Genomic DNA, 144,179 nt, shown 5'->3' with positions numbered 1-144,179 from the left:
CCCTCTTTTTTTAAGTTCTTATCTCTTCTCCATATATTGTATTCCTCTAAGATTAGGATGTCATTTGATATCCTTGGTGTTAATTTTGTTTCAGGTAGGTATATTATGTGTGGTTCATTATCTCTGACATAATCATTCATCTCAAATAATTTAGATACTATTCCATCCACATTTGAGTACATCAACTTAATCATCTTATTTACATACTTGTCATGACTTGGTTTTACTACCTTCCTCATTCTTTTTCCATCCTGTTTATGTACCACTTTCGATCCTGCAATCCGATTACTTTGTAAAAAAAAAAAAATGTATTCTTCTCCTCCTCTGATCTTCCCTCGTTCTTTGTTTTTGCTTCCTCCCTCTTCTCTTTCAGTAATTCCAGTTCCTCTTGTGTTAGGCATCTTTTTATCCATACATTTTTTTAAATCCTCTTTTTCCATGAGTTTCTTTGCATTTGTAGTATCTCCTCCACTGTGTTTACACTCTGGAAGGTTACCTTTAAGGGCCTTGACTTATTTCTCTCGTATTTCCCTAACCTTTTGTGTTCCTCTATGTCTTTACTACAGATTTCCTCTGATACTTCCTTCAATATGCTCATTACATTTGCCATCTCCTTTTTGTCTCTCGAGATCTTGTTTCTTATTCCTTCCTCCTCCATATCAGTGATACTATAGATTTGTTGATATCTACTGAACCTCTGACCAATTTAGGGTTGTTTTGGATTATTCTTTTCACTTCCTTTTTAATGCTTTTTTCTTCCACCCTTGTTTCCAGGTCTTTCTTTACTTTCACCATTTCGGCATATGTGGTTTCCACATCATTTTTGTAGCTTTGCACTGCTTCATTCACTTGTGTTATCTTCTCCTCAATATCACTGCTCTGCTCTATCAGACTGCTTGCTTGCTTGCCTAACTGTCTCTGTATCATCTGAACTCATCCATAATGCTCTCGTGGTTGACTACTGTACCTGCCATTTCACTAATTTTCCTCCTAAGTGAACCCACCCCTACTGTCAGCTCATCTATTGTTGTGTCTTGTTTATTTCTTTTCCTAATTTTTCTATTTCTTCCTTCTGCCAATGTAGCTGTTTCTTGATTTCATCAATTACATTCTGAAAAACCATCTCTAATCTGCTTACTCATTCCATCAGTTTTTTGTAAGTCTCCATTTCAACCAGTTCTTGGTGGAAATCATCATTGTGCTTTCTACCTTTATCCCTTTTCTCTTCCAAATTTGCTTTACTAAAGTAGGCCATCATGCGGTACTAAGAGCACAGATTCTACTTACGTTACATTCCCTGGCGCAGAGTCACAGACTAAACAACTGGTCAGCTGATCTTGCGCATTTTTGCGCTACTTTGTTTTCTTTACTATCTGAACAATGTTCTTATAATTTCTTTTTATATTAGGACACCCTAAGTCTACTAATACCAAGTCGGATCACTTCCATCTACAACGGGTCCAAGCTGGCACAGGGGGCGGAGCATCGGAGTGACGTCAGCTTGCCCAAAACGCAAGTTCAGTTGACGCCTGACCGTGGTGGTGAGTGGATGAATGCTACACTCTCCAGATCATGACACATTTTCAGTCCGAAGTGAGGGAAGGTATGGAGGTGTGAGGGAAGGCGTAAGGGTGTGAGGGAATCTACTGCTATGTTATACGGTTAAACGAGTCCGCACTTCTTCCCCGTCTTCGTTTTCCCTTATTATAAATGTTTAATTTGAGTCTGCCCTTTTATACATTTCCTGTTACTTAAGTCAACTGACGTCACACACAAGCCACGCCTCCCTGCGCCCTGAGGGAAAGTGAACAGACTTGGTATTAGTAGACTTAGAGGACACCATTTAGTCTAGCCTGGTACAGAGCATGACTCATATAAAGATTTAGGTATCACCACTGGCCAGGTTTTGGTCAGGTATGGAGTGGTGTTGACGTGCGTCCACGCTGCTCGGCGCTTGGTGTGTGTGTGTGTGTGTGTGAGAGAGAGGGGGGAAGGGATGAAGAGGGACTTGTGTTTGAAGTGGACAGTCAAAAGTTCCACCACGAACAAGCGATCAAGGTCTCAAAACAATTCCCAGAGTTGTGTTGTGTCATGTTGCGTTGTGTATGGTGTTGGTGTTGTGTTATGTTGTGTCGTGTGGCGTTGTGTATGGCGTTGGTGTTGTGTTGTGTTGTGCTGTACTGGTGTTGATATTGTGTTGTTATGGTGTTGGTATTGTGTTGTGTTGTTATGGTGTTGGTGTTGTGTTGTGATGTGCAGTGTTGTGTTGTGTTGTTATGGTGTTGATGTTGTGTTGCGTTGTGCTGTGCTGTGCAGTGTTGTGTTGTGTTGTGTTGTTATGGTATTGGTGTTGTGTTGTGTTGTGTTGTTATGGTATTGGTGTTGTGTTGTGCTTTGCTGTGATGTGGTGTGTTGTGTTCTACTGTGTTGTTATGGTGTTGGTGTTGTGTTATGCTGTTATGGTTTTGGTGTTGTACTGTGCTGGTGTTATGTTGTGTTGGTGTTGTGTTGTACTGTGTTGTTATGGTGTTCGAGTTGTGTTGTGTTGTGCAGTGTTGTGTTGTATTGTGCTGTTATGGTGATGGAGTTGTGTTGTGTTGTGCTGTGCTGTGCAGTGTGTTGTATTGTGCTGTTATGGTGTTGGTGTTGTGTTGTGCTGTGCTGTCCAGTGTTGTGTTGTGTTGTGTTTTGTTGGTGTTGTGTTGTGTTGTGTTGGTGTTGTGTTGTGTTGTGTTGGTGTTATGTTGTGTTGTTATGGTGTTGGTGTTGTGTTGTGTTGTTATGGTGTTGTGTTGTGTTGGTGTTATGTTGTGTTGTTATGGTGTTGGTGTTGTGTTGTGTTGTTATGGTGTTGGTGTTATGTTGTGTTGTTATGGTGTTGGTGTTGTGTTGTGTTGGTTTGTGTTGGTGTTGTGTTGTGTTGTGTTGGTGTTGTGGTGTTGGTGTTGTGTTGTGTTGTGTTGTGTTGTGTTGTGTTATGGTGTTGTTATGGTGTTGTGTTGTGTTGTGTTGGTGTTGTGTTGTTTGGGTGTAGTACTGTGCAGCTGGAAGAAGGGGAAGAGGGTACATTTAAGGCCACTGTACTGGGGGCTGTCCTAAAAGATACAAAAAAAAAAATCGTCCGATGGTAACAGTAATCAAATATAAAAGTCGTAATGAAACTAGGGATTTTCTTAGCGCTACTAGTATTTAGTTCTGGAGGGCTGTGAAGGAATGTCTACTGAGGTGAACAAAATCATAAGGTGGTCGAAGTAACATAATGCAACAGAGACCTAGAAATAAAGGTTAAAAGATATTTTTTGTTCTCATTATTGAATGATCTCCCTTTCGCTGGAAAAAAAAAAAAAAAAAAAAGTATCTGGTGTTAGAGTTAAACAGAGGACGCCATTGTACTAAAGGATTGAAAAAGGACTTATTCTAATACTTTCACTACTGCTCGTCTATCCTAAGTTGAGCATAATGGTCTCTGATACTAGTAACAACATTCCTCATCCTGAAAGGGATAAGTGGTGTTAAGGGCCAAATGGCAGCCAGAACTACATGCAATACATCTTCATGGTGAAAGGGTTAAATGAGGCTATGTGGGAGCAGTGACAAGAATGTCTAGGAGGTGTCTTCTCCCTACAGGTGCTAGCAAGAATAAATACAAAGACCTCATTAACTGAAAGGTAAACGGGAACTGTTTCTGAATATCATAACTTCAAAGGCTTTTACCGAATCTGAATAAAACGGTCTAGCGTCAGCAAGAATAAAATCCAATATGCCATCATGGTGAAGGAGCAAAGTTAGTCTATATGAAAGGGTTGCGGTGGCTACCCTAATGTTTTAAGTTTTTGCTGTGAGCCTGTGACGTCTGTTGTTCTTGACACATCAGGGTACATCTTTGTATTTGACACCTACTTACCTACACATCCCTTCATGCCTGCCTACTTGAATATCTCCTTCGTGTTTATTTGCTTGCCCGCATCCCTATCTTCCTCCTTTCAACCTTGCCTCATTCCTGTCTGTCAGCCTTCCTACCTGATTTCGTCCCTTCCATTCTTTCTTAATTTCTTCCTTTCATCATCTCTGCCAACCTGTCTCCCTTCCTGCCTGCGATAGTGCTGGACTTCATTATGCACAGATCTCACTGCCACCCCGCAAGCCTGCCTGTCCCTGACAACACAAAAGCTGCTGGTGTGACAACAGTGCTCACTAATCCCTGCCTCGCTACTCACAGCCAGGGACTGTCTGAAGTGATGGGCTTTCATCAGATTATCATTTTTTTTTCTTTTTTTAGTGCTACTCAGGGTTGGAAAAAAGAAAAAAAGATTTGTGCTGTCATAAAAATATAAAACTTTTTTATTATTAAGCTATCATTCGTGATTTTTTTTTCTTTTTCGTATACGACTCCGGGCAAAGGCTTCAGGGCCTATTCCCAAGTCCCAGTACTCCTCCTTGGGGCCCAGTAGTCCTCCTACATCTCCACATGTCACCACTTCGGAGCTAACACCCACCATACATATTGAATACATGCAAGGGCTGTCTCATACAGGACTGGTGTACTGGTATTACGGGGGTACTTTTATGACATGTCGGCGGGTCATCTGGTAGATCAGAAAAGTCTGCGTTTTAAGACATTCAAGACCTTAAACTGTTCCCTGCCCCAGCCGAGATTCGAACCTGGGTCCATTAGGACAGCAGGCCGCCTCTCTAGCGATTCTGCCTAATTCCAACTGAGTGTCATACAGTAGAAAATATAAGTATCATGCATTTAAAAAACAAGCTCATCCATATAACTTAACACCAACACACTGTAAAACTTGTCTATCTATCTATCTATAGCCCGACGCCCTAATCCCGCAAAGGGTGGCCGCAGACAAAACGCCTCCAAGTCGCTCTGTCACCCACCATTTGACTACCCTCCCCCCAACTCACCCCCCCCTCCCTCAAATACCTCTCAACTCCATCCCTCCACCTCATCCTCGGTCTACCTCTCCCTCTCCCTCCCTCCACCTCACCTACATACACCCTCTTAGTCAGTCTTTCATTCTCCATTCTCTTAACATGTCCAAAACACCTCAGTGTATTTCTCCTAAACTTCTCAACCACATCCACATCCACCCCACATCGTTCCTTCACTTCTTCATTCGTCAACCTGTCCCTCTACGTCACTCCACATGCTCCTCTCAAGTAACTCATTTCCACTGCTCTCACTCTTGACTTGTTCCCTTCTTGCAAGGTCCATGCCTTGCTTCCATACGTCAGGGTAGGGATCACAATACTATCATGCAGGGACTTCTTAACTTCCATACTCACCTCCCTATTTCTCATCACTGCTTTCAGTGTACCAACGACCTTCCTTCCCTGTACCCTTTCACGTACTTCATCCCCCAAAGTTCCATCCTTACTCATCACACTACCCAAGTACTTGAATGCACTCACACTCTCCATATCCTCACCATCCAACCTCACTGCACACTCTGTGACTTCATTCCTCTCAAACACCATAACTTTACTTTTGTTTACATTAACTTTCAGATTCCTCCTCCTACACACTGTCCCAAATTCATTCACCAAACCTTGCAACTCCCATTCATCGTCACTCAAAACCTAACACATAAAAAAAAAAATAATAATTGCCATATAACCTAAAACAAATCTGACTAACCTTTTTTTTTTCTTCTTCTTCTTTATCAATATCACTTTAGATGAAGAGATAAACGAAATTTTCAGTTCACGGGAAAAGAAACAAAAGGCAAACTTAAGGCTTTATCATTCCACTGAAATTATTTACATGTATAGGATTTTTTAGTTAATGTGTCATTTAAAAAATATGAAAGGCAAGAGTATACTGTACAAAACAGATACATACAGTACATATCAGCTGCATAAATCATGAAATGTCGCTCCTTGGTATAGAAGAGTTTACTCGTTTAACCTGCAGTGTCAGGCACAGCAACTGACGATTTTTTATTTTCCATTTTTTTTAATTCATTCTAGTACACCATATTTTAAATCTATCTATCTATCTATTCTATCTATCTATCTAGACGCCTCAATCCCGTTTGGGGTGGCCACAAACAAATCGCCTCCAAGTCGCCCTGTCCCCCGCCATTTCACTGCCATGCTCCCAACTCACACACCCCTCTCTCATATACCTCTCCACCCCATCCCTCCATCTCATCCTCGGCCTCCCCCTCCCTCTCTCCCCCTCCACCTCACTCACATACACTCTCTTCGTCAGTCTTTCACCCTCCATCCTCTCCACATGGCCAAACCACCTCAGCGTGTTCCTCATAACGCTTCCTATCACATCCACATCAACACCACAACGCTCCTTTATATCCTCATTCGTCAGCCTGTCTCTCCATGTGACTCCACAGGCTCCTCTTAAATAACTCATTTCCACTGCTCTCACTCTTGACTTGTGTCCTTCCAACAACGTCCAAGCTTCACTTCCGTACGTTAGAGTTGGTATCACAATACTGTCATGTAGTAACTTTTTCACTCCCATGCTCACTTCCCTGTTTCTTATCACTGCTTTCAAAGAACCAGCAACCTTTCTTCCCTGCTGTACCCTTTCAAGCACTTCACCCTCCAAACCTCCATCCATACTCATCACACTACCCAAGTACTTAAACATACTCACATTTTCCAATTCCTCACCATCCAACCTCGCTGTACATTCACTGACTTCACCTCTCTCAAAGACCATCACTTTACTCTTCCCTACATTCACCTTTAGATTCCGTTTCTTACACACTCTCTCAAACTCATCCACCAAGCCTTACAGCTCCCCTTCGTCTTCACTCAACAACACAGTATCATCTGCAAACAACAGTACAGGGAGTTTCCAAACACTATCCTCTCTCACCAGGGCCACTCCAACATTCACTACCCTACCTTGTACCTCTTTTATTACCCCATCCATGTACAGACTGAACAACCATGGAGACATGACACATCCCTGTTTCAACCCAACTTTCAAAGAGAAAAATTCACTTAGTTCACCATCCACACGCACTGCAGCCTTCGCACCATCGTACATACTCTTCACAGCATTCAACAACTTACCATCTACTCCATATAATCTTAACACTTTCCACAATCCTTGTCTATCCACCCTGTCATATGCTTTCTCCAAATCCATGAAAGCCGCATACAACTTCTTTCCCTTCTCTAGAAATTTTTCCACTAAAGATCTAAGAATGAATATCTGATCTACACAACCTCTTCCCTTCCTAAAGCCTCCCTGTTCTTCTCCAACTAATTTCTCTGTTCTTTCTCTAACTCTGTCAATAAGTATCCTACCATACAATTTTCCTATTATACTAAGAAGACAGATGCCCCTATGATTACCACACACTTCTTTTTCCCCTTTTCCTTTGTACAAGGGAATAATTATACCTGACTTCCAATCCTCCAGGACTCTACCTTCCTCCCAGGCCAATCTGCACATCTTCCACATCCATTCTACTACTATCTCTCCCCCATGCTTCAGCATTTCACCACACACTCCATCAATTCCTGGGGCTTTCCCTGATTTAACTTTGTTCATTGCTTCCACAACTACCCTACTGATTTCTTCCTGTCTTCTCACCTCCCTCCTTCTCCCAGCCATTCCCCAGCCACTTATATTCGCATTACTTCCATCCTCTATGTTCAACAATTCCTTAAAGTGTTCTCTCCATCTGCTCACTTTTTCTCCCTTCTCCACTAGTAATCTACCATTTTTATCTTTCACTCCCCTGCTAACTTCTCTTCCACCCTGTCTTACTCTTTTCACCTCTCTCCAGAACATTTTCTTACAGTCCCTCCACTTTACACTCAAATTCCTTCCAAATTCCTCATCCACTCTCGTCTTACTCTCTCTTACTAATCTATTCACCTCTCTCTTTCTTTCTACATATAACTCTCTCTTCCGCCTCTCAACCTCTTCCACGCCCCTATTTCTCATCCATTCATTGTATGCTTTCTTCATTTGTGCCACAGCCTGTTTTACCTCTTCAGTCCACCACGCTGTTCCTTGCACCCCCCTCCGTCTTCTCTTCCTTCCACACACCACATCACATGCTGCACATATTTCTTCTGTAAATATTCTATACACACCTTCCACGTCTCCCATCTGCTCCAATTCATATTTGCCCAATCGTTCCTCCACTTCTCTCTTATATTCTGCATTTTTCTCATCCTCTTGTAACCTTTCCACTCTCCTTGCAAATACTCCTTCCTCTCGTCTTTCCCTTCTTCTATTCCTCCATCTTACATGAACTTTAATTCTGGCCACCACCAAGTAGTGGTCAGAAAGTCCACTCCCCCAACCTCTATAAACTCTTGCATCCAATACACATCTTCGCATCCTTTCATCCACACACACATAATCAATCATTGCCTTCCTTTCATTTAGTTCACCACCCACCCTTCTCATCACTCGCCATGTATACCTGTGGATCATGTTATGCCTGAAGAGGGTATTGGCTATCACCAACCCCCTCCCAGCACAAATGTCCACTAACGCACTCCCATTCTCATCTACCTCAGCAGGCACACCCCACTCACCAACTATTCCATCCACCTTCACATTCCCAACTTTACCATTCATATCACCAATCAAAAACACTCTCTCATTCCTTCCAAACTTTTCCATGCACACTTCTACATCTTGCGTTGGCGCATACACACACACAATCGCCCACATTTGTATTCCAACTTTGAACTTTACCCACACAATCCTTGACCCAACTGATCCATTTTAAATCAGACCACATTAATCATCTCACTGTCCAAGGAAATACAAGAAAGCAGTTAATGCTACGTCCTTGAAAAGAAGAGTTACTGATATACTTCGGAATGTTGAGAGGAATTCTGCTACCTGTGTGATATAACCGTGCTTGGCGGGTGGGGTGTGAAGCAGAGGCTGGTGCTAGGAATGCATGGGAAAGGTTTAGGAAACTTTTTCCTCTCAGAACACTGAATGGACAAAAGAAAAATACTGAATGCTGCACGTTTTAAAAATGTAATGCGTTACCATAGAAAAAATTTGGAAGTAAAGGACAACGACATCTATAGGCTTGTGTACAGTGATGACAATGGCTAGACGGATTGCAGTGCTTCCCTGAATGACCGCTGCTATTGGCAGAACAGAGAATGTGTAGCTGAGAGATCGGCTGGAAATTGAATGCACTGGTGATGTGATGCGTAAGGGGAGACTGAGGCAGCCTGAAAATGTGGAGAGAAAGATAAACAAATAACTGAAAGAGATATAGGAGTGTTAGGCTACTGCAGCATATGGAGAATTATGAGAGACTTAGAAAGGCCTAGTCCCACAACAGGATTAAAGAACTTAACAAGATCCTGCCAAAGATATTAAATCATGGAAAGTCTATATTAGACAAGCTTTATCGGGTTGAATATGATAAAATTCTACATTAGTTAAGTGATAGTAATTATTACATATGGCAGATAAGTACAAGAAAGATCAAGACATATACATTTAAATGCCTGGTGCAACTATAAAACAAACTCGTACCACTTAAGCTTATGAAATATATGTTTCCTAACAAACTCACCACTGAGTTACTTAAAAATAATGTAAACCAACAAGTAATACTAAAAATAACATGAACAACCAACGTAGGCACTGGTATTCTACATGTTGCATAGTATCCATCAAAGAAATGCACTGCAACACCAGAAAGACTGGAAAAATATTATAAGCTTTAGTTACTGATAATTATTTCGGTTTATTCCGTTATTTTTCATTTTAATTAAATCGAGCTAAATAATTTTAATGAAATTAATTCATGATCCATACTGGTATATCGAGGAAAACACTGCGTGAGCATAGTCTTTCCAAGTCATGGCTCATGGAAGGAAAGTTACTCCACTTCAAAAAAAAAAAGTCTCCACTCTTTATGACCCACACAGTAATAACGCGGAAAAAAAAATGAATAAGAGTGTTTCCTCTCAACGGTTTTTGGTCCAAGGGACCTAATGATTGAGCTCCCCAGCCCAACTAGGGGTCATCCCAATGTTCTCAACTCACTTCATCATCTCACCACACTTTATAACTTAGCCCTGATCGGTACTGCACAGTCAGTGTCTCACAGTGCATCGCCAGGCCTAAATCAACATAATCCATCGCCCCGCATGCCACCACCACTAATATATCTCTCTCTAGGATCAGCCTTTATAAATGCGAAAGGAAGTCAGTGGGATGCATAAGAGGCTGCCAAGTGACACACTTTCACTCTTTTACTGGGCTGATTTATCAGTGTGGTTGGGTATGATAAACCCGGAAAAAAGTTACGTAAAATGTTTTTCATAATTTGTGTGAATAATTCCTTCATTACTGTAGGTCGCACCCGAGGAAGGAATTTGATTTAAGTTTATATTAGTTAAAAAAGTATAATAAGGATGTACTCATATGGACGGCCATAAGCACTTCCACCTGAGATGATTTCATTAAAAATGATTAAAATCATATGGCATTACCGAAAAAAAGGATATGTCAGCTAGATGTAAAGAGTTAAGTGAGATTACTGCTACCAAGAACTCTTACCTCCCCTGTGTGTAACGAATTTCAAACTACGCTTCCCCATCCGCATCTCCAAGTAGAGGAACAAACAGCACCAACCCCCATTCTCCTCTGCGTTTGGTTGTTACATGGGACGAATCGATTATATCAGGCATCTGTGGTGGTCAGAGGCCCACGCACATCACTCACTATCTCCGCCATCCCTTCACACATGAGAATTTTAAGTGGCTGCAGTCTGGAAGGCAGTTGTCGGGTCTTAGAGTATATACATTGATGCATCAGAACACCCAAATTACACACCATGCTGCATTAGGTACAGTAATGATGAAAATGTGTGTACACACACACACACACACACACACACACACACACACACACACACACACACACACACACACACACACACGGGTGGCGGATAGGGGAAAGCCTTGTAGATATGCAAGGTACCATCTTAGATGGCGCGGACCATGGGACCCCCTATAGATATATAGGGCTCCACCGAATATAATGAATAAGGTGGCACAAAAATTACATCTCACCAGAAACTATGTGGCAGGGAAGTGAGATTATTTGCCACAATTTTCCCAACCAAACATGAGCTCTATTGCAAATGATTTGATGGGCATTCCTGTTGGATCATCATCTACTAAAGGTCAAATCGCATTGCCTCCTGTGCTTACGGGCAGTGTGCCACAGAAAGTGAGTAGGCACTGTGTCGGAAAATTAGGCTCTTGGATATTAAACAAATTGAAATCTATGAAGATCTATGCATACAATGTAAGAAGCCTCGCAGAAGAGAACAAACTTGATAACCTAATGGCTGAACTGGAAAACATTAATTGGGATGTTGTAGGTTTGAGTGAGATCCACAGAAAAGAAGAAAAAGTAATTCAGTTCAAAGACAGCAACCATCTATTTTACTACTGAGGAAGGGAAAATGAAAGAGTTAGTGGCGTAGGATTTCTAATTAACAGAAACCTTGCAGATAACATTGTTAAATTCAGCAGTGTATCTGACAGACCAGCATTTGTTGTCATTAGACTGTGCAAAAAATATACTAGGATAATAATACAAATATATGCACCAACTTCTCAAAGCTCAGATGAAGAAATAGAAACATTCTATGATGGCAACTCCCAGATTATGGAAGAAGAAAAGACAACATATACTATACTCATGGGAGACTTCAATGCAAAAGTTGGGAAGTCGAAAAATGGAGAAGCATGTATGGGAAAATTTGGAGTGGGAGAAAGGAATAAAAGAGGAGAAATGCTTGTAAATTTTGCTGAAATGTTTAACAGGAGAACAATGAACAATTCTTCCACAAAAGAACAGGGAGAACGTGTACCTGAAGAAGCCCAGATGGAGAAACAAAGAATGAAATTGACTTCATTATAGCAGATAAGAATAACACGATCACAAACGTCACAGTTATCAACAAAGTAAATATAGGTAGTGATCATAGAATGGCGGGATGCACAGCCAGATTCAGTTTCAAAAGTGAAAGAAAGAAGATGATTAAAGATAAAAAGATATGCCAAATAAAAGTAAACGAAAACAAATCAGCCTTTCAGTTGGAAATAAGGAACACATTTCAGGCTCTCAGTAATGCTGAATGTGACACTGATGAGCTGAATGACAGACTAACAGAAGTGCTAAGAGAATCAGCGGAGGTAGTAGGAAAACCTAATACAACCAAAGCCAAGAAATATTCAGAAAAAACACTAGAGCTTATGAAAAAACGAAAGGAAATGAAAGTAAAAACAAAGACGAAATAGAATGAGCGGAATTATATAAGCTTATCAACAAAAGACAAAGAGAAGAAAAAAGAAAGAGAAACATGGATCAATTCAAAGAAACCATCAAAAATGAAAAAAGTCTGAAACAGGTCCGAAGTAAAACGGCACTAGGAAAGCAACAAATGACATCACTGAAAGAAAAAAATCGGTGAAATCATTAAATGCCGAGATAAGATGGTGAAGAGAGTTGAAGAATTTTACAAAGAACTGTATGCATCAAAGACAGTAGTACCAATAGCCAACTTTTCAGTTGACAAAAGTGAAATACCTGAGGTAACATCAGACGAAGTAAATATTTCTCTTAGAAATATGAAAAGAGGGAAGGCTCCGGGAGAAGATGGAATAGTAACAGATTTACTGTTGGATGCAGGAGTAGAAGTACCAAATAGGCTTATACACTTATTTACCCACTATGTCAAACAGAAGAAAATTCCCAAAACATGGTGTAACGCAATAGTTATTTTACTCTACAAAAAAGGTGACTCAAAAGATCTTAGTAACTATCGACCCATTAGCTTATTATCAGTCATTTACAAACTCTTCACTTAAGTCCTTACGAACAGAATAACAACAATTATGGAGGAAAATCAGCCTCGTGAACAGGCAGGATTCCGAAGCGGGTATTCAACCACCGATCATCTACATACAATGAATCAGCTAATTGAGAAAACTACAGAATAAAATAAACCACTGTGCGTAGGTTTTGTTGATTACGAAAAGGCTTTTGATTCAGTGGAGCACATAGCGATTATAAATTCACTGCGAGAACAAGGAGTCAATGAGAACATTGTAAATAAACTGCTCGAAAACATATATAAAGGGGGAACTGCTACAGTTAAATTGCAGAAGGACTCGGCAAAAATTAAGATTGAGAAGGGCGTGCGTCAGGGATATACAATTTCACCAAAATTATTTACAGCATGCCTAGAAAGTATTTTTAGAAAGCTAGACTGGGAAGATAAAGGAGTAAACATAGACGGAGAAAAGCTAAACCATTTAAGATTAGCAGATGACATTGTCCTAATCTCAGAAACAGCGAAGACATTGCAAGAAATGTTAAGTGACCTGAACAGAGAAAGTCTGAAAGTAGGACTGAAGATGAACCGGAGTAAAACTAAAGTAATGTTTAATCCACAAACACCAAAGAGCGTCATCAGAATATGCGATGAGATTCTTGAAGAAGTTGAGGAGTACAACTACTTGGGACAAATACTAAAATTAACAAAAAGTCATGATAGCGAAATAAAAAGACGCATTACAATTGGATGGAAAGCTTTCGGTAAACATAGAGACATTATGAAAAGTAGCTTGCCAGTTTGTATGAAACGAAAAGTATATAACGAAAGTATAATTCCAGCTATGACGTATGGTTGTGAGACCTGGAAACTGACAAAATCGATGGAAAATAAATTAATCCGTTCTCAGAGAGCAATGGAAAGGTCAGTATTGGGAATATCTTTAAGAGACAGGAAAAGATCAACTTGGGTGAGAGAGCAGACTAAAGTCAAAGACATTATAGGAGTTATAAAAGAAGAGAAATGGAGGTAGGCAGGCCATATAGCAAGAATAAGGGATAACCGATGGAGCAAGAGGCTGACAGACTGGACACCAAGAGATTGTAAGAGTAGCAGAAAAGGGCCAGACAGGAGATGGAGAGATGAGATAGAGAAATTTGCAGGGAAAACGTGACAAAGGTTGGGGGAGGCCTCTGTTCAGCAGTGAACTAGTTATGGCTGCTGCTGCTGATGATGATATCTATATATATCTATATATATATATATATATATATATATATATATATATATATATATATATATATATATATATATATATATATATATATATATATATAGTTTAGTGGGTAATCATGGCACTCCAATCGGATTGAGCCGGTGAGGTGTATATCCAAGGGGGGATTGGGGTTTATTACTCACATACGGTAATGCCACTCAGGGATAAGTGAGGCTGGTCACTCTAATCTTAAATGTCAGGACCAACTTGCCTAGCCCTGGGTTCCTTCGCTCCTCTGTGGGGCGACATAGGATTGGATGATGATGATGATGATGATGATGACGGTGATGATGATGATATATATATATATATATATATATATATATATATATATATATTTCCAGATGCCTTAATCCCGTTTGGGGTGGCCACAAACAAATCGCCTCCACGTCGCCCTGTTCCCCGCCATTTCACTGCCCCGCTCCTAACTCACACCCCACTCTCTCATATACCTCTCCACCCCATCCCTCCATCTCGTCCTCGGCCTCCCCCTCCCTCTTCCCCCCTCCACCTCACTCACATACCCTCTCTTCGTCAGTCTTTCACCCTCCATCCTCTCCACGTGGCCAAACCACCTCAATGTATTCCTCCTAACGATTCCTATCACATCCACACCACAACACTCTTTTATATCCTCATTTGTCAACCTGTCTCTCCATGTGACTCCACTGGCTCGTCTTAAATAACTCATTTCCAGTGCTCTAACTCTTGACTTGTGTCCTTCCAGCAACGTCCAGGCTTTACTTCCATACGTTAGAGTTGGTATCACAATACTGTCATGTAGTAACTTTTTCACTTCCATGCTCACTTCCCTGCTTCTTATCACTGCTTTCAAGGAACCAGCAACTTTTCTTCCCTGCTGTACCCTTTCAATCACTTCACCCTCCAAATCTCCATCCTTACTCATCACACTACCCAAGTACTTAAACGTACTAACATTTTCCAATTCCTCACCATCCAACCTCGCTGTACATTCACTGACTTCACCTCTCTCAAAGACCATCACTTTATTCTTTCCTACATTCACCTTTAGATTCCTTTTCTTACACACTCTCCCAAACTCATCCACCAAGCCTTGCAGCTCTCCTTCGTCTTCATTCAACAACACAGTATCATCTGCAAACAACAGTACAGGGAGTTTCCAAACACTATCCTCTCTCACCAGGGCCACTCCAACATCCACTACCCTACCTTGTACCTCTTTTATTAGCCCATCCATATACAGATTGAACAACCATGGAGACATGACACATCCCTGTTTCAACCCAACCTTCAAAGAGAAAAATTCACTTTGTTCACCATCCACACGCACTGCAGCCTTAGCACCGTCATACATACTCTTCACAGCATTCAACAACTTCCCATCTACTCCATATAGTCTTAATACTTTCCACAATCCTTGTCTATCCACCCTGTCATATGCTTTCTCCAAATCCATGAAAGCTGCATACAACTTCTTTCCCTTCTCTAGAAATTTTTCCACTAAAGATCTAAGAATGAATATCTGATCTACACAACCTTTTTCCTTCCTAAAGCCTCCCTGTTCTTCTCCAACTAATTCCTCTGTTCTTTCTCTAACTCTGCCAATAAGTATCCTACCATACACTCTTCCTAATATACTAAGAAGACAAATGCCCCTGTGATTACCACACACTTCTTTTTCCCCTTTTCCTTTGTACAAGGGAATAATTATACCTGACTTCCAATCCTCCGGGACTCTACCTTCCTCCCAGGCCAATCTGCACATTTTCTACATCCGTTCTACTACTATCTCTCCCCCGTGCTTCAGCATTTCACCACACACTCCATCAATTCCTGGGGCTTTCCCCAATTTAACTTTCTTCATTGCTTCCTCAACTTCTATCCTACTAATTTCTTTCTGTCTTCTCACCTCCCTCCTTCTCCCAGCCATTCCCCAGCCACTTGTACTTGCATTACTTCCATCCTCTATGTTCAACAATTCCTTAAAGTGTTCTCTTCATTTGCTCTTCTCCCTTCTCCACTGGTAATCTACCATTTTTATCTTTCACTCCCCTGCTAACATCATTTCCACCCTGTCTTACTCTTTTCACCTCTTTCCAGAACATTTTCTTACAGTAGCTCCACTTTATACTCAAGTTCCTTCCAAATTCCTCATCCACTCTCTTCTTACTCTCTCTTACTAATCTTTTCACCTCTCTCTTTCTACATATGATATATATATATATATATATATATATATATATATATATATATATATATATATATATATATATATATATATATATATATATCAGCCGTGGCTCAGTGGGTTAGAGCGCTTCGCTCTGACCGAAGGGTCGGAGGATCGAATCTACCCAAGGGTCATTGGTAGACATCAGGAAGGGCATCCGGTCATAAAATGCTACACGCTCCAGTCCAAAGTCCTCTACCCAGGGGCAACGCCTTAGCCCTTCGGGGATACCTGGTGTAAAACCAAATTATATATATATATATAGATAGATAGATAGATAAGTAGATAGACTGACATATATAGATAGATGTCGCACATCATTATATGCATTTCATCTTTGTCCTACGTACATCGTCACGTTTCAGCCAGCTGAGACAGTCCCTTGTGAAGTGGCCATCATACAAGATCACGACATCCCTTATCATTGCAACTTCACATTTGCTCCAGATAAACTTATCCATTATCAACGCATTGCACAGTCACAGTTCTACTTCGCTCAAAATACATCAGTTTTTGTGACTTGCCCAGACACACCTCCAGCCCATACATCAGCATCTGGTTTATATATATACACAGACTACTGTGCAGTTCTGACATCTACACTATGCACTTTGCCCACCAAAAACCATTATGCCATTCTCAACCACACACACAAGTACTTCCAGCCATTACATACGTTGAACTTAAATATAAGCTCACACATTAAGTTGACTTCACCCAAGTATGAAACCATACAACTAATAAATCAGACAATACAACATTGAGAAGAAGACAGTAGCATTATGTTCAATCCATATTATGTATACAGCCCAGCTCGTCATCTTTCTGATTTTCTCCATCATATTTGCTATATTACTTCTGGTCTTGCACAGAATGCATGCAAGGATTACTAGTCTAACCTGGAATCGGTGTTTGAGAACTGTTCTGTACAAGTGAGACAAAATGAGTAAATAGTGTATAAACTGTATATACCTGTATATATATATAGATAGATAGATAGATATAGATATAGATATAGCTATATATATATATATATATATATATATATATATATATATATAGCTATAGATATATATATATATTATATGAAATAGCAAAATATGGGTTACACAATACAAGTTTACTTTCGTTACACTATTATGTCTCATTTATATATGAATACATACAGCAAGTCCTTCTCACATATATCGTATGATTGACTACGGTAGACTTGCCATTCTATTATTTTGATACTGCTATTATATTTATATATCTATTATACATGTACAATTTTATTATGTTACAAGTATATTAGTACAATGACTACAATTGTAATCACTACAATATCACAATTATGTTACTTTTACAATGTAATGGACTTCACTTAACGAGCTTACAAGTTGATTGTGATGTGTGTATAGTATGCACTGATATGACAATATTTACATTCGTTGATACGACAGCCTTGCGTGACAGAGTGATATGTAGACATTACATAGGCACTAGTATGTATCTCATAACACAGTGTACGGGATATAGTGTCTGCTGGAGACATACACAGTGTCTCACTAGGAATGTCAATCCACATAATGTATATCCAGTCTTGTTGTCCCAGACCATCAAGAATGCTTAACATACGCTGTATCTCAAACAATCTTTTTGTAGTCCAGACAGCCAAGAATTTCATGACGACTTCAAACACGTGGGGTAATCAGCTCTAGTCTGTCAGTCCACGAGAATGGAAATCTACCAGACACTACATCACACACACACACATCCTCTCCAAGCTGAATATAATGTCAGAGAGATTCCCTTCAGGTCAGAAGGGGTTGGAGAGAAGGCCCAATAACAAGAGAATCAGCTAGGAGGCTTGGCCGTCACGCTACATTACGCTGTAAATCACTGTTCAGTATATTTGTACAATAAACTCCGTAACCCAAGAGTTCTCCAATTCACCTCACTAATATGCCAAGTGGGAAGGTGAAAACGAGAGAGAGAGAGAGAGAGAGAGAGAGAGAGAGAGAGAGAGAGAGAGAGAGAGAGAGAGAGAGAGAGAGAGAGAGAGAGAGAGAGAGAGAGAGAGAGAGAGAGGGGGAGAGAGAGAGAGAGAGAGAGAGAGAGAGAGAGACCTATGTATTCACTTTAGCCGACGACCCACCATTTAACAGGCAGCGACAAGTTCAAGCCATACTGTCTCACGACTTTATTCTGGCGGTACTTCGACGAGCTGCAATCGACCTCCCTATCTCCTAACAAGTACCTACAACCACGCTATAGATATAGATAGATAGATAGACAGACACGTAGCTAGATTATATACTGTATATATATATATATATATATATATATATATATATATATATATATATATATATATCTGTGTGTATGTATGTATGCTCGTGGGCCCTTCGGGCCCTCTCGCACTTGCTCCTGCGGAGCGCTCTCACGCTACGCGCTCGCTTTCTCATGCTTCGCACTCGTTTCCTTGTGCTTCTCACTCGTTTCCTCGCGCTTAGCGAGCGTGTTGCAATCATTTCAGGTAATCCGAGTCACGTTTATGTGCTGTTCTAGTCTATCGTTGTCATTATCGGCTGTCGAGGCGACGTCGAAGGGCCCTTGATGGTCCGTTTATGTGCTGTTCTAGTCGAACGTTGTCACTTGGATTTCTTGCAGCTAACTAATTGATCGTGTTATTTGCAGTTTCGAGAATGGAACCCAAGTTGTCCGCACGCAAGTTCGAGATATTAACCACTCGGCCACGGCAACCGACCGGGCGCCGGGAGCTGCGTTTTTGGTTTAATTTTGATCTATGTATCTATCAATCTATCTATCTATCTATCTATCTATCTATCTATCTATATATATATATATATATATATATATATATATATATATGCCAGGTTGGAGTGCATTTAAGTACTTAGGTAGGGTGATGAGTATGGATGGAAGTTTAGAGGATGAAATACTTGAAAGGATTCAACGGGGAAGAAAGGTTGCTGGTTTCATGAAAGCAGTGATATGAAACAGGGAAGTGAACAAGGAGGTAAAAAAGTCGCTGCATAATAGTACTGTGATACCAACTCTAATGGATGAAGTGAAGCTTGGACCTTGTTGGAATGACACAAGTCATGAGCGAGAGCAATGGAAATGAGTTGTTTGAGAGAAGCATGTGGAGTTACATAGAGAGACAGACTTAAAAATGAGAAAGTGAAAGAGCATTGTGTGTGGAAGTGGATGTGATAGACAGCGTTATGTGAAATACGGTGAGGTGGTTTGGCCATGTGAAGAGGATGGAGAGAAAGACTATCGAGGAGAGTGTATGTGAGTGAGTTAGAAGGGAAAAGAGGGAGTGGGAGACAGAGGATGAGATGGAGGCACGGAGTAGAGAAGTATATAAGAGAAGGGAGTTTAAGCTGGAGGTATATATATATATATATATATATATATATATATATATATATATATATATATATATATATATATATATATATATGAAGATACATGGACATCTTGCGTTTCAGCAACTGAAAGGTCGGAGGCAGAGAGAACGGTAGACCGAGGATGATTAGACTGGAGCAGAGACTGTAATTACTATTTCTTCTCGTATCAGAGTGTTGCAAAAAAAAAAAAAAAAATAGTGAGTGTGGGTGGCGTTTACTGAGCACTGGCAGTGCAAGAAAATATAATCAGGCAGAAAACGATGCGACAACGCGGCGAAGAAAGACAAGGCAGTAGACTGAAAGGAAGAAGTGAGTAGCGGAGCAGATTAGACAAAAATAGTTGTTTTGGACATAATTGGGAGACACCTAAAGGAAGACAATTATGCAACAATGCAGCAGAGACAGAAAGACTGGGGAAACACTGAGGCGAAGTGTCTAGGATAAACTGGAGGGAAGTGAGTGGGGGAGACAAAATTAGTTCCTCTAAACGTAAAATTAGGTGGTTTGCCACATTCATCCAGATACAACCAAACTCATCCTTCCCCACCATTACCCACAGTACTCTACACAGGTTTCCCCATCCCCACCCCACCTCTTCTTCCCTAACCCCAACTCGACCACCTCCATCCGCATCCCCACAAATCAACCCCAGTCGCAAATTCCCAACCCTCATCCCCCACCCCCAGGAACTCCCACTCAATTCCACCTTCAACCCCAACCCCCACCAACCCCACCCCGGGCCCCACCCCTTCCACTACCCTCTACCACCCCCCGCCCTGAAAAATTGGTCCCAGTTTCATGCCTCGATAATGGATTTTTTCTTCCAGCCGTCATCCATCATGGCAAGGGGTAATTAATTCCGGCCTACGAATCGATTACGTGGTGTTTCAATCAGGGAAATGCCTGTGCTTGGGCTGTGGTGAGGGAGATGGCCGATGGATGGCGCTGATAGCGACTGACGGACTGGGAAAGAGTGAGAGGGAGGAAAGGCTACGGAAACAGTGAGGGAAGGAGGAAAACCGACAGATAGATAAATAGGTAGACAGATAGACAGACAGACAGACGGGCAGAAGGAGCGGGAGATTGGTAAACAGACAGATAGACACAGATATGTCGATATAAATAGATAAATAGATAGATAGATTCAAGAGTAGCCAGACAAACAGACGGTCAGACAGATAGACAAACAGAAACAGACATACAGATATCTATAGACACAGATAAACAGGGCAGACAGATAAACAGGCATACTGTAGATAGACAGGCTGATAAATAGACAGACAGACAGACAAGGAGGGATGGATATGGGTAAACAGACGGACGGACAGGCAGACAGAAGACAATGTCGATATGATTAGATAAATAGAAGGATAAGTAGAGATAGACAGGCTAGGGAGATAAACAGATTATACGCAAATATACGAACAGATAAATTGCTAGACAGACAGACAGACGGGGAGTGAGATGGGTAAACAGGCGAACAGACAGAAGACATGTCGAAATAATACAGTAGAGAAAAACAGACACACAGGCAGACAGACAGACAAACGTAAAAATAGACTGATAGATGGGTGAGAGAGAAAAATGGATATATGCCGTATATATATATATATATATATATATATATATATATATATATATATATATATATATATATACATATATTTATATATATATATATATATATATATATATATATATATATATATATATGTGTGTGTGTGTGTGTGTGTGTGTGTGTGTGTGTGTGTATAGATAGATAGATAGATATGCATAGATAGTGACAGGTAGATAAATACATACACACATATGTACATATATAGGTACTACTGACGGAAAGACAGAGACACTAAGTAAAGATAGACAGATTGTAAATTAGCTAAACAGACAGAAAGATGATGCAAATCAGTTACGTGGGTTTTCAGTCATGAGGCAATTGTTGTGCTTGGCTTGTAGAAAGTGAGACTGCAGACAGACGGCCCTGATTTACTGTTTGATAAACTGGGGAAGGGTTTGGTAGACAGGGTGACAGACAGACAGATTAATTGATACACACATACATACATACAGTACATACATACGTACACACATTCATAATTACATAGATAGACCGAGATTCTAAAATGTTCATTAAAGGACATACATAAATACATAGATTTACAGGTATTCAGAAATATTCAGTAAGTAAATCAGTTGATGCACCGATATGTGGATAAACAGCCTTCACAGTGCCATAGATATTTATACAGATATGGAAACACACAGACGAACAGATAGATAGATGAAAGGATAGTTAATAAGTGAAATAGTCAGGAGGGGAGGGTGCTGTTCCCAGCGTCACAAATATATTTTATACACCCGGCAATTAATTCACTCCTGGCTGCCAGAATGTTATTTTTGTCACAGTAATTTACCTTGAAAGTCAGTCGAGAAATGACTTTTAAAAGTTCAGCTGGTGTGTCTTACGATTACGCACTTTAATTACATCCATGCAACCACGAGATTTTTTTTTTTTCTTTTTTTTTCAACTCGGTGACATTCTTTTCGTCGTGAGTGTCGTAGACATAGTATATATATCAGCTAGAGATAATATCCACTATCCCCTCAGTATATCGAGTTTTGTTTCCCAGTAGGCTATTTTTATCTATCTATCCATTTATTAGTTTTTCTGCCGCAAGACAATTACACTTAGGTTAGAAGAAGCCTTTCGTTGAAGATGAGTCAACTGAAGTTATTTTCAATTCCTTCAGTACCAGCCCAACTCATCTAAACAATATCTCCTGAAAGTGTCAGTATAACGAAAAGCATGTTTGTGCTGATAGAGAAAACCTACAATTAACATTTAGACGAACGGGTATGTGAGTACTTTCTTATTCATTCTACTACTCCTCTCTCCCTACCCTTACTCTATCTCGTCCATTCTCTCCCATCCCGGTTTTCCCTTCCTATCTCCCAACCTATCTTCCTCTCCCGTCCCTCGCCGTGTCTTCCCCTACTCTCCTCCATCCCCTCATCCCCTCTTGTCCATCACTCATTTTTCAAGCTTCCTCTCTCATTCCCCATCCCGTTTTTCTCTCCCCTTACCGCTGGCTACCCATACTCCCCCACCTCTACCCTTTCTTCTCCCACCACAAATGCAGCAGCTGAAATCAAGTTGGGCCACTGATCATTTACCTCTCTTCTTTTCCCACGCAGATTCCCCAGCTCCACCCCTTCTTACAAGTTCCCCTCACTGTGTACTAAGCAGTATAAGTCAGGCAAAGTCTCACACGACTCTCCATTCACTTCATTCCTCTCTCTCTCTCTCTCTCTCTCTCTCTCTCTCTCTCTCTCACCTCCTCCGTTCCCACCCTCCCCTCTTTCTCCACTCACTACAGACTCCGCAGAAAGACTCCGGGTTCAGAAGCTAAAATCTTACACGACCCTCAGACACATCACTGGGGTCTCCCTTTGGTATCTCCCTTTTCTCATTCCTCTCTCCTACTTCCTTCTCCCTTTCCTTTCCCATCCTCGATTTTTCTTCTCTCTCCCATCTTCCCAATCCCGATTTTCCCAACTTCTCCTTCTGATCCTCTCTTTCTCTTCACCTTGAACTTTGCAGAAGTTCAAACCGGGACGCTAAGTACTGAATCCTCCTCTCTTACCCATCCCATTCTTTCCTTCAACTCCCCTCCCCTGCCCTGCCCTCCCTGTCCTCACCTATCAATCTGTTTTCCTTGCTTACCCTACATTTTGTATCACTTCATCCTACCTCTGTTCCCTCTCCCGGCCATCCCATCTCTCCTACACACTACTCAAGCATCAAACATCCCCCTCACCTCTTCTCTCTTTTATTCTCTTTCCCTTTCTCTCCCCTTTCCCCCTTCCGCCCACCGTGCACTCAACAGAAGCAGTTAACCCTCTCTCTAGTTCATGTATGGTCGCGCCTTCTTTGTCTTGGGAACAGTAGAGGCGATAAATTACAAACGTGACGTTGAGTTTGAAAGCATTAATTTTTGTAAAAGAGGAATAATTTTACGCACAGCTAATATACTGGTTTTATCATTATATTGAACTACTTTGTGGTGACAATTTTACGGTCGGCTAATTTATGGTTCTTGTCGTTTATCGATGAGTAATAGGGTTAGGATGAGCTTGATGATGATAATGGTGATAGCGATTTTTGTACATCTTGTAGGGATAGTTTCATGATTTTTTTTTTTTTTAATGTAAGAAAGAAGGAACCAAAGACCAGGAGCCCGCAAGATTGTTTCCTCTAAGGAAAAAAGAAGAAGTTAAGATTCCTTCATTTCACTCCTAGATGCCTGGGCACACTGCGTTTGAAGACTGAAATTCATAGGAAGTAGGAAATACAGACAGAGGGAGACACTTCCAGAACTGACGTGTTGCATACATGATAGACTGAGAGTGACGGTTAAGTCTTGCATTAGAGAGTTGGACAGAAAAGGGATGAGAGTTTGTTGCTACATGGGTGTTGCGCTCCCGCCGTAGTGGCAGAGGGACGCAAACAAACAGCTCAGAGGAGCAGTGACCATTGAAGTAGCGATAGAAAAGACATAAAGATGCAACAGTGCGACGAAGAGACAGAGGTTGAAGGGAGCCAGTCAGAGGAGGAGAGTTAATGAGACGAAAGGCCTTTGACTCCACCTCGATGAGAAGAGTTGTACTCTAAACAGAGGCGAATAAAAACAGTGTATAAAGTTACCGGTACAGCATGTACCGCAGGAATTCGAATTGTGTAACTGCGGAGTAAAGCCACACTACCAGAAATTACGCTCCCACAGTTTGATGGGAAGCAAAATTGGAAGTCCTTTTGGGATAAATTTAAAAACTTAGTCCATGACAGAACACACCTCTCCAATGTAAGAAAATTCTCCTATCTGTTAGGGCTGATCAAGGGCACGCCCTATAAGTTGATAAGTGAATTATCCGTTGAAGAAAATGATTATGAGGCGGCTTTGACTATCCTTAGTCAGAATTATGAAGATAGGAAGCAGGTCATTACCCAGTTACTGAAAAATAAATGAATTATCCTTACCTAAATATTATTATGATTCCTTGCAAAATTTTCTGATTTCAGTGAGTAGTAATTTAAAAGCTTTAGGTACTTACGAAGACGTAAAAGCAGCAGATTGGGTGCTTTCTAGAATTCTATCCTTAAACCCCGTTCCTTGACTGACAGTCACCAGCTGATGAGCGTAAGTGTGCAATACAGAAAGGTACTGGGCACTTGCAGTCGATGGTGGTCTGTTGGGCGAGGTCCTTCACACTTTGTACGTTTGTAAATACATTATAACATCTTGTTTAAGTTGTTATAATTAGGGCCGACAGCTGACGTATATGGAAATGTTCCTGACTTGTCTGGATCTCTTTCATATATTGATGTCCCCTATATTAGGTTGTGCCTCGACTGACAGTTGCCAGGTGATAAGTGCAGGTATGTAATGTAGAAAGGCATTACATATCTGCAGTCGATGGTGTTCTCTTGATCGATGTCTTTTTATTATTAGTGTAGGTTTAGTTATTTGTCTCTTTAGGATTTAGTATAGGTTAGCGATTTGTCAGTTAGGTGATTAGTTTCAGGTTCTTTAGATTAGGCATTTTTGTTTATAATGTAAGGTCAAAAAATATACAAATGTAAAGAAATAATAATAAATAAAAATACAAAAAATAATAAAATAAAAATTTTATATATATATATATATATATATATATATATATATATATATATATGTATATATATATATATATATATATATATATATATATATATATATATATATATGTGTGTGTGTGTGTGTGTGTGTGTGTGTGTGTGTGTGCTTGAAAGAGTGTATGTTTATATACATGGATGTGTGTGGTGTGTGTGTGTGTGAATATATATATATATATATATATATATATATATATATATATATATATATATATATATATATATATATATATGGTCCTAATGACCAGGGGCTTTGGCCCCAATGGTCGATTGGCTTAAAAAAAAAAAAATGCCTAAGCACAGATTGGGGGCTATTTGTGCACCTACTTGGCACTCACAAGGTGTAAGTAATAGAGGGTTAGAGGAGGGTCCGAATGGTATAAAGCACAGACGGTGAAACAGAATATAGCTGAAACAGTGGAGGGCAGAAAAGATACAAGGCACAGACGATGAAACTCGAGATAGTTGAAGGGCATAAAAGGCGACTGGACTATTGGAAGTAAGGAAAGATGCAAGGCAAAGAGGGTGAAACAGAGGGTAGAATAAAGTATAGACACTGTAATGGTGTGGGTTTCTGATTATTTAACAATCACGGACTGGCTTGAGCTTCTCACACATTTTACTACGCCCCTTCCACCAGTCCTTACCCCATCCCATACCTTCCTCCTCCCAGTCTTACTCCATCTCATACCTTCCCCATCCGCCCTTACCTAATCCCATACATTACCCATTCCAGTCGTTATCCCATCCCAAAGCCACCCCATCACTTCAATTATTACTTACATCCCTTCATCCCATTACTCTGTATTGGAAGGGTAAAATGTATTACATTTTATATTGAGTGTTAAGTGCAGTTCATCAGGCTATTTAACCGTACCTGGTAATTTCGCCCCTGCCTAAATGTTAGGTATATGAACTCGCAAGCTTGAGTTGGGAGTGGCAAGATGGCAGCCATGATCACTTGTTCAAGTCTCTCTTTTTCAACACATGTGAATGGATTTTTTTCTATATTTTGCCCCTTATATATATATATATATATATATATATATATATATATATATATATATATATATATATATATGCGACACTGGCCCAGAGCAAGACGGGCGCCGGGGCACCCCGACCTTGTGTCCCTCTTCCCCTCAACCTGCCGAACCATGACGTCGCAGGAATCCGACACTTCTTCTCGGCCAGACCAGTACTCGTCAGGATCGGGGTGGGACTGCTCCAGAAACAGTCCCAGGCAGCACCACGGTAACGGCCACTGTACGTATCAAGGAGGGAACAGCCACTGTACGTCCCTCAGCTGTTTCCCCCTGCAGCCCCGCGATGACGGCCACTGTATGTGTCGGAGAAGGAACGGCCACTGTATGTCCTTCTGCTCCAGCCACATCTGGAGCCCGGCTAGGTGTGGCAGCTATTGAGCGCACACCAACAGGCAAAGGCAGGAGGAGTGGAACCGTGATGAAGGCCACTGTACGCATCGGGGAGGGAACAGCCACTGAAAGTCCCTCATCCACCTCCTCCTCCTCCTACGGGAGTAGCCCTGCAGTAACATCCAGTGTACGTACCAGGGAGGGAACGGCCACTGTACGTCCCTCAGCTACTTCCCGTTGGGCAGGCAGACCCCCGGCGACGGCCACTGTACGCGCTGGGGAGGGAACGGCCACTGTATGTCCCTCATCTGCCTCTTCCTCCTTCAGGAGCAGCCCTGCGGTGATGACCACTATATGCACCAGGGAAGGAATGGCCACTGTACGTCGTTTTGCTGCTACCCCAAGGGGCTGTGCACCTGCGACGATGGCCACTGTATGCGTCGGGAAAGGGACGGCCACTGTACGCCCTTCATTCAGTCCTGAGGGTTCTCCTGGAGGGGAAGGTCCCTTGCACAGCCCACTCTATACCCCTCGGCTGCGTGGGATGCCCTTCTCTCACTCCCTCCAGGTGTGGTTCCCCAGAGGTGCTGCCGGTCCAGGAGTGGTGGTGAGGTCCTGTCTCCAAAGGAAGGGTTCGTGCCCTACTGTACAGCCTGCCCCTGGACGACGCCGGATCCTGACAGACGCCCCACAGGCGAGGTGCCACAGCCAACCCCTGACGGCACCCCAACCTAAAGGCGGCCGCAGTCCCAGGCCTCCCAGGGCCAACCCACGGACCCCAAGGTGGGACCACTCTGACCCCACTCACCATCAGCCCTCTGCCAGGAGCAAGAAGTGGCTGGCCCGACTCCTGATGTTATTCGACCCCAGTCCCGAGGGCCCCTTACCAGGTCAAGGCCCAAATAGGAGAGGGCCTCCCTGCACCCTGGACCAGACACATGCGCGGGCAGCAACGCCCCCGAGAGCTGTCCCGTGCTTCCTGCAGGAGGGCTCCCAAAAGGGCTCCCTCTCACTGCTGGGTGCCACCTCAGTTAAACCAAGGCCTCAGCAGTCCAGTGACGACACCCCCAGATCCCAGTGTCGTGCTAAAAACTTAACAGTGAAAGTGACTGCGAGTGATATAAAGCAGAGGGACAGAAACTCTATCTCTAAATGTCTCTGTTCCAGTGTATCCAGCGTACTGTGTATACGTCTAAGCATCCCAGAACCAGAGAATATCCTAGTGTGTGACCAGAGAGACCAACTTACTCTGTACAGTCCAAAGAGACCGAGTGTATGAACAGTGTCCCCACGGTTGTGTGATATTCTCTTGTGTATTGATTCAGGCATGAACACCGTGCCCATGTGATATGTTATGCTAGTATTAGTTAATCTGTCACTTTATCCCATCTATATTCAGTGTATCTTTGTATACTGAAAGGGAATTGAACTGTGACAATAGATGTGTTAAGGTATCCTGCTGAGTTTTTATGCCCTGTTCCTTTGTAGGTGCTCTACTTCCGGTCTAGAAAGAGGACCCCGTTCAGTCGCTGGTGTCTTTAGAACGAGAGGTCGGTCTAAAAACATCCAGCATAACACTGATGGCAAGCGTTGGTCCTGGATCCGATTAGAACACAGAGGAACAAATAGGGAAATCTTACACAATGGCAGCCAAACCACATATTCAATTGCCAAAGTTCAACCCTGAACAATACGACATTGATGTGTATTTGGATATGGTAAAACCCTTATTAGACAAAGGGTTTGATAACGACAGGGAGAAAATTGCCGTCACACTGCCTCACCTGAGCAAAATCGTGGCACCCATAGCCACAAAAATTGTCCCCGAACTAAAGTTGGACCAATTCACACATATCGTGAAACAGGCAGTTACGCCATCCCTGGGCACAGTTGTAGCCTTATTGCAATTCGATGCCCTCAGATACGACAGAAGCACTGATGACACATTCATCCAGGCTAGGCGGCTCGTCACCGCCGCGTACCCAGAAACAGACGCAAAAACCCGGGAACAGCTTATATTCCACAAACTCCTCAGGATCCTCCCCGGTTTCATTAAAATATAGGCTATTTTATATACATGAACCAACGGGAGACCTGGATAAAGAAATCAATTTAATGAGGTGCCTTCTAGCCATCCACGCCACCCCTCAACGCATCGGCGAAATCAGTCAATTACCCCTGAATCTCATCGTCATCAACCCGTGGAAATTTTCACCTTGCTGCCACGGATGCCCAATCTACAACATCCGTGAGCAGCTAAAAGCTGCCCAGCGCAGCAAAACAACACAAGGGTGCCTACAAGCCTCCCCACCATACGCCGATTGCCCCAAGCCTCAGGGAAAGAAAAGACGTCAGAAACGGCACAGAAGGCGCCCCCCACCGCCCCTGCACCCCACCGTAATGACGGGGGCCACCCCACATACCCCCCAAGTCTCTTACAGGAGGAAACATCATGTTTCCTTTCACTATCTTCCTACTATCTCTTCTCTTTTACCTTCCCCTATTCCTACCCCTATTCCTAACCTTCCCACCTCACACATCACTTTCTCCTTTTACTACTGCCTCCCCCCTTCCTATCCCCCCTCAACACAAAGCCTGCCTTCCCGTTCACAGGCCTCCTAGAACCCTTACCTCATCTTCCCCTAACCTACTTCCTAAAACCACCTCCTCCTGTCTACTGCCTTCCGCCTACCACCCCGCACCACCCACCACCATCACTTCACTACCACTTGCCTTCCCCGCCAACACGGTCAACTCATTTGCCTTCCCTATCATACCCTCCTTCTCCTCATCCTCACCCACCTCTCTTTCCTCACTCACCTCCCCCACACCACCCTCAACCTCACCATCCCCATGGATCCCCTCCTCCACTTCACCCTCACCTGACCCCCCACCAGCCTCCTCCGATTCCGATACATCACCATCCTCTTCGCCCAACACACCTCATTCTGCCACCTCACCTTCACCCCCTCCTCCACCCCACAACTCTCCGCCACCAACCCACACCCCCAATAACTCACCACCACCAGAGATGAGACTTCAACGTGTCATCTGGCATCCTCCACATGGACCTCGACAGAGAATACGAGGGAGACACCAGCTCCTCCACAGCCTCTGCCACACTCCACACACTTCCACACTCCACATCACACTCAACCCTCACCAAGAACCCAACCGCATAACACAACACTGGACCGCCCTCCTCCAACACATCACACCTACACACCAGACCTCCAGAACAAGTACGTACCACCTCTAGTCATGGGGCTGTGACTTCTTTACTACGGACGGTGGTAATATGCGCGCCCTCGTCGCCAGATCCCCCGCCCGCTATGGAGCCGCAGCCCTACCCTCACCCCAGGAGGACACCATGGCAGGCCAGGTGAGTGCGACACTGGCCCAGAGCAAGACAGGCTCCGAGGTGCCCCGACCTTGTGTCCCTCTTCCCCTCAATCTGCCCAACCACGACGTTGCAGGAATGCCACACTACTTCTCGGCCAGACCAGCCCTCATCAGGATCGGGGTGGGACTGCTTCAGAAACAGTCCCAGGCAGCACCGCGGTAACGGCCACTGTACATACTGGGGAGGGAACGGCCACTGTACGTCCCTCAGCTGTCTCCCCCTGCAGCCCCGTGATGGCGGCCACTGTATGTGTCGGAGGAGGAATGGCCACTGTATATCCTTCTGCTGCAGCCACATCTGGTGCCCGGCTAGGAGTGGCAGCTATTGAGAGCACACCAACAGGCAAAGGCAGGAGGAGTGGAACTGTGATGAAGGCCAAGGACCCCAAGGCGGGACCACTCTGACCCCACTCACCGTCAGCCCTCCGCCAGGAGCAAGAAGCGGCGAGCCCAACTCCTGACGCTGTTCAGCCCCGGTCCCGAGGGTCCCTTACCAGGTTGAGGCCTGAATAGAAGAGGGCCTCCCTGCACCCCGGACCAGACACGCGCCCGGGCAGCGACACCCCCGAGAGCTGTCCCCTACCTCCTGCAGGAGGGCTCCCCAGAAGAGCTCCCTCTCACTCCCGGGCGCCACCTTAGTTAAACCCAGGCCTCAGCAGTCCAGTGACGACGCCCCTAGATCCCAGTGTCGTGCTAAAGACTTAACAGTGAAAGTGACTGCGAGTGATATAAAGCAGAGAGACAGAAACTCTACCTCTAAAAGTCTCTGTTCCTGTGTATACGTCTAAGCATCCCAGAACCAGAGAATATCCTAGTGTGTGACCAAAGAGACAAACTTACTCCGTACAGTCCAAAGAGACCGAGCGTATGAACAGTGTCCCCACGGCTGTGTGATACTCTCTCCTGTATTGACTCAGGCATAAACACCGTGCCCATGTGATATATTATACTAGTATTAATTAACCTGTCACTTTATCTCATCCATATTCAGTGTATCTTTGTATGTATATTGAAAGGGAATTGAACTGAGACAATAGATGTGTTAGAACGAGAGGTCGGTCTAAAAACATCCAGCTTAACAATGGGGTAGAGATTATTACAAGTTTAGTGAGATGTCAAGTCAGTTTGTGTAAAGTGCAGTCGGTTTTGGTGTAGTGCAGTGTCAGTGTGGTGTCAGTGAAGATTGTGTACTTTCGGTACTTATAGAAACAGTGGCAAAGAGTGACGAGTTATTGAGGTTTGTATATCATTGGAAGTTGAGAAAAGTGAAGTGTCAAGCATTAAGTGTAATAACTTTGAAGTGTTGTTAAGCGTTAAGTGAAATAGCAGTTAGTAAAGTGTGTATAGTTCCAGTGCTTGTGAGAACAGTGAAGTTGGAAAGAATTAAGTGGAATTATTTGGAAAATAAAGACAGTGAACTTTAAGGAACCAGTGTTTATTTTTGCCTCAGCTGATCTTGTGTGCTGTACACCTAAGGCTGACCATAGGAAGAACAGCTCACTGTGCAACGTCCTTCTTGTACTGTACTACTGCTGTTGGAGCCTGTGGCAGTGTGGGGACTGGGATGTAACAATAAAATATATATATACTGTATATATATATATATATATATATATATATATATATATATATATATATATATATATCTATCAAATATTTATGCTATTTTCTTTGCAAAGTTAAAGTTTTACTTCACGCTCCCTTGCCGCCTAGTTTGTCATTTGTTTTCTTGTATTCAAAACAATAATCTTCGCGGATTTTATAAGCGTCGCATATTGACCTGCCGACTTTTCATCATTTAGAGGTAAGAGCGCTATTCTTTTACCGCTACATATGGGCAGCATTCTTTTTAATGATATGGTAATGGTAAATAAAACCAGTGTTCCCTAAGAAGAAGAACAATTCTTAAAGTATTTGGTCTTTCTGCAGCTCTATCGTGGCCAAGATCATCATGATTTTTTAAAGCTTGCAATTCCTTTCATTGGTAATTGTTGACCCATGTAAGACATTGAAAATCATATTTGTTTTGTGCTTGCTATCCCCAGAGAGTTTTAATATCAAACTTAACTTTTGGGGTAATCTCAAGTAACCTCTTAAGGGCGTTTGAAAAGTACTTCCTGATGAATTGATTCAGCTTAAGTTAGGCCTAGCATCAAGTCGTCTAAAAGTAACTTTCCACATGATGTAGTTTTTGTTTATTTTTACTCTCAGTTTTATATTCCTGGGATTTTGGAGAAGCATAGAACTGAAGGATTTAGATGCAGAGGTCAATTGCTTATCTACTGGTAGATGAGAAGCTCCATGGAGTAATTCTGAATCTACTAAAATTAAAACTGAGGAGAATAGATGATGGACTATGGAATTTAACTTAGGACACATGGCATCTCTATAGTTACTCAACAGAGCCCCATATTATTTTGTTATGCATCTCCATGGAGGGACCCTGAAGGTTTCATTCATTCATTGCCAGACGCCATGTATCCCACACGGGGTGGCCAAGGGCTTAGAGTTAATTGTTTTTACAGGGAGGGGCACTAATCCTCCACCAACCCCACTTGACACGTAGGGATGCCAACAGCATCTGGTGTTCCCAGGCGGTCACCCATCCAAGTACTAACCAGACCCAACGTTGCTTAAAGGTACTGTAGGTAAAATGATTTTGGTAAATATACGCTGTACTTTAAGCAGCAGAAAGACTTTTCATTTCATATTCCTTCAGTTTATTTTCTGTACTTTTTGTTTTCATGACAGTAAAAGACCTTTTCCTGCTGATAACTCCCCCCTCCCACATTATTACCATCATGTTCCTTAGCACTGTACCTGCAGATGTTTGTTTCTTATGTAATGGAAGAAACCAAAAGGTGAATTTTGTGATAAATTTTTACAACTTGCCAACACAATAAATTTTTACAACTTGCCAACACCCCCCCCAGGTTGTGCAGTATATTTTTCTGCTAGTTTTTGATGAGATTTGAGTGGTTTTGACCTTCGTTTTTGCCCGAAAGTCTTCATTTTGCCTCTTTTCCAATCATCAGCTTTGACTAGATGAGGAGGAGAAATGAAGCATTTCCGACAAAAAATGAAGGTAAAACTCACTCAAATCACATCAAAATCCACTATAAAAATTTACTGCACAAGTTAACCTAACCTAACAGACCTAACCAAACCTAACCTTACCTGCTGCAGTGGAATGCTTACCTTAGAGTTAGGTATCATACTGTGCACTTATGGTGGTGTTATCACTGAACCGCATATTGGCAGGTTGTAAAATAATACAGTCTGGGTCGTCATCGTCTTCCTGGGGTTGGCCTAGTGTGAGTACCACTAGTTGTTTTTTCTAAATTTGCAAGGTTCCTGACACTCAGGGCAAGTAACGTGAGAAGGTAACACACCGTGTTTTCTCAAAAACTCAGCGGCTTCCTTAGGTTCCAAGTAGAAATATTTAATGACACGTAAATAATCAACATCACACCTGGTGCACAGATCACGTCCTACTTCATTGGAAGCCATAGCAAGAAGGATTTGAATTCTCAACCCAGAAGGAATCAAAAGTTTGCTTCAAACTGATTGGCAGATACCATCACATGACCAAACGTACCGGTATGCCTATAAGTGGCAGAAACAGACCTAGAAGACGCATGCGCAGTACACGGAAGGAGAAACACATATATTAATGCATGCATTTTTTACACGGACTTGGAGAATAAAGACTCAAGGTATGGTATTTAGGTAAATTTTTATTAAATTAAAATCTCAGTAAATATCAATTTGCGAATGGGGTTATGGTGTCCGAGGTGCTTTGTTCGCTTTTTTAGTTAGTTCTTTTTACGGGGTGGGGCATTAACCCACCACCAACCCTTTTAGTCGCCTCGTACGACAAGCAGGGATACTTGGGGGAGTATTCTTGAAACCCCCCTGCCCCCTTATGGTGTTTGAGAGGAATGAAGTCACAGAGTGTGCAGTGAGGTTGGATGGTGAGGATATGGAGAATGTGAGTGCATTCAAGTACTTGGGTAGTGTGATGAGTAAGGATGGAACTTTGGGGGATGAAGTGCGTGAAAGGGTACAGCAGGGAAGGAAGGTTGTTGGTACACTGAAAGCCGTGATGAGAAATAGGGAGGTGAGTATGGAAGTTAAGAAGTCACTGCATGATAGTATTGTGATCCCTATCCTGATGTATGGAAGCGAGGCATGGACCTTGCAAGAGGGAAACAAGTCAAGAGTGAGAGCAGTGGAAATGAGTTACTTGAGAGGAGCATGTGGAGTGACGTGGAGGGACAGGTTGACGAATGAAGAAGTGAAGGAATGCTGTGGGGTGGATGTGGATGTGGTTGAGTGGTTGAGAAGATTAGGAGAAATACACTGAGGTGGTTTGGACATGTGAAGAGAATGGAGAATGAAAGACTGACTAAGAGGGTGTATGTGGGTGAGGTGGAGGGAGGGAGAGGGAGAGGTAGACCGAGGATGAGGTGGAGGGATGGAGTTGAGAGGTATATGAGGGAGGGGGGGTGAGTTGGGGGGAGGGTAGTCAAATGGTGGGTGACAGAGCGACTTGGAGGCGTTTTGTCTGCGGCCACCCTTTGCTGGATTAGGGCGTCGGGCTATAGATAGATAGATAGGTTATGGGGTCCATTAACATTCTTAGGTATAGTACAGTATCATGCTATGCGTTTATGGTGGTAATATCCCTGAACTGCATGTTGGCAAGTTATAAAATAGTCTGTCTATCTATCTATTGCCAGATGCCTTAATCCCGTAAGGGATGGCCACAAACAAATCGTCTCCATGTCGCCCTATCCCCCGCCATTTCACTGGCCTGCTCCCAGCTCACACCCCCCTCTCTCATATACCCCTCCACTCCATTCCTCCATCTCATCCTTGCCCTCCCCCTCCACCTCATTTACATACACTCTCCTCATCAGTCTCTCATTCTCCATCCTCTTCACATGGCCAGACCACCTCAGTGTGTTACCGTTACTCCTAACGCTTCGTATCACATCCATATCCATACCACAATGCTCCTTCACTTCCTCATTTGTCAGTCTGTCTCTCCATGTGACTCCACATGCTCCTCTCAGATAACTCATTTCCACTGCTCTCACATGACTTCTGTCCCTCCAACACAGTTCAAGCTTCACTTCCATACATTCAGAGTTGGTATCACAACACTGTCATGTAGTAACTTTTTCACTTCCAGGCTCACTTTCCTGTTCCTCATCATTACTTTCAAGGAACCAGCAATCTTTCTTCCTTGTAAAATAATACTGGTACCAGTTTTGTTTTGCATATCCCAGCTGGAGGTATAATAATAAGTCTATTCAGTTATGCAACCAAGGATAGCCCAATAAGGCCTCTGCTGCATCTCTCCACTGGGGTCTTTGTTATTATCCCATCCTCTTGCTCGGGGAAGAGTAACCACCCGCTTCGTCTTTTGCATCCTGATCATGGCATGAACCTCCGTCTTTACAGATGCTAGACGAGAGCTTGCCACTGACCCAGCAAGTAGCTGGTTAGGGTAGATAAGGTAAAGTTAAATAATGAGGTAGACTAGGTTAGGTTAGATTTAGTTAAACTGTTAGGACAGTCATTTCCATCACTATGCTGATGAATCAGACGAGTAGTCACAGCAGAACATACCTCAAAACACTGAGGAAACAAATTTAACAAGAAATGTTTTTTTACCACCCCAGATATACAGTGATCAGAAGATTATAACATACTATCAGGAAGAAGACGAACCGATTTGGTAAATTGCTTCTACTGCTTAAAGCAAAGTGTATGTTTACCAAAAATTCATTGTCTAACCTTGTGAACTTGGGTAGTAGGGAGGGAGTTGAGGGACATTTGTATAACCAGTCAGTGTAACTGGCTGACTACTGTATATTGGTTGCATCACATGAAGGCATCCCTGTCCATGTGTGATGAATGCTAAACACTGTAACACAGTATAGTGTTTATTTAGTTTCAAGTTGTTTCATACACCAGCGATGCCGCGGCGTAAGCAGTCCCGTATGCCCAGCCAGGCACGGCCACGACCACCTCAGATGTCCGTTGTTCCAGTGGACATGGAAGCTGATGAGGCCAGGGAAAAGCTGAGACTGCTGCTTGAAGACTTTGATCGTGAAGGTAAGCAGTGAGGTGAGGTGGGAGGCTCAACTGTGATAGGCTTGGGAGGGATGGTTTATGAGTTGTTACAATACAGTACTGGGTATGTACAGTAGCTATATCCAGCTGACTGTTGAATGATCCTAAGTTTGATTCTTGGGCTAGTCCTTCTGTTGGACCAAGTTTGTTTCCCCCTTTTCCCTGTTTAGCTAGTAACTATACTGCATTTACCCTATCTTGGTCTAAAATTGACATCTTCCCATCTTAAGTGCTGGGTTTTTTAGCCAGAGATTAGCACCAGACGGTGTTATTAGTCATGAAGAACTGCTGTGGGAAGGGTGTGGAGGTGTAGTAATGTTTTTGTCGTGCCTCTGTGCTCTGTGAAACAAGCTGTAAAAGTACGAAATCCTGGGCCCAGTAAGAGTAAAAAGATTATAGTAGAACTAGAAGCCTGCATGTAACATAGCTATTGTGGGTCATGTATTGGAGGAAGATTGGGACTCTCCAAAAATTTATTGTCTGCCTTAATAACCCATGTGCAAACCTTCTTCAGTCATGAGAGGTTATGATAATTGAGACAGAATGTTTGTGGAGAGGGATTTGTGTGGAATGCAAGTGAGTGGTGTTGGAAGATCTGGAGTCAGTGATTTGAAGGGCAGGGAGACTGGACTAAGTGAATCAGGGAATAAATAAGGTTGAATTAAAAGCCTGCCCAGGGCCCCAACCAAATGAGCAGATTCGCATGGCCATGTGGAATATGAGAGATGTGAATGAGGAGAGGAAAAGGGTGGAAGTGGTGAGTATGTTCAAGAGTGCGAGGTATGTGGTGATGGCATTGTGTGAAACGAAGATGAAACAGTGTGAAGTGGAGGAGTGGGAGGGCGTGAAATGTGTCAGATCGGGCATGACTGGGCGAGGAAGATGCAAGGAAGAAGTTGCTTTGTTGATGAATGAGGTGTGGCAGAGTGGAATGAGAGACTACAAATGTCTCAGCTTGAGGTGTATGTATGTCAAGTTCAAGTTTGAGAAAGTGAAAGTGGCGGTTATTGTAGCGTATGCACCGTGTGAGGACGAGTGAGAAAGACAGGTTTTGGGATGAGCTGGATGAATTAGTGGGAGAAATGCCCAGGAGCTATAAAGTGATTGTAATGGTTGATATGAATGGTCCTGAGGATAACATGATGGGTTGTAATGGATTACTAGGAGAAAATTATAATGGGAAGCTACTAAAGGATATGTGTCAGGAAAGAAGGTTGTGCATTTGTACCTCCTATTTCAAACACAAAGATGCTCATAAATATGGTATAGAGGGATTGGGGATCGTGTTGAAAGAAGCCTGACAGATTACGTGCTCATAGAGAGGTGATTGATGGGAATGGTTGCTGATACGAGGGACATGAGATGACGATGTGGAGGTCTGTCGGATCATGTGATTGTGGTATGCAAGATCAAGCTGAGAGGAGTGAGGTGGATCAAGAGAGAGAGGAGCAGTCAGGAAGAAAGACTGAAAGTTGAGAAGCTAAGGATCAAAGAATTGGCAGATGATTACAGGGGGTAGGGGGGTTTCAAGAATACTCCCCCAGTATCCCTGCTTGTCGTATGAGGCGACTAAAAGGGTTGGTGGTGGGTTACTGCCCCACCTCGTAAAAAGAACTAACTAAACAAGCAAATAAAGCGCCTTGGACCTGGACGGACCATACATTGACGACTATGGAATGGACAAAGGACATTCTTAGGGTGGGAACTTGTAATGTGAGAGGAATGAATGATGAAGTGAAAGAGAGAGAGATTGTTCAGGTGCGTGAGGATGCAAGAGTGGATATATGTGGATTGACTGAAACTAAATGGAAAGGTGAAAGGGTGAGAGAATGGGACTATAGTTTAGGTATATATGCGGGAGTTAATGAGAATGAGAGGGCAAGAGAGGGAGTATGTCTGATGATAAGCAAGAAGTGGAAAGAGAATATAAGACAGTATGGAACAGTGGGTGCAAGGATTGTATGGGTGAGGATGAAACTAGGTATACAAGCGTGGGCGATTGTATGTGTGTATGCTCCGACAGAGGACCGAGTGGCAAGAGTGAAAGATGAGTTTTGGGCGAGAGTAGAAGCATGTATGGACAAATTTGAGAGGAGCGAGAGAGTGTTTTTGATTGGAGACATGAATGGCAAAGTTGGGAATGGACGAGTGGTTGGTCAGTGGGGTGTGCCAGCTGAAGTTGATGGGAATGGTAGTGCTTTGGTGGACATCTGTGCTGGTAAGGAGTTGGCAATAGCCAACACCTACTTTCGTCATGAGATGATCCACCGGTATACATGGAGAGTAATGAGGAGGATGGATGGTGAGCTTGTTGAACGAAAGGCAATGATAGACTATGTGTGTGTGGATGAGCGAATGAGAAGACAAGTGTTGGATGCAATAGTGTGGAGAGGGTGGGGGAATGGAGTCTCTGACCATCACTTAGTGATGGCCAAGGTAAAGCTACAAAGATAATGGTTGAGGAGACAAAGGGGAAGACAGGAGGAAACTGCTCCTCTGACGAGAGTGGAGAAATTGCAAGAGAGTGAGAAAATGGCAGAGTATAAGAGCATAGTGGAAGAAAGATTGGGAAGGTATGACCTAGAGCAGATGGAAGGGGTGGAAGATGTATGTAAGATATTCACGGAAGAGATAGGTGCTTCGTGTGAGGTGGTTTGTGGAGTGAGGAGGAGATGCAAGGGTGTGCAAGGGATAGCATGGTGGAATGATGAGGTGAAACGAGCTGTGGAACAAAAGAAGAAGGCATATAGTGAATGGTTAGCGAGCAGAGGTAGGGGAGAAGATGAGAGAGAGAAGAGGGAGGTATATGTAAGCAGGAGAAGGGAGGTGAAGAGACTGGTGAAGGAGAGTAAGAAGAAAGTGGATGAGGAGTTTGGGAGGAATCTGAGTATGAAATGGAGGGAGAGTAAGAAATTGTTTTGGAAGGAGGTAAAGAAAGTAAGGCAGTGTGAAAGGGGAAATAGTAGGGAAGTGAAAGATATGAATAATAGATTGTTGGTGGAGAAGAGAGAGAAATTGAGGAGCTGGAAGGAGCACTTTGAGGATTTGTTGAATGTAGAAAGTGAGAGCAGTGCGAGTATAAGTGGTTGGGGAATGGCTGGGAGAAGAAGAGATGAGAGGAGGGAGGAAGAGATCAGTAGGGCAGAAGTAGTGGAAGCCATGAAGAAGATCAAGTTGGGAAAGGCCCCAGGAATTGACGGAGTGTGTGGTGAAATGCTGAGGTATGGGGGTGAGATTGTTGTGGAGTGGATATGGAAGTTGTGTAGATTGGCTTGGGAAGAGGGAAGGGTTCCAGAGGACTGGAAATCAGGTATAATTGTTCCTTTATACAAAGGAAAAGGGGAGAGAGAAGTATGTGGTAACCATAGGGGTATTTGCCTTCTTAGTGTGACTGGTAAAATATATGGTAGAATACTTATTGATAGGGTTAGGCATATGACAGAGGAGCTAGTTGGAGAAGAACAAGGGGGATTTAGGAAGGGAAAAGGGTGTGTAGGTCAGATATTTGTTCTACAATGTTTAATATAGAAGTATCTAGAGAAGGGAAAGAAAGTGTATGCTGCCTTCATGGACCTGGAGAAAGCTTATGACAGAATAGATAGGCAAGGTATATGGAAGGTATTAAGAATATATGGAGTGGAGGGGAAATTGTTGAATACTGTGAAGAGTATGTACGAAGGAGCTAGGGCTACGGTGCAAGTGGATGGTGAGCTGAGTGAGTTCTTTGATCCCAATGTAGGACTGAAACAGAGTTGTGTGATGACTCCATGGCTGTTTAATATATACATGGATGGGGTTGTAAAGGAGGTGCAAGGTAGGGCAGTGGATGTGGGGGTGGCTCTAATGAATGAGGGTGAGATTTGGAAGATTCCGGTATTGCTGTTTGCTGATGATACAGTATTGTTGAGTGAAGATGAATGGGAGTTGCAAGGTTTGGTGAATGAATTTGGGACAGTGTATAGGAGGAGGAAGCTGAAAGTTAATGTAAACAAAAGTAAAGTTATGGTGTTTGAGAGGAATGAAGTCACAGAATGTATAGTGAGGTTGGATGGTGAGGATATGGAGAATGTGAGTGCATTCAAGTACTTGGGTAGTGTGATGAGTAAGGATGGAGCTTTGGGGGATGAAGTGCATAAAAGGGTACAGCAGGGAAGGAAGGTTGTTGGTTCACTGAAAGCTGTGATGAGAAATAGGGAGGTGAGTATGGAAGTTAAGAAGTCACTGCATGATAGTATTTTGATCCCTTCCCTGACGTATGGAAGCGAGGCGTGGACCTTGCAAGAGGGGAACAAGTCAAGAGTGAGAGCAGTGGAAATGAGTTACTGAGAGGAGCATGTGGAGTGACATGGAGGGACAAGTTGACGAATGAAGAAGTGAAGGAATGTTGTGGGGTGGATGTGGATGTGGTTGAGAAGATTAGGAGAAATACACTGAGGTGGTTTGGGCATGTGGAGAGAATGGAGAATGAACGACTGACCAAGAGGGTGTATGTAGGTGAGGTGGAGGGAGGGAGAGGGAGGGGTAGACCGAGGATGAGTTGGAGGGATGGAGTTGAGAGGTATATGAGGGAGGGGGGAGTGAGTTGGGGGGAGGGTAGTCAAATGATGGGTGACAGAGCGACTTGGAGGCGTTTTGTCTGCGGCCACCCTTTAATGGATTAGAGCGCCGGGCTATAGATAGATAGATAGGAATGAATTGGATCTGGACAGCTTGTGGAATGCATATAGGGATTGTTTAGTTAGGAATGCTAAAGCAGTGTGAGGTGTGGCAAGAGAAACAATAAAGAAGAAAGGTACAGCATGGTGGGATGATGAGGTTAAGAGAGCAGTGGAGGAAAAGAGGAAGAAGTGGCTAAAGTGGTTATAGGACAGGGGTTCAGTTGAAATAAGAACTAAATATATTGAGAGCAAGAAGCACATAAAGAGACTAGTGAAGAGGAAAAAGGAAGAGGTAAATGATGATTTAGGAAGAAAAATGAATGCAAACTACTCAGAGAACTGGATGTTATTCTGGAAAGAGATGTGGAAATGTAAAAGTGAAAGTGGAAAGAAATGTGATAGTGTGAAGGATGTAGGAGGTAGATTATTAACCCATAGGGATGAAGTGAGGACCAGATGGAAAGAATATTTTGAAAGCCTGATGAATGGGAATAGAGAGAGCAGAGGGGCTGTAAATATGATTGGTTTTGGTGGTGTGCAGAGAAGGAATGTAGTGCCAGGAGATGTGACAGTCACACAGGTAAAGAGTGCTCCGAGTGAATAGGAATGGATCCCATTTACTTCATTCATAAGAAAATATATATATTTTTTTTATTACCTATGAATTTTATTGTGTCCAAGCCTCCTTTAAACTTTACTGTTATGCAATAAACTATTTATAGTGGCATTTGAGAAAGGCAAAAGGCAAATGGGATATTGCTATGAGTTAGGAGCTGGTGACGTGAAGCAGGTTGGTGGCCAGGATGCATTTCATGTATGAAAATAATTTCTTGTGTGTGTTACAAATGGCCTTTATCGAGTCAAAACCTTGCAAAAATTATACTGTGTTGTGTGGCAGACTGCTTATAGTTTTATATGAGAGAATAATGGCTGGACTTTTGTTGAGAATCCTGGACTTGTACGGGCATTTGTCTGGCATTTGATAATATTGTCTAGCCTCAGCCCGTGTCCGGGAAATCCGAAATCCGGGAAAAAAGGTCTGCCAAATCGAGGGTTGAGTTATTGGGAAAAAAGGGGATCTGTATTTTGTTTTTGTTGATTTGGAGAAGACCTTTGACAGAGTCCCTAGAGAGGTGGTGAAGTGGGCAATGAGAATGCTTGGGTTGGAGGAGTGGCTGGTTAGGGTGGTTATGGCCATGTATGTGGGTGCTCGCACCCTGGTAAGAGTGAATGGAGATTTGAGATGAGTTTTCCGTGAATGTTTGTCTGCATCAGGGGTCAGGTTTGAGTCCCATGTTATTTATCATGGTACTTGAAGACCTCTCACGTGACTTTAGAAACAGTCTCCTGTTGGAGATATGCTGATGATTTGCTGTTGATTGCAGAGAATGAAAGGGAGGTGGAGGGAAGATTTAGGAAGTGGAGAGATGGTATGGGGCACAAGGGCTTAAGGGTAAATGCAGATAAAACAAAAGTGATGATATCTAGGGTTGGGGGCAGTACAGTCAAAGAAGAGGGAGAGTGGCCTTGTGCAGTTTGCCACAAGGGCATGGGAAGTAATTCCATCTTGTGTAGTGTTTGTGATAAATGGGTGCACAAGAGATGTAGTGGTATTAGAGGTAGACTGCGAGATAATGCTGATTTTATGTGTGCGGTGTGTCGGCGAGAGCAGGTGGAGATTGTCAGGTGTGAAAGGATTGAACTTGCTGGTGAATCTCTTGAGTGTGTGGAAAAGTTTTGTTATTTGGGAGACATGTTATGTGCTGAAGGTGGGGCTGGAGCTAGCTCTGTGGCTAGGGTGAGAAGTGGTTGGAAGAAGTTCAGGGAGCTGTTGCCTCTCCTGACATTGAGAGGACTCTTCCTATGTGCCAAAGGGTCTTTGTATGCAGCATGTGTTAGGAGTGTGATGCTGTATGGTAGTGAGACCTGGGCAGTAAAGGAAGAGGATAGTCGCAGGCTCAAATGTACAGATATGACAGTGATTAAGTGGATGTGCAGTGCATCCCTGTATGCAAGGCCTGGGGGGGCTGTGTTGACGATGGAAGAGTTGAGAGGTAGGATGGGACTGGAGTGTATTGGTGTTGTGATGAGAAGAGGTAGATTGAGATGGTTTGGACATGTGGTGAGGATGGGGGATGATAATTGGGTGCAGAAGGTGAGAAGTGTTAATATTGGGGGTGGGGTTGTGAGGGGTAGACTGAGAAAGACGTGGGACGAGGTCATTAAGTGTGACCTCAGGGTTAAGGGACTGAACAGGTAGTCTGCCATGGATCATGCAGCATGGAGAGCTGCCATTAGGTGACCAAGGCTGATGCATGCAAGCATGTTGGAGCCTTCAAAATCAAAACAAAACAATGAAGTACTGCTTGTAAATACTGGACAAGAACTTGGTAGGCTAGTGCAGAGTTTTGCTGATGTCTGTGAGTGTCGTGCCTTGAGAGTAAATGTAGAAAAGAGTAAAGTTATGGTTATTGAGAGAGAAGGTGACTCCCAGTGCGATGTTACAGTGAATGGAGGGAGACTGGCATTGGTGAGAGAGTTCAAATACCTTGGTAAAGTGATAGAAAAGAGAGGAAAATGTGCAAAAGAATTTGAAAGTAGAGTGACACAAGGAAGAAAAGTAACTGGTGCTATGAAGACCTTGATAAGAAACAGAGACTTGAGTGTTGCAGCTGCACGAGGCTTACATGAAGGAGTGTTAGTGCAAACTTTAACACTTGGATGTGAGACCATGGTGTGGCATGAAAGTGAAAAGCCAAAAGTAAGAGCAGTGGAGATGGGACTGCTGAGGAATGTATGTGGAGTACTGTACAGAGGGTAGATAGGACTCTCCACTGAATCTTTAAGGCATGAAAGAGTGATGGTGATTGGTTGGTGTACGACACTGGTAATTTCATATTGATGGTAATGAAATCTAGTATTTTACCAGTATTATATTGACAGGTACTGTATATCAATGCAGTGACCTAAATAATCTTTTCAAGACCAAATGTACTCAATTATTATGTATGAATAGACCATTGTAAAGGAGTTTCTTCAAAACCGAGTTATTTTCCCGATATTTTGTCACAGATTTCCGTAATCAGTGGTCAGAGATATAAATGCTATGCAGTATGATAACACATGTTACCTAGTAATAATTATTAAACTTATAGTGAATTCTTATGAAATAATAACGTTCATGATGTATATATATATATACTGTGAAATCTCGAATTTCGATGGTTTAGATTTCTATGATTCAAATTTCGATGCATTTTCAAGTGGTCTGCCTATGTCACTTTTCGATGCTCTCGGGGCTGGACTCCAACCAGAACAAGCAAAGATAATATTTTTGATGTGAACCAAAATGCTAGAAGTGAAGGAAAATTATAAGAAAAAGTATGAGCTAAACCTAATACGTGACATGTGTCAAGAAGAGAATGAAGAGCAACATCATTCATTCATATGTGAAGGATACAAAGATATAACAAGAGAAATGAAAGGAAAAGAATCTATCTAACTATCTATCGCCAGATGCCTCAATCCCGTTTGGGGTGGCCACAAACAAAACGCCTCCATGTTACTCTGTCCCCCGCCATTTCACTGCCCTGCTCCCAACTCACACCCCCCTCTCTCATACACCTCTCCACTCCATCCCTCCATCTCATCCTCAGCCTCCCCCTTCCTCTTCTCCCCCTCCACCTCACTCACATACACTCTCCTCATCAGTCTCTCACCCTCCATCCTCTCCACATGGCCAAATCACCTCATTGTGTTCCTCCTAACGCTTCCTATCACATCCACCTCCAAACCACAATGCTTCTTTATATCCTCATTTGTCAGCCTGTTTAAAACAAAATGAATTACAAGTGGTAGCAAATACAGTGGGCAGAATACTGAACGAAGAGAAGTAATTATGAATATACAGTAAGGAGCAGCATAGAAATGAACAACAGAGACTGAGAAAAAAAAAAAAGCCATCTTGTTTAAAGACAAGAACTCCCAGATGGGAGTAGGTGCCAACAACAACAACAAGCTGTGTGCAAGGGGATGTTCTGTTGTCGGCTGCCATCTTGCGACTGTCCTGCCAGCCCTCTACAGCCAAGCTTCGCAGATTCAGCCTGTACCTTCCACGTCTGGACGTGCTTATCACTGCAGTTTCGTTGTATGTATTTTCGTTGTATTTTTATTACAATTTACCTGTAGATGGCATGCAAGAGTGGGTCTTCCTGTAGCATTGGTAATGAATGAGAGCAGCCTGGCACCTCTAAATCTTTGCAGCCAAAGGAGAAAAGGGAATACAGGAAGAGGCAGTTAGACACCAAGTATACCTTTCCTGACAAGATAAAAATCCATATTGTGCTCTACAGTATGGCAGTACAATGCAGAACTACAGTTACTTAACCACAATTATAGTTCATAAAGTTTACAGGGGGTGTGGGCAAAAAATCATGATTTTGCATAGTGAGGTCTGGAGGCCCTGGACCCAAACTAATTTTTCCCATAAGAAGTTAATTTTAAATTTCGATAATTTGAATTTCGCTGCAATTTTTCGGTACGCATGTTCATCGAAATTTGAGAATTCACTGTATATACTGTACACACATGAGGTGCATATATATATATATACTCACACATAAACACATAAATATGAGGTGCTACCCATAAGTTCCAGTAATTTGAATATTGTAGGAAAATAAGTTACCTTACCTCCTAGTTCTCACTGTCGTCTTCGAAGTAGTCCCCTTGGGCATGTTCTTCCAGTGTTTTCTTTGATATCCAAGGGATTGTTCACAAGGAATTTGGCCCACTTGGTCAGTTTGTCAGCAAAAAGTTTTATTGTGAAGTTTTGCAGCATCTGAGGGAGAACATCTGCCTCAAACATCCAGAACAGTGGAAGAACAAGGACTGGGTCCTGCATCATGACAACGCCTCCGCCCTCACATCAATTGTTGTCCGGCAGTTCCTGGCATCCGATAACACAGAAGTCATTCCCCACCCACCCTATTCACCAGACGTTGTCCCATGCGACTTTTTCCTATTTCCCAAGCTGAAATTACGACTGAAAGGACGTCAATTTGACTCGATTGAGGACATCCAGACAGAATCGCAGGAGGTGCTCAAGACCATCATACCTGAAGCCTTCCAGGGATGCATGGACGCATGGAAAAAACACTGGGACCACTGTATACCTGCCCAAGGGGACTACAGTACTTTGAAGGCGACAGTGAGAACTAGGAGGTAAGGTAACTTATTTTCCTATAATATTGAAATTACTGGATCTTTTGGGTAGCACCTCATATCTATCTATCTATCTATCTATCTATCTATCTATAGGTGATCTAATGGTTAGAATGTCACAGCTGGAGTGACAGCCTTCAGTACCGGTGGATTTGATCCTCCCAAAGTGATTGGAGCAGTATCAGTTTTGTGCCAGGAAAGTATGTACTGGTGTATTGATTATCTACCCTTAAATATACTTGGCTGGTTTGCATAACCTCAGAGCCCTGCACCTCAAAGAGGGTAGTATAGAGTTTGTTGTTCGTATTTCATTTTCATAGTTTGTCTTTCCTTGAGGACACCCGCATAGTCACTTATGTTTAATTATTTATTTTTAATCCCAGTTGAGCGTCGAGTGAAGATCATGGAAGATGAAATTGAGACAGTCCTCCAGTCAATCCGCCAGCTGTATCGAACAGACCTCATGCGCTACCCAGCCGCTGTGCGTAACAAACCATGGCAACAGTGTGAAGCGGAGGAGGAAGAGAAGAAGAGTTTGGCATTGAGAAACAGTATGGCCTCCTTGTTAAATACTGCTGAAACTGTGCTTGAAACTGCCACCACCAAGAAACGTGGGCGCAAACCAAAGCTGCTGCTACATCCTGATGAGATGAGTGAACCCACTCCAATGCCATCAGTCACCAGAAGTGAGTCTGACTTCCACAGTCTTGAGCTTATATATCTGTATACTGTAACAGCAAAGTTCACCCCCCCCCCTAGTTTTTAATTAAAATGGTATGAACAATAATGATGATGATGATATCTATCAATCCTGATGCTGGCTGTTTAGATTATATGCTGGTTTCTCCCAATTTACAGACGTAGTTGTATTGAAAAATTTTTGAAAATTTTGAATACATCCTTGACGTATAGCAAGGTCTACAGTACTTGTACCATTATACTGTACACTTCATACTTACTGAACTTTGGATGAATCTGAATGTCACTGGTACACTAGCAAGCAGTATATGGTAGTGTACTGCTTCCTGTAAAACAGCAGGGCCACTAATGTGTAACCAAAGTAGCAGACATTACATAGTACAGTGTCTGTCATCTGGTGTCAGATTTTTTCGTCCAGAACCTGCCATGCTTTTTTTCACTAAGTGTTTGGTACTGTATAGTATACTTGTATATTAAGTGTGTTGATGTTGTGCAGGCACGCGTAGCACCAGACAGCAGACAGTGTTGGGTATCAGCCAGACCAACAACATGCTGCCACCGCCTTCCACTGCCAGGGTACAGCGCTCCAGGAAAATGGTACAGATCCATTATATTCATCATTGTTGATATGTTAAGTAAAGGGAGAGTGATGTGGTTTGGACATGTGGAGAGAGTAGGGGATGAAACCTGAGTAAAAAAATACCCGGTATTTGAGTATGAATGTAGGTGGTACAGCACCAAGGAATAAAACTTAGAGGATATGGGATGAAGCCCTTAAAAACTAATGCCGAGTCAAGGGATTAAACACAGGTGATGCTACGGATCATCTGGTACAGAGATCTGCCATTAGGTAAACATTCCCGACACATGCAAGCATGTATTATTATTATTATTTTTTATGAATTATGGCACCTGATGGTTTTGTAGGCAATTAAGGCACTCCAACCGGATTGAGCCTTTACAGGTTTACATCCAATGGGTGGTTGGGGTTTGTTGCTTATATAATGCCACTCTGCGATAAGTGAGGCTGATCACCTCATCTTAAAGGTCAGGACCAACTTGCCTAGCCCTGGGTTGGTTCCTATGCTCCTCATGGGGTGACCTAAGATTGGATGATGGATGAATAAGTGAATGAATGAATGATTGGATGAAGGTCATCATCATGAATCAGACCTATCTATCTGTCTATTGTCAGACGCCATAATCCTGTAAGGGGTGTCCATTTGACTTTGAGTTATTTGTTTTACGGGGAGGGGCACTAACCCTCCACCAACCCACTTGTTGACACGTAGGGAGTATGTATGGTTTGGTTATATGGTTACCACCCAGTGTTGTAAATGGTTTCTTGGTCTTACAGGAAACCATTTGGCTTGTCACTCAATGTAAAGCCACATGTAAAGGAAAGAAAAGCAATAAGAAGGGACAGGAAAGATGGGAGAAATAGGAAGAGAGGAGGGCAGGCACAGAAAAAGAATGATAAAGACTAAGGAAGAAGTAGGCAGCACTATATCAAGTGAGTGGATGATGGTCTAATTTCCCAATATTTTTGTGAATTGGACTAGCAGATTAAGTACAGTGGAGACTTATCCTGCATACATACTTTGCATACTGTATCAACATTTTCATTTATTTAGGAATTAAAGTTTCATATTCTTCACCAGTTCAGCTTGGGGATGTACTGTTTAATTTGATTCTACCTGGCAGTTTTATTAAGAGCAGTAAAGACTTTGAGCTGGTGTGGTAGATATAACCTTTAATCTGTTCACCATCAAAGGTTCCCACCCAACTGAATAAAATAATCTAGAAATAGCAAGTAAATGTAAACTAACAGATTACATCACCAGATTCAAGAGTTTAGCTGTTTGCTGTTAGTGATAACCATCTTGTTCTTAATCATTATCATCATCATCATCAGGCTCATTCATGTTTTTTGTGATGACTGTAGGATGGAGATAATACAGAGCCAGGCATTTTCTTGTACGGGCAAACCCTGATTTACTATACCCCTATATGTGATATCTCGTAATAGTGATGGGGTAGAAATACCATCCTATCCCGCCCATTGTAGGCCTACCCCAGGTTTTGTGATGGGTTTTGATTTGTAAAAAACTTATTTTGATTATACAGTATTAATTTTATAGTGACGACAAATTTCTTCCAGCAAGGAGTTGTTAAACTCTGACCCATTATCTTTAAGAATGACCTCTGTAGCTGTGAAAGGACAAATGACAGAATTAACAAATGCATGAGCATGGAAGTGAAAAAGTTACTACATGACAGTATTGTGATACCAACTCTAATGTATGGAAGTGAAGCTTGGACGTTGTTGGAAGGACATGAGTCAAGAGTGAGAGCAGTGGAAATGAGTTAGTTAAGAGGAGCCTGTGGAGTCACATGGAGAGACAGGCTGACAAATGAGGATATAAAGGAGTGTTGTGGTGTGGATGTGGATGTGATAGGCAGCGTTAGGAGGAATACACTGAGGTGGTTTGGCCATGTGGAGAGGATGGGGGGTGATAGACTGACGAGGAGTGTGTATGTGAGTGAGGTGGAGAGGGAGGGGGAGGCCGAGGATGAGATGAAGGGGTGGAGTGGAGAGGTATATGAGAGAGGGGGGGGTGAGTTGGGAGTGGGGCAGTGAAATGGTGGGGGACAGGATGACGTGGAGGCTATTTGTTTGTGGCCACCCCGTACAGGATTAAAGCGTCTGGCAATAGATAGATAGATGGATGGGCAACGGTACTAGCCAATTTGTCATGCAGTGGAACCAGTACAGTAAGACCTCACTATTATGGACTAATTGGGGCCCAAACCATTCCAAAAAAATGCAAAATTTTGATAAAAGCATCATCCGAATTTCCTCCTGCTAATCCAGACTTTTTCCAATATATAAGACATTAGTCCGGATCGTATGAATGGTTTTGAAACTGTTTTGACTACCACCATGGCACTGTACTGTATTATAACTTCACTACATTAATCTGATGGTATAATATATATAATAATACTGTACTGTACTCTGATAAACATGTCTTTTATTTACCTTATTGCGGTGAACATAGCTGAAGTGGTCAGGCAGTCCGGACTGCTTCTGGCTGTATCAGACTTTTTCCAATATATAGGAATTTAGTCTGGTAGCTCCTCGAGTCCTATAAAAGCGAATTCCGGTCTACTGAAGTCTGTTATATCGAGGTTTTACTGTATTACGAACCGGGTGAAACAATCAACCGTCACATACTTGACCTTTTCCTTACAACTAATCCTTCTGCTTACACTGTTAATCTTTCTTCTCCGTTGGGCTCCTCCGATCACAAACTTATTATCTTAACATGCCCTGTCGCCCCAGTATGGCCTGTGGACCCTCCAAAGAAATGCCAGTAGTCCGGAATTCGCTTTTACTGGACTCTTGGAGCTACTTGACTAAATTACTATATATCGGAAAAAGTCCGATAAAGCCAGAAGCAGTCCGGACTGCCTGACCACTTCAGCTATGTTCACCACAGTAAGGTAAATAAAAGACATGTTTATCAGTGTACAGTACAGTATTGTTATACCACTTGATTAATGTAGTGAAGTTATAATGCAGTACAGTACTGCAATGGTAGCCAAAACAGTTTAAAAACTGTTCATGCAATCCGGACTAATGACTTGGTCAGTGCTGGGCGGGTGCGCGAACACTTGTGCAAAGCGCAATTGTACACCATTGCGCTTCGATGAATATCGTTTGTGCATTGCGCACCGCACGAGACCATGCACAATATTGCGCTTTTGCACATGAAAAGGCAGGTGAGCACCTGTCCTGTGGATTGCGCACCGTGCAATCCAAGGGACACATGGTATTGGAAGCTTCCCGTATGTCTGGACAAGGGATGGGGGAGGCTCGGGCGAGTCGCGAGGGTTCTGGGGGAGGCAGAAGGGATGGAGGGTAGTAGCATTTCTTAAAATGCTTCAACAGAGATAGTGTATTTTAATATTTTTTAAATTATTACTAATAGTATATAATAATAAATTAAATATACATTATTTATTAAGAGTAGCATATGCAATTCCTTACAAAAATCGTTAAAACATATTATTTAAATCAAATATCCACAGGCTGTGTGCGCATGCGTGAAGGGAGTGAGCAAAATGTTGAATCCCAGTATTTACTCAACATTACTTTTCTGCCCACATAGAGATTGAATAAGTCAAGATACCCACTAGGCTTAATTTACAGTCTGAGCAAACTATGTCTTAAAAACCTAACTTGCACTAAATGTAGCAGAAATTAAATAATATAGGACCACTGGAATGGTGGGTTGTCATCAGTGATATTTTAGTTTCCGTTTATGATAAATATAAACAATTCATGTTACGTTACATATACGTGTTGTATTTGTATTATTTATATTATGGTATATGACATTACTATGATTCACAGTTTCACACAACAGTATAGGTATTTAACCCCTTAAGCGCAGGCATGTCGGAGGCGGTCCGTGAACCTCACGTGGAGATATTCGCGTTCCGACTGACTTTTTAAAAATATTTGCCAAAAATCAGTTATTAGTCCCAGAATATTATAATTACATATGCCTATGGCACATACCTTCAGCTTTCCCCTGGGATGTTTGTTGAGCCTTCGTCGACTACCGTAGGACTTGTGGAGACTTCTGAAGTTGGCTAACGAAGTCTCCACTTTACACTTCCTGACACTCCGTAATATGGTTACCACTGCCTGATATTATAACTACAAACACGATTCTATGAATTTCAAGTAGTTTGGAATCCATACTCCAAAAAAAAAACACTGTGAAAGCAATGTAAATTACGAGCATTCCTCCCGTGCTGGTTCCCCGATGGTATTCTGAGGCGGAGCTGTCATTTATTATTTATAAACACACTCACACTTTATATTCCTAGTACTTTATTACACTGATTTATATATTCAATATTTATCTATAAGTTTCTTTCAGTACTAGTAGTTTATTTTCACTCCAGGCATTCACTTTCTCGTGTATACTAGCTTAGAGAGCGAAGCTGTCACTTTCATTTTCATTACTTTCACATTCACTTTCAATTTCATTACTCTTAGTATATATACTCGTATTCTTATATTACTACTTTACAATATTTATCTATAAGTTTCTTTCAGTACTAGTAGTTTATTTTCACTCCAGGCATTCACTTTCTCGTGTATACTAGCATAGAGAGCGAAGCTGTCACTTTCATTTTCATTACTTTCACTTTCACTTTCATTACTCCTAGTATATATACTCGTATTCTTATATTACTACTTATTTATATTTCTATTCACATTCTCTATTTTATTTACCTTATTTATACAGTAATCCCTCTAATATCCGAACGCCCAATATCCGAACATCCCCACTAACCGGACATAATCCTCCTGGGATCCAATATTCCCAAAATGGGCCAAAAACCGCAAAAAATTTGAAAAAAATCTGACTTTTCTCCCTCCCATAATTTGAAATTCCCGCCTGGTGCCAAACAGCTGTTACACCATGGTCCCTTCACCCCTTCCTTCCTCCCCCTCCCCCCTCCCCTGTCAGGTTGCCATTTGGTATTTTTCATTACCAAGTGTGGGCCAATTTGGTAATGAAAAATTCGTTTGGTAATGAATTAGAATAATGCATTACCAAATGGATTTTTCACATGTATGAGGATACACAGGATGGAGATGGTGGATTGTTTGCTCTCTCTGATTAATCTGCTACCCTACATAGTGTGAAAATAATCAACATGGTGTTAGTTATAAGGAGAGTGATTACATGTATTTCCACTTGTATATATAATTAGTGAAGAATATATGCTAGCTTAACGAATTTGGTAATGAAAAGTTATATTTGACAATGAAAGTTGAGGAGATTGGTAATGTGGCTGTTGCGATCTGGCAACTGTGTTACCCCACCAACATCAACAGTCACAGCTTAACTCCGATGGAGAGCAGATACTCATAACAGTGCAAGCCACAGGTGCTTGTAGTTTGTGAATAAACAGTGAATAAACTGCAATACCTTGCCACTAGAACACACAGGAATTTACAGTGTTGTGCAGTGTTAAGAAATTAGAATTTAGAGTGCAGAGGATTAACTGTGGACTGCAAACTGGCGGTTCAAACCAGTCCAAGAGCAAGGGACTTGTAAGTACCCAGAATGTTTAATATTGTATAAACTCACCTCTAAAACCTCATTTTATGGTTCTTTTGCATTTATTTTAGTCTTTTATGTCCCTTATTGGTGTGATTTGGGTCTTAAATAGGTGCAATGCATGTCCAGAGGGAGTTGTATAGGTGTTTTTCAGAGTTAGGGTCCATAAGTACAAGTCCATAAGCTGGGGCCCAATATCCGGACAGGACCACTATCCGGACCTGCCTATGGCTCTATTGATCCGGATATTGGAGGGGTTACTGTATTTCTATTTTTCTTACACTTTTATGCACTGTCATTTGCAGTAACTTATAAAACTATTTTCCACTCTTCAGTTATATTTACATTCATTGCTTTCACTTGCTGTTTGCACATAATTTACATTTTCACTTGCACTGTTTTAGAGACCAGAAAGATCGTAGTCACTGTCCATCATTATCATTGATAAATTAGCTAGTTCACGTTCCACAGCAGAGTCACTTAGCCTTTACCCCTTCCCACACGAGCTTTAGTAGGAGTAGAGGTCACAGGGACCTATGCTTGGGGCTAAAAAGCAGCAGAATTGGACAGGCGCGAATCCGACGTGATTTCACCTTGAAAGACGAGAGTAAACTGACTGCTGGGTCTAGGGTCAGTGAAGGGTTGCCAACGTCAGCCTGGTGACAGCTGCTAATATATACACAATGAAATGATTGGCAGGAAATCTAGACAATACATAATAAATTAGGTAGTTCCAGGTGAATGTAAATATCACTTAGGCTTCTCCCTTCCTTTCTTATATATATTTTTATTATGATAACAGGTCATACAGCATATTTCAAGGGGAATTAAATGGGGAAAATTAGCAAACGAGTGCATGTGGGGTGTTGCCAGTTGATAATTAGCCAATTCCAGGTGCATGGCACTATCAGTTACCTTTTTTCTTTTTTATATATATTATTTTGTATAAGGATAAGGCATAGGGCTCATTCCAATGGATGAAATGAGTGGAAAAATCCGGGCAAGATTTGCCTAGCGCTGTGCAGCTGGGGCAGGCGGGAGGAGAGGGTAATGGAGGGGAGGTAGGGAGGAGAGTCAAGAATGGGGAGAAATGGCTAAATTGTCAACAGTGGATAGGAGAACAGATGACAGTAGCAGCACTGACTATTGTTAGACACTGGCAGTACTGACAGATGATACAAGCGACCACTTCAAAGCCCGGACTAATTCAAAATAACACAGAATCGCAAAAGTGACGCCCCGCGGTATGATCCATTGCACCAGAGCGTCACGAAAGTGACGCCCCGCAGTTAAGGGGTTAACAAAGAGAAATATGCTTTTTAAACAGTGCGGGGACAGTGTTTCTCCCAGTGGTGGTGACATGTACCTGAATACTAGCTTTGAAAGCACCCCATTAAGCCATGGTTTAATTACGCTTGTTCTAATTCTGTCCACAACAAGGAGAGGGCCTATAAAAGTTACAGGACTCAACCCATCCTGATTCACACCTTTTTTATGTTTCTACCTGAAATCGTGCTAAGTCTGTTCTTCCTTCTGCTAAAAATAATTTCATCTGTACTAAATGCTCTCAACACTCCAACACGAATTCTTCCCGCCCCTTCTGGCACCTTGCCTATAACCTTTCTAACAACTTTCCCTCAATCAACCTTCCATCCTCTTTTCTACTCTGATGGCTTTGTAGTTATTTCTTCTACAGATAAAGTAGATCTCTTTGCTCAGACTTGCTCCTCCAATTAAGCCTTGGTTTAATCATGCTTGTTCTAATTCTGTCCACAACAAGGAGAAGGCCTATAAAAGGTACAGGTCCCAACCCACCCCTGAATCACACCTTTTTTATGTTTCTGCCTGAAGTCGTGCTAAGTCTATTCTTCCCCCTGCTAAAAATAATTTCATCCATACTAAATGCTGTCAACTCTCCAACACGAATTCTTCCCGCCCCTTCTGGCGCCTTGCCTAAAACTTTTCTAATAACTTTCCCGCAATCATCCTTCCCTCTTCTTTTCTACTCTGATGGCTCTGTAGTTATTTCGTCTACAGATAAAGCAGATCTCTTTGCTCAGACTTGCTCCTCCAATTACACCTTAGACGATTCTGGTGCTGTTCCTCCATCACTTCTCCCCTTTGACTTCCTTATGGCTGACATTAAAAGTTCTTCAACTGATGTATTTTCTGCCATCACTGGCCTCAATACTAACAAAGCATATGGGCCTGTTGTCTTCAAGAACTGTACTTCTGTGCTTACACCTTGCATAGGTTAACTCCTTCACCTTTGTCTGTCAACTTGCACCTTTCCTTCTTGCTGGAAGTTTGCTTTCATTCAGCCAGTCCCAAAGAAGGGTGACCATTCCCAACCCTCTAACTATCACCCAGTTGCTTTAACATCCTGTGTCTCAAAGTTTTCAAGTGTAAATTTAACAGAAAACTTTTAAAGCATCTTTCCTATCACAACCTTCTTTCTGATCGTCAGTATGGGTTCGGTCAGGGATGCTCCACTGGCGATCTTCTCACGTACCTTTCGGAATCTTGGTCATCCTCCTTTCGGGACTTTGGCGAAAGCCTTGCCATTGCACTTGACATCTCCAAAGCTTTTCATTGAGTCTGGCATACATCTTTAATTTCCAAACTGCCCTCTTATGGTTTCTGTCCCTCTATCTGTGCCTTTATCTATACCTTCCTTTCTGGTCGTTCTATAGGTGCTGTTGTAGATGACCACTGTTCTTTTCCTAGATCTATCAGCAGTGGTGTTCCTCAGGGCTCTGTCCTATCTGTAACTCTCTTTCTTTTATTCATCAGTGACCTTCTAAGCTGTACATCTAATCCTATCCACTCATACGCCTGATGATTCCACCCTTCACCTTTCCATTCGTTTCCTTCAGCGTCCATCTCAGCAGTTACTTCAACAAACAAGGGATGAGGCTGTGGCACACGTATTATCTGATTTGGCTCTTATCTCTGACTGGGGTAAAAGTAATCTTGTTTTTAATGCATGAGAGACTCAGTTTTTACTCCTATCAGCCCAACAAAATCTTCCACAGGAGTACCTACTGATGTTTAATAATATCCAGCTCAGGCCTTCATGATCCTTAAACTTACTTGGGGTTTCATTCTCTCAGGACTTATCTCGGAAAGATCATGTTACATCTCTTGTAAAATCTGTTTCCAAGAGATTAGGCGTGCTAAGCCAGCTCCATACCTTCTTTACCCCAGCACATTTGTTGACTTTATACACGGGTTTTATTTACCCCTGTGTCGAGTACAGCAGCTCTTCTCAATAGGGGGGAACCAAAGGCTTTTTGTCTCAATAACACTCGTCGTTTTACTGGCTCCCTTCAACTTCTGTCTCTTTGCCACACTGTTGGATCATTATCTCTTTTCTATCAGTACTTCAATGGTCACTTCTCCTCTGAACTGTTTGCTTTCATCCCTCCACCTTTATGACAGGCGCATAACACCCATCTAGCAACAAACTCTCTTCCCTTACCTGTCCAACTCTCTAATGCAAGAGTTAATCGTTACTCCCAGTCCATCATTTATGCAACAGGTCAACACGGGAACTGTCTCCCTATGTCTGTATTTCCTATCTCCTATGATCTCCACTCTTTCAAATGCAGTGTATCCAGGCATCTCAAAGTGAACGGATCTTGAATTTTGCACTCTTTTGTATTGTTTTTGTTATTTTCTTGGAAGGAACAGTTTACTGGCTTCTGGCCTTTGGTTCCTTCTTCTTTGCATTAAAAAATAAAATAAAATAAAAAAATAGACGTAGCCAGATTCTGTACGACGTACAGTAGTCCGTCATTAATCCGTACGCTCAGTATCCGGATATGTTCATTATCTGGATGCTGGATCTTGGCTCTGTTAAACCAATTTACTTGCTATTATCTGAACGTAAAAGTTCTCGAGAACTTCTACCAGCCAGTCAACATATTCAGACATTCTGTATCGTGGCCACTGGTCTCAAGCCTTGAACGGGAAGTAGTCTGTAACCCACAACTAGAGCTAAAATGTCTGTCCACGCCTGTACTAAATGGTCAGTGTCGCGCGTTCGTCCTATCACTCCCAACAAACCTCCAGCACCCGAGTGATATGTCTGTAACCCGCAAGCGGTGTCAAAAGTTCATACGCGTTCCCCACTGAATGTCTAATATTGTGCAGCCACGAGGACTAAGTCTTTCCCAACCACCACCTCCATCAAACATAGACCACAAGCCATGAGTACATGTTTGGCGACAGGGACCATCTACCTCTCTACCGAAGGTCGAAAGTCCCCTGGTAACGATGAGTTGTGTTTCCGCATGGCCACTCGACGTCTAACAGACCACAAGCAACGAGTAAATGTACGGCAAAAGTGCCCATCTGCCTGTTGACAAGAGGGGGAGAATCTTGCCCACAGCCTCGCTTGTCCGCCCCTCCCGTCCCTCCTCCATACCCTCCCGGCTCCCCCCCTCAATCAATCAGTCCTTGCCCTCCTCCGCGGTGATGACACTGACTCATAAGTCTTCGGAGTTTTTTTTATATTTATTCTACTACTATTGGTCATATCAAAATTCTGCATTAACCATGAGAAAGCTCATGAAATTCTGCATCTAGACATATGCTTAACTCTTGGAAGGTGCGGGCAAAATTTTGCACTAGGATGGCGGGAAGTTATGTGGAGGTAAGTTTTACTCCTGAACATTTATTCTTGGTGAATTTTTGTACTTGTCAATTTTATGTGTTTTTATTAGCTTAGCTTATAGTATAAACATCAGAGAAGATGATGATATACCATTTATACCAATATAACCAACATCCGGTGGCATATTTGTCCGTGGAATTTTTTTTGAGCCTCAGGAGCAATCACTCATCACAGACAACAGATTTTCAAACCATTGTCTTTTTTTTTTTTTTTTTTTTATGCATTGTTTTCATGAATGCATTGTTTTCATGAATGTAGGGAAGAGTAAAGTGATGGTCTTTGAGAGAGGTGAAGTCAGTGAATGTACAGCTAGGTTGGATGGTGAGGAATTGGAAAATGTGAGTACGTTTAAGTACTTGGGTAGTGTGATGAGTAAGGATGGAGGTTTGGAGGGTGAAGTGCTTGAAAGGGTACAGCAGGGAAGAAAGGTTGCTGGTTCTTTGAAAGCAGTGATAAGAAACAGGGAAGTGAGCATGGAAGTGAAAAAGTTACTACATGACAGTATTGTGATACCAACTCTAACGTACGGAAGTGAAGCGTGGACGTTGTTGGAAGGACACAAGTCAAGAGTGAGAGCCGTGGAAATGAGTTATTTAAGAGGAGCCTGTGGAGTCACATGGAGAGACAGGCTGACGAATGAGGATATAAAGGAGCGTTGTGGTGTTGATGTGGATGTGATAGGAAGCGTTATGAGGAACACACTGAGGTGGTTTGGCCATGTGGAGAGGATGGAGGGTGAAAGACTGACGAAGAGAGTGTATGTGAGTGAGGTGGAGGGGGAAAGAGGGAGGGGGAGGCCGAGGATGAGATGGAGAGATGGGGTGGAGAGGTATATGAGAGAGGGGGGTGTGAGTTGGGAGCAGGGGAGTGAAATGGCGGGGGACAGGGCGACTTGGAGGCGATTTGTTTGTGGCCACCCCAAACGGGATTGAGGCGTCTGGCAATAGATAGATAGATAGTTTTCATGATGTTTAGCATTAATATGGATAATCCTATGTGTGTTTTGATGTCTCTATATGGCAGAATGACCAAAAAACTGCCCAAGTTAGGAGGGGTACTGTACATACAGTACAATGATCTCTCACATTTGGCAAATTTACTTTTGGCGATTGGATGGGATTGTACACAACATTGTAATTTGGTGGCAGAAATCTCACATTTGGTGAGTTGTTTATAATGAAAATATACTGTAACTGTTTTCTATAATTTTATACCAATTAATTTCAACAATTTTTTCATTAATCTGAACTAATATCAACAAAATTTAGTTTGTATTGTGAAATTCAAGTCTCGTCTTCTCATACCTCTTGAAGTTTCGTGACATCTTTGTTTACACTTCTCAGCCAGCCACCATCTTGTGCGGTACACTTCTTTGCCAACTACCATCATGTGTACAGCATTTTGTCTGTGTTTTATTGTGATTCCTACCTGTGCTGAGGACTTGAGAACACATAATGGCTGATGAAAGACAGAAGGGTGGAATGGGTGACCGTGGCAGACCACCAAATCGCCCAGATGTGAAGATAGGGCAAAAGCGTGAGTACAGAGTTGGGAAGAAATTCAACAAGTACACTTAGCAAGACAAAGAGAAAGTTATCAAGATGTTAGATCAGGGCCAGAAACATGGTTATGTGTGTTTATCACATGATTTACACCCAGTAATGTTGCAGGTGGAAATTCAGTCCAGTCTTGCATGCCCAGAAACAATTTATTTTTTTCCCATTAATTATTCAGTTCAGATTTGGCGAATTCCAATTTGGTAAGTTTTTTTTTTCGCACCTATTACTCGCCAAATGTGAGAGTTCACTATAGTGTATAGGTTGGGTGTTTTTTGGTTTCATTGTTTTTTTTCATGGTTTTCTTGGTGTTTAGCATTACTTTGGATATTCCTATGTGTGTTTGGATGTCTAAATATGGCAGATAGACCTGAAAACAGTTCCAAAATTAGGAGGGGTACTGTACATACAGTCATGTATACACCGGGTGTTTTTTGGTTTTCATTTTTTTTTTTTTTTTTTTATGGTTTTCTTGGTGTTTAGCATTACTTTGGATATTCCCACATGTGATGTCTAAATATGGCAGACTGACCTGAAAACACTGCCAAAATTAGGAGGGATACTGTACATACAGTCGCATATAGGTCGGGTATTTTTTGTTTTTAGGTGCTTTTTTTTTTTTTTTTTTTTTTTTTTTGGCATTGCTTTGGATATTTCTGTGTGTGTGTTTTCATGTTCAAATATGGCAGATTGACTTGAAAACAGTGCCAAAATTAGGAGGGATACTGTGCATACAGTGGTGCATAGGTAGTTTTTTTTTTTTTTTTTTTTTTTTTTTTTTTTTTTTTTTTTTTGGTGGTGGTGGCGACCAGCATCCACTCACTTGATGTAGTGCTGCCTACTTCTTCCTTAGCCTTTATCATTCTTTTTCTGTTCCTGCCTTCCTCTCTTCCTATTTCTCCCATCTTTCCTGTCCCTTCTTATTGCTTTTCTTTCCTTTACAGGTGGCCTTACATTGAATGACAAGCCAAATGGTTTCCTATAAGCTAAGAAACCATTTACAATGCTGGGTGGTAACCATATAACCAAACCATACGTGTTCCGTACGTGTCAGCAAGTGGGTTGGTGGAGGGTTAGTGCCCCTCCCCATAAAACAAATAACTCAAAATTAAATGGCCACCCCTTATGGGATTATGGGGTCTGGCAAGAGATAGATAGAAGGATAGGTTTTCTTGGTGTTGAAATTTTTTTTGCTTAATACTACATATGTTTCGATGTCAAAATATGCCTGAATAACTGGAACACACTGCCGAATTAAGCATAGGTACTGTCCTTCCTTCCTCTTCTGTCATTCTTTCCTTCATTCATTCCTCTTCCTTCTGCGTATGGGTGACTTTCCACTCTTCTGTCTTTCTTTCCTTCATTCTCTCCTCTTCCTTCTGTATGTGGGTGATTCTACACTGAGTGCCAAGTCAGATGGTTTCCTGTACACCAGGAAACCATTTACTGTGCTGGGTGGTAACCATATAACCAAATTATGGCGCCTGGTGGTTCATTGGGTAATTTAGGCGCCCCAATCAGATTGAGCCTGTGTAGGTTTATATCCAGGGGGTGGTTGGGGCTTATTGCTCACATAATGCCATTCAGGGATGAGTGAGGCTGGTTACTCTCATCTTAAATGTCAGGACCAACTTGCCTAGCCCCGGGCTGTTATGCTTCTCGTTGGGCAACATAGGATTGGATGATGGATGGATGGATGGATATAAGTTGGAGGTGGGTATAGGTAGGGACTGGGTATGGTAAGGGAATAGTGTTCATTATCCGAATGTTGCCACTACCTGTACGTGCCTTTGGCTTTATCATGTCCGGATAATTGATGGATTGCTGTAGTTTCAGATGATCAAGCAAGATGGTATAGGGTATCGCAATATGAGTGCAGGTTGGCAAGTAGAACCCGTATTACAAGCATAAGAGAGACATGCATCACAATGAGCCTCTATATTTTTGCGCATAGTAGGCCAATAACACAAAAGATGCATCTGTCTTAAGCATACAGTAAGACCCCACTATAACGGACTAATTGGGGCCTGAACTATTCTAAAAAATGCGAAATTCCGATAAAAGTGACACCCGGACATCTCCTGCTAATCCGGACTTTTTCTGATATGTCAGACAATACTCCAGATCACATGAATGGTTTTTAAACTGTTTTGACTCCCATTGTGGTGCTGTACTGTGGTATAACTTCACTACATTAATGAAATGGTATAAACATGTCTTTTATTTACCTTATTTTTGTGACCATAGCTGAAGTGGTCAGGCAGTCCGGACTGCTTGTCTTTATCGGACTTTTTCCGAAATATAGCAATTTAGTCCAATAGCTCCTCGAATCCGATAAAAGCAAATTCCGGTCTATTGAAGTCCATTATATTGAGGTTTTACTGTATATCCTTACCTGGGTGCGACACGTGAGGGGTGTCATGAATAGAATGGAGGGCAGCAGGAATTAAATCCGTTGGAATAACTACCGGTAATTGTTTAACCATGCAGTCAGGCATGTCGTTACCAGTGAGTACCGTCTTTCTCTGCAGTAAGTCGTTCAAAAAGACTAAATCAGACACAGCAACTGGTAACTTAGGCAAGAAAGTATCATCGCCAGATTGAAGGAAGTATTTGATCTGAGACCATAGAGGGTCAACACGCTGCCACCCACAGAGAACATTTTAATCAAACTCCGAACTAAAATCACTACCTGTCAAAACTGCAACAACATGACCAGATAGGGTATTGGCTACAACGTTTGACTTTCTAGAACACGGTCAAACATTGTGTTGTAATCATTACAGATAACTGCCCAGCATGCAGGACGACCAATAAGATTACGTCCTTGAAACAGGTTGCAAAGAGGATGGTGGTCTGTCTGGATATCAACAGGATAACTGTAGATGATGTCACAGAAATAGTTTTAGAGACCAGGGCACGGTGAACACTTCCCAATAATTCTTCTCTTCAGCATTTAGTACCCAACTCGCATAGGCAAGGACATGCTTCCTGCCTTCGGTGTCAGCTTGCATCAGAACTGCACTGAGGCCCACATTGGAAGCATCCACGCATAGTAAGAATGGTTTAGAATAATCTGGGAACACCAAGATCAGAGCTTGTGCAAGAGCAGTTTTCAGGGTGTTAAACGCATTAGCCTATTCATTGGTTCATATGAGAGGCTCGTCCTTCTTTAACAGTTTAGTCAATGATGTATCTATTTGGGCATACCGATGGTAATAACCACTAAGACACAGGAAGCTATGCACTACATCAGTGTTGGTAGGGGGTAGGAATGTTGGTCACAACAGTTGCCTTTTTGTCTAATGTGTGAATGCCATGGGCGTTGACAACATGTCTGAGGAACTTTATCTTCTTGCATAGGAAATGGCATTTTGACAGTCTGATCCTAAGTCTAGCCCACTGAAGCCTAGTGAATATCTGTCCTAACCTCTCCAAGTGTTCCGGAATAAAGCGACTAGCAATAATGACATCTTCAAGGTAAGCAAAGACTGAGTAACCTATCATACTGGCGAAGACTGTGAATCAACCACATGAATGCCGACGGGGCTTATCTTAAATCAAATGGTAGTGTATGGAACTGGTAATGACCAGACGGGGTGCTGGAGGCAGTATTTGGACAAGATGATTCCTCCATTTCCACTTGCTAATAGTCCCGCAACAGATCAAGGGAGGAGAAGACAGTTATTTTTACTGAATGATTCTAACAAATCAGTAAACACAGGAATTGTGAATCTTTCCGGAACAATTACGGCATTTACGTGGTGATAGTCTATGACAGGGCATAATCCATCACCCTTCTCTGGGACAAGGAATAACTGACTGTCAAAATGTTCAATCATGTCGGAGTCCAAGATCTTCTGAATACGACAGTCAGCCTCCTTAAGCTGACTGAGGCAAACGATTTTCAGGAAAGTAGATGGGTTGAGCACCAGTCTGCAATGTAATTGAGTGTTTGACCAAGTTAGTTTTGCCCATATTCTTGTCGGGCAGAGTTACAACCCCACGGATAGTCACCCCGTTTCACAAGAGACTCAAGGTTAGCCGGTGTTGTATTTTCAGCTGAGTGAACAATGGAGCACACACCTGCGACAGAGAGTGGGAAATCTTGGCATACACGTATGGCCACTGGGTATACCTAAAAATTGCCAATCTGTGTCCCAGCACGCGGCCTAAGTAGCGCGTTAGTAGTATTAGCTAAATATAAATAACATAAGGCCATCTGTAACACCAGGCACATCACAGACTCGTAACTGAAGCCCTTAACATGACAGGTCTCAGGCTGAAAAATGGCAGTAATGCTGCCAGGCAACCCAACAATCCTCAAACAGGCCATAGTACATTAAGGGGTAAAACTGTGCACTGTTTTACCATGCTCGGTTGGTCATTGAGGACTGCATGACATCTTCCAGTGGCAATGAGGCAGGTAATGAAGACAAGTCTGGAGACTCCTCAGTGCTACAGGATGGTTCACTGGGATGATCAGTTTCATAACCAGGGCAAATATCTGAGGAATACAGAGAATCAGTAATGGAATCACGTATGTCAGACGAGGATGAGTCGACAGGAGGGATAGAACGCATATCAGCTCTTGACTGAAAAGCAGTAGGGTTTGAGATACCTGGCACAAACCAGTCCTGAAGAGCAATGCCCCTGCGTGCCAGTAACACATTGATATCTTTGTTCGCCATGGTATTGATACCTAGTAAGACATCAGCAGGACAGATGAGCCAAGGAATGACATAGAACAGAGCAAGCAAATGGGTCTGCCGAATCACGTAGGGAAATCTTAAGCTGAATTTTGCCCACGATGGTGCTCGGAAATGGCTACAGAGAAGGGGTCTGAGTGCCACACTCCCCTTCCCCCAAATGCTGGCGAGCAAGAACACGACACTCACTGGAAGTGTGACCTGTGGAATCCTTATGATATCTATAATATCCATGGCTGGACCGTGAAGGTGAGTGTTGCTGCCTGTCCCTATGGGCTTGTCCTTGCTTGTGATAACAGTTTGACTCACGATGTTCAGAGACACCACAATACCAGCACACAACAGAGGACTTCTCGGCCTGACGTGTGGTCGAATGGTCTCGCCCGCTGATGGGCAATACCTCTAAGTAGGTGTAGACGATCTGCATTGCTAGTAAGAACAAGCATTAGCAGAGACACCCTTGATTGACAATCGCAAACAAGGAGGATCTACCGAGTTGTAAGAGGATTGTACCTCTTTTATAGTTTTGTCTGAGTTGTCTGTCGTCTGACTAGTGACCACCGTGCTCGTCTTATCCATTTTCTTCGACAGCTTAAGCAATTTATCATGTGACTTCAGCCCAATCTGTGAAGCAGTCTCAGTTTGGTGTTTGTCAACCTAGTTAATAAATCTGAGGAAACCCATTAAAAAGCAAAAATTCTTCAGTTTAATAGCATCATCCCCACGGCATCCTGAAATACCTATAGGGTATCTCTCAGAAGTTGCCCTGTCTCAGAAATGGTAGCATTGACAGTGGCCAACACTTCCTACAGGATAGTATATTCTGCTGGAACATTCATATCATCTCACATGTTTTTGAGGAGCGTGGACAGGCAATGAGAGGGCCTGCTTTCATGTGAGGACAGGAGGAGTCCACCAGGTCCTTAAAGAAGTAGTCAAACATCGTGCACTTGTCAAAGTAACCTGACCGAAAGCCAGCACCCACAGGCGTCTTACCCTGATCAAGTCGGCTTTTGAGATAGTAGATTTTGAATGGGTTGGTAGTAATCTGTCGGTTATCAGTGTATGTTTTGACCTCACACAGGAAATCATGTATAAAAACCCTGTTGTCATTCCTGGTGAATTTTGGACATTTCTGATCGTCCAGAAAAATAGACTACAGAAGGGTTGCCGCCCCTGTCATCATTCTTCACATAAGTGGTTGGGAAGGTAAAGATGTGAGAGTAGACACTACCTTGGGCAGAGAAGACAGAAGGGGAAACCTAGGTAGTGACAGTAGTGAGAGGGAGTGATGGTGTTGCCAGTGGAGTACTGGCAAGGTTAACTGAAGAAAGATTAGCAGTAAAATAAGAAGACAGTAAATGTAGAGGGTCATTTTGGGGAGAAGTAGTAAGAGTATCTGGTTTTTAATTATCTGGGTGACCGGAGACAGTAGTAGCATTAGTAGTAGGTGGAGCAGAAGTAGAAGTAGAAGTTGAAATAGCAGTAATTGTAGTAGTAGTAGTAATAGCATCCGAGCAAGATTTCACAAAAATTACCGCTAGGAAGAAAGGTTATTCCACCATCATCACCACTGCCATTATCGTCATCATCATCATCCCTAGCCGGCTGGTGAGTTGGGGAGAGTTCATATTTTGGAAACTCTATCTGTCTGTCTATCTATCGCCAGATGCCTTAATCCTGTAAGAGGTGGCCACAAATAATTCACCTTCATGTCGCCCTGTTCCCCGCCATTTCACTGCATTGCTCCCAGCTCACATTCCTCTCTCTCATATACATCTTCATTTCATCCCTCCATCTCATCCTTGGCCTCTTCCCCACCTCCACCTCACTCACCTAAACTCTCCTCGTCAGTCTCTCACTCTCCATCCTCTCCACATGGCCAAACCACCTCAATGTTTTTCTCCTAATGCTTCCTGTCACATCCACACCACAACACTCCTTCACTTCCACATGTCAGTTTGTCTCTCCATGTGATACCATGTGTTCCTCTCAAATAACTCATTTCCACTGTTGTTCCTCCAAGTTCCAAGCTTCACTTCCATACGTTAGAGTTGGTATCACGGTACTGTCATGCAGTAACATGTTCACTTCCATGCTTACTTCCCTGTTTCTTATCACTGCTTTCAAGGAACCAACAACCTTTTCTTCCTTGTTGTACCCTTTCAAGCACTTTGCCCTCCTAGCTTCCATCCTTACTCATCACACTACCCAAGTACGGAAACACACTCAGGTTTTCCATCTCCTCCTCATCCAATCTCGCTGTACATTCAGTGACTTCATTTCTCATGAAGATCATAATTATAGTCTTCCCCACATTTGCCTTTAGATTCTGTTTCTTACACACTCTCCCAAACTCATTCACCAAACCTTGCAGCTCCCCTTCGTCTTCACTTAACAACACAGCGTCATCTGGAAACAACAGTACAGGGAGTTTCCACACACTGCCTTCTCACATTAGGGCTGCTCCAACATCCACTGCCCTACCTTGCATCTCCTTTATAACCCCATCCATATACAGATTGAACAACCATGGAGACATCCATGTTTCAATCCAACCTTCAAATAGAAAAATTCACTCTGTTCACTATCCACACGCATTGCAGCCTTACATCCCTCATACATACTTTTCACGGCGTTCATCAACTTCTTATTTACTCCATATATTCTTAATGCTTTGCACAATCCTTGTCTATTCACCCTGTCATATATTTTCTCCAAATTCATGAAGGCTGCATATAGCTTCTTTTCCTTCCTTAGAAACTTTTCCACTATAGACCTTAGAATGAATGTCTGATCTAGACAGTGTCTTCCCTTCCTAACACCTCCGTGTCTTCTCCAACTAATTCCTTTGTTATTTCCCTAACACAGTCAGTAAGTATCCTACCATATACTTTTCCTGTTACACTAAGAAGACAAAGGCCTCAATGATTACCACACACATCTTTTTCACCTTTTCCTTTGTACAAGGGAATAATTATACCTGACTTCCAATTCTCCGGGACTTTACCTTCCTCCCGGGCCAATCTGTACATCTTCCACATCCATTCTACTACTCTCTCTCCGCCATGCTTTGGCATTTCCCCTCACACTCCATCAATTCCTGGGGCTTTCCCCATTTTGACTTTCTTCATTGCTTCTACAACTTCCATCCTACTGATTTTTTTCCTCTCTCCTCACATCCTCCTTCTCCCAGCCATTCCCCAGCCACTTATACTCGCATTACTTTCATTCTCTGTGTTCAACAGTTCATTAAAGTGTTCTCTTCTTTTTCTTCCTTCTCCACTAGTAATCTACCATTTTTATCTTTCACTTCACCATTAACATCATTGCCACCTTGTCTAACTCTCTTTACCTCGTTCCAGAACATTTTCTTACAGTCCTTCCACTTTACACTCAAATTCCTTCCAAATTCCTCATCCACCCTCCTCTTACTCTCTTTTACTTATCTTTTCACCTCTCTCTTCCTCTCTACATGTAACTCACTCATCCATCTCTCAACTTCGTGCACACCCTTGTTTTTCATGCACTCACTGTATGCTTTCTTCTTTTGTGCCACACCCTATCTCACCTCTTCATTCCATCACACTGTTCCTTGCATCCCTTTTCGTCTTGTCTTCACCCCACACACCACCTCACACGTCGCACATATTTCTTATGTGAGTATCTAGCACACACCTTGCACCTCCCCCATCTGCTCCAAATCATATTGTATTTACCCAATTGCTCCTCCACTTGTCTGTTATATTCTGCCTTTTTTCCATCCTCATGTAACCTTTCTGCTTTCCTTTAGAAAATAATTTGTATATAACTGAAGAGTCTAAGCATGAGCAGAGAAATACACAGTACAGCCACAAGTGAGATAATGAATTATACACAGTGAATACTTTATGAAAGAAAACTGGTGATTTTATGAAGAGTAAATAATGAGAGAGAGGAGAGAAAAAAAACTAATAAAAATGAAACCTCTAATAATGTAAAAGAACAAAAGCACTGAATGAAATAAGAAGTGATTGATAATATTAACCACACTCTTTAGAGAAAGTGGCAAAGCAAAAGTGAAGAACCACAAATCTAACTAATAACAGTGAAGGAAATCAGGTTGATCCACACACAGGCATGAGTGATGGTGAAGTAAGAGTTGAAGCTCTTCACACTGAGCAGAACAGACGAGTGGATTGAAGAAAACTGGATGACGAAGTCTGTGATGTGAAATTACTTGGGAAGCGATGCACCCGCTGATCATGACGTAGCTATGATTTGATGGTTCAGGTGTGGCTGTGTTTCTTTGGGTGAGCAGCTTCAAGTCCAAGATGTGTTATGAATATGGCCCCCAGTCCTGACAGCAACAGCCCATGGCAGGGTGTGGGAGGGGGGGGGGGGGAGTAGAGAGACAGCATCAGGCTCCCACGGAGGCAGAACAGAGCAATGGGGTGTGGCAGTTAACCTCGCTTGGAAGGTGCAGGACACACACACCAGCTTCACATGATGAAGGGCAAGAGGCAACAGGAACCACAGCAGCAGGCAGCAGGAGGTTCCATGTCAAAACAGCAAGAGAAAACAAGTCACAGTCAGGAAGCCCAGGAATGTATGGCAGTACAAGCAGAACACCTACTGGTTAGAGCTAGCCAGCTGGAGGCAGGGCAGAGGAGACCAGGGCAGCGCACTCAAGACAGGATGGAGGTCATCAACAACAGAATTGGCGTACTGAGAAAACGTTGAGGAGACGTTGAATGTCTGTCAACTCACAACGCTGCCACCAGTAACGTAGCTGGGTATTAGCAGGATTGTCGGAAGGTGTGGATAAAAGGTTCACTGCATTTTAATGGCTTTATTGTGGACAAGTTAGGTACAGGTAACATCCGTCGGGAGCTTCACTTCTCAACTGCCTGAAAAATCAGTGAGCTTCTCTCCTCTATCTCCTGAGACAGCCAGGTCAGCAAAACCATGGTGGCGCCACATAGGTCAACGATGTTACCGTGCATTCCATCACGTTCGCCACTCGTGGCTACACATTATTATAAATACATTAACATCCAACCATCCATCATCCAATCCTACGTTGCCCCATGAGGAGCATAGAATCCCGGGGCTAGGCAGTTGGTCCTGACATTTAAGATGAGAGTGACCAGCCTCATCCATCCCTGAGTGCATTACATGAGCAATAAACCCTAATCACCCCTTGGATATAAACCTTCACCGGTTCAATCTGACTGGAGCACAATAATTACCCATTAAACCACCAGGTGCCAAAATTTGGTTATATGGTTACCACCCAGTGTAGTAAATGGTTTCCTGGTGTACAGGAAACCATTTGGCTTGTCACTCAGTGTAGAGTCACCCACAGGCAGAAGGGAGAGGAAAGAATGAAGGAATGAAAGACAGAAGAGGGAGTGTAAAGTCACCCGTAGGCAGAAGGAAGAGAAAAGAATGAAGGAAAAAAAGACAGAAGAAGATGGAAGGAAACAAGGATGGAGGAGAGGACAGGGCAGACACCTGAGAGCAGCACTACATTGAGTGAGTGGATGGTGGACATACATTAATATTTATATAAAAATGAGTGAAAAGATAATATAATGCGTAGCTTATAACAAATCATTTATAACACTGGGTTGTTTCTCTGAGATATTATTTCTGTTTTATTGTCATTTATTTGGAGTTTCATTGCATAGTATGTGTTGGAGACAATGGTGGGACCGTATTGTAGGGATTCTGGGATATTTGCAAGGGCAGCACTGTCACCGTATATAGTGGCTCTAGAAAGTGAACCATTTCAGTCTTTGGTAGCATTTGAAGACATCTGGTATTAAATAAATTACGAATTAGATGGAACTGTATTTTTAGTCCATCATCAGGGTTCATTTGTTGGTGGCTTAACCCGTCACGTCCCAACCGATTTCACACCTCCGATGCCCCCCAATCCCGAGCTATTTTGGATTTTTTTTTTTTTTTTTTTTTGGCTAAAACCTCCGCTTTTGGTGAGAAACATTGAAAATTCATAGAAAAATCGCCCACCTGAGGTTTAAAATACCCGATACAGGTAGCAGTACCTCCTTACCTTACTGGGTTTTCTATCAGGCTGACTCCAAAGAAAACAAGTTCTGTGGGAGTGTCACGAGTCGGCTCGTGACATTAAATTTAGTGGGAAACCACAAACTCTAGTAGAATCCCAGTGTTTATCGTTCAATTAACCGCTCACCCGGTCGGGAGTGTTTTTAAGGCAATTTTTCGCTGTCATAAGTGATCGTCTTTGTGCGAGACATTAGCGCTTCCGCTGAGCGATTTGTTGTGGGCATGTTTTGCTCATTCTAGCCGTTGGTAATGCAGTTGGACGCTCCCCTCTTTCCCACGATTTAGTCAGTCGAGGTTTGAGCACCACGAAAGCAGGTTGGGCCAGAGCGTGTAGTGCCGCCGTTCCTGAATTTCCACATAGTGTGATAGGCGAGAGACCTAGCGAGTGCAGAGTCCTTCCAGTAACGACACCCAGTCATCTGCTGAGTCCACTCTTTGACCAGTATTTCTTTTTTGTTTTCCTAGGCTTAAGAGTTTAGCTTTTGAGTGAGCGAGTGAGTGCGATCTCCTTATTTGAATTCACTTTGAAATGTAACGTAAATTTATTCCTTTGTAATCAATAAATTTAACAGTTCTTTTTCTCGAGCTTAATGTAATGTAAACTCGTGTTTTAATTTCCATATTAAGCTTATTCTAGTTGCAGCTCCTAACTTGCATAAACGCTTTGCTATTCATAACTGGTATTTAGGCCAGTCCTTTCGTATTAAGCTTAAAATCCGTTGTGCCATCTAGGAGTTAATGCACCAGCAAGAATCTGTTATCATTAATAGCATCAGTTATTGATTGTCAGGGGTGAAGTCACTTTCTCTAGAGGCTAACAGTACTAATAAACAGCAGTTGTGAGTAATTAGTCTCTGCTGTGTACTGTTGAGAAAGTTTATAAATTCTTGTTCTTAGAGAATCGGCGAAGCAAGCCACATAAAGTAATCATTACTTGATTTTCATAAGACAGTTCATTGTCCCTGCTCTTCAGTGTTACTGAACATTATCCTTTAATAGTGCATTTACTTAAAAAAAAAAAAACCCTGACAATTGGCGACCTCATTCCAGGATATTAACTCCTAGCTCTAAAGCTATTCACGAGATAATACTCACTCGTTCATACTTAGGTATTTATCATTAAAGTCTATAGGCACTATCTTACTGGTGATTATTGATTTATTTTTATTAGTTTACATAATAGCTTTCACAGTCAGTTGTTATTTAATTTTCTTTCTTTACTAGTTAAATTAGCTAAAACTAGTCACCACTACCCTGTGCCTATATTCTTTATTCTCAATTATTGACATCTTTATCTGAAAAAAAAATCGCTGTCAGTACTGAGTCGCTAGTTATTTAGATTGAGTTAGCATCATGTTCACCAGCGTCTATGTACAGGAAGCCAAAGATATAGGTCTTACGGACCCAACTGAAATTAAGGAGTTTGTCCTTTCTCGGTTTAATTACGAACAGCAGCGCGAGAATGATGCTCATGAAGAACGTCGAATTCAGCGTGAGGAACGCGAAAAGAAGCGCGAATATGAGCAAAAACAATGCGAACACGAGTTAGAACAGTGCGAGAGAGAACGTCAACACGAGTTAGAACAACGAGAGAGAGAACGTGAATACGAGCGTGAACAATGAGAACATGAACGTGCCGAGCGAGAAACACGCAAAAAACACGAATTTGAAATGTTGAAGCTCAAGCGAGATTCCTTGGCTTCAGACACATCTGGTGCAGCTGGTCCAAGCTCCACGAGCATTCTCCCTGCACATGTTATGGCGACCCCACACATCAAGCTTCCCCCATACAAAGATGGCGAGCGAATCGAGCCATACATAGCTTGTTTTGAAGACATGGCTCAACTGTACCAGCTGGATGATGCAGCTAAGCGGCTTCAGTTTCTTAGCCTGTTTGAGGGCCCTGCCCTCGATATTCTCCACAGAATTCGTGGAGACAATCTCACGTATGAGATGATGAAGGCCGCACTTGTCAAAGCGTACGGTCTCACAGTTGACGACGCCAAGAGTCAGTTCATGAGGGCACATTTACAGGATAAAGAGACTGCTGTTCAGTTTCTTGACCGGCTTACTGCTTACTTAGACGAGTGGATGGAGAAAGATGAAACTCCTTCCACGCATGAGGGGATAATTGACCTCATGCTGCGCACGCAGCTAGAAAAGTTGTGGCCTGCCGAACTTATGGCTCAGCTTAAGATCTGCCAGGTAAGAGATGCCAGCCAAATGGTGAAGAAGGCTGATGCATTCTTTACTGCATACGGGTATCAAACTCACAAGCAGCATACCTGGAACAGGAAACCTGATAAATCTGAGAAACCATCTCAGACTGAACCCCAGCAACAAAGCCATTCTCAGAATAATGGCCAAGGTCCAAAACCGCAGTGGAAGGACCAGGGGCAAAACATTCAGAAACCTGAGTGGAAGAGGTACAACAAGTACCCTAACCAGCAGCAGTATCAGCCACGCAACCGACCGTCGGGACTGTCCTTTTCAGCACCAGTTCAAGTGAATGGGAGGCAGAAAGCGAACGCAGCCTTCATTCCTAAGCAGCAGCATGGTCGTCACGTCCCTACCAGCACGGGTACTCCCCCACAGTTCACTAGTCCCACGGCGACAGTGAACCCCCCTCCGCAGATGGCCAATGCTCCATCTCCCCAGGCAGTGAGTACGACCCCTCAAGTATGTAGTTCACGGGGCACCATGTTTGCCGCATCATTTATTCAGCAGCCTAATCAGTGGCTAGCTGCTTCCTCCACAGGCCCTCCCACAGGTGACAGTGCCTTCCTTGTTCAGCCAGGGTTTGTGGGAGGCATTCCTGTGAAGGTCCTGAGAGACAACGGATCCTCAGGTTGCTCTGTCAAGCAGAGTTTAGTTCGGCCTGAGCAGTACACAGGTCGACAGATCCAAGCTAACCTTATTGATGGATCAGTGAGATTGTTCCCTGAGGCACGTATCCAGGTGGCATCTCCATTTTACACTGGTACGACAGTTGCAGTTGTCATGCCAGAACCTTTATTTGGCCTAATCATAGGCAATATTCCAGGTGCCAAGCATAGTTGCACCGAAGATGACGCTACTCAGACTTTGGCTGCAGAAACACGAGCCATGGCTGAGGCTCCAGACTGTGTCACCCGTGACCATTGAATCACCGCAAGATCTGATGTGTAGCCAACTTGTTGTCCAAGAACAACACTCTGACCCGACACTTGCTACCGTGCGGAAGAAACAAAAGGGTAGAGTGATAAGTATTCACGGGGAGGTCGAGCCAAGTTCCTTCGCAAACAAGGACGGCTCTACCATGAGTCACGAACACCCGAGGGGGAGGTTCGACTGCAGTTTGTCGTTCCCGCCAAGTACCGCCAAGCAGTGATAGAATCGGGTCATTGTTCAGCCTCAGAAGGTCACATGGGCAAAAGGAAGACCCAGGGCTGTATCCGAGCTGACTTTTTCTGGCCAGGGATGGGACGAGACATAGACAGTTTTGTGCGTTCCTGTAATGTGTGTCCACGTAACACCAGTCAGGGACATGTCCTTCCTGCGCCGTTTGAACCCACACCCATAATCTCTGAAGTAGTCGAAAGAGAGGGCAGTGGTAATGTGGGTGTAGACCTGATGTGTCGCCTACTAACTGATGACTAATACGGGCAACTGTTGTTTGCTGGGTTCCGTAAGATAGGCGTTCTCAGAGATTTGAGTAATCCAAGGACCAGCCTGGGTCCCAGTTAAAAGTGTACCAGTAAGACTTGACGTCTCACCTGTTGGCCCCACAGGACACAGTATGTCCAGGGTCTGTACATATATATGTACCGTAAGTTAAGGGGGAAGTTTGAGAACCCTGCAGAGACAGTCCGAGGCTGTGTATGAATTACCTTGTGGAACGTCTTGAGCTGTGGGCCTCTCTGAGGATTCCCGGAGAATGCACATTATCCACTTGAGTGTTCACACCCACGGTGGGTGTTAAAATGTGACCTGCCCGAGATTGCATAGGGATTCTCAGCTTCCTGTTATTAGTTGTAAGTGTAGAGTTAGGTTAACCAGTAAACTGCCCGTTCAAAGAGATTTGAGCAATTCAAGAACTGACACGTTTCCTGGTTAATAATGTTAAGTTAACTAGTAAACTGCCCGTTCTAAGAGATTTGAGCAATTCAAGAACTGGCACGTTTCCTAGTTAATAAGTCTTAACCAGTAAACTATAAGGGTTCTAAGCAATTTGTGAATTCAAGAATTACGTTTCCTGGTTAATAATGACATAAGTACTGATTGCTAGGCAGAGAGAGAGAAATGACACATTTGATGCTCCACCTTAATTCCTTTCGCGGGTGCAGCTGGTGAGTGCAGCATTGCCGTGCAGATCAGCTGGTCATCCCTGTCGCATGCTGCCACCCCTTCTCTTCTGCCTCATCATCATTATTTACTATAAATTTATATTACATGATTTTACACATAGGTACAGTTACACCACAACTGTCACACCTACACCGTGTATTACATACATTATGATACATAACAATTAGTTGTTAATGTAAATGTAACGAATTTTTCACCCAGTTTGACCTGAGTACAGGATTTTTCACCGTCATCACTGAGTTTTTCCCTCAAGCTTGCTTCTATTAACGTAAATATGAGTTTTTTTTTGCTCACTGACGACTGTGACTTTCTCCTGTAGCAGGATAGCACACACACCATAGTGTGAATCTTGTGTGATTGAGTAGGATTTATATGTATATATATTGAAATTTTTTTCCTGGAAAAAAATTTCAACTTTTGATGGGGCGTAATGTCACGAGTCGGCTCGTGACATTAAATTTAGTGGGAAACCACAAACTCTAGTAGAATCCCAGTGTTTATAGTTCAGTTAACCACTCACCCGGTCGGGAGTGTTTTTAACCCTTTAAGTCCGGATTGGGTCTTAAGACGGGTTCTCTTGATGGATACCGGGTCGGTACTTGTGAGTAAAAGAGCCTCAGGCGACGGGTGGCATTGTATGATACCCCCCACCTTCCATGTTGCACTCAGAGTGGTCTGGGCTCTGACGTCATATGTAAACAAACCTGCTGGTACAAATGTACCGGGTTTTGGGGTGGATTTTTTTTTTATTTTCGCATTTTATGCTCAGATAATTACCTAAAAATGACTCATAAATCATAAAATAATTTTCTACAAACAAATATATGCCTAAAATCCTTCAAAAATATGCTATAATAACAGTACATGTGGCCGATTTTTTTTTCACATCTGCAACACGCAGAGTTTAGGCAGCGCGATTGTGTGTATCATGGAGTTAGAGGGAAGTCTTCATTTTTCGCCCTCAGCACAGTCTTCAGATGAGATGGCAGAACTGGACAGCAATTTGGAGAACTCTGAAGTGACTAGTAGACTCGGTGAAGAGAGGGAAGTGCATGACATCACCGATTTTGAAGGATTTTCAGCCAGTGATACACAAACTCCATCAACCTCTGGGGTATCAGTGAGTAGTGTTGGCGTGAAACGTAAGTTATCGCCAGGTTTGGAGTACAATAGTGATGACCAGGAGAGTGGTAGTGACAGTGAGGGGATGGCAGACAGTGACAGTGATGGATTTATTCCCGTGAGTGACGAGAGTGATGATGATTCAGACCTAAGTGATGATGATGATGACGATGATGACCCCAGGGTGTGTGACCCTCCCCATAGGCCTGGTGGTATTGGTAGTGCTGGTGGATCTGGGTTTATATGGGCAAATGGTGATAGATTCATACCAAATTCTATAGATTTGATGCAACTCACAGTGGAGTGACAAGGGCTGCTGGTGTAGACAAAAACAGTTCTGAAATGGAGTATTTTCTCCTGTTTTTTGATGGTGAAATTCTTGATTATTTGGTACAAGAAACCAATAGATACTATCAGTTCATGAAGGACAAACATCCTTTTTCTCCACACAATAAAATGAAACGTTGGTATGATACCAGTGTACCTGAAATGTACACATTTCTTGCACTCACTCTTCTGATGTCACATTAAAGAAGCAAAATGTTCGTGACTACTGGAACCGAGATCCACTGATTTATACCCCAATATTTCCCAAGTACATGCCCAGGGACAGGTACCAGCTACTCATGCGATTTATTCATTTCACAGACAACAACCATCCCAGTACTGATGACCGCCTTTGGAAGGTTTGTCCAGTAATAGAAAAGATAAGGGAGCGTATTCGCTCCTTCTTTGCACCCTATCAGAAACTTGTCATTGATGAAAGTCTCATTCTGTTCCGTGGCAGACTTATATTCAAGCAATACATTCCCTCCAAACGACACAGATTTGGAATAAAAAATTTTGTTATTTGTGACTGCCTAACTGGCATAGTGTCAGACATTATAGTGTACACTGGCACTGATATTGATGTACCTGCAAGAGATCCCCTAGGATTTTCTGGCTCTGTGGTCAAAAAATTGATGGCACCATTTCTGAACAAGGGACATGTTTTGTATACTGATAATTGGTATACTTCCCCATCCCTGTGTAGTTTCCTTCATGATCATAACACTGGTAGTTGTGGGACAGTCCGGAAGAACAGGAAACATCTTCCAAAGTTTGGAGGACGTAGTGCTCGAGGAACCTGTGAGCTGTACAGAAGTGATCCTTTGCTGTGTGTCAGATGGACAGATAAACGGGAGGTTTGTATGCTGAGCACCTTCCATCATGGCAACTTGATTCCGTCAGGAAAAGTGGACTATAGAACAAAAGAACCAGTCCTCAAACCGGACGTAGTAACTGATTACACAAAAAATATGAGACTTGTTGACAAGTCGGATGCCCAAATAGGTACTGTGGAGTGTATCAGACGTACCGTAAAATGGTACAAGAAGTTATTTTTTCATATGGTTGATTTGTCAATGCTGAATGCCTACCATATGTACAAGGCAGAAACCCAAAAGAAGAAGTCACTGAGGCACTTTGTTCTGGAAGTGGTGAGACAACTGCTCACCAAGTATGGCACACTGAACAAAGACCGTCCTGGACGCCACTGTGAACTAGCTGCTGACAGACTTATAGCATCGGGATTCGCCAATAGGCACTATCTACAAAAGCTGCCTCCAACACATAGCCGAAAGACTGGACAGCGATCATGTCATGTCTGCCTTCATTCTGTGAGAAAGCCACGGAAGGACAACCGAGTGAGCACATGGTGTAAAGAATGTGGTGTCGCACTATGTTTTGAGTGTTGGCGTGACTACCACACATTTGCTAAGTTCTAGCCAAACAGAAGTAATGGATAACAAGAAGAAAAGTTTTGTTGAATGAGAGGAAATAAGTTCTGTTCTGATTAGTGGAAGCACAGGTAAAGTTCAGAAGTTGAAATTAGTTTTTTACATATGGAAACAAGTTCTGTTTTGAAAATAATTGTACACAGAAGCAAGAAATAAGTTTTTCTAATAAGAAAAGAATGTTCTGTTCAAACTATAAGAACAAGAAGAAAACTTTTGTTGAATGAGAGGAAATAAGTTCTTTTCTAATTACTGGTAGCATAAGGAAAGTTCAGAAGTTGAAATTACAATTTTTTGAATATGGAAACAAGTTCTGTTTTGAAAATAATTGTACACAGAAGCAAGAAATAAGTTTTTCTAATAAGGAAAGAATGTTCTGATCAGGCTATAAGTGAAAACACCAGATAGAAAAAAATTGTTTGTTTACCTTCTGCGGCATCCTCATGGATTACCCATACTGCATTCATCGGCTGTACCTTCAGTAATCGGTAGGTAAACTATATTTATTCTATTATTTTTATTGATATTTCATCATCATCCATTATCCCAAACACATAAATCATAAAAATATGACATGTCAAATTTCCCGAAACTTTTGCCTCTTGGGGCATGTCTGCGGATTCCGAATTGCCTCACAGAAGGGTTAAGGCAATTTTTCACTGTCATAAGTGATCGTCTTTGTGCGAGACATTAGCGCTTCCGTTGAGCGATATGTTGTGGGCGTGTTTCGCTCATTCTAGCCGTTGGTAATGCAGTTGGACGCTCCCCTCTTTCCCACGATTTAGTCAGTCGAGGTTTGAGCACCACAAAAGCAGGTTGGGCCAGAGCGTGTAGTGCCGCCGTTCCTGAATTTTCACATAGTGTGATAGGCGAGAGACTTAGCGAGTGCAGTGTCCTTCCAGTAACGAAGACCAGTCATCCGCTGAGTCCACTCTTTGACCAATATTTCTTTTCATTTTCCTAGGCTTAAGAGTTTAGCTTTTGAGTGAGCGAGTGAGTGTGATCTCCTTATTTGAATTCACTTTGAAATGTAACGTAAATTTATTCCTTTGTAATCAATAAATTTAACAGTTCTTTTTCTCGAGCTTAATGTAATATAAACTCGTCTTTTAATTTCCATATTAAGCTTATTCTAGTTGCAGCTCCTAGCTTGCATAAACGCTTTGCTATTCATAACCGGTATTTAGGCCAGTCCTTTCGTATTAAGCTTAAAATCCGTTGTGCCATCTAGGAGTTAATGCACTAGCAAGAATCTGTTATCATTAATAGCATCAGTTATTGATTGTCAGGGGTGAAGTCACTTTCTCTAGAGGTTAACAGTACTAATAAACAGCAATTGTGAGTAATTAGTCTCTGCTGTGTACTGTTGAGAAAGTTTATAAATTCTCGTTCTTAGAGAATCGGCGAAGCAAGCCAGCATAAAGTAATCGTTACTTGATTTTCATAAGACAATTCATTGTCCCTGCTCTCAGTATTATTGAAAAATTAACCTTTAATAGTGCATTTATTTTAAAAACCCCGTGACATGGAGGGTAACTATTCCACACCACTCATAAATGGTATTAATTTATTTATTTGGTACGAATTTATATGTAGTACGAGAGTATATTGGTTTTCAAACAGTAATATAGGTATTATAAGCATTGTTTCACTCACTAACTCATCAACATACCTGACCTTTTTTGGCGACATTACCTGATCATTTCTGACTGTTTCTTCCTCTAATGCTATGTAAACTTTGTCCTCCACAATGTCATCGATTGGGGAATCACTCTGGCCCTGAATGTCTTTATTGGCCAGGTCACCGGTAACAGGTGAATTGCCGAGACAATGGCGTGCGGTGGGGGGGGAGGTTATGTGGTGTAAGGCATTGTCCCTGCCTGGCATCTTGTAGAGGAATAGAGGAAGGTGTCCCATGTATACGTACCAAAAATCACGAAAATTGAAAATTGTGCAAATTAGGAACCTTGCAATTGCGCGACGTACCAGTACGTCGTCGGGACTGGCAGTTACATAATGTTGCAACGTACCCATACGTCGACGGGATGCCTCAGGTTAAAAGGGATAATGCACTGAGATGTTGAAAATGACAGGAGCCAGGATTCATCCTTGCTATACCCCCATGTCCATTTTGGAGGATTTGGTCTCACCATTGGATACACAAGCATTCATGTTGTCATGCAGGCTCTTCAGGATGGTGAGAAAGTTGTTTGGAACTGCCATTTGAGGAGCATTTGGGATTTTATCAAGGATATTGTGCCCCACCAGGTTTCTTGGATTCAGTAAGGTATTGAAGTATTGTGCCTATCTAGGATTGCTTGCTTGTCCTTCAGGAGCTGTCCTTCAGATGTTTGAATAGGTTTTATGCTGTGCTTGGTTGGCCCATAGATGGTTGTTATGTACTTACAGTACCCATGTTGGTTGTTAAAATCAGCCACTCTTTGCATCTCTTTTGCCTACTCACTCCACCATTTGTGGTTGAAAAGATTAGGAGAAATACACTGAGGTGGTTTGGACATGTGGAGAGGATGGGGAGTGAGAGACTGACTAAGAGGGTGTATGTGGGTGAGGTGGAGGGAGGGAGAGGGAGGGGTAGACCGAGGATGAGGTGGAGGGATGGAGTTGAGAGGTATATGAGGGAGGGGGGGGGTGAGTTGGGGGGAGGGGAGTCAAATGGTGGGTGACAGAGTGACTTGGAGGCGTTTTGTCTGCGGCCACCCTTTGCGGGATTAGGGCGTCGGGCTATAGATAGATAGATAGACTCCACCATTTGTTCTCCATGTCACTCAGTTTTCTCCAGGTTTCAGTTCTGAGATTCTGGAATTCAGTTTTTAGGGTTAGGGAATTAGGATGAACTGGCCAGTTTTTATGTGTTTTGTTTTTCATCGCAAGGTCTTGTATGTCCTCAGCATTTTCGTCAAACTAGTCTTTATGACAGCAAGTGAGAAGCCTAAGGTTTTTTCTGCAATGCTTTGAAACAGTCATAATGTTCAGCCACTCTGCATCTAGGCTTGTTGCATTGTTGTTTGAGTCAAGTGGTGGGCATTGAGAGAGCATGTCTGTAATAGTGTTGTGGGAGGTGTTACAGGTTGCCACATCCTTTAAGATGCTACAGTGTAGTTCCTCGGAAGATGGTGTACAGCGCATTGTGGGTGTATGACTAGTTACAGGTTGTTGAGTATATGGTTATAGGCTGTTGAGCACTCAGCACCTCTCATAGCTAAGGTTATAAGAACTTATCGGTCTCGCTGCCGGACAACGACATGGTCAGTTAGGTGCCATTGTCTAGATTGTGGTTCCATCCATGTGGTCTTATGTTTATTCGTAAGTTGAAAAATGATGTTGGTGATGACCAAACTGTGTTCTGAGCATAAAGAAAGCAGTGTATGGCCATTGTTGCTCATATTACCAACGCCATGGCACCTATACAGTCTGGTCTCACTATATGACTGTTCGCTGTGTGGTAAAATCACTAGAATGATAATTGAAAACTTATACCCTATTTTGGTATAGCCAAAGTAAAAAACTTGGTCACAGTTCTGCTGGAACGATATTTTTGATGGTTGCCTCTGAGAATCTCATGTGGACGCGGTCACACTGCCATGCTCTTCTTCACTCTAACCCTCACCACTCAGCTCTGCATGGGCCTCGGCACATCACTTTCCTTTGGCCCCAGCATATCATTTTCTCTTGGCAATACCATATTGCTCTCCTCTTCTCTCTTCACTTTCTCCTTAGGACTTTGAGTGATCATCCAGGTCCTCCAGCTGTCCCCCAGCATTGGGGGGGGGGGAGGGCCTTGGTGACAACTCAGACTGGCCTAGGACATACAGTACCTTATTTCCCAGTATATAGCGCGCTCTGGCACATAACGTGCATCCTAGTTTTCTGGAGAAAATTTGGAAAACACCTAGGTCTAGGCCTAGCCTAACAAGAACATGAGGTTGCAGGACTTACACCTACCCTACCACGATGTTTCGTTGGATACTTACTGTGTTGCTCTTAACGAGTGTACAGTATTTCTTTACAAACAATAGCACTGAAATTTCAGATGTGCTGGTACCTGTATTGTTTCATGCCATATCTTTGGAGAATCTGAAATCCCAAAGAAAAAATGTTGAACCACACAAAACAACAATATAGCATTTGTTTTGGCCTGACATGCCAGCTACCAAACTGCATTGTTACCAAGGTTGGCAAAGATTCTGTTGTAACTCTGACATCATATTCCTCTGTTGTCATTACTTAGAAGCAAAGGAAATTGCTGCATCTTTATGGATACTCATGTCTATTCTATCTATCTATTGCCAGACGCCTTAATCCCGTAAGGGGTGGCCACAAACAATTTGCCTCCGTGTCGCCCTGTCCCCTGCCATTTCATTGCCCTGCTCCCAGCTCACCCCCACCCCCCCCTCTCTCAGACACCTCTCCATTCCATCCCTCCATCTCATCCTTGGCCTCCCCCTCTCCATCTCTCACACATACACTCTCCTCGTCAGTCTCATTCTCCATCCTCTCCACATGTCCAGACCACCTCAGTGTGTTTCTCCTAATGCTTCCTATCACATCCACATCCACACCACAATGCTTCTTCACTTCCTCACTTGTCAGTCTGTCTCTCCATGTGACTGCACATGCTCCCCTCGAATAACTCATTTTCACGGCTCTCAGTCTTGACTTCTATCCCCCCCAACAAGGTCCAAGCTTCACTTCCATATGTCAGAGTTGGTATCACAATACAGTCCTGTCATGTAGTAGCTTTTTCACTTCCGTGCTCACTTCCCTGTTTCTTATCATTGCTTTCAAGGAACCCACAACCTTTCTTCCCTGTTGCACCCTTTCAAGCACTTCACCCCCTTAATGTCCATCCTTACTCATCACACTACCCAAGTACTTAAACGCACTCACATTTTCCATTTCCTCCTCATCCAGCCTCACTGTACATTCGCTGACTTCAGTTCACTCGAAGACCATAACTATACTCTTCCCTATATTCAACTTTTGATTCCGTTTCTTACACACTCTCCCAAACTCATCCACGAAGCCTGGCAGCTCCCCTTTGTCTTCACTTAACAACACAGTATCATCTGCAAACAACAGTACAGGGAGTTTCCAAACACTGCCCTCTCTCACTAGGGCTGCTCCAACATCCACTGCCCTACCTTGTATCTCTTTTATAACCCCATCCATATACAGTTTGAATAACAATGGAGACATGACACATCCTTTTTTCAATCCATCCTTCAAATAGAAAAATTCACTCATTTCACTGTCCACATGCACTGCAGCCTTAGCACCCACATACGTACTCTTCAAGGCTTTCAACAACTTCGCATCTACTCCATATAGTCTTAATACTTTCCACAGTCCTTGTCTATCCACCCTGTCATATGCTTTCTCCAAATTCATGAAGGCTGCATACAACTTCTTTCCCTTTTCTAGAAACTTATCCATTGAAGATCTAAGAATGAATATCTGATCTACACAACATCTTCCCTCCCTAAAACCTCTCTGTTCTTCTGCAACTAATTCCTCTGTTATTTCCCAAACTCTGTCAATAAGTATCCTACCATGTACTTTCCTGTTACACTAAGAAGACAAATGCTCCTATGATTATCACAAACTTCTTTTTTCCCTTTTCCTTTGTACAGAGGAATAATTATTCCTGACTTCTAGTCCTCCAGTACTCTACCTTCGTCCCAGGCCAATCTGCACATCTTCCACATCCATTCTACTACTATCTCTCCCCCATGCTTCAGCATTTCACCACACATTCAATCAATTCCTGGGACTTTCCTCATTTTAACTTTCTTCATTGCTTCCACAACATCCATCCTATTGATTTCTTTCTCTCTTCTCACATCCATTCTTCTCCCAGCCATCGCCCAACCACCTATACTTGCATTAGTTTCATTCTTTATGTTCAACAGTTCCTTAAAGTGTACTCTCCATCTGCTCACTTTTTCTCCCTTCACCTCTAGTACACTTCCATTTTTATCTTTCACATCCCAGCAAACTTCTTTGGCACCCTGTCTAACTTTCTTTACCTCTTTCCAGAACATTTTCTTACATTCCCTCCACTTTACACTCTAAGTTACTTCCAAATTCCTCATCCACTCTCATCTTACTCTCTCTTACTAATCTTTTCACGTCTCTCTTCCTCTCTACATAAAATTCTCTCTTCCGTCTCTCAACTTCTTCCACGCCCCTGTTTCTCATCCCCTCACTATATGCTTTCTTCTTTTGTGCCACAGCCTCTCTCACCTCTTCATTCCACCATGCTGTTCCTTGCACCTCCTTTCGTCTTCTCTTCACCCCACACACCACCTCACATGCTGCACCGATTTTTTCTGTGAATATCTTGCACACACCTTCCACGTCCCCTATCTGCTCCAATCTATATTTACCCAATTGCTCCTCCACTTGTCTCTTATATTCTGCCTTTCTTCCATCCTTGTGTAACTTTTCCACCCTCCTTGTATGTACTACTTCCTCCTGTCCTTCCCTTCTTCTATTTCCCCATTTTATTTGGACTTTAATTCTGACCACCACCAAGTGGTGGTCTGAAAATCCACTCCCCCAACCTCTATATACTCTTGTATCCATTACACACTTTCTCATACTTTCATCCACACACACATAATCAATCATTGCCCTCCATCATTCAGTTCACCACCCACCCTTCTCATCACTCGCCACATATACCTGTGGATTATTTTGTGCCTAAAGAGGGTATTAGCTATCACCAACCCCTTCCTGGCACAAATGTCCACTAAAGCACTGCCATTCTCATCCATCTCTGCAGGCACACCCCACTCACCAGCTACTCCATCCACCTTCACATTCCTTACTTTTCCATTCATATCACCAATCAAAAACACTCTCTCATTCCTTTCAAACTTTTCCATTCACGCTTCCACATTTGTCCAGAAATCTTCTCTCACTCTGCTTGCATGAACTTGCATTGGCGCATACATGCACACAATCGCCCACATGTGTAGTCCAACTTTCAATCTTACCCACACAGTCCTTGAGCCAACTGATCCATAATCTCGTATATTCTCCTTCCATCTGTTACTCATAACAATACGCACCTTCTTTTGCCCTCATTCTCACCTACACCCATGCATATACCCCATGCATACTCCCATTCTGTCACACTCTCACCTCTCCATTTAGTTTCAGTTAACCCATATACATCCACTTTTGCACCCTCTGTCACCTGGACACTCTTTTTCTTTCACCACATCATTTGCACCTCTTACATTCCGTGTAGCTATCCGTACCAAGTCCTTAGTTCAATCCTTAGTCGTCACCTTTTGGTCAGTCCTGGTCTGAGGCTTCTTGTTTCTATTTTTAGTTAGTTGTTTTCTGGTGAGGGCCACTAACCCTCCCCCAACCCACTTGCTCTCACATAGGGAATACGTGTTGGTTGGTTATAAGGTTACCATCCAGCGTTGTAAATGCTTTCCTGGTTACAGGAAATCATTTGGCTTGCCACTCAATGTAGATCTACCCAATAAACACAGTATAGTAAGACCGCACTATAACAGACTAATTGGGGGCCAAACCATTCCGAAAAATGCGAAATTCCGATAATAGCGACATCCGAACTTTTTCCAACATATCATACATTAGTCAGGATCGCATGAACGGTTTTTAAACTGTACTGTGGTACTCTACTGTGTTATAACTTCACTACATTAATCAAATGGTATAATATATATAATAATACTGGACTGTACACTGATAAACATGTCTTTTATTTACCTTATTGTGGTGAACATAGCTGAAGTGGTCAGGCAGTCCGGACAGCTTCTGGCTTTATCGGATATAAGTAATCCCTTTATTATCCGGACACCCTCTATCCGGACTCCCCACTACCCAAACGTTTTGGGCTCAGGACTTCGTAACCCCCAAATGGCCCCCAAAACATAACAAATTTGTTAAAAATCTGAATTTTTTTTTCACCCATAATTTGGACTTGGCATGCGGCGTGGACCAGCTTTGTTTTGCCTCGTAGTTCCTCCGACGTTTGGCAGGACAATGCTGCCTTCTTCCCATTTCCTGCCCATCCATTGTCATGAGTGCACGCCCGTCACCATGGCTGCCCACGTGCTCGCTTTTTTGGTGGTGGTGTCCCTGCTGCAGGCCCTGCTGTTCCTCTCCTGCCTCTTCCTCATGTGTTTGATGATGGCCTCGCCGTCTGAGTAGAGGAAACGAATGGTTCTGACTCTGGAAAAGAAGAGGGAGATATTGGACAAGGTGGATGTGGGATGATTGACGTCATACATCCTCCATGAATTCAACCTGGCCCGCTGTACAATGTTTGATATCAAGAGACCCTAGGGCAAGCTTACCCAGTACATGACTGACTTCGCATCAAGACCAAATGCAACGTGGAGAGGAAGGTTATGTTCACTCCCTGGTTTCCAGAAATTGACCACTCCATGCTGATTTGGTATCAGCAATGTGCTGCTGGTGTGTGGTATGGAGCTGAAGGCTGCCGCTGAGAAGTTCGCAAGGTTACACAACACCCCAGACTTCAAAGCATCCGAGGGTTAGCTCTTCACTTTCAAGTTACGGTATGGCCTTAACAACCGTAAGGCCCATGGCGAAGCTCTGGACGTCAACAGGGAGGGAGTAGAGAAGTTCGGCACGAGGTGAAGGGCTTGATTGACAGGGAGGGCCTCACTCTTGGTCACGTCTGCAACGCTGACGAAACTGGTCTATTCTATCGCTTGATGCCAACCAACACTCTAGCCGAGGAGACAGAAGCATGTACCTGACCACAAGCTTTGCAAGCTTGCAAGCAACGGATATCTGCTTTGTGCTGTGCCAATGCTAACGGCATGCACCGGCTCAAGCCCGTTATTGTTGGCTGTGCAAATTAGCCTTGGTGTCTTCGTGGGGTGATGGATGTCCTTCCTGTTGTTTGGTACCATTCTGTGAAGGCTTGGTTCACAGCTAAGATCTTCAAAGACTGGTTTCACTGCCACTTCGTCAAGGTCATCCATTACCAGACGAACACATTGGGAATCCTGTTCGACCAGGTAAAGGCCCTCCATCTTCTGGACAATGCACCTGTGCATCCGTTCAATAAGGAGTTGGTGGCTAGAATGGCCGCATTAGGTGCATCTTTTGCCACCTAATACGACTGCTCTCATCCAACCAATGGACAAAGGAGTGATCGTGGCATCGAAGAGGCTGAACCATCTGAAGTTCCTGGACGTGGTGATGGTTGTTCTTGAGGAAGAGAACGAGCGCAGGGAGGGACGGGACAAGCGAGGCCAGCGGACTTTGGAAAACCTTCGCTGCTACAACATCAAGTCTGCCATCTGCAATTGAGCCAATGCATGGAGGGAAGTCTGTCAAGACTCTGGAAAATGGTTGGTCTCATCTGCTTCTCGGAGCTGATGTGGTGCATGACTTTCTAGATTTTGACATGGATGATTTCATGCATGTCTTCTTGCGGCTGGTGACGATGTTAATGTTGATGAAGTGCTTGAGTGGTTGGATGACAACGAGGGCGATCATGGGTATCAGATCATGTCTGATATCGAGATCACATCTTCCGTTGCCAGTACAAGTAACCAGCTTGAAGATTAAGACGAGGACAGTGACAATGATGCGTACTCCTCTTAGTGTGCCACTACTCCAGCCAGTCCCAAGCTGAGCGCACTCCGGGAGCATGTTGAGTTCGTTCTCAACTACCTGGAACATCCGGACTGCGACAGGGAGATGGGGCCCTTGGGACCTGTGGAGGAAGTACATGCTTTCAGGCAGCGCATCATCAATCGCCAGAATTGCCATTCCTTATGTCAATCAACCATTGACAGTTTCTTCAGGCCTGTGACCCCCGCCGTGCCCAGCCCTGGCTCCACACCGCTGCCTCCCTAAGACAGGCCTTCCACCTCCAAGCCACAGCCCAGCACATCAGCCATAGTGGAGTCGTCACTGGACGTGAGTTTGCACCCATTTTGAGTTTTTCATACAGTATTCCATTAACCTCTTCATAGCTGCCGGCCTTGAACAACACTTCACTGTTTTGGTGTCAATGACATTGTGTTAAGGCATTATAAAAAACTGCGAACAGTTACGGGAAGGGAATGAAGGTCACTGGTGTGTGTACATGACCCTACTCTACCATCCCATCAGTCAGGAGTTCTCTTCACTCCAGATGTATTTGCCGATGTTTACATGCGCCCTAATTTTGAGTAAGTTTCTTTCAGCAAGAGAACATAATTTACCACCCTCAAAATAGTCAGAAAAATATAGAAGACAAACTAGAGGAATATGAACTGAATTGGTAAGGTCTTTAGGCTGTAAGCTTACACGAAAGATTATGGGTTTTAAGATTCTAAGAGACGATATGTAACAAAAGTGTTTGCTAATCAGAAAAAAAATTACTCTTTCGTCCCACATGTTCTCGTAGGTTAGCATTCAGTTCCACGTTCTTCGTTCGGTATCACTCTGCCCAATATATTTCGGACCGACTGAGCACAGTTATTTCTGCTTCTTAGAGTTAGTGTATATTTACTGCTCATTCTTTTAAGAGACTATATGGAACAAAAATGTTTGCTAATTAGAAAAAATTACTCTTTCGTCCCACATGTTCTCGTAGGTTAGCATTCAGTTCCACATTTTTCGTTCGGTATCACTCCTCCCAATATATTTCAGACCGACTGAGCACAGTTATTTCAGCTCCTTAGAGTTAGTGTACATTTACTGCTCATTCTTTTGTTTGTTCTTATGTGTATGTGTGAAAGAGAGAGGACTGATACGAACAATAATGTATTCTATTATTGCTTTCATAGCTGCTGGCCCTGAACAACGCCTTACTGTACTGGTGTCAGTGACTTTCAGTTAGGGTGAGCTATAAGAAACTGCGAGCAATTATGGGAAGGGAACAAGGGTCACTGGTGTGTTTACACGACCCTGCTCCACCACCTCAAGCAGTCAGGCGTTCACAGTTCACTTCGTCCCAGATGTTTTCGTCGATGTTTACATGCTGATGTAACACACATCCTAATTTTATTAATTCTTACACAGATCATAGCATATCACAAGATGGGTTTAGGGGGGAAAAATAATAATTAAAAAAAAAAAGCCAGGTGTGCCAGATGAGTCTTTTCACATATGTAAGAAAAAGAAATTGATTTTAGAACTTTGAAAAAATGGTCCTAAGGCCTACCACGGGAGCACGCAGTTATCTGAATTCACAGCCATTGAGGGGGCTAAACATACGTTTTACTTTAAGCAGTAAAAGCACCTTACCAAATCAGTTCTTCCTGATAGTTTGTGATATTTTTCAGATTATTTCTGGGTTGGTAAATACAGTAAACGTTTCTTATTAAATCTGTTTCTCCGTCATTTTGAGCAGTTCTGGTGTGACAACTCTTGTTTATTTCATTAACATAATGGCAGAAAGGACTGTTCTTCCCTAAGTGTTTAACTAAATCTGGCCTAACCGAGCGAATCTGTACCTAATAATTTTAACCTAACTTAACCTACAGTTGGGAAATTGAGAAACGACATCCACCTTTGAGCACGTTGAGTTTCTTCCATTGCGCTGGAAACGATCGTAGGGGAAAGTGATGATAATAACGGAGAGGAAATTTTTCAACAAGAAAAAGTAATTTGCCAAATTGAAAGTTGTCAGAAAATTATAGAAACAAGCTGCAGGATTATGAATTAAATTGTTAAGGTCTTTCTGCTGCTTCAAGTGTACAATGAAAGACCCAAGTATCTTCCCAAAGTCTAACGAATATAGCGTGGAAAAATCAAACCATTTGAAACACGCACTAGTAGAAACAGGGTTTTTGTTGTATTTTGCCTGGTGTAAATTTTCTTCAGACTGAACTGGGAAGATAGTTGTGTCTTTCATTGTACATTTACTGGTAACTAAATCAATCTAACAGTACTTGTGTTTTGTTTCTGCCAGATTAATCATGATTTCAGACTATTCAGGCATTTCTTCATATCATATAATCTGGATAATCAGGCTATCTCTGCATTTCCTCTTGTATTGAGTATTGATTTTTGTATCATCGAGACATACAGTATTTTTGTACTGTGGAATTTGTCCTATATTAATCGATTATGTACCATCGAAAATTCGTACTTCGTGTTTTCGTATTTCGAGGACTCACTGTACTGCATGTACAATACTGTATTAAACATTCTGGGTACTTACAACAAGTCCCTGGCTCCTGGACTGGTTACTTATGGACCTTAACCTAGCCTAACTCAGAAAAACACCTCCCTACTGGACATGCATAGCACCTAAGACCCTATTCACACAAACAAGGGACATAAAAGAGTGAAATAAGGTTTTAGAGGTAAGTATGGAAAATACAGTACAATTTGAAACATTCTGGGTACTGTACAACAAGTCCCCGGCCATCTCGATGAATAACCCGCCTCCTCTCAGACTCCAACAGTAAAAAGGAGTACCTGAAGCACCTGCAGTACACTGTACATGAAGTCTTGCACGTAACTTAGTCATTTGCACTCAGAATTCCATTTTCTTAACACTACACACTCTAGTCTAATTTGCACTCCATTGCATCTTAACGAAATCAGTGTTGCACTTTGCACTTAAGTCTTTGCACTCATAAATCCATTTTCTTAACAGTACACACTCTAGTCTAATTTGTGCTCCATTGAACGTTAATAAAATCAGTGTTGCATTGTGCGCTTAAGTTTTTGCACTCAGAATTCTAATTTCTTAACATTGCACACTGTTATTTTCACTGCACAACACTGTAAATTTCCGTGTGGTCTAGTGGCGAGTTCTTGTTGTTTATTCACTGTCAGAGTCTGAGAGTAGCTGATGCAGGTGGCCTAGGGGTGCGTCGCTGGGACGTGGTGATGGACTATCCACTGCAGACGAGTCTGAAGAGAGGCGCAGACTCACGTCCAGTGGCAACTCCACCATGCCTGATGTGCTGGGCTGTGGCTCGGAGGATGAGGGACTGTCTTGGGGAGGCAATGGTGTGGATCCAGGGCTGGGCACAGCGAGGGTCACGGGTCTGAAAAAGCTGTCAGTGGTTGATTGACGCAGGGAACGATGATTTTGGCAATTAATGATGCGCTGCCTGAAAGTGCGCACTTCTTCCACAAGTCCCAAGGGCCCCATCTCCCTGTCGCAGTCCAGGTGTTCCAGGTAGTCGAGAATGAACTCTACGTGTTCCCGGAGTGCATGGAAGTCATCCATGTCAAAACCTAGGAAATCGTGCTCCACATCTGTTCTGAGAAGCAGACGAGACCAACCATTTTCTAGAGTCTTGACAGGGACTTCCTTCCATGCATTGGCCCAGTTGTAGATTGCAGACTTGATGTTGTAGCGACGAAGGTTTTCCAAAGTCCGCTGGCCTTGCGTGTCCTGTCCCTCCCTGTGCTCGTCCTCGTCCTCGAGAACAACCATCACCTCGTCCAAAAACTTCCTTTGGTACAGCCTCTTCATTGCCACGATCACTCCTTGGTCCATTGGTTGGATGAGAGCAGTCGTATTAGGTGACATAAACATGCACCTAATGCAACCTTTCTCAGCCACCAAGTCCTTGTCGCATGGGTGAGCAGGTGCATTATCCAAGAGAAGGAGGGCCTTTACCAGGTCGTGTGGGATTCCCAGTGTCTTTGTCTGGTAATTGATGACCTCCTTGACGAAATGGCGGTGGAACCAGTCTTTGAAGATTTGGGCAGTGAACCATGCCTTCACAGAATGGTACCAAACGACAGGAAGAACATCCATCACCCCACGAAGACACCGAGGCTGCTTTGCACGGCCAACAATAACGGGCTTGAGCCGGTGCATGCCGTTAGCATTGGCACAACATAAAGCAGATATCTGTTGCTTGGAGAGCTTGCGGCCAAGTACACACTTGTCGATCTCCTCGGCTAGAGTGTTCGTTGGCAAAGAGCGATAGAATAAACCAGTTTCGTCAGCGTTGTAGACTTGATTGAGGGTGAGGCCCTCCTTGTTAATCAAGCCCTTCACCTTGTGCTGAAACTCCTCTGCTCCATCCTCGTTAGCGTCCAAAGTTTCGCCATGAGACTTATGGTTGGTAAGGCCATGTCGTAACTTGAACGCGAGGAGCCAACCCTCGGATGCCTTGAAGTCTAGGGCATCGTGAAGCCTTGCAAACTTCTCAGCAGCAGCCTTCAGCTCCGTGCCACGCACCAGCACACCAGCAGCACATTGCTGTCAATACCAAATCAACGTGGAGCGGTCGACTTCAGCTTATCAGGGAGTAAACATCAGCTTCCTCCACGTTGCGTTTGTTCCTCGACAAGAAGTCAGCTGTGTACTGCATGAGTTTCTCACAGGATCTCTTGATATCAAACAAAGCAGATCAGGCCAGGTTGAATTCACGGAGGATGCGTGAGGTTGACCATCCCGTGTCCAACTTGTCTAATATGTCCCTCTTCTCGTGTCAAAACCACTTTCTTCCTCTTCTCAGGTGGCGGGGCCATCATCACACACACTAACAAGAGGCAGGAGAGCCTGCAGCAAGTAGGGCACCACCACAAAATTGAGCACGTGGGTGGACATGATGACGAGCATGCACACGTCAGTGGAACTATGCACCAAAACACAGCTGGTTTGCGCCACGCTTGCCGAGTTCAAATTACGGGGGAGGTCAGATTTTTTTTTTTTTTTTTTTAATTTTTTGCGATTTTTGGGCAATTTGGGGAATATTAAATCCCGGGACCAAAATGTCCGGTAAGTGGGGTGTCAGGAAAGTGGGCATCCGGATAGTACAGGGATTACTGTATATAAATTTTTAAAGGACCCATGGGGGGGCCTGGGCCCAGTGGCCCCCCCCCCCGGGTGTGCCCCTGACTAGACCACATGGGAATTTACAGTGTATTACGCTATAATGAACATAATGCCCAGTGTTAAGAAATTAGAATTCAGAGTGCAAAGACTTAAGTGCAGAGTGCAACACTTTAAAGTACAGTAGAGTGCAAGTGAAAAAAGAATGCGCTGTGTTAAGAAATTAGAAATTAGAGTACAAATGATTAAGTGCACAGTCCATCAGTGATGAGAATCAAGTACAGTAGAGCGCAAGTGAGAAAAGAATGCGCAGTGTTAAGAAATTAGAATTCAGAATGCAAATGATTAAGTGCAGTGCAACACCGGATTACTGTAGGTGCTTCAGGTGCACCTTATTACTGTCAGAGTCTGAGAGGAGGCGGTTTATTCATCATGATGGCCACAGACTTGTTGTAAGTACCCTGAGTAATGCTGAATATTTTCCATACTCACCTCTAAATCCTCATTCTCTGGTTCCTTTGCATTTATTTCACTCTTTTATGTCCCTCATTTGTGTGAATAGGGCCTTAAATAGATGCTATGCATGTCTGGTAGGCATAGGTGGGCAATACCAAGGTACAAAAGTACTGAGTTACAATTCGAGTATCGGTAGCAGTAGTGACGCTACTGTACTTTTTCGTCATGTACCGAAATTGGTACCGATGGTACATTTTTAATATATTTTGTTGGTACTCGGTACTGGTACATTTAATTTATCTACATTCACGCATCGTGTGATAAAAAAATGGTGAGGAGAAGGCCTACATAGGAATGCTGCTGCTGACCTTGGCCATGTGCCTCAAGAAATTAAAAGAGGTGAAGGAAAGCACCGATCTGACGGTGTGCTAGCCTTTAGTGAACGCAGTGACTTGGGTGTGGAAGGCAGGTTCGGCCATCGTTTCGAGGACACTGATTGCCAGCTTGCTGCTGCCTTTCATCTCCAATTCAGGCTATCGTGGTTGGCGTGGTTACCTGAGTCTGCCTCCTACGACATAGAGAAAATGAGGAGGAGGGTGGAGAAGAAGATGGTGTCACCACTGGAGAGCAAGCTAGAGGACGCGGAGAGCAGCACCACTGATGATGATATGAGCAGGATGTCAAGGAGGAGTTCTTTGAACCCCTGTATGTAAAATGGAGGAAGAAAAGGGAGACTGGGATAAAGATAGAAAAGAAATTTTTGGAGAAGCCCTAGAAACATAAAATCAGCAAGGACTGCTTTCCTTGCAAGGTTTTCAGAGACTTTGTAACTTATAACACGCCAATACCATCCAGTGCTGCTGTGGAACATCTGCTTCCGTCGGGGAAGGGTGTGCTTAAACCAAAACGGGCAGGACTCAGTGACTATCATTTTGAAGTGCTTATTTTCCTCAAGTGCAACACTGGAAAAGAAAACTAAAGTGCAGTGTGTAATTATTAATCAGATTATTGTGCATGTAATGACATGATGTAGTCATAAAATTGTGTTAATTTTGATAAATACTAAACTGAGTATATAAGAATGTGAATTACAGTGGCCGGTTAAAGTTTAGCGATCTATGTATTGAAAGTAAAGGACTGAACGATCACAGAACCTTATGCTTTCGTCACCCCATAGGTAATGTGACTGTGACAGCTGTCTGACAACATCTTTCATCTCTCATCAGGTCTGGCTCTGCTGACAAGACTGGTCTCTGGGTCCTCAGTGTGGTAACCAAAAACAAAAACAAAAAAAAATCAATACTAAGCAAGTTTATTTTATTCATATTCATGTACCGAGTACCGAGTCGGTACTCGGTGCTTCTTTTTTTTTTGTATCGGTATCGGTAGTGACACTACAATTTTAGGCAAGTACCGGTACCGGTACCGACGGTACTATTTGTGTACCGGGTGCCCATCTTTGCCAGTAGGGAGTTATGTAGGTGCTTTTTTGAGTTAGGCTGGGTTAGGGTCCTAAGTACAGTACTTGTCCAGGAGGCAGGGGCCCACATTCCAGACGTGCCTTTGGCTGTATTACATCGGATAATGGGAAGATTACTGTATAGGAATTTAGTCTGGTAGCTCCTCGAGTCCGATAAAAGTGAATTCCGGTCTACTGAAGTCCGTTATATCAAGGTTTTACTGTATCGCTACACTAAGTGGGTGGATGATGGGCACCCCCACCTACCACATGTAACTTCATTATTTACAATATAGATTTTGCAGACAGATCTGTTTAGGAGAAGAATTTCCTAACTGATATGGGTGCAGTGGTTTATCACTATAGTTTAGCATGTTTTAAAGTTGAGCTTAGCACTTTTGAAGTTTTATTTTTGGCAACACTGTCCATAGAGTTGGCAGTAAACAATAGTGTACAATAAACTCTTGATATAATAAACTACAGTAATCCCTTCACTATCCGATGTAATAGAGCCAAAGCCATGTCCGGGAAGTGGGTTTGTGCGGAAAGTGGACCTCCGCCTCCTGGACTGGTACTTGTGGACCCTAACCCGGCCTAACTTTGAAAGTCATCTAAATAACTCTCTACCGGACAAGCATAGCTTCTATTTAAGACCATATTCACCCCAATAATGGACATAAAGCATGAAATAAATGAAAAGGAACCAGAGAATGAGGAATTAGAAGTTAGTATGGAAAATATTTGGCAGTGTACAGGGTACTTACGGCATGTCTGTGGCCGCCGCCTTTAAGGCTCTGGCAGTGGTGAAAATGCTCTTGAAGCACATACAGTAAGCCAGTGTTGTGCTACACTTAATTCTTTGCACTTTGAGTTATAATTGTTTAACACTGCACATTCTGTTCTTAATTGCCCCACGCCAATTTCAACCACCACTTTGCACTCCGCACTTAATCCTTTGCATTCTAAATTCTAATTTCTTAACACTGCACAACACTGTAAATTCCCATGTCCAGTAGATGGGGAGTCCGGGTAGTGGGCGTCCGGATAGTAACGGGATTACTGTAACTGGGGGGAGGGGTGGGTCGCTATGTCTGATAATTCACTTTATCTGAGGGATTACCGAACTCAGTTTGCTGCATAAAGGGAGTCGTTTGGTCCTACGTGCTCAAACATACCCTAAACTAACTCTGTGAAGTTTTACATGGAGAATTCAATGGTTTATGAAGTTGTATATGTAAATACAAGACCTATAATAAGAATACAGTATAATGTAGTACTGTTACAGTACATTTACTGTGACAGGAAGGGATACTGTTGTCACCGTGGGCTGATTTGGGAACTTGCCCCGCATTTAGCGACCTTTGTTCACATAATCCGGGGGAAGTTCGGTCGCAATTTGGCCGTTCGTTATATCTGAAATTCGCAGATACCAGGGTTCGTTATATCGAGGGTTTACTGTACATTCAGAGCGTCGTTGGTCATGTGAAAAACAAAAGTATTGATGCCCTTACAGTACTTTGATAAAGATTGAAGAATTGTTCACTGTATAATAACATAATAGTACAGGATAAAAAAATAATAGAGGTAAGCTTTCATCAGTTTCAGGAAGACGTACCCACTATTGCATTCGACTGTGGCCCATTCCTTCCCTATTACAATAGGTTGCTTCATTGTATAACATGCAGGACATACTTTAAGAGCATTTTTTGGTAAAAGAAAAAATTTGCGTTATACGCCAGAAAATACAATATCTCAGGTGGGTGGCAGAGTTTATTTTTAGGCATTTTAGGTTTTGCGGTCGAGGTCACCCTCTCTCTTGTGTTTTGTTTTTCTCTTGGAAGGAACAATAATTGCAGGCCCGCAGCCTTTGGTTCCTTTTTCCTTGCATAAAAAAAAACAGCAACATTGAAACCATGTTGTATTGACCTCACTGTGCGATAAATCACTATGCGATAGGTTTTTGCTTGATGCAACCCTATAATATAGCCTAACCAAACTGTAATGCCTTTGCCAAACTCTTTTCCTACTCGCAGTAAAGTCTCTGAGCAGGATGAGGTTATTATTATGCGGTATTGAGTGAATGGTAGCATCTAGGAATTTTTTTATGGTATTCGCAGAGTCAAGGGTTGCTTAAGCGCTAGTGAATGTTGCATGTTGACCTTTAGAGAGTAGTATGCAGCAGGAAATCAGCATCTCTGATATACCCATAGGAGATTCTTTGATCTTCTTTAGTAAGTTGTTTTGGACCGCAAAGCCAATACCATGGTTTCTTCATACATTATCTGGCTATCCCCACAAGAAATAAGTACTGGTACTGTATATCCTTCTCCTGTTTCTATTAGGTTGCCCTCTCCTGAGAGGCAGGTCTCAGACAAGGCAGCAATGTTAGTTGTGTATCTTTTCAGTTCACGGGCAGTAAGGGCAGTCATATGGCGTAGTCATACGTCTCGGTCAGTATCAAGCAAGGTTCGTATATTCCAGGTAGCAAGAGTCAGTGGGATTCTTCTGTTTTTTTGACCACAGTGTGGGATGCCTTGACAGATGTGGTTATCTGCCCAGGTGGTGTGGAGCAACAAATGTTTAGATTAACCTCTCCCTGTCGGGTAAGTGGTTGGGTGTCTGTTTCCGGCTGCGAAGTTGCACTGGATGCTCCTGAAGGAGTGACCTGCTCCTATGCCATCATGCCTATGACCACTGTGCCAGTGCTGTCTATGTGCAGAACTCGAGCTATCGACTTCTAGTCACATCTATGACCTGTCACTGTCACTCTGTCCTGTCGCCATAGGTCTTTTGATTTTGATGAAAGGATGAAGTGGGAGGTGAGTACAGTGTATAGCAGTGGGCTTGCACAATGAATGGTTTTGTCGTGATTGTGAGGGTGCACAGTCCGTACCACTACATGACTTGAACCTTGTCAGCCTGTGATGGTGGCATGAAGATTCATGATGACCATCTACCGATCAGTGTTGCATGGGCTTGCTGGAAGCTTTGTCTGTCGAGCCCTGCCTTCCATGAGACCCCACTTATGGAGTTTTTGTTCAGGGTTTGCTCCTGTAGCCTTAACCGAGGGGTGGGGAACCTTTCTCCTATTAAGGGCCATAAAGATATTTTTAACATCATTCGTGCACCGTATATAATTGTCAAATTAAAATCAACTGTGGCCCAGTACATAATATATATATATATATACACTGTAGTAATGCGAGTATAAGTGGCTGGGGAATGGCTGGGAGAAGGAGGGATGTGAGAAGAGAGGAAAAAATCAGTAGGATAGAAGTTGTGGACGCAATGAAGATAGTCAAATTGGGGAAAGCCCCAGGAATTGATGGAGTGTGGTGTAGTGCTGAAGCATGGGGGAGAGATAGTAGTAGAATGGATGTGGAAGATGTGCAGATTGGCCTGGGAGGAAGGTAGAGTATCAGAGGATTGGAAATCAGGAATAATTAATTCCTTGTACAAGGGGAAAAAGAAGTGTGTGGTAATCATAGGGGCATTTGTCTTCTTAGTGTAATAGGAAAAGTGTATGGTAGGATACTTATTGACAGAGTTGGAGAAATAACAGAGGAATTAGTTGGAGAAGAACAGGGAGGCTTTAGGATGGGAAGAGGTTGTGTAGATCAGATAGTCATTCTTAGATCTTTAATGGAAAAGTTTCTAGAGAAGGGAAAGAAGTTGTATGTGGCTTTCATGGATTTGGAGAAAGCATATGGCAGGGTGGGTAGACAAGGATTGTGGAAAGTATTAAGAAAATATGGAGTAGATGGGAAGTTGTTGAATGCTGTGAAGAGTATGTATGATGGTGGTAAGGCTGCAGTGTGTGTGGATGGTGAACTGAGTGATTTTTTCTCTTTGAAGGTTGGGTTGAAACAGAGATGTGTCATCTCCCCATGGTTGTTCAATCTGTTCATGGATGGGGTAATAAAAGAGGTACAAGGTAGGGCAGTGGATGTTGGAGTGGCCCTGGTGAGAGAGGGTAGTGTTTGGAAAGTCCCTGTACTGTTGTTTGCAGATGATATTGTGTTGTTGTGTGAAGATGAAGGGGAGCAACAAGGCTTGGTGGATGAGTTTGGGAGAGTGTGTAAGAAACGGAATCTAAAGTTGAATGTAGAAAAGAGTAAAGTGATGGTCTTCGAGAGAGGTAAAGTCAGTGAATGTACAGTGAGGTTGGATGATGAGGAAATGGAAAATGTGGGTACGTTTAGGTACTTGGATAGTGTGATGAGTAAGGGTGGAACTTTAGAGGGTGAAGTGCTTGAAAGGAGTTAGTTCCTTGAAAGCAGTGATAAGAAAAAGGGAAATGAGCATGGAAGTGAAAAAGTTACTACATGACAGTATTGTGATACCAACTCTGACATATGAAAGTGAAGCTTGGACGTTGTTGGAAGGACACAATTCAAGAGTGAGAGCAGTGGAAATGAGTTATTTGAGAGGAACCTGTGGTGTCACATGCAGAGTCAGACTGACAAATGAGGATATAAAGAAGCGTTGTGGTGTGGATGTGGATGTGGATGTGATAGGAAGCGCTAGGAGGAACACACTGAGGTGGTTTGGCCATTTGGAGAGGATGGAGGGTGAGAGACTGACGAGAAGAGTGTATGTGAGTGAGGTGGAGGGGGTGAAAGGGAGGGGAAGGCCGAGGATGAGATGGAGGGATGGAGTGGAGAGGTATATGAGAGAGGGGGGTGTGAGTTGGGAGCAGGGCAGTGAAATGTTGGGGGACGGGGGGACGTGGAGGTGATTTGTTTGTGGCCACTCTGAACGGGATTGAGGCGTCTGGCAATAGATAGCTAAGTAAATTAGACAAAGGAAAAGCAAATGGTCCTGATGAAATTTCATGCTGTGTGCAACATGAATGTGCAAAGGAGTTAAGTAAACCATTATTTTTAATTTTCAAGGAAATCTTTGACAAGGTAAACTACCTGATATTTGGAAGAAAGCAAACATTGTTCCCATATTCAAGAAAGGAAATGGACAAAATCCACTCAACTACCGACTAGTATCACTAACCAGTGTTGTAAGCAAGGTATTAGAAAAGCTGATAAGGAAAGCTTGGGTAAATCATCTAGAACACAATATGATAACAGAAAGACACTTTGGTTTCAGAAAAGGAAAATCTTGTGTTACTAATATGGTGAGCTACTATGATAGAGTAACAGAAACATTAGAGAAAAGAGAAGGATGGGTGGACAGTATGTATTTAGATTTTAAGAAAGCATTTGACAGAGTACCGCACCAAAGGCTTTTATGGAAACTGTACCATCAAGAAGGAATTCGAGGCAAACTGTATTTGCTGTATGCAAGATTTTCTCAAAAAAAAAAGAAATGAGAACAGTACTAAGGGGAAATTACTCATCATGGAGAGAAGTGACTAGCGGAGTTCCACAGGGCTCAGTGCTGGCACCAATCATGTTTTTAGTGTATATAAATGATACAGATAGCAACATTCGAAATGAAAGCTATCTAAATATGTTTACCGATGATGCAAAAATACAAAGGTCAATTACTAATGCGGATGCTTGTAAAGAGCTAAAAGAAGAATTAAATAAACTTCATGAATGGAGCAGTACATGGCAAATGGAATTCAATGTGGACAGGTGTCATGTAATCAAGTTTGGTAAAAGTGGAAAATGACCTGATTGGGATTATAAGTTAGGAAATAAAACCCTACACACATCAGAAAGAGAGAAGGACATAGGTGTGATTATTAATAATAGACTGTCTCCAGCTGACCACATCAGTGAGAAGGTACGGAACATGTATACACTGCTTGCAAATATGAGAATAGCATTCACATACATAAATGAAGACATGCTAAGAAAGATAATAACATCATTCATCAGACCAACCCTGGAGTATGCATCAGTAGTCAGGAGTCCTCATCTCAAAAAGCAAATAGATAAGATTGAAAAAGTTCAAAGGGCCGCTGCAAGATGGGTACCAAGCTTAAGGGATCTAAGCTACAAAGAAAGACTAGAAAAACTGAAAATGCCTACCCTACAGGAGAGAAGGAAAAGAGGAGACATGATTATGATATATAAATGCATATCGGGAAGGAAAAAGTAGACATAAATGATTACATAACCTATGGGGATACATCAGCAAGAGGACACTGCAAAAGACTGCATAAAAAGAAGCAACGTTGGGTCTGGTTAGTACTTGGATGGGTGACCGCCTGGGAACACCAGATGCTGTTGGCATAACGTTCTCCCTACGTGTCAAGTGGGGTTGGTGGAGGATTAGTGCCCCTCCCTGTAAAACAATTAACTCTAAGCCCTTGGCCACCCTGTTTGGGATACATGGCGTCTGGCAGTGAATGAATGAATAAAGATGTAAGGAAATTTAGTTTCCCAGATAGAGCAACTGATCAGTGGAATGCACTACCGAATGAAATAGTGTGTGCCAAAACAATTCATAAATTTAAGCATATGTATGATAAATATGGTTTAAGACACGGGACAGTACGAGCTTGACTCATTCCTGTAAAGATACAATTAGATAAGATCAGTTAGGTAAGAAACACACACACACACACACACACACACACAGTGGGATTCAGAGAGAGTAGACGTGCGACGTCGGCGCTCCGTACCGAGCCAGCATGGCCAGTGGCATTACCAAAATTTGTATCTTTATATGAATCAAGCTCGGTACTAGGTTAGACTAAATGATTTTTCATTATTAAAAAGAAAAAAAATAATAAGTTTAAAAAAGACTTGTTCAAACAAACCGAAAGGCGAAAGAATGCGCTCAGTCAGCTGAGGTTTGTTTAGACTACAGCTGCACGGGGAATGTAAGTACATGTACTCTGTGCTTTTAGTATTGCAAAATGGATACATACTTTAGTAAAGCAAATTTGGAAAAGAAAAGGGATAAAGGTAGAAAGCAAGATAATGATTTCTACCAAGAACTGGTTGAAGTGGAGACTCACAATAGACTGGTTGAACGTGTACACAAACTGGAAATGGCTTTCAAAAATGAAATTGATGAAATAAAGAAGCAGATGCACTTGCAAAAAGAAGAAATAGAAAAACTAGGAAGGGAGGCCAACAAGAAAGACACAACCATCAGTGAACTAACAGTGGAATTGAGTACACTTAGGAAGAAAATGAGTGAAATGGCAAGTACAGTGGTCAATCACGAGAGTGTTATGGAAAAGTTCAAAAATGATACAGAGACAATTAGGCAAGTAAGCAGTCTGATAGACCAGGGCAGTGATATTGAGGAGAAGTTAACACAGGTGAATGAAGCTGTGCAAAGCTACAAAAATGATGTGGAAACCACGTATGCTGAAATGGTGAAAGTAAAGAAAGACTTACAAACAAGGGTGGAGGAAAAAAAGCATTAAACAGGAAGTGAAAAGGATAATCCAAAACAATCCAAAGTTAGTCAGAGATTCAGTAGATGTAAACAAATCTATAGTAATCACTGGTATAGAAGAGGAAGAAGTAAAAAACAAGATCACAAGGGACACAAAGGAGATGGCAAATGTAATGAGCTTACTGAAAGAAGTATCAGAGGAAATCTGTAGTAAAGACATAGAGGAACACAAATGGTTAGGGAAATATGAGAAAAGCAAGACAAGACCTCTAAAGGTGACTTTCCAGAGTGTAAACACTGTGGAGGAGATACCAAAAAATGCAAAGAATCTTTTGGAAAAAGAGGAGTTCAAAAATGTATGGATAAAAAGATGCCTAACACAAGAGGAACTGGAATTACTGAAAGAGAAGAGGGAGGAAGCAAAAACAAAAAATGAGGGAAGATCAGAAGAGGAGAAGAACACATTTTTTTTTACAAAGTAATAGGATTGCAGGTACGAACGTGGTACACAAACAGGAGGGAATAAAAAGGAGGAAGGTAGTAGAACCATGTCATGACAAGTATATAAACAAGATGATAAAGTTGATGTACTCAAATGTGGATGGAATGGTATCTAAATTATTAGAGATGAATGATTATGTCAGAGAAAATGAACCACAAATAATATGCCTAACTGTAACAAAATTAACACCAAGGATATCCAATGACATACTAAACTTAGAGGAATACAATATATGGAGAAGAGACAGAAATGTAAAAAAAGGAGGAGGAATTATAATATTAACTAAGAAAAATCTAAAAATCAAGGAAATAAAACTAGATATACCATCTCAAGTAGAACTGATTGCAGTAGAGATCAACACATCTGAAGGGAAATTAATTGTACCCAAAATGTACATGCCACCCAGATCAAACAAATGGGAAAGAGACGAATATGAGGACCTGGCAGAGAGTACAATTCAGAGTTTAAGATCATTACTACATAAAATGGAAGAGAAATTGGAAAGAGTTATACTAACTGGAGATTTTAATACAAATATAAATTGGAATACTCTAGATATAATTAGCCAAGAAAGCTGTTGGGACCAAAAGCTCCTGGATCTCGTGCAAGAGTTTTTCGTAACTCAACATGTGAGGGAAACCACGAGAAAAAGAGAACTTGATGTACCTTCAGTGCTAGATCTAATATTTACTAGGCAAGAAAATGATATTGACAGTTTAATATATCACCCTCCACTCGGCAAAAGCGATCATGCAGTACTAAATTGCAACTTCAGGATAGCATATGACATAGTTAACAGCAATGAAAGTTACAAAAAGAGCCTAAACTATAAAAAGGGAAGTTATCAAGACCTAAAGAAGTATTTCTTAGAAGTTGATTTGGAAAATGAGCTTAGAGGACAAGATTTAAATGCTGTATATAAAAAATTCTGAGAATTTTATGAAATAGGAGTCCAGAAGTACATCCCACAGCACAAAGAAGCAGATAAGAAAATACAGAAATGGTTCAATACAGAATGTAAGAATTCAAAAGAAAGAAGAGATTTGTTGTGGAATAGATACAGAAGACACAATAGTGAAAGGGTGTATAATAATTACAAACAGGCAAGAAACGATTTTACAAGAATAAGGAGGGAAGCCCAAAAATAGTTTGAGGAGGATATAATAAATAAAAGTAGTGATCAACCAAAGCTGTTTTACAGCTACATCAAAAGCAAAACGAAAGTAAAAGATATAATACAGTCCATTACGGACGAGGGAATCACTTATACACAAGAGAAAGATATTTGTGAAGCACTAAATAAGAATTTGCAATTAGTTTTTACAGAAGAAAAAAATTTTGAGAGGGACTATGTGGAACATGCATATCCACACATATTACCAGATATACAAATAGCAGAAAAAATAATACAGGAGGAGTTAAGTAAATTTGACAGAGGAAAAGCAAGTGGTCCTGATGAAATTTCATGTTGGGTACTACGAGAATGTGCAGAGGAGTTAAGTAAACCATTATTTTTAATTTTCAAGAAATCCTTGAGTCAAGGTAAACTACCTGATATTTGGAAGAAATCAAATATTGTCCCCTTGTTCAAGAAAGGAGATAGACAAAATCCACTCAACTACCAACCAGTATCACTGACCAGTGTTGTAAACAAGGTATTAGAAAAGCTTATAAGAAAAGCTTGGGTAAATCATCTAGAAGAACACAGTATGATAACATAAAGACAGTTTGGTTTCAGAAAAGGAAAATCATGTGTTACTAATCTGTTGAGCTACTATGACAGAGTAACAAACACAATACAGGAAAGAGAAGGATGGGTGGACAGTATCTATTTAGATTTCAAGAAAGCTTTTGACACAGTACCACACGAAAGACTTTTATGGAAACTGTGCCATCAAGGAGGAATTCGAGGCAAACTGTTTTGTTGGATGCAAGATTTTCTCATAAAAAGAGAAATGAGAACAGTACTAAGAGGAAATTGCTCATCATGGAAAGAAGTGACTAGTGGAGTACCACAGGGTTCAGTGCTGGCACCAATCATGTTTTTAGTGTATATAAATGATATAAACAGTAACACTGGAAATGAGAGCTATCTGAATATGTTTGCAGATGATGCAAAAATACAAAGGAGAATTGCTAACACAGACTTTTGTAAAGAGCTACAAGAAGAATTAAATAAACATTATGAATGGAGTAATACATGGCAAATGGAATTCAGTGTGGACAAGTGTCATGTAATCAAGTTTGGTAAAAGTGGAAAAAGACCTGATTGGGATTTTAAGTTAGGAAATAAAACCCTATACACATCAGAAAGAGAGAAGGACCTAGGTGTGATTATCAATAACAGACTATCTCCGGCTGACCACATCAGCGAGAAGGTACGGAACATGTATACACTGCTTGCAAATATGAGAATAGCATTCACATACATAAATGAAGACATGCTAAGAAGGATAATAACATCATTCATTAGACCAACCCTGGAATATGCATCAGTAGTCAGGAGTCCTCATCTCAAAAAACACATAGACAAGATTGAAAAAGTTCAAAGGGCCACTACAAGATGGATACCAAGCTTAAGGGACCTAAGGTACGAAGAAAGACTAAATAAACTGAATCTACCAACACTACAGGAGAGAAGGAAAAGAGGTGACATGATAATGCTATATAAGTGCATATCAGGGAAGCAGAAAATATACATAAATGATTACTTAACATATGGAGAAGCATCAGCAAGAGGACATTGCAAAAAATTGCATAAGAAGAGAGGTGATAAAGACGTAAGGAAATTCAGTTTCCCAAACAGAGCAGTTGATCAATGGAATGCACTACCGAATGAAATAGTGTGTGCCAAAACAATTCACAAATTTAAGGATATGTATGATAAATATGGTTTAAGACACGGGACAGTATGAGCTTGACTCATTCCTGTAAAGATACAATTAGGTAAGAACACACACACACACACACACACGCACACACGCACTCTCTCTCTCTCTCTCTCTCTCTCTCAGGCCATCTATTTTTCCTTTGGGTCCTCCAACCCCCCTAAGGGGATGCACCCCCTCAGGGTGGGAGCCCCTGGCCGAGATGTTGATGATGATGGTAAGTGTGGCTAATCTATTGCACTACTATAGTGGTTTTGCTGAAATCTCTCAAAGATCCCTGACCTCTCTCAGCTCAGTTGATGGCTTAGTGTGGCCAGATTGGTGGATTGATTTAACTACTAACTAAGGATATTCAAACCCATCACTTCACAAAGGCTAATTGAACTGAATGCACCCACAACTTAGTATTCAGGTTGTGTAAGTGACCTAGGTCGTTCATATGGAAGTAAACTGATTGTATTTACTTCCAACCCCCAGAATGTTGCAGCAACCCCAGCCAACCAGGGCATCCCAGCAAGTTACACATCTTCACTCTTCATTACCCCCAAGTTCAACCCTTTAACTCCTCTTCCACCGGGAACCATCAAGCGCCATCCTAAAGTGGGGGAAGTCGCTATTTCTTTGCGGGGATCACCACTACAGGTCTCACCTGTCACCAACCCTAAAATTGGCATGGAGGTGGGTAATTCAGTCTTACTGGGTATTTTTATTGACATAGTCACAAGATCAACAACAAATAAATCTGTATTATGCAGTAAAATGTTTTTTTTTCTGTGTGTGTGTGTGTGTGTGTGTGTGTGTGTGTGTGTGTGTGTGAGTGAGTGAGAGATTGAGGTGGGTCATGTTTGTGAACTAAGGGTTATATTTTGTTGTGTATCATTTATGATAGAATATCTTGATAGGTTTAAGAGTTGTATAGGTTCAGAGTTGGTGCGTCCAAAATTTTCTGAAAATCCCTAATGCGAATGCATATTTTCCATATTCCAGGCAATACCCTGTAATTCTAAAATGCATAAAGATATTAAACTTACCTTAGAGTATGTTGCAGACAAAGGTTTTGTGAGTACACTATCTATTTAAATGGTCCACAGTGGTCATTTGTCCGGTGTCATATGCACGAGTGACTAAGCTGGAAGTTACCGTTCCCTTCTCTGTTAAGCCTAAATTAACCTAACCAACCCTTAACCTAACCTTATCCTACATCAGCCTAACCTAAATAAACCAAAAATAAGCTAATCTTAATTCACGAAATGACTAGTTTCACAATCTGCCTGTAACATACTTATACTGGTATATCTGTATTTATGTATATCCATATATCGACATATAGTTACCTACAGGGCGATAAGACATCCAACTATCTTCCTGACACATGTATTTCATACAATGTTGTTGATAAATGGCACAGAATTTGAGATAACATGCGGATACTTTCAAAATAGAAGCTAAACGGCCACTCGGCGCATATGTAACTTGCAATACTTTGGTAATAGAAACTCCGTGTACAAACAGCTAGATAAGGAGTTTATTACAAGCTCACAGTAAAATAGTCTGCCTGTCTCGGCTGTCTGCTATCAACTGATGCAATAACGCCGTCTTCAGGCGTGGGAAAGCTTGCTGACCTAGCAAGATTAGTGGGGGCATGTATGCATTGGGGAGGAACATATATACATCGGGGGTAGACATATTGTGGAGGGGGTACACTACTCCCCCGAGTAGCTGAGACGGTGTCTCCTGACACCGGGAGTTAAATGGTGTTTGAGTATAGTAGTAAGGCAGGACCGGGGAGGTTTGTACAAGGGATAAGTATGATACAGGGGCAGTAGGGGAGACATGGCCATGTTGAGGGGAGGGAATTAGAAGGATATATACATATAAGATATACAAGGATTAAGACATAATGGGAATTGCACAATAAAAGTTTGATACATGATAAACAAGGAGTAGATATGATAGTTTTATTGTTGTTCTTCCTTCATGTTTTTTTTTTTTTTGTAGAATACACTGTCACTCAGTAATGCATGAAAGAAATACCATCATTTTCTAGTAGGCAGAGTGCTGTTCACAGTTTGGTTAATTGGCAGATGGCATTGGTAGTCACTGAATGCGAGGGCACTAAGTACGGGGAGTTTCTACGTCGTGTGTAGGGCGTACTATGCCTGTAGCGACCCCGATTTCCTGGAGTCGACATTCCATTTTTCTGACACAACAATGCACTGCACATATGATGAGTAGAAAACCTATGAAAGTGATAACCACAGGGGGAAACACAACTGTTGGATGAACCCATGAACGGCTGAAGGCCAGAGAAAATTGATCCATAATGAAATCACTGTCATTGAGGAAGGTTAGCATGCGCAAGTTAGGGAGGTGATGGTAATGTTGGCAGATGGTAGGGTAGAAGGCATGTCGAGTGGTTGAAAGATGTCATAGGAGTGATTACGAACAGCCTGGGGATAGCGAGTGGCGTAAGTGATGATGGACTCTGATTTGACGGTACAATAGTCAGGTGCTTTGTAGAGACCACTAGCGGGGACGGAGCAAACGGAAGAACCAGGACAGATGATTGTGACAGAGATGGGAACAGCAAAGAAGAAATACTGGACATGGTTGAGGTGAGCATGGTGGACCGGGAGGTCAGGAGCTGGGACAAAAGAACAGGCCGAGTAGATGGAATGCTTGCGAACTAAAGCAGACTCACAGGGTGTAGCACTGCTAGGGAAGAGAGTGAAAAGGTGGGCAGCACAGAGACGAGAGGTCGGAGTAAGGGAGGAACATTGCTGGAGGTCTGTGGAAGAAAGGAAGGCAACGGAAAGATGATCATGGGAGAGGAGGAAATATTCTGAAGGAACAGATACCTGTAACAAGGAGTTGTTGAGGCGGAAAGGGAAGGGAATGATGTGGAAAAGGTTAAAGGTTATGGCAGAACGGAGAGGAATATGGACGACGACGTATGTGGTGAGAAGAGTGGCTTCGAGAACAGGATAATAATATTCAAGGGAGGAGTAGGGGAGGACTGGGGAGAGACCGAAGGTGGAGTGAGCCCATTCCAGGACAGAACGGAGAGCTGAGACAGGTACTAAGTCGGCAGTGACACGTCCATTGATAGCATCGACCAGGATACGAACCAAGGCAGAGACTTGAGACAAGAGAGAGTCAGTGTCTAGTTGGAGATTATCCATGTTGAGTTTGAGGTAGAAGAACTGAGAGATAACGTTGAGATCTGAAAGGTGGCGTTGTAAGAGATCGGTGAAATTGTTTAGAGTGGACATGACTTCATTGAGTTGGGTTGTGAGCTTCTGTAACATAGTGTGTTGGATTTTAATGACTCGGCGTTGTGATTCTAGGGCTGAAGCTAAATGAGTGAGATCATATTTGAAGCCAGAAATGTCACGGGCTGTAGCAACGCCAAACAATCCACTCAGAATCTCACCGCCAAAGTTGAAGAGACCTCGTTTCACATGAGAACGACCCACGGGTGTCTGAATGGAAAATGTGTCATTGAGCTCAGTGAATCTGTTACTTATGTATTGCAATTGCCAGGAGAGTGGGAGGAAAAGGTTATAGAGATACTCATTCGGGTTGTGTGTCCCCATGAGGGCCGTGAGATGGTTCCTGATTCCGCGGAGCTGGTGTGCGTAGGCAGGTAGGGCAATGGCTACGTCGGCCAGGGGCGCAAAATCGTAGCGGAAAGAGACTACGTCTTCGATAAGCATTACCTCGCCTCCCGAGCCGACCAAGGCCCCGGGATGTACTCCACCATCGTCCTGACCTGACCCAGACCCCAGGAGGGTCAGCACTGCCAGCAGGGAGATCGCTAACATCGTACCTAGAAAATCAGGGTAGAGTTAATGGGGGAGGTCGTGAAGAGGTTGATGGGCAGAGCGCAGTTTGGACCGATATTGATTGATTGATGGATGAGCAGGTGGAGATGGAGAGGAAGGAGACTGAGGGATAGGTGGAGACAAGGTAGACTGAGGGATGTGAGGAGGGGAAGAGGGGGCAGGAGGTTGTGTAAGGGACTCTTCCAACACGAGGCCATGGGGTGCTCGCTTTAAGTCATCGACGTGGACCCATCTGGTGTCCCTAGTGGACAGGTCCTGGAGGTGAAATTTGTTGCTTTGTTGAGTGAGGACGTGGTGGGGCCCTGTAAATTTGTCATCCAACTTAGAGGAACGTGTATGGGAATGAGCAAAGACAAGATCGCCTACATTGATAGTGATAGGAGAGGCGGACTTAAGTTGGCGCTGCAGCATGTCCTCCTGAGAGGAAGCCAAAGTGGATTGGACATACTGGTGGATTGTCTGGAAGTTGGCCAATTTTAGTTTAACATAATCATCCATGTTGTAGATGGGTTCTGGCTTTGAGGATAAGAGAGAGTATGGGAGGTCCTTGTCAAAGCCAAAGAGGACGAAGAAGGGAGATTCAGCAATGGATGCATTGATGGAACTATTGATGGAGGATGCCACTTGGGGAATCCAGTCATCCCAGGATGAACTATGGGAGCCTAGATGTTTGAGGCACTCTTAAGATTTTACGGTTGTGGCGTTCTACAAGGCCATTGGAAGCCGGATGGTTAGGCACGACATTGCACTTACTGATATGAAAGCGGCGACAGATCTCATCTAGAAGGCTATTGTTGAATTCTGTACCGTTGTCAGTAAGAATGGTATGAGGGGTACTGAACGGGCAAATTACGTGATCTACAAGGGCACGTGCAACGCTCTTCGCGGTCTTGTCGGAGAGGGGTACAAGGACACAGTAGCGGGAGAAGTGGTCGACCGCTACGAACAAGTACTCAGCGCCAGATTCTGTGAGAGGTAGTTTTAAGAGATCGATTGAGACAGTTTCCCATGGTCGTGACGGGATTGGGTATTGTAAGAGAGGTGCTGGTAAGCTGGTTGATCCTTTGTGGCGGTGGCAGGAGAGGCAAGAGTCACAGTGGGTATTGATATCGCGGCGCATGGTTGGCCAATAGTATTTGAGACGTGCTTGGTGCAAGCATCGGTCTTTACCTGGATGGGAAGCTTGAGGAGTATTATGAACAATATGAAGAACCTTTGGTATCCGGGCAGTGGGGAGAACAAGTTGGCGTACTTCGCGATTGGGCATATCTTTGCCTGTTAGCATTGTTTTCCTGTACAAGAGATCATCATCTAGCATGAACTCATCTAGTGATACTGGCAGAGTAGGTAAGGTCAAGGCATCGCCAGATTCTAGGAAATAAATGACTTTGGACCACATGGGGTCTTGGCGCTGAAAGTTTCGAACAGCTTCTGACGTTAGTGTAGTATTTTCAGTTACTTCAGGCTGCAGTGATGTTATAGCTGCTGCTACGTGACGTGAGAGTGCGTCTGCAACTACATTCAACTTGCCTGGTACATATTGAAAAGTGGGATTAAAGTCCTGGATGATGACAGACCATCTAGCTAGTCTACCTGTTAGGTTGCGGTTCTTGAACAAATCACATAGTGGAAGGTGGTCTGTTTGGATATGCACTGGATAACCATAGACTGTATCTCTGAAATGTTTCAAGGACCAGACTACCGCTAGCACTTCGAGATCTGTGACACTGTAGTTACGTTCAGCAGTTGTAAGGGTGCGACTAGCATACGCTATTAGGCGCTTCCTTGATGCTTCATCGAGTTGCATCAAAACGGCACCAAGTCCAGTGCCTGAGGCATCTGTGCAGAGAAGGAAGGGTGTGGTATAATCAGGGAACGCTAGAACAGGGGCATTTACAAGAGCTGTCTTTAGCTTTTGGAAAGCCTGTGACTGGTTGTTAGTCCAAACAAAGGGCACATTCTGCTTGAGTAAGTGGGTCAGAGGAGCGGCGATCTGTGCATAATTCCGGATGAAGCGACGATATTAGCCACTGAGGCCCAGGAAACTTCGTACAGCGTCGGTAGTGGTAGGTTCTGGGAAGTTAATGATCGCCTTAGTTTTATCCTCATTAGTATGAATGCCTTGTGCATCTACGACATGGCCTAGGAATTTGATTTTCTTTCGCAGGAAGTCGCATTTACTGAGATTGATTTTCAGGCCTGCGAGCTGGAGGCATTCAAAGACTTGCTGGAGTTTGGTAAAATGATCAGGGATGGATTTACTCACAACAGTGATATCATCTAGGTAAGCAAAAAGAGAGTGTCCCATCATACCGCTGAAGACTGAATGGATAAGTTGCATGAACATGGAGGGAGCATTTCTAAGACCAAAAGGGAGTCTCTTAAACTGAAAATGTCCGGAAGGGGTGCTAAAGGCTGTAACTGGGCGAGAGGACTCTTCCATTTCGACCTGCCAGTACCCGCTGAGGAGGTCTAAAGATGAAAAGACTACATTATTTTCACCAAGGGATTCTAGCAAATCAGTGAGGACAGGTAACGGGAAACGGTCTGGAACGGTGACAGAATTGACCTTACCATAGTCGACTACTGGTCTAAAGTTGCCGTCCTTCTTTGGTACTAAGAAAAGGGGGCAATTCCATGGACTGACGGAGGGTTCAATAATGTTCTGGTCTAACATGTTCTGTACCATTTGATCTGTCTGCTTTCTCTGGCTGTGAGGAAATCGATACGCTGGTATGTAAATCGGCTGAGTTCCTGGTAGTAGTTCAATCGTATGTTTGACAAGGTCTGTTTTACCCTTCGGTTCACCAGGTAAGGCAACCACGTTTCTGTACGAGGTCAGAAGGTCGAGGAGTTGAGGCGTATTTTCTGGGAAATCTGTGCAAGTGAGATGTGAGAGCATATCGGGTGAATGTGTCGGCGCAGATCCCGTAGAGTTAATAGTACATACACCAATTGGCGTATCATCAGTCTGAATAGTAGGAATTGAGGAATCCTGGCACACCTTTACGGCCGCTGGGTATACTAGGAAGTCTCCAATCTTTACACCACTTTTAAGTTTTAGTGGAGCATTTGTGACATTGAGCAAGTACAGTAACCCCTCCAATATCCGGATCAATAGAGCCATCGGTAGGTTCGGATATTGGTTTCGTCCGGATATTGGGCCCCAGCTTATGGACTTGTACTTATGGACCCTAACTTAGAGAAACACCTACAGTATACAACTCCCTCCGGACATGCATAGCACCTATTTAACACCCAAATCACTCACACCAATAAGGCACATAAATGACTGAAATAAATGCAAAAGAAACATAAAATGAGGGTTTAGAAGTATGTTCATACATTAATAAACATTCTGGTACTTATGGACTCTAACCGAACCTAACTCTGAAAAACACATTCCTATTGCACATGCATGAGGTAAGTATACGAGTAGTATGGAAAAAAGTACAGTATGACACATTCTGGTAAGTATAATATGGAAAAAAGTACAATATGAAACATTCTGGCTACTTACAGTACAGCAAGTCCCTGGCCACCTCGATGAATAACCGCCTCCTCTCGGACTCTGACAGTAAGAACGATTTCCTGAAGCACTTGCAGTACACTCTTCCTGAAGTCTTGCACTGAACTTAGTCAATAACACACAGAAGTCCGTTCTCTTCACAATGTTCACTTTAGTCCAAGTAATGTTCCATTAAATTTTAGTGTTGCACATTAACTTTTCCCAAGTTTTTTTTAATTTTCCAAAGCCAAAACAAAGAAGGTTAGTTACGTTAAATTTCTTTTCTACTGAGTCTTTTCTCTCATTTCGAAAACCTTAACACAACACACCGTTTTTTTCACTGCACAACACTCAAAATTCCCGTGTGGTCTAGTGGAGAAGTTCTTGCTGTTTATTCACTGTCAGAGTCCGAGAGTATCACTGGCAGGCGACCAAGGGGTGCATCGGTGGGTCGTGGTGATGGCGTACCGACTACAGAAGACTCTGAAGATAGCCGCAAACTCACATCGAGCGGTGACTCCACTGTAGCTGATGTGCTGGGCTGTGGCTCGGAGCATGAAGGCCTGTCTTGGGGAGGCAACGGAGTGGAACCAGGGCTTGGCACAGCGGGGGTCACGGGCCTGGAAAAACTGTCAATCGTTGACTGACGCAAGGACCGACGATTCTGGCGATTGATGATGAGCTGCCGGAAAGCACGCACTTCCTCCACGAGTCCCAAGGGCCCCATCTCCCTGTCGCAGTCCGGGTGTTCCAGGTAGTCTAGGACGAACTCTAGATGTTCCCGGAGTGCGCTTAGCTTGGGGGTGGCTGGAGTAGTGTCCTGCTGAGAGGAGTCCGCATCATCATCGCCTTCGTCGTCGGAATCTTCAAGTTCGGGACTGACACCAGCAACCGAAGACGCGATCTCGAGATCAGACAACGTCTGATACCCAGGATCGCCCTCGTCATCGTCCAACCACTCACGAACATCGTCGCCGTGCGTACGTAGCCGTGCATGGAAGTCATCCACGTCAAACCCTAGGAAATCATACTCCACATCTGTTCCGAGAAGCAGACGAGACCAACCATTTTCAAGAGTTTTCACAGGGACTTCCTTCCATGCGCTAGCCCAGTTGTACAGCGCAGACTTGATGTTGTAGCGGCGAAGGTTTTCCAAAGTCCGCTTGCCTCGAGTGTCACGTCCTTCCCTGCGCTCGTCCTCGTCCTCGAGAACAACCATCACCTTGTCCAGGAACTTCCGACGGTACAGGCGCTTTGTTGCCACGATCACTCCTTGGTCCATGGGTTGAATGAGAGCAGTCGTATTAGGTGGCAGAAACATGCACCTAATACGGCCATTCTCAGCAACCAAGTCCTTGTCGCACGGGTGGGCAGGTGCATTGTCGAGAAGGAGAGCCTTTACCTGGTCGCGAGGAATTCCCAGTGTCTTTGTCTGGTACTGGATGACCTCCTTGACGAAGTGACGGTGAAACCAGTCTTTGAAAATCACAGCTGTGAACCATGCTTTCAAAGAATGGTACCATACGACAGGAAGGACATCCATCACCCCACGAAGGCACCGAGGCTGCTTTGCACGGCCAGCAATAACGGGCTTAAGCCGGTGCATGCCGTTAGCATTGGCACAACACAAAGCAGATATCCGTTCCTTAGAAAGCTTGCGGCCAGGTACACGCTTCTCCGTCTCATCGGCTAGAGTGTTCGTTGGCACCGAGCGATAGAATAGGCCAGTTTCGTCAGAGTTATAGACTTGACCGAGAGTGAGGCCCTCCCTGTCGATCAAGCCTTTCACCTTGTGCTGAAACTCGTTCACTCCATCCTCGTTAGCATCCAATGCTTCGCCATGTGCTTTACGGTTAGTAAGGCCACGTCGCAACTTGAATGCGAAGAGCCAACCCTCGGATGCCTTGAAGTCTAGGGCGTCGTGAAGCCTTGGAAACTTCTCAGCAGCAGCCTTCAGCTCCGTTCCACGTACCATCACACCAGCTGCACGTTGCTGTCGATACCAAATCAACGTGGAGCGGTCGATTTCTGCATACTTGGGGGTAAACATAACCTTCCTTTCCACGTTGCGTTTGCTTCTCGACGAGAAGTCAGCCGTGTACTGCATGAGTTTGTCTCGGGAACGCTTGATATCGAACAAAGTCAACCGGGCCAGGTTGAACTCGCGGAGAATGCGTGAAGAAGACCAACCCGCATCAACTTTCTCCAATATCTCCCGTTTCTTCTCCAGAGTCAACACCACTCTCTTCCTTTTCTCAGGAGGCGGGGCCATCATCACACACACTAAGAGGAGGGTAGAGAGCAGCAGGAGGCCTTGCAGCAAGTACGGCACCACCACAAAAGCGAGCACGTGGGCAGCCATGGCGAAGAGCGTAGGTCCAGTCGCGGTGAGAGACAGGCGGGAAGTGGGGAGGATGCAGAGGCGCTCTATCGGACATCGGAGGAATGACGAACCAAAACAATGCTCTCACGCGGCGCGCGCGGCAAGTTCAAATTACGGATGGCAAAAAATTGATTTTTTTTTTTTATTTTTTTGGATTTTCGGACCTTTTTGGGAATGTTTGATCCCAGGATGATAAGGTTCGGTTAGTGGGGATGTTCGGTTATTGGGCGTCCGGATGTTAGAGTGATTACTGTACAGGTAGCATAAACTGGCCTCTAAGACTGTACACCACGCTGACTCATAAGTCAAGCCATTCACACAACACGTCTCAGGTAGGGTTAGTACATCCACTCCTTCTTTCGCACTGGCAACACAAACAGAGACTTTGGTGAACTCATGCAGTAAGAAAATTGTGCACGTATTCGTTACTGCACGTTTCATCTCTGCGTGTTGGAGAAGATCATTCAGACTGTGTGAGGTAGGTAACTGAGACATGTCTGAGTCAGCGATAGTGTTGTCGGGAGAGGATGTAAGAGCCATGTTCGAGGGCTGAGATGATGTATCAGGAGACATTGAGGAATTTATGTCCTTGCTCGCAGTCAGTAAAGGAATGATCTCTGTATTCTCAGATGATGATAGTGGTGGTTTGGGCTGGGTTGGACTCTTTGGTAGTGATAGGGACAGAGGTAATTGAAGGACTGATTTGATCGTAAGAACAGGACGGGGACATTCCATAGTGTAAACCAGGAATCCAGAAATGTCTATACTACCACAAGCAGGTAATAATGCAATGGAGTGTTCTGCCATGGTGGAGAAACCAAAAAGGGCATCTGCGGGATACTGCAAGTCATTAGTGACATGAAATTCAATGGGGATAGGGGGCAAAGCTCTGTGGAGTTTGACTTCAAGGGTGACTCTTCCCTTAACCTTAAACTCTGAGCCATTGACACCACATAGGCGAATGTCTGGTGGTTCTAGGAAACTGACGTGGTTGTGATGGCAATGAATAATTTATAAGGAATTTTCGGAGATGAGATTTACTATAGATCCTGTGTCCAAGAAGAATGACGTTGGTATGTCATGACTGCTGCCGAGAATGACTAAACCCGAGGATGTTATGGGACCTACATGGCGGATGGGGAGTTGGGTTTCTGGTTCTATGTGATATTGGTTCGATACGGGCGCGGCGCTTCCCCCGACTGTTGGCGGTTGAGGTAACGACATTCCTCATTGTTGTGAGTCGTGCTTGATTTGTGGTATTTGCAGTGTGGACGACGTGAGCAGGAAGGCGTACGCTGTCTGGTTTGGGATTGAAAACGTCTGTATGTACGGTCGCAACTGGATGCTCGATGTCCAGGATGACCACAGTACCAGCAAAGAATCGAAGATTGTCTGTTCCGTCGGGTGCTAGATTGATCACGACCTGCGGTAGGAGAGTGATTTGTGGCAGGTCTGCCGCGTGTGGTGGGACGGGAGCGAGATTGGTCTGGGGTAGTGGGGGTGTGACAGACTGAGGAGGCCAAGGGTTGGGTGGTGCCCTGATGTGTGTAGTTCGAACCTGTTCTTTCATGAATGGCTTTAGTGACCTGAATAATTTTATCCCCTGGATTGAAACTGATTTCCAAGGCTAGCTCTTGCTGTTTAGGAGTAAGCCAGTGAAGGAATCTGAGGTAACCAATTAAGTCAGCTAAGTTGGTGAGTGAAAGCATTGGAACGCCATTCTTGTCTTCTAACCATTTCGTGCCTACCAGTAATTGGAGCATCTTGCTACTAGTTGCTTGCATGGCGGCGGCAGCTTCGCGGAGCTTGGCATATTGCGCTGGGACGCGTAAGTCCTCATCTAGTTGGTTTAGGAGATTAATGAATCCCATGAGAGACGCGGTATTTGAATGCTGGCAACAAAGGCTGATGAGTTCCGTACGAAAATCAGCAAAGGTACGAATGCTATCGAAATGTCCTGCACGGATTGTGGATCCGATGTCTGATTTACTGTGGTGCAAACGACCGAGGAGGTAGGCTACTTTGAGCGATTCCTCGGTTATTTGTCTATTGTGTATTTCTGTGTCGGCTTCTCTGAGGAAATCATAGACAGACCAAGTTGGGTCCTGGCCGGTAAATTTGGGACGATTGGCATCGTCGAGATAGATAGACTGTGGAGGGTTGGCCATGGCTGGAAGTGTAGAAGTGGCGGCAGGAGAGGTGTGGGAGAGAGAGAAGTTAGTGGCAGTTAAGGGCGAGCAAGACGGGGTATGAAGGGAGGTAGGAGAGGGAACGACAGGGGAAGGAGTAGAGGAAGAAGAAGGGAGAGTAGAGGCAGGAGTAGAGGAGGAGGTATCTGGATTTACGAGGGTAGGACGGGTAGTAAGTGATTCTGCGGGAAGTGAAACGGGAGTCTCAGGTACAGGGCGGTGGTACTCTTTGCCACTTCGTAAATGAGTGATTGTGTTAGAGTCGGCAGACGGGGTATGAGCAGGTGATGTTTCCGGGTCGAGAGGGCTGGTGGTAAGCGGTTGACGTGGAAAGTATGACATAATGCGGCAATGGAAGATGAAAGGATGAAGATGGATACATAGGTGGAAATGTATAAATAACAATGAGAGAATGGAATACACGAGTAGGTGTGAAAATGAATGAAGCTTCGGGGATGGATGGTTTAAATAAAATGCGAAGGATGAGATGGAGTATAAATAACGTAGGTGAAGATGAAAACGGGGTAATGGAAACGAGATGGAATATGTACAATAACCAATCTGTAGAGAAAATCGAGGATAATCTCTATAGAAAGGAAAGATATACTATAATTACACAGTAGAAACGGGAGTGTCGAGATGTATGACATGCAGGGGTGGCTGGGCGTAGCTGGGCTGGGGCAGGGCAGGGCGGGGCGGGGCGGGGCGGGGCGGCGGGGGAGAGACAGCTGGGTGGAGAGGAGAAGAGACGCCGCGATGAATCACCAGCAGGGAGTGGCGGTCTTAGGAGGCTCCATAATGCAGACCAGATGCGGGCTACGGCAGAGGCCGGTGGTGGGTGGTGAGGGCAGATGTCGGCGCAAGGCAGGTGTAGAGCTGGTGAGTTGCAAATGCAGAGAATGGTGGTGGGCAGGCAGCGGGCAGACAGTGATAAGTGGCACCGTGGGGGCAGGAGCTATGATGAGTTCAGAACAGGTGCTGGGAACAGGTGCGTAGGTCGGCGACGGCGACACATGCGGTCAGGAACAAGGCGTATGGGTGCGGTTGTTTGAGAGGTGAGCACTGGTGAGAAAAATGGTACACACGAAAAGGACAGCCAAGGTATTACACCACTAGAGGCACGGAGGAGGGGCGAGGCTGGCGGATGCGAGACGTCGTGTATCTTGTTGTATCACTAAAAATCCAAGGAGGCGGTCAGAATCTGATGGTTCAAAACACTGCTGCTACCAAATGTAACTTGCAATACTTTGGTAATAGAAACTCCGTGTACAAACAGCTAGATAAGGAGTTTATTACAAGCTCACAGTAAAATAGTCTGCCCGTCTCGGCTGTCTACTATCAACTGATGCAATAACGCCGTCTTCAGGCGTGGGAAAGCGTGCTGACCTAGCAAGATTAGTGGGGGCATGTATGCATTGGGGGGGAACATATTTACATCGGGGGTAGACATATTGTGGAGGGGGTACACATGCGCACTGAGCGAAATGGTTACTTCCAGCATAAGTCACTCCGTGCATAGGACACCGGTCATGTACAGATGGAGTAAAAAAAAAAAAGTTGCCTCTTGTAAAGAAACTTTTAATCGAAGGTATAAACTGACAAAACACTACAGTAAGGCACTGTAAGGCAGAAAATAGTAGGCACATTCATTTCAAAATGGCAGTTAGCCTGTAAACAAGGAAGTACCTTCTGGGTGAGTATTTGAAACAATAAAAATGTGACAGTCAAATTGGCGTAAATCGAAAGTTTACAAGCCACTATAACTTATATAAACAGAGAAGGTAATGACTTTCTAGGTACGTTTGCATATAAGATAAACAATATTGTACCTTTTACCCTCTAATATTATATATGATAAGGAAAACTGATTAATTAATGACTCCAAATAAGCTTCTTGTTATACATGTGGAAGACAGGTCTTACCTCAAAGACCGAGTAGACCCTTTAGTCTCCTGCACCATATCCCATTTAGATCATATCATTAGACTAGCCCTAATCCAACTAGTCTACTGTGCAGAGTATGCTCTTAGTACATTCTTAACACTTGTAGGGAACTTAAACCGATAGATGTGATTTTCTGCTACTGATTGTGGAGGCTCTAACGTAACAACTTCCTCAAGCAGCACAGGATATATCTCCTCTGTATCAGGGGTCACACAGAAGTCATCATTCATCTCCTTAGAAAAGGATTGAATGGAATATTTCAGTTCTGTGATATATACTGTCCCCTAAAGGCTTGGTCTATACTAATAATTAAATATTACAATAATATGAGAGAAAGTTAGCCACTTCAGACAGAGGACTTCTTAAAGAGTTTATTCTAACACCAAACGATTTTATTCAGGTAAGGGAAAGAACCCCCACCCCCCAACTGAAAGGATTAATAAACTAAAGATCACTAAGGCTATGCATGCTAACGTTTTAACATTATCTATAACAGTTTCTGCATCCTCCTTTGAGTAGAATGGCTTCTTAGGCTTATGTGCTGGCATTGGCCTGTCTTTAGGCCCGATATTTCTATCACCTTCCCCCATTGTGTTGCCGTAGGCCAAAACCTGTTGAAATTTACAATAAACCTGAAAGTATGGAAACGGTAAAACATTTTAAACAAGTACTGTAAAGATTGGTTGAAGTTTTTTACATGTTCTCGACATCGAATGTACTGCGCAAGTCCCCATCAGTACCTGTGCACTCCTTTTTGAACGTGTGTACAGATATCGACTTGGGCAGTGAGTTCACAATGGAGCTGGTCTAGCCCAACTTCAGGTGATTGTTCCTTGATATTGTTTCAGGGAAGAGGCATCCTAATATTCCACACAGTTAGGGCAAGGCCCAGATTGTCTTGGTATGTGGGGTATGTCCCTCTGGCTTTAAGTTGAAAAAAGTGCATGCGTATTTGAAAAAAATAGTGGATCATTAGCCAATTCGCACACATATCCCTCCCGCTTATATCGCACGTGTCTGCTCCATTTTCTGTAGTTCCTGCTGAATTTCCATTCTTTCCATCACCCTGGAATAAAAGTGACCAAACACTTTCTAAAATTGGTCTGACAAAAGTTTCCACTCTTACATTTTGGCTAAGGGAGTTGCCAGATTTTCAATGTAATTTCAGTTAAAAAAATATGTGGGGTAATTCCTACCAAAAATTAATTATTGGTTGTTTGTGTGAACATAGCAGGATTATTGAAGTAATTTTTGAGACCTAGCTCATTAGCCTAACTCCCCGGGTTTTTTCAACGGGATTTTTTTTTTTTTTTTTTTTTTTAATTCAAAATGCGTCTGCATTGGAGGAGGTGCGTTCGGAATGGCGAGTTTACTCTATCTGTGCTGCCATCTCCTCGTAAAATACCAAGTCCGCTGCAGGTTCACCGTACATGTCTGATTGTTTGTTAAAATTCCATTGATAACTATAAAACTGATTTGTCATATAACCTAATGCACAATACTAGATGTGAAGGAAAATTTATTATAAATTGGAATATAACCCTAAGCTGTAATGATGACTGCTAGCATGATATTGTTTATTTTTTATGAGTTTTACTTATAATTGATTGTTCAGGTCATTGAGAATAAAGTTATTGTGTTGAGTGTGATGTGCAGGTAAGTGGAGAGAGACTTGAATTGGTCATGGAGCTTAAGTTGATACCTGTGTGCAGTGATAGAGAATTTAATATATAAATGAAGCGAAAAGTAGGATGGCACAAGGGAGGAAGGTGGCTGGTGCTGTGGAAGCCATGATATGAACAAAAAGAGACTACCGGTATCTTCATAGTCTTGCGGCGGATCTGTGCATCAACTGATGCAACAAATGACTTGTCAGATCAACCCAAATTTTCAAGCTAAGCAACTTTGTATTTCATAAGAAAGTTGCTAAAATGCATCCTTATAGCCAGCATTAAAAATCAACTAATAGTCAGTTAATGCAACAGCTGACACGTTAAATCAGTTCAAACTGTCAAGCTGAGTAATTGCTTTTCATAAGAAAATCGCTTAGAGCTTTCCAAGAGCAGATATTCGAACATTCCTTGAAGGAGGAAGAAGAAAATGCCTAATAGTCAGCTGATGCAACAGCTGATGTGTTAAATCAACTCAAAAGTTTCAAGCTGAACAACTTTGTATTTCATAAGAAAAGTGCACTGAACTATCCAAGAGCAGATATTCGAACTTTCTTTGAAGGAGGGGAAAAAAAAAAAAACTATCCTTCAGTTGCACCACTTATAGACCTGTCGGCTTTCTGCAGGTAAAAAGATATCTGGGTGTGGCTGCTGCAAGAGGATGTGTGAAGGAGATTTAGTGCTTATAGTGTCCATATTAACATATGGCATTGAGACTTTGGTGTAGCATGAAAACAAAATCTAAAGTTAAAGCAGTAGAGATGAAGTTTTTGAGGAATGTGTGTGGAGTGCAGAGTGGGTAGGATAAGAAATAGTGTGATTTGTGAAAGATGTGCGGTAAGTAAATCTGAACAGTAGAGTTGAAGACAATGTGCTTCAGTGATATGGTCACATGGAGAGAAGATGTAAATAGGGTGGTGAGGAGAATATACTGTATGTAAGTTAGTTTGAAGTGTCAGTTTTGATGTGTGATAGATCAGTAGAATGATGAACTGAAAGTTATACCCAGTTTGGTGATAACAATGGCAAAATTCACTTATATGATTACTGTGGTGGCAGCTTATGGCAATCTCATGAGTACACGGTGCCACCCACACAAGCTGACTTAGACATTTGAGCCAAGATGGTCATCCAGTGTTTACATTCGCTGTGATCGTTTCCATTTTGTGCGTGCAAGGCCATTAAAACACCATTGCTATCACCAAATAAAATTACAATTGCACAATGAATAGTGCAGTGTGTGATATTAATGCTCTCAAACTCATTGACACAACCCATGTCCAACTGCTTTCAAGTACAGTGGGCTTGCACAGTGCGCGAGAGATTGGGCGGTGCACGAGCTCGCGCACTGGGGATTCGCATACTAGGAATAAATAATCTTATGGGAATAATTACATATGGGCGGTACCCCCTCATACCTGGACATTTTTTGGCCCTTAGAGACATAATAAAGGTCATATGTTTCAGACATTGTACTAAAGCTATAGCTACAATAACAAAAATATGGGTAGTCACCTTAACAACAGTAGACAACAGGCCTGATGACCTTAAATAACAGGGGTTCCGAGGCGCGGCAACACTTACAGCGCCGCACTCCCCACTGCACCAACACTTCCCTCCGCAGACTCCTCTTGATCACCTTCCCCAGGAGCATCAAAGTCACTCACTTCGGCCATAAACCCTTCAAAGTCCAATGCTGACACTTCTGACATTGCATCCTCTTCATCCTCAACAGGAACAGGAGCAGACGATGTCGATGGTTCCGCTATTTCACCAACTTGAGCCCGCTGTGTGTAGCTTGTTATGAGCGTCTGTCTTCTGTTTATTTCTTCCCTGTGCCTGTCTGTGTAGAAACGGAAGAGTTTGTCGATACCAACCAGAAGTTCCTCCGTTCTTAGGTTGCTCACTTCCTGTTCCTTCACCTCTTCCTTGAGTTTATCCACGGCAGCAAGGATCTTGCTAATGTTTGACATACACAGCTCACTCCTGCCTTCCATCACGCTAGGCTGCTCAACTTGACTCTGTCTGGCGCATCAACATGACGACACGTGACGCGCTTTGTGAGGGGTTGTCGGGCACTAGTAGAAAATGGCATTTTTGAGCTACTCCTTGCCTCTGCCTCGCATTCTGTGCGGTAAACTCGCGCATTAAAGGGTTTTTGGTTATGATTTTTGGTCAGTTGTGCACAAGACAAATCGCGTACTGCGGTGACACGCACTGTGTGAGCCCACTGTACTGCATGACCCCCACGGGCTGGCCCAGACCTTACACGTTGCACACTGCTGACTCAGCTTTGTGCACGACATCGGATAATGTTTCCATTCAACTTTCTCCCCTGCTCTTATTTATAACTGTGTTGTTATGAAATTGCTACATGGTATAAATGAATAAATCTATCTATCTATCTATCTATCTATTGCCAGACGCCTCAATCCCGTTTGGGGTGGCCACAAACAAATCGCCTCCAAGTCGCCCTGTCCCCCGCCATTTCACTGCCCTGCTCCCAACTCACACCCCCCTCTCTCATATAACTCTACACCCCATCCCTCCATCTCATCCTCGGCCTCCCCCTCCCTCTTCCCCCCTCCACCTCACTCACATACACTCTCTTCGTCAGTCTTTCATCCTCCATCCTCTCCACATGGCCAAACCACCTCAGTGTGTTCCTCATAACACTTCCTATCACATCCACATCCACACCACAACGCTCCTTTATATCCTCATTCGTCAGCCTGTCTCTCCACGTGACTCCACAGGCTCCTCTTTAATAACTCATTTCCACTGCTCTCACTCTTGACTTGTGTCCTTCCAACAATGTCCAAGCTTCACTTCCGTACATTAGAGTTGGTATCACAATACTGTCATGTAGTAACTTTTTCACTTCCATGCTCACTTCCCTGTTTCTTATCACTGCTTTCAAAGAACCAGCAACCTTTCTTCCCTGCTGTACCCTTTCATGCACTTCACCCTCCAAACCTCCATCCTTACTCATCACACTACCCAAGTACTTAATCATACTCACATTTTCCAATTCCTCACCATCCAACCTCGCTGTACATTCACTAACTTCACCTCTCTCAAAGACCATCACTTTACTCTTCCCTACATTCACCTTTAGATTCCGTTTCTTACACACTCTCTCAAACTCATCCACCAAGCCTTGCAGCTCCCCTTCGTCTTCACTCAACAACACAGTATCATCTGCAAACAACAGTACAGGGAGTTTCCAAACAGTATCCTCTCTCACCAGGGCCACTCCAACATCCACTACCCTACCTTGTACCTCTTTTATTAAATAATGAATAAATGATCTTCCTAATGTATGAGGAAAAGAAAAACAAAATAAATTACCATATTTTATCGTTCACTTACTTATTCACCACTAATTTCTCACAGATATATAAACATTTCGTCAATACTTGTTGAGAGAAAATTGTAGAGCATTTATTTGTCATGATTTTCATAAAAAAAATGACACTTCTAGCTTTATTCGAAAGATTTTTATGGTGTATGGAACAGAAATATCTTACGGTCTTTGACCACACCCAGCTGTGCTAGTAGCGGCTGGCTCAACATCATAAAATGTTTCCAATCATTTCGTTCCTCTGCCTTTATTTGTAACTGTATTATTATGAAATTACTACGTGTTATAAATGATCTTCCTAATGAAAGAAGAAAAAAAGATAAGAAAAAATCTATCTATCTATCTATTGCCAGATGCCTTAATCCCATACCGGGTGGCCACAAACAAATCGCCTCCACGTCACCCTGTCGCCCACCATTTCACTGCCCTGCTCCCAGCTCACATCCCCCTCCCTCATATACCTCTCCACTCCATCCCTCCATCTCATCCTTGACTTCCCCCTCCCTCTCTCCCCCTCCATCTCACTCACATACACTCTCCTTATCAGTCTCTCACTCTCCATCCTCTCCACGTGCCCAAACCACCTCACTGTGTTTCTCCTAACGCTTTGTATCACATCCACATCCACACCACAATGCTTCTTCACATCCTCATTTGTCAGTCTGTATCTCCATGTGACTCCACATGCTCCTCTCAAAGAACTCATTTCCACTGCTCTCATTCTAAACTTGTGTCCCTCCAACAAGGTCCAAGCTTCACATCCATATGTTAGAGTTGGTATCAAAATACTGTCATGTAGTAACTTTTTCACTTCCATGCTCACTTCCCTGTTTCTTATCACTGCCCTCAAGGAACCAGCAGACTTTCTTCCTTGTTGTACCCTTTCAAGCACTTCACCCTCCAAACTTCCATCCTTACTAATCACATTACCCAAGTACTTAAACGTACTCACATTTTCCATTTCCTCCTCATTCAGCCTCACTGTACATTCACTGACTTCGCTTCTCTCGAAGATCGTAACTTTACTCTTCCCTACATTCACCCTTAGATTCCATTTCTTACACACTCTCCCAAACTCATCCACCAAGCCTTGCAGCTCCCTTTCGTCTTCACTTAACAACACAGTACAGTATTTTCTGCAAACAACAATACAGGGAGTTTCCAAACATTGCCCTCTCTCATTAGGGCCACTCCAGTATCCACTGCCCTACCTTGTATCTCTTTTATAATCCCATTCATATACAGATTGAACAACCACAGAGACAGGACACATCCTTTTTTTTTTTTTTTTTTTTTTTTTTTTTAAACAAAACAGAGGAAGGAAAAACAAATGAGTAAATAAAAAATAATCCATACACCAGATTACTGGCATCCTCCGTTCATAAAATATCTGTAACAGTTAGACTTGAACAGCTGTGGGTTGAAATTTGGAGGGAAACAACTCTGGGGAGGCGAATTCCAGAGAGATGCAGTTCGGGGAATGAAAGAATTCTGATAGGCAGAAGTTTTGCAATATGGCTGAGTGACATTCCAGTCATGAGCGCTACCAGATGCCCGTGTAGCACGAGGGAGGGCATGGAGAGGTGGCACCATGGACGCAACTTCATCTGAGCATTTGCCAAAAAAATATATGTAAAATAATGCAAGTGAGGCAACATTCCTTCTTACTTGCAGGGGGGGTAATTTATATGTAATGACAGGGTTGTTAATGATTCTAACAGCTTTGTTCTGAATTTTGTCTAGTTGTCTTAATGCAACCTCTCCACAACCATTCCACAAGGGTGAGCAATATTCAAGCTGAGAGCGCACATGACTCTTATAAATTATAGCTAACTGCTCATCGGCGAAGAAGTTACAGACTCTGTACAACAATCCAAGCTTCCTTGAGGCGGTTTTAGCAAGTGATCTGACATGAGAGGTCCAGCTGAGGGCACTGTTAAGTGAGACGCCAATAATTTCAGTACTTTTGGAGATGGGAATATTAGTAGCAATGAAGGTAATGTACGAATCTGGCAATATCTGTCTATTAGTAAACTGTATATACAGTAATCCCTCCAATATCCGACGTAATAGAGCCATAGGCAGGTCTGGATAGTGGTCCTGTCCGGATATTGGGCCCCAGCTTATGGACTTGTACTTATGGACCCTAACTCAGAGAAACACCTATACAACTCCCTCTGGACATGCATAGCACCTATTTAAGACCCAAATACACCAATAAGGCACATAAAAGACTGAAATAAATGCAAAAGAAGCATAAAATGAGGGTTTTGAGGTAGGTTCATACAATATTCAACATTCTGGGTACTTACAAGTGCTTGGCTCCTGGACTGGTACTTATGGGCCCTAACCTAGCCTAATTCAAACAAACACCTTCCTACTGCACATGCATAGCTCCTAACACCCTATTCACACCAATAAAGGACATTAAAGAGTGAAATGAGGTGTTTGAGGTAAGTATAGTATGGAAAAAAGTACAGTATGAAACATTCTGCTTACTTACAGCAAGTCCATGGCCATCTCGATGAATATCCGCCTCCTCTCGGACTCTGACAGTAAGAAGGATTTCCTGAAGCACTTTCAGTACACTGTTCATGAAGTCTTGCACTGAACTTAGTCAATCACACTCAGAAGTCCGTTCTCTTCACAGTGCGCACTCTTGTCTAACTTATGCTCCATTGTAACTTACTGAGTGTTGCACTCTGCACTTTAACTTTGCCCACTCTTCTAACCATTTTCTAAAGCAAAACAAACAAGTCTATTTACGTTAAATGTTTTTTCAAAATTGTATTCTCACTCACAATTGTAAATCCTTAACACAACACACTGTTTTTTTCACTGCACAACACTGTAAATTCCCGTGTGGTCTAGTGGAGAAGTTCTTGCTGTTTACTCACTGTCAAAGTCCGAGAGTATCACTGGCAGGTGACCTAGTGGTGCGTCGCTGGGTCGTGGTGATGGCGTACCCACTGCAGATGACTCTGAAGACAGACGCAAACTCACGTCGAGTGGTGACTCCACCGTGGCTGATATGCTGGGCTGTGGCTCGGAGCATGAGGGCCTGTCTTGGGGAGGCAACGGAGTGGAGCCAGGGCTGGGCACAGCGGGGGTCACAGGCCTGAAAAAACTGTCAATTGTTGATTGACGCAAGGACCGACGATTCTGACGATTGATGATGCGCTGCCTGAAAGCACGCACTTCCTCCACAAGTCCGAAGGGCCCCATCTCCCTGTCGCAGTCCGGGTGTTCCAGGTAGTCGAGAATGAACTCTATGTGTTCCCGGAGTGCACTCAGCTTGGGGATGGCTGGAGTAGTGTCATGCTGAGAGGAGTCCGCATCATCGTCGTTGTCCTCGTTGGAATCTTCAAGCTGGGTACTGACACCTGCAACTGAAGATGCGATCTCGATATCAGACAATGTCTGATACCCAGGATCGCCCTCGTCATCATCCAACCACTCACGCACATCGTCCACATCAACATCGTCGCCATGCGTACGTAGCCGTGCATGGAAGTCATCCACGTCAGACCCTAGAAAATCATACTCCACATCCGTTCCAAGAAGCAGACGAGACCAACCATTTTCTAGAGTCTTGACAGAGACATCCTTCCATGCACTGGCCCAGTTGTAGATTGCAGACTTGATGTTGTAGCGGCGAAGGTTTTCTAAAGTCCGCTGGCCTCGCGTGTCCCGTCCCTCCTTGCACTCCTCCTCATCCTCAAGAACAACATCACCTCGTCCAGGAACTTCCGGCGGTATAGGCGCTTTGTTGCCACAATCACTCCTTGGTCCATTGATTGGATGAGAGCAGTCGTATTAGGTGGCAGAAACATGCACCTAATCCGGCCATTCTCAGCCACCAAGTCCATGTCGCACGGCTGGGCAGGTGCATTGTCGAAGGAGAAGGAGGGCCTTTACCTGGTCGCGCGGGATTCCCAGTGTCTTTGGTAATTGATGACCTCCTTGACGAAGTGATGGTAGAACCAGTCTTTGAAAATCTGGGCTGTAAACCATGCCTTCAAAGAATGGTACCAGACGACAGGAAGGACATCCATCACCCCACGAAGACACCGAGGCTGCTTTGCACGGCTAACAATAACGGGCTTAAGCCGGTGCATGCCGTTAGCATTGGCACAACACAAAGCAGATATCCGTTGCTTGGAGAGCTTGCGGCCAGGTACATGCTTCTCCGTCTCCTCGGCTAGAGTGTTTGTTGGCAAAGAGCGATAGAATAAACCAGTTTTGTCAGCACTGTAGACTTGACCAAGAGTGAGGCCCTCCCTGTCGATCAAGCCCTTCACCTTGTGCCGAAACTCGTCAACTCCATCCTCGTTAGCGTCTAAAGCTTCGCCATGAGCTTTACGGTTGGTAAGGCCATGCCGTAACTTGAACGCGAAGAGCCAACCCTCGGATGCCTTGAAGTCTAGGGCGTCGTGAAGCCTGGCGAACTGCTCAGCAGCAGCCTTCAGCTCCGTTCCGCGTACCATCACACCAGCAGCACATTGCTGTCCATACCAAATCAACGTGGAGTGGTCGATTTCAGCAAACTTGGGAGTAAACATCACCTTCCTCTCCACGTTGCGTTTGCTTCTCGACGAGAAGTCAGCCGTGTACTGCATGAGTTTGTCTCGGGATCTCTTGATATCGAACAAAGTAGATCAGGCCAGGTTGAACTCGCGGAGGATGCGGGAAGAAGACCACCCTGCATCTACTTTCTACAATATCTCCCGTTTCTTCTCCAGAGTCAACACCACTCTCTTCCTCTTCTCAGGCGGCGGGGCCATCATCACACACACTAATAGGAGGCCCGAGAGCAGCAGGAGTGCCTGCAGCAGGTAAGGAACCACCACAAAAGCGAGCACGTGGGCAGCCATGACGACGAGTGTGCACTCGCGACGAGAGACAGGCGGAAAGTGGGGAGGATGCAGCGGTGCTCTATCAGACGTCGGAGGAATGACGCGCCACAACAAAGCTGTCCCGAGCCGTGTGCGCCAAGTTCAAATTTTGGGCAGGAAAATTTCGTCCCCCCCCCCGAATTTTTTGTGGTTTTCGGACCATTTTGGGAATATTGGATCCCGTGACGATTATGTCCGGTTAGTGGGGATGTTCGGATATTGGGCATTCTGATATTAGAGGGAATACTTTAGTTTTACTAGCATTAAAAGAGATAAGGTTGTTTTATCCCCATTCACTGATCGTAGATAGATCTTGATTTATGGAGATGGCTGTACTGAGTTGAGTGGTAGAGATATTAGACTTTGTAAATGGGTGTCTGATTGTGAATGAACTATGTAGTGTTGAGTGATCTGCATATGAGTGAATGGGATTGTGGGTGACAGATAAGAGATCATTAATATGAACCAGAAATAGGGTTGGCGCCAGAACTGATCCTTGCGGCACGCCGGTGTTAATTGAGTGGAAATTGGAATATACATCATCTACTTTTACTCTTATTTTCCTGTCACTAAGATATGAAGAAATCAAAGGAACAAAAGACGTTAGTCCATAGCAAAGGAGTTTGGACAGCAGAGAACGGTGCCATACTCTGTCGAAAGCTTTAGAGATATCAAGAGCTACTCCATGAGTGTCTCCAAAAAGATCAGTTGATTGATGGATGATATGAGTTAGGAGATTGAGTATGTCAATGGTGGATCTTTCGTGGCGAAAACCATATTGTCTATCACTAATTAAGTTGTTGGATTCAAGATGTTTAACCCGCGCCGTCCCGGCGACGTGAATTAACGCGGCAACATTGCTAGGTACCTAATTTGCACAATTTTCAATTTTCGCGAGTGATTTTTGGCACGTATACACGGGACACCTTCCTCTATTCCTCTACAAGATGCCAAGCAGGAACAATGCCTTACACCGCATAACCTTTCCCCCCCCCCCCTGCACGCCATTGTCTCAGCAATTCGCCTGTTACCAGTGACCTGGCCAATAAAGACATTCAGGGCCAGAGTGATTCCCCAATCGATGACAATGTGGAGGACAATGTTTACATACCATTAGAGGAAGAAACAGTCAGAAATGATGATCAGGTAATGTGGGAAAAAAAAGGTCATGAATGGTGATGAGTTAGTGAGTGAAACAATGCTTATAATGCCTATATTACTGTTTGAAAACCAATAAACTCTTGTACTGCATATAAATTCGTACCAAGTAAATAAATAAATACTGTTCATGAGTGGATAAAATAGTTACCCTCCCATAGAACTCATTTTCTTTGGTGCCAGCCTGTTAGAAAACCCAGTCAGGTAAGGAAGGACTTGTACCTAAATCGGGTATTTTAAACCTCAGGTGAGCGATTTCTCTATGAATTTTCGATGTTTCTCACCAGAAGCGGATGTTTGAGCCAAAAAAAAAAAAAAGGTCCAAAAACGTCGGGATGAGGCGGTTTAACAATGTGCTTATTAATTAAAGTTTCAAATACCTTACCAAGAGAAGATGTGACAGCTATTGGTCTGTAATCGGAGGGGTCAGACGAACTTCCTTTCTTCGGAATTGGGTGGATATTGGCTTCTTTCCATGAATTTGGGAATAAAGAAGTAAGTATGCATAGTCTGAATAATTTAGCTAGAACAGAGGCAAGTTCATGGGAACACTTTTTCAAAACAATTGGCGGAATTCCATCTGGGCCTGGAGCTTTGTTGGTAGGTAAAATGTCTAGGATGGATTTTATGTATCTTGTCTGTATTTTAAGTGGGGTAATTTTGGGAGAATCAAGTTCCAGTACTGGGACATTCTGGCTGGTATCGTCTATGGTAGAGTTTCTGGCGAAGGTACTGGCAAAGCTATCTGCTTTCCCACGCGGATCATTTGTAATGTTGCCATCTGAAGATTTTAGTGGGGGAATGGAAGATGACTTGTTAAAGTTATTATTGAAAGAATTAAGTGTTGACCAGAGTATTCTATTGTCATTAGGGTTATTAAGTAGTTCTGATGCTTGCTTTTGAAGAAAGTTTGATTTAGATAGATTTAATACAGCTTTTGCATGATTTCTAGCAATTTTAAATTGGGAGAGTGATTCAGGTGTTTTTGATTTTAAGGAAGAGTTATATGCTAACGACTTTTGGGCTGTTGCTCTGGCACAGTTGCCATCAAACCATTTTGGAGAGTTCGATCTTTTAGTGAACTGTTGACTTGGTAAGAATAAATCCATACCAGCTAGTATTAAGTCACAAATGTGGGACTGGGTAGAATTGGGATCACTTGAGAAGAAAGACTGCCATGGAATGTCAGCAAGATAATTTCTAAATCCATCCCAGTCTGCCCTATCAAAGTGCCACCAGGTCACCCTGACAGGTTCAGAACGGGGAGGTGTGGGAGGGTTAACTAATGAGGCTTTGATGAGATTGTGGTCAGAGGATCCAAGTGGTGACAGTATCTCTATCCTGTATTGATCTGGATTATTTGTCAAGAATAAATCCAAGAGATGGGCATTATGGTCAGGATTATCAGGTATTCTGGTTGGTTGCTTTACCAACTGGGTGAGATTAAACGATTCTGCAAACAGCTCGCATTCTAGACCAGCGTCATCAGTCCGGGCAGAATGCAATAACCATTCAACATTATGTATGTTAAAATCACCCAAAATGGTAATTTCGGTGCCAAGGGCAAGGTTAAGGTTACTCAACTGAGTGGATATGGAATCAAATACACTTGGTTCCGAAGAAGCATTGGAGGAACGGTAAACTACACAAATATATTTGGTAATGTTTTGACAGTTTAGTTTATATAATGAGTAATCAAAACTGGATGAAGTGAAGTTTAAAACAGTGTCAATTGCATATTGGGTTTTGATATAAGAACAGGTGCCGCCCTTGTTACGGAAGTTTGTAAGGAGATGGTAACCGGGAAAACAAAATGGAGATATATCGGTTGAGGATGAGATTTGTGGTTCTGTGAGGAAAAGGGCCAAAGGGGATATGGACTGAAGGAAAAAATGAACTGAGTTTATATTTGTGGTAAGGCCGCGGATGTTGGTAAAGAATAAGGCCGCACTGTCACTTCTTCGCTGACGAGCATTCCCGGAAGTAGCAACAGTCGCTCCCGGCACAGTAGCTTGATGGTGACCGGGAGGACCCTGTGCCACCAGCCCTACCCTGCCGGTGGTGGCAATCCGAGGTACCACCTCATTTGATAGTAAGATTGCAGCGGCCATTACTAAAGACGTGAATAGAAGGTGTGATATGTTATGCACATGTAGTGTAGTGTAGACAGTTGAAGGTAAAGGTATTATGAGAGCATGCTGGCCTGCTCTCTGTGTAAATGAATGCACTGAAAATGTTCAGCAAAGGGAGATGGTCAGGATCAAGTCCTGAGGGCTGATGAAAGGGGAGCTCCAGCTCTCTCTATCACCAGCTTGCCATCAACGCCGGGAGTACTGCCCTGTTTGACTGGTGCTACAGTCTACTCCCTGTGTCAACCCAACCTTCAAATAGAAAAATTCACTTAGCTCACCATCCACACACACAGCAGCCCTAGCCCCCTCATACATACTCTTCACTGCATTGAACAGCTTCCCATTTACTCCATATTTTCTTAATACTTTCCACAGTCCGTGTCTATCCACCCTGTCATATGCTTTCTCCAAATCCATGAAGGCCACATACAACTTCATTCCCCTCTCTAGAAACTTTTCCACATGAATATCTTATCTACAGAACCTCTTCCCTTCCTAAAACCTCCCTGTTATCTCAACTAATTCCTCAGTTATTTCCCTAACTCTGTCAATAAGTATCCTACTATATACTTTTCCTATTACATTAAGAAGACAAATGCTTCAATGATTACCACACACTTCTTTTTCCCCGTTTCCTTTGTACAAGGGAATAATTATACCTGACTTCCAATCCTCTGGGACTCTACCTTCCTCCCAGACCAACCTGCACATCTTCCACATCCATTCTTCTACTGTCTCTCTTCCATGCTTCAGTATTTCACCACACATTTCATCAATTCCTGGGGCTTTCCCCATTTTGACTTTCTTCATTGCATCCACAACTTCCATCCTACTGATTTCTTCCTCTCTTCTCACATCCCTACTTCTCCCAGCCATTCCCCAACCACTTACACTCGCATTACTTTCATTCTCTATGTTCAACAATTCTTTAAAGTGTTCTCTCCATGTGCTCACTTTTTCTCCCTTCTCCACAAGTAATCTATCATTTTTATCTTTCACTCCTCGATGAACATCATTCCCACCCTGTCTAACTCTCTTTACCTCTTTCCAGAACATTTTCTTACAGTCTTTCCACTTTACACTCAAATTCCTCATCCACCCTCCTCTTACTCTCTTTTACTAATCTTTTCACCTCTCTCTTACTCTCTACACATAACTCTCTCTTCCGTCTGTCAACTTCTGCCATGGCCCTATTTCTCATCCACTCACTATATGCTTTCTTCTTTTGTGCCACAGCCTGTCTTACCTCTTCATTCCACCATGCTGTTTCCTGCACCCCCTTTCGTCTTCACTTCACCCCACACACCACCTCACATGCTGCACATATTTCTTCTGTAAATATCTTGCACACACCTTTCATGTCTTCCATCTGCCCCAATCCATATTTTCCCAATCGCTCCTCCACTTCTCTCTTATACTCTGCCTTTTTCTCATCCCCTTGTAACCTTTCCACTCTCCTTGCATCTACTCCTTCCTCCATCCTTCCCTTCTTCTATTTCTTCATTTTACTTGGACCTTAATTCTGACCACCACGAAGTGGTCGTCAGAAAGTCCATTCCCCCAACCTGTATATGCCCTTGCATCCATTACACACCTTCACATCCTTTCATCCACATACACACACAATCAGTCATTGCCTTCCTTTCATTCAGTTCACCACCCACCCTTCTCATCACTTGCCATGTATTCCTGTGGATCATTTTGTGCCTGAAGAGGGTATTGGCTATCACCAGCCCCCTCCTGGGACAGATGTCCACTAAAGCACTGCAATTCTCATCTGTCTCAGCAGGCACACCCCACTCACCAACTACTCCATCCACCTTCACATTCCCTACTTTACCATTCATATCTCCAATCAGAAACACCCTCTCATTCCTTTCAAACTTTTCCATGCACACTTCCACATTTGTCCGGAACTCTTCTTTCACTCTGCTTGCATGATCTTGCATTGGCGCATACACGCACTCAATCGCCCACATTTGTATTCCAACTTTCAGTCTTACCCACACAGTCTTTGAGCCAACTGATCCATACTCTCTTATATTCTCCTTGCATCTGTTACGCACAACAATACACACTCCTTCTTTTGTCCTCTCATTCTCATCTACTCCCGCACACATACCCCATCCATACTCCCATTGTCTCACATTGTAACCTCCATTTAGTTTCAGTTACTCCACATACATCAACTTTCGCACTCTCAAGCACCTGGACAATCTTTCTCTCTTTCACTTTGTCACTTTTCACCCCATACAGTCCATGTTTCCATCCGTATCATGTCCTTTGTTCGGTCCTTAGTCTTCATCTTTTGATCCGTCTTGGTTCGAGGCTTCTTGTTCGTATATTTAGTTAGTCGTATTCCGGGGAGGGGTACCAACCCTCCGCCAACCCACTTGCTGTCACGTAGGGAACACGTGTTCGTTGACTATAAGGTTACCACCTAGCATTGTAAATGTAAAAAATAAATTACCTTAATTTTTTGTTCAATCATTTATTCAACACGATTTTTTAGAGATATACAGTATAAACAGTTCGTCAGTGGTTGTTGAATGCTCTGCAACTTTCAGCTAACATTGACGAAATGTTTGATATCTGTGGGAAATCAGCATTGACTAAATGAGCAAATGACAAAATATGGTAGTTTATGCTCTTTTTTTTTTTTCCTTTTCTTTCATCAGGAAGATAATTTATTCATTTATAACATGTAGCTCTTTCATAACAATAGATTATAAATAAGGGCAGGGGAGAAAGTTCAATGATACAACTGAAATCATGACAAAAAAAATACCGCAACCCATATGGTTAGACGCAACCTGAGCCGAGAAATGCGAATAGTTGGATTTCACTTGGGTGCAACCTGCGTCAAAAAAATTGCGAGCGGTTGGATTTTTAATTGAACCCTCGTGTATGAGAGGGTTAAGTGAAATGATAACTTTCATTGTGTGAAATACTGAAACATGCAACTTTGGAAATCATGCCCGGCAAGGATGCTACCGCTAGTGGAAGGTGTGGTGCAACTGACGGTACCATGGGCAAGACAAAAAGGATAAGATTTTTATTGAGATTTTAGGTTTAGTGGCCCTTCATCCTCCTCCCTATCCCTGTTGAACCCATGTTATATCAACCTCGGTACAGTCAATCACTGCTATTCGTAGGGGTTATGTACCAGACACCCCTGCGAATAATCTGTACCTTCCGCAAAAATCACTGGTTTTTACTGAACATCAGCATCCGGACCCCCTTTCCCCCCTTATGGCAGGGTGAGGAGTAGGAATGTCAGACAGCCAAAGTTTGGCCAATTCATTGGACCACTCTTCCATTCACTTATCATTCAAGCCCTTGAAATCCAGGATCCATCTGATGGGCACATTAATACTTCCTAAAAAGACAGTACAACATGGTACAGAAGCTTTTCTGAGTATAGTTTACTGTACTCACCTTTGCAATGATGTAACACACTTTGCTCTTCTTCGCATCAAGATGGCACCTAACATCCACAAATGACTGCCCCTCATGCACCATGTTCAGCAGTTTCACTTTATCTTTCAGTGACATCACTTTCTTCTGCTGCTTGGGCTCCCTAGCAGTAGATGCACCCTGAGCAGCACACTTCAAACCCATTTTTCACAGGGATGGAGTTGACTAATGAAGCCATAATAACAAGCGGAACACATGCGGATGCACAACCATTGAAATGAACTGAAAGAGAATGGGCACGGTGGCATATGATGGGTGCGACGAAATTCCAAATCAGCGGTCATTTCAGATTGGCGCTTTTAATTCACTGAAAGCAGTGATGAGAAATAGGGAGGTGAGAATGGAAGTTAAGAAGTCACCGCATGATAGTATTGTGATCCCTACCCTGACATATGGAAGCGAGGCGTGGACCTTGCAAGAGGGGAACAAGTCAAGAGTGAGAGCAGTGGATATGAGTTACTTGAGAGGAGCCTGTGGAGTGACATGGAGGGACAGGTTGACGAATGAAGAAGTGAAGGAACGTTGTGGGATGGATGTGGATGTGGTTGAGAAGATTAGGAGAAATACACTGAGGTGGTTTGGACATGTGGAGAGAATGGAGAATGAAAGACTGACTAAGAGGGTTTATGTAGGTGAGGTGGAGGGAGGGGTATACTGAGGATAAGGTGGAGGGATGGAGTTGAGAGGTATATGAGGCAGGGGGGGGGGTGAGTTGGGGGGAGGGTAGTCAAATGGTGGGTGACAGAGCGACTTCAAGTCGTTTTGTCTGTGGCCACCCTTTGCAGGATTAGGGCATCGGGCTATAGTTAGATAGATTGCTTTTAATTGGAAAATATTATACCTTAAATTTTGATCACCCTATAGGTTTAAACAGACCTAAATATCTGAAATCTGGTAAAAAAATTTCTTTAACCATTTATTTTAAAAATCAGGATTCAGAGTGGAAATTTGATATAGTTAGTGGAAGTGTTTCACGTCTGGTTCAACAGCTTGCCATGACAGACTTTTGTTTTGTATCCATATTAATTTACATACATCTATTTGTACTCAAAATCAGTATTTATGCAAAACAGAGGTTTGTCAAGGCATGCTGATGAAATGAAGGGGAAAGATCCGCTAACTTTAATGTGTTTTAGTTCTGAAACCAGAAGTTTTATTAACAGTATATTAAGAAATTTTTTTTTATGGATTTAAGATAATTAGGTGTGAATGAACCTATTTGGTGATAAAAATTATAAATATTTTCCAATTAAAAGTGCTGATGCTGTGCTGATTTGGTAAACGACCACTGCTTCGGCAATTCGTCACTCAGCACGTGACTGGATCCCCTCATTGAATGGCCAGTTTGATAGGGAGAAAGATTACACATAGGCAGATAATAAGGGACGCTGCCCTAGGAACCAATCACAAGCAGGCACTCATTGCCAGATAAGAACAAGAGATTTGTTGTGAAATACTGAGTGCTGTAGAGTGCTGATGCCCTGTGCTGAGCAGCACATACCTCTGCGGGGTAACTGCACGGCTTAACTGTAAAGGACAGTATTCCTCGTGGAAAATATGCAAAAAAATCACTTATGAACCACTAGGAACAGCTGATGCTGTGGGAAAAGCAGGAAATATCATCTTGTGAATTTTTGGAATAATTTCTCAGAAAAATCCATGAATATGCAGACCTGCAAATGGCGAACTTTGTGAATAGCGGGAGTTGACTGTACACAGTAAATTGTTGTGCAATGAGTTTTCACTGGGTGTAACCCCATTACATGCCGAGGCATAACTGAACGAGGTCTGTTTGGAAAGTATCCAGCCATTTGATATAAAAAAAAAAATATGGCTTAACAAGGACAGTGACACCTTAGTCACCTTCAAAGTACTCCCCATGGGACCTCACACACTTCTCTGAGTGTCCCTTCCACTTTTGAAAACATCGCAAAGTCCTATTTGAGATCTCTGTCAGCTGCCTCGTCGCGTTCTCCTTAATCCTGTCAGTGGTCTGAAAAATCCAACCTTTCATCAGCGATTTTAGTTTTGGAAGAGCCAGAAGTTGCAAGAAGCCAAATCTGGGCTGTAGGGGGGCTGAGAGACCTGGGTGATGCAATGTTTTGCCAAAAAAACATGCATGAGATGTGAAAAATGGGCAGGCGTATTGTCATGATGAAGCTGCCAGTCACCACTTGCACACAGCTGTGGCCATTTTCTTCTTATTGCATCTATCAGCTTGTGAAGAACTTATGTAGTACTCCTTTGATATTATGTGGCCAAGAGGAGTGTATTCGTGGTGAACAGCACCTTCATGATCAAAAAACACCGTCAACATGGCCTTGACATTGCTCTGACTTTGCTGCACCTTCGGATGTGGAGACGCAGGCGACTTCCATTGGGATGACTGGGCTTTTGTTTCAGGGTCATAGCCGTAGACCTACGACTTATCTCCGGTTTTTACCTGTTTGAGGAAAGGTGGATCATTGTTAGCAGTTTGAAGCAATTCCTCTGCAACTTCAGCACAGAATTCCTTCTGCTTTCATGAAAGGAGCTGTGAAATGAATTCTGGCGCCACACATTTCATGCCAAGATCTTCTGTCAGAATCTCAGGAACGTTAGTCTGTGAAATCCCTAGATCTTCTAATTCTTGCACTGTCAATCGCTGATTTTCATTGATTGCAGCCCACATGCATTCAACATTTTTGGGTGTCCAGCAAGTTGAAGGCCTTCTAGAACATGGATCACTTTCAATGGATACCCACCCATCATTAAAGCATCTGTACCACAATTTTATCTGGGCTTCACTCTCTGAATCATCCCCAAAAGCCTTCTTAATCATTCAAATAGTTTCCATGGACGAATGTTCAGGTTTGTAGCAAAACTTCATGATTCTCAGATCTACTCGCTAATCATCGTGATTGCGATGGTTATACTGTTCCCACGCTCACTCAGTGGCGTCTGCTGGCCAACTGAGTTTTTCCACAGGAGGGTGGCTGGTCACACATGCACAGTACATTTCCATTTGAGCACCTGCCAAGCTACATCAGGGCCACGTGACAGCTTCTCGAGTTATTCACAATGGCTGGATACTTTCCGGAGACCTTGTACATGTTAAAATTTTTGGAAGAAATTGTAGATACAACATGCTGGATAATTTTCCCACCATGATTCTTATGTTATATGGCACCTATTTGGTGAATTTCAAGCTGGAATAAATGCAAAACTTCTTTCACTGCTCCTGTGTTTGGTACCATTAGTGCTAATAATCAATTTTGTTTACAGGGGTGGGTGGCTTCACTGGATGTAGAGAATATGGATGAAGAGACAAAGGCAGAACTTCTTGCCATCCACGAGAAAGTTGGCAAGATGCTTAGTACATGTACATGAGAATTTTGGAAGTCAACAGAATGTTGATTCTGTGAATCCAATATTGTCCTCATCCTTGGTCTCCCTCTCTAATGTTGTCCTGACAGTATTAGATTCAGATTGTTTGAATAGGCTTAGGGGAAGCTTTTCACAGTAAGTGTTAGATATAGCAATCATGTACCCTTCACTGTTGGAGGTCCTTCCCAAATTGATAAAGTTTGGTGATAGCAGTTTTGTTTTCATATCTGTTGCCAGGTGCCTATTCCAGAGAGGGGTGGGCACAAACAAATTGCCCTCACATCACCTTGTTCTCTGCCATTTGGCAGCCATCCCCTTCTCCACTCCATCTGCCGCTGCACTCATTATCTCCCTCCACTCCATCCCTCCATCTCATCCTTGGCTTTTTCCTCCTCTCTCCTCCACCTCACACAAATGAAACTCCTCTAGTCAGTTTCTCACTCTCAGTTCTTTCCAGCTGGTCAAACTTGGTAACAATGCATACGGTAAATAAAAATAACACCATAGCAGCAAAAGAGTTAAATGAGCTCAGGCTATATTCTCATTAGGTCAGGAGGTGCTTCTTTATCTTTTTATTTTTCCATTTAACATATTTATATTCATATATATATATATATTAATGAAATCTGTCAGTAAAAAAGGGTCACGTATCGTTGATTAAGAAGGCCTCCTAGCAACTCCTCCTTTGTAGTTTATTTCTGTATATGGCCCATTATTATTATTATTAATATTATTATTATTATTATTAAAATAATGGACTCTGTCAGTGGTGATGCTGCAGAGGGATAACTTCACTTGGTGGCATCAGTATAGCTGGGTGATGGACCTGCCCAGTTATACAACATCCATCTGTTACTAATTTATCCCACAAATGGAGATGGTGTAGTTTCATTCTGCAGCCCTCCGGATTCACATTTCTGATGAAAGACAAAGAGAGAGAGAGAGAGAGAGAGAGAGAGAGAGTTCTGTCTATCTATAGCCAGACCCCATAATCCCGTAAAGGATGGCTGTTTGTCTTTGAGTTAATCGCTAGCCCACTTGTTGACATGTAGGGAACATTTATGGATTGGTTTTATGGTTACCACACAGCATTGTCAATGGTTTCCTGGCTTACAGGAAACCACTTGGCCTTTCACTCAATGTAAAGCCACCAGAAAAAGAAGAGTAAAAAAAGTGACAGGAAAGACGGATGAAATAAGGAGAGAGGAGGACAGACAGAGGGGAAAAAAATAAAATAAAAATAAAGTTGAAGGAGAAGTAGGCAGCACTACATCAGGTGAGTAGATGATGGTCACCACCACTTACCACTGAGAATGTTATGGTGAAGTATGCAAACAAATGCACTAAGGTAGAGATATAAGAAGGTCTTCGAAGTTCACCACAGTACTTTGTTTAGTTTCAGCTCTTCATTCCTCTGGATCAACATGTTTCAAGTGAATTGTTATAGATGCTCTTCAAAGTGATTTTATTGTATTAACCTTTTCTTGCTGATGGTGTAGCTACTGTATTTTTTATTTTAATCAGGCCATCACCAGATGATGTTATGCAGCATAAGATGATCTGTAATATAGAATGGTTTAATGAAGGCAGTATCTGTTTTTGTCATGTATTAACTTTTTTTCTGGCAATGTATTTTTTTGTTTTAAACAAGCAATTTTCAGATTATGTTTTTCAGTTTAGGAAGATCCCCAGGGGTGAATGAGTTAATGAAGGCTAATCTGATTCTGAGTACATAATTTTTAAAAGCCTACCATGATTCCTTCTAAAGATGGATTGTATATTTTACAGTAATTAGGCCACCATCAAATAATCTTACTCAGCTTAAGGGAGATCTGTAATAGTGAATGGGTTAATGAAGGATATTTTTGACTGCATCATTTATGAAAATCCACCCTGAATAAATCTTTTCTTGCTGATTACAGTAAGACCTCACTATAACGGACTAATCAGGACCCAAACCTTTCTGAAAAATGTGAAATTCCGATAAAAGCGACATCCGGACTTCTCCCTGCTATCCTGGACTTTTTCCGATATATCAGACATTAGGCTGAATTGCATGAACAGTTTTTAAACTGTTTTGACAACCACTGCAGTACTGTGCTGTGTTATAACTTCATTACATTAATCAGATGGTATATATAATAATATTGAACTGTACACTGATAAACATGTCTTTTATTTACCTTATTGTGGTGAACATAGCTGAAGTGGTCAGTCAGTCCGGACTGCTTCTGGCATTATCGGACTTTTTCCAAGATATTTGAATTTTGTCCGATAGCTCCTTGAGTCCGATAAAAGTGAATTCCAGTCTGTTGAAGTCTGTTATATCGAGGTTTTACTGTATGTGTTTTTCAGTTTTATCCAGCCACCACCAGACAGTGTTATTCATTTTAAGCCGTGGGGGCCTACAGAGGCTACAGGCTGGGGTACTCCACAAAACAGAGTGAATACTGATCATAGAAATCTCAAGCTTCTGCAATAGAAAGAACAGTAGACTCTGCTTTATGTACCCTACAGGCTAGGTATAGCTTAAAATACAGTGTTTGTTGATACTGCTAAGCACTGCCAACAGAAGCCTCAGGGAGCCCCCACAAATTGCTGTACCCAAGAGCCCCCACAACTCTTTATCTGGCTCAGATATTAGCTATATAATTAATGTCATTACGACCCATATGGTGCTAGAGAAGGATACCTTTGTGTGGTGGCACTGACATATCTGGACGATTCCACTGGATGGTTTTGGAAATGTCTCTCAACTCCTCCCCACCCTTTGACAGGGGGGTAGCGGATTGTGGGAGGAGAGCAACTTCAGCCTGGAGTTTAATGGTTTCACATTTCACAAACGAATTTACAACTCCTCCTCCCCCTCCCCCTCCCCCCCACCACCACCGCTGCCGCCGCCATGTAAAAAATGTGGGGTGGGATTGTATGCCATTATATTGCCTTGACCTTGTTTCAGATCGACATTTATTTGTGATAATAATGATGGTATGGTGGTGAGGGTTGTAGGCTTACTCAGTGAAGTGATGGTATAGTCAGTCTATTTTCAACTGACAAAACTAGGCCTCAGACTCAGTAAGGCTAAGATGAAGTAAGAACGAGTCCCCTTGGCTACTAGTCATGTCAGCACTTCAGTCTGACTACACCTTGTCAACAACTGAGCTAAAAATGGTTACGGATCTTTGTCAGGTCATGACAACCGCTCTATAGTGGTACGGTGTTAGGGGTGGTGGTGGGCGATGATGGTATGAAGTGGCGAAGGGGGTGAGAATATGACTGTAATGGTAGTGGTGCAGACGGGGATGGTGATGTTATAGCAGTGTTGGTGGCGAGGTGTTCGTGGGGGTCAGACTATGCAGTATTCTGATAAAAGACCAGACAGCCCATACGCTGGAATACCACCTGAAATAAAAGGCAGGATGTACATCGGTGTAAGATGGTTGGTGGAATGTGTGGGAAGGAGTGCATGGTCGAGTGCTGTATTGAGCTGGAGTGCTGAGCAGTTAAAGGGTGTCTTTTAAAGTACGGTGTGAGGAACTGTTGTGTATTGTGTGGTGGTGGGAGAAGGGTTCAGTGTGTGTGTGTGTGTGTGTGTGTAGGGCAGAACAGAATACAGTACATTTAATTTCTCAGACTTATAAAAAGTTTAGAGCACGGCTCCTTTATAAAACAAGTATATAGATTTTTTATGGAAATACAGAATAGTGTACCAGTGAATAAACATAAGTGACAACTGCATAATTTGTTACAATTAATTATCCTTCTAACAGTTTTTATGGACATGTTAAACACTGCTTTCAAAAGCAATGACAGATTACTGAGAATATCTACATTTAGTTTTTCATGTGCAACATGTACCTCAATTATGGAGGCATAAATTTTTTATAGTTTGGGATATACAGTATAGTACACCCCCGATATATTGAACTAATTGGTACCAGACCCTTGACGTTAAAGCCGAACATAATTTTCCAGGTGTCATGGCTTTTACCGAACAAAGATCATTAAATATATAGAGCATCGTTTGGCTGTACAGTTGTAGACAGTAGTATACAGCTAGATCTAAATGGCTCTTTTTCTCAGTAAATATTTATGGCTCCTCTCACGATGCTGGTCACCCAGAGTTTAGCACGGCATTCTGCGGGAGGCTGAAGAGTGTGTGTGTGTGGTTCGTTTGTTTCCTTATAGGGATGCCACGCTGGTCGGTGTTTCTTGTGTGTCCATTCTTTTGCCTAGCAAAAGTCATTAAATGAACATATCATTTGGTCAGGTCAAGGTGGTCATTAAAGCTGAAATTCATTCAAAGAGCGTTCGGTATATCAAGGGTGTACTGTATGTACATTTTGCAACCTAACCGTATCATCATCGGTACAATACAAGCAAGCACAATATTCATCACCAACAACATTATCACCATCCATTCACTCAACGTAGTGCTGCTCACGGGTGTCTGCCCTTTCCTCTCCTTCTTTCCTTCCTTCCTTCCTCTTCTGTCTTTCATTCCTTCATTCTTTCCTCTTCTGCCTGCGGGCGCCTTTACACTCCCTCTTCTGCCTTTTTCCTCCATTCTTTCCTCTTCCATCTACCTATGGGTGACTCTACACTGAGTGACAAGCCAAATGGTTTCCTGTACACCAGGAAACCACTTACTACGCTGGGTGGTAACCATATATCCAAATTATGGCGCCTGGTGGTTTAGTGGGTAATTACGGCGCTCCAATTGGATTGAGCCAGGTGAAGGTTTATATCCAAGGGGTGGTTGGGGTTTATTGCTCACGTAATGCTACTCAGGGATGAGTCAGGACCAACTAGCCTGGCCCCGGGCTCCTACGCTCCTCATGAAGTGACAGGATTGGATGGTGGATGGATGATCCCTATTGATGCCAATATCTACCTGCATTTATTAATAACATATCACAAGTTTGTAGTTGCTCACTGAATGCAATTACTCCGGGGCAGTTTCGTAAGATATTCCTCCACACCATAAACTTGTGTATCCATTCTGTAACTATCACAAATAGACAGTTAATAAGTTATTATTCAAAGTAGTAATCCACTGTTCTTTTAACCTCAGTTCAACTGCATTTTAAAACCAAGTTGTATTTGGAATAATTTATGATAACCATACCCAAGACACCACAATTATTGTTTACTGGTCTATCTATCTATCTATTGCCAGACGCCTCAATCCCGTTCGGGGTGGCCACAAACAAATCACCTCCACGTCGCCCTGTCCCCCGCCATTTCAATGCCCTGCTCCCAACTCACACCCCCTTCTCTCATATACCTCTCCACCCCATCCCTCCATCTCATCCTCGGCCTCCCCCTCCCTCTCCCCCCCTCCACCTCACTCCCATACACTCTCTTCGTCAGTCTTTCACCCTCCATCCTCTCCACATGGCCAAACCACCTCAGTGTATTCCTCCTAACGCTTCCTATCACATCCACATCCACACCACAACGCTCCTTTATATCCTCATT

The 144,179-nt window shown here is 43.0% G+C and overlaps 1 protein-coding gene across 1 annotated transcript; it reads left to right on the top strand.

The window, feature by feature from the left end:
- The first annotated feature begins 36,218 nt into the window (after nucleotides 1–36,218).
- On the top strand, nucleotides 36,219–138,791 carry borr (borealin-related). Its single transcript, XM_080267537.1, has 5 exons — nucleotides 36,219–36,357; nucleotides 46,640–46,942; nucleotides 47,452–47,552; nucleotides 105,245–105,445; nucleotides 138,597–138,791. The coding sequence occupies exons 1-5, from the start codon at nucleotides 36,219–36,221 to the stop codon at nucleotides 138,699–138,701; spliced, it is 849 nt and encodes a 282-aa protein (XP_080123663.1). The 3' UTR covers nucleotides 138,702–138,791.
- Nucleotides 138,792–144,179: the final 5,388 nt, after the last annotated feature.

This window comes from Coenobita brevimanus, chromosome 24, assembly GCF_032717465.1.
Source record: "Coenobita brevimanus isolate Jiangsu-jjx chromosome 24, ASM3271746v2, whole genome shotgun sequence".
NCBI lineage: Eukaryota > Metazoa > Arthropoda > Malacostraca > Decapoda > Coenobitidae > Coenobita > Coenobita brevimanus.
The sequence above is the reverse complement of the archived record's forward strand: the minus strand, read 5'-3'. Positions and strand labels throughout refer to the sequence as shown.

Excerpts from the sequence above, each read along its gene's own strand:
- borr (XM_080267537.1), top strand. The coding sequence starts at position 36,219 with ATGCCGCGGCGTAAGCAGTCCCGTATGCCCAGCCAGGCACGGCCACGA. Across the intron at positions 46,943-47,451 it reads AATGCCATCAGTCACCAGAA|GCACGCGTAGCACCAGACAG; the intron begins GTGAGTCTGACT and ends GATGTTGTGCAG. Across the intron at positions 105,446-138,596 it reads ACCCTAAAATTGGCATGGAG|GGGTGGGTGGCTTCACTGGA; the intron begins GTGGGTAATTCA and ends TTTTGTTTACAG.